Source organism: Magallana gigas, chromosome 8 (assembly GCF_963853765.1).
Source record: "Magallana gigas chromosome 8, xbMagGiga1.1, whole genome shotgun sequence".
Taxonomy (NCBI): Eukaryota; Metazoa; Mollusca; class Bivalvia; order Ostreida; family Ostreidae; genus Magallana; species Magallana gigas.
This window is the reverse complement of record NC_088860.1, coordinates 38,465,009-38,600,636: the sequence shown is the minus strand read 5'-3', so window position 1 is coordinate 38,600,636 and position 135,628 is coordinate 38,465,009. Positions and strand designations below refer to the sequence as shown.

At 34.5% G+C, this 135,628-nt stretch overlaps 12 protein-coding genes and 1 long non-coding RNA gene across 17 annotated transcripts in view; 5 read left to right on the top strand and 8 right to left on the bottom strand.

The window, feature by feature from the left end:
- Nucleotides 1–7,012, top strand: part of LOC117690181 (E3 ubiquitin-protein ligase TRIM71) — a 46,400-nt gene extending 39,388 nt beyond the window's left edge. Inside the window, exons 1-2 of one of the 2 annotated variants that reach the window (XM_034473600.2) lie at nt 4,012–4,168; nt 4,439–7,012. In XM_034473600.2, the coding sequence (XP_034329491.2) occupies nt 4,475–6,190 (1,716 nt within the window). In that variant the 5' untranslated portion in view covers nt 4,012–4,168; nt 4,439–4,474 and the 3' untranslated portion in view covers nt 6,191–7,012. Of the gene's footprint in view, nt 1–4,011; nt 4,169–4,438 lie in introns of those variants that run through there. The other variant, XM_066068352.1, reaches the window with a different exon arrangement.
- LOC117689963 (zinc finger protein 22-like) lies at nt 7–3,076 on the bottom strand. The gene is made up of 2 exons (XM_066068360.1): nt 2,935–3,076; nt 7–839 (listed from the first exon to the last, which is right to left on the bottom strand). The coding sequence occupies exon 2, from the start codon at nt 708–710 to the stop codon at nt 102–104; it is 609 nt and encodes a 202-aa protein (XP_065924432.1). The 5' UTR covers nt 711–839; nt 2,935–3,076; the 3' UTR covers nt 7–101.
- Nucleotides 7,013–14,947: 7,935 nt separating the features above from the next.
- LOC136270536 (uncharacterized) lies at nt 14,948–17,831 on the top strand. Its single transcript, XM_066068354.1, has 2 exons — nt 14,948–15,929; nt 16,629–17,831. Exons 1-2 carry the CDS (start codon nt 15,264–15,266, stop codon nt 17,514–17,516), a joined length of 1,554 nt encoding a protein of 517 aa, XP_065924426.1. The 5' UTR covers nt 14,948–15,263; the 3' UTR covers nt 17,517–17,831.
- A 1,196-nt stretch (nt 17,832–19,027) lies between these two features.
- Nucleotides 19,028–29,526, bottom strand: LOC117683538 (uncharacterized). Of its 2 annotated transcripts, none has more exons than XM_066068350.1 (6): nt 28,849–29,526; nt 25,451–26,613; nt 24,961–25,087; nt 24,381–24,517; nt 22,183–22,360; nt 19,028–20,487 (listed from the first exon to the last, which is right to left on the bottom strand). In XM_066068350.1, the coding sequence occupies exons 1-6, from the start codon at nt 28,922–28,924 to the stop codon at nt 20,237–20,239; spliced, it is 1,932 nt and encodes a 643-aa protein (XP_065924422.1). In that variant the 5' UTR covers nt 28,925–29,526; the 3' UTR covers nt 19,028–20,236. The 2 variants fall into 2 exon arrangements, with proteins under 2 accessions (XP_065924422.1, XP_065924423.1); XM_066068351.1 differs by lacking the exon at nt 28,849–29,526 and adding an exon at nt 27,134–27,396 and having other exon boundaries at nt 19,029–20,487.
- An 8,892-nt stretch (nt 29,527–38,418) lies between these two features.
- Nucleotides 38,419–44,656, bottom strand: LOC117689962 (zinc finger protein 485). The gene is made up of 3 exons (XM_066068356.1): nt 43,819–44,656; nt 42,594–42,689; nt 38,419–39,703 (listed from the first exon to the last, which is right to left on the bottom strand). The coding sequence occupies exons 2-3, from the start codon at nt 42,683–42,685 to the stop codon at nt 38,671–38,673; spliced, it is 1,125 nt and encodes a 374-aa protein (XP_065924428.1). The 5' UTR covers nt 42,686–42,689; nt 43,819–44,656; the 3' UTR covers nt 38,419–38,670.
- Nucleotides 44,657–46,236: 1,580 nt separating this feature from the next.
- LOC105329945 (phospholipid phosphatase 5) lies at nt 46,237–52,828 on the bottom strand. 2 transcript variants are annotated; one of them, XM_066068358.1, is made up of 8 exons: nt 52,682–52,828; nt 52,292–52,401; nt 50,853–50,958; nt 49,128–49,215; nt 48,149–48,212; nt 47,689–47,813; nt 46,764–46,934; nt 46,237–46,532 (listed from the first exon to the last, which is right to left on the bottom strand). In XM_066068358.1, the coding sequence occupies exons 2-8, from the start codon at nt 52,354–52,356 to the stop codon at nt 46,339–46,341; spliced, it is 813 nt and encodes a 270-aa protein (XP_065924430.1). In that variant the 5' UTR covers nt 52,357–52,401; nt 52,682–52,828; the 3' UTR covers nt 46,237–46,338. The 2 variants fall into 2 exon arrangements, with proteins under 2 accessions (XP_065924430.1, XP_065924431.1); XM_066068359.1 differs by having other exon boundaries at nt 52,292–52,408; nt 52,690–52,802.
- Nucleotides 52,829–53,018: 190 nt separating this feature from the next.
- On the top strand, nt 53,019–74,783 carry LOC105329960 (WD repeat-containing protein 11). Its single transcript, XM_066068349.1, has 29 exons — nt 53,019–53,180; nt 54,345–54,414; nt 54,916–54,957; nt 55,414–55,567; nt 55,707–55,880; nt 56,440–56,541; nt 56,865–56,976; nt 57,432–57,612; nt 58,047–58,170; nt 59,745–59,932; nt 60,417–60,690; nt 61,018–61,102; nt 61,646–61,752; nt 62,120–62,192; nt 62,562–62,819; nt 63,698–63,824; nt 65,192–65,298; nt 65,458–65,578; nt 65,721–65,889; nt 66,281–66,449; nt 66,811–66,876; nt 67,539–67,623; nt 68,975–69,169; nt 69,875–70,041; nt 71,248–71,342; nt 71,652–71,749; nt 72,203–72,283; nt 73,833–73,977; nt 74,305–74,783. The coding sequence occupies exons 1-29, from the start codon at nt 53,086–53,088 to the stop codon at nt 74,445–74,447; spliced, it is 3,807 nt and encodes a 1,268-aa protein (XP_065924421.1). The 5' UTR covers nt 53,019–53,085; the 3' UTR covers nt 74,448–74,783.
- Nucleotides 74,784–78,987: 4,204 nt separating this feature from the next.
- Nucleotides 78,988–80,571, top strand: LOC136270996 (uncharacterized). Its single transcript, XM_066070051.1, has one exon. It carries the CDS (start codon nt 78,988–78,990, stop codon nt 80,569–80,571), a length of 1,584 nt encoding a protein of 527 aa, XP_065926123.1.
- Nucleotides 80,572–87,537: 6,966 nt separating this feature from the next.
- LOC136270995 (uncharacterized) lies at nt 87,538–88,647 on the bottom strand. The gene has a single exon (XM_066070050.1). It carries the CDS (start codon nt 88,645–88,647, stop codon nt 87,538–87,540), a length of 1,110 nt encoding a protein of 369 aa, XP_065926122.1.
- Nucleotides 88,648–93,265: 4,618 nt separating this feature from the next.
- On the top strand, nt 93,266–94,484 carry LOC117690188 (uncharacterized). The gene is made up of 3 exons (XR_010708427.1): nt 93,266–93,451; nt 93,607–94,069; nt 94,376–94,484. It is a non-coding gene; the product is annotated as an uncharacterized lncRNA (long non-coding RNA).
- Nucleotides 94,433–97,349, bottom strand: LOC109619767 (tripartite motif-containing protein 2-like). Of its 2 annotated transcripts, none has more exons than XM_034473596.2 (2): nt 97,192–97,349; nt 94,433–96,918 (listed from the first exon to the last, which is right to left on the bottom strand). In XM_034473596.2, exon 2 carries the CDS (start codon nt 96,738–96,740, stop codon nt 95,214–95,216), a length of 1,527 nt encoding a protein of 508 aa, XP_034329487.2. In that variant the 5' UTR covers nt 96,741–96,918; nt 97,192–97,349; the 3' UTR covers nt 94,433–95,213. The 2 variants fall into 2 exon arrangements, with proteins under 2 accessions (XP_034329487.2, XP_065924771.1); XM_066068699.1 differs by having other exon boundaries at nt 94,433–96,912; nt 97,192–97,292.
- Nucleotides 97,350–114,084: 16,735 nt separating this feature from the next.
- On the bottom strand, nt 114,085–116,323 carry LOC117690182 (E3 ubiquitin-protein ligase TRIM71). Its single transcript, XM_034473602.2, has 2 exons — nt 116,205–116,323; nt 114,085–115,949 (listed from the first exon to the last, which is right to left on the bottom strand). The coding sequence occupies exon 2, from the start codon at nt 115,907–115,909 to the stop codon at nt 114,254–114,256; it is 1,656 nt and encodes a 551-aa protein (XP_034329493.2). The 5' UTR covers nt 115,910–115,949; nt 116,205–116,323; the 3' UTR covers nt 114,085–114,253.
- Nucleotides 116,324–120,871: 4,548 nt separating this feature from the next.
- Nucleotides 120,872–125,833, bottom strand: LOC136270994 (uncharacterized). The gene has a single exon (XM_066070049.1). The coding sequence runs from the start codon at nt 125,831–125,833 to the stop codon at nt 120,872–120,874; it is 4,962 nt and encodes a 1,653-aa protein (XP_065926121.1).
- Nucleotides 125,834–135,628: the final 9,795 nt, after the last annotated feature.

Below are 135,628 nucleotides of genomic sequence, written 5' to 3'. Positions count from 1 at the left end.
TAATAACAAACTTTATAAAAAACAACACAAGGGATTCAGAATGTAAATATTCGCACTTTCTTGAATGTATTCTATAATGTATAAGCACTTTTTGTGGAATTTCAGTTTTTCCTGTGTGTTTGCCGATGTCGGAGCATATTTCCGGATTGGGCGAAACACTTTCCACACTCTGGGCATGCGTATGGCTTCTCCCCGCTGTGGGTCCGCTCATGCTTCATGCAGGTGGAGTAGTCCGCAAATGCACGGGTGCAGGTCCGGCACTTTTTATGTTTCTCGCCTGTGTGAATCTGGAAGTGTGTGCGCAGAGTGGACTTCTGGGTAAAGGCCTTGCCGCAGATGGAACATTTGTGAGGCCGGATGCCGGTGTGGGTAGCCATGTGATAGTTCAAGTTGGTGTTTCCTCTGTAGGTCTTCCCGCACACAGGACACTGGTGTTTGGAGTGCTTAAACTTGACGGCAGATGACACAATGACAGCAGACGACACGTTCCTGGCCTCTAAAACATCACAGGGTTTTGAACAACTATCCATGATGGACTCGTACACACACAGATCATCAAAGTTAGAACACTCGTTTTTCAGGCTGGAATCCTCAAGAAACTTCTGTTGCAGTTGGTCCATGGCACTAGAGTAAGGAGAAATGGAGCCACTGGAATTGATGGAGGCATTGTCACTGAAGCTGTAGTATCCACTGTCAAACTCCTCATCCATGAAATCAGAAGCCAAGTTGTCGACGGTGATGCAGGGAACTTGGAAGTTATTGAAGCTTGGTACAGGCTGTCTGAATGGTTGCTAGGTGATGACAATTATAGGTAGTTTCATTCATGACGTTCCAGACTTCTGTTAATGAAGCAGATGATTTATATTATCATTATTATTATTATATCTTTTCAGTACTTGTAATTCAAAAACCATTTTGTGGATATGATATTCTCATGTATTCACATATAGGATTTGTCCTGATTTTGACTTCTTATATCATAAGCTCATAAGTTATAAAATGTTACATTTGGTCTTCCATTAATTTTTAAATAAATTCTGTCATGGTATTTTGAAGGTAAGATGTAATGAATTAAATTATTACAATTAAATAAAATCTAATATCATATAAAGGACTATATATGATAAGGACCTAAAATGGCCCCCTGAAATGAACATCATCATTTTATTGAAATTCTTTGTTTTCTTTGTACAGATATATATGTGATGTTTTTACATAATGTTCATTTTGATTCAACTGCCCACAATTTAGAAATATAAAATCATAAAGACAACCTTTCCCCACCATTGTTTGCATTTTCAGCATAAAACAGCTTGTTTTCAAGTAGTTTTTCTTTCCGGAAACATAGAGCGCATGCTTGAACAAACAAAATATTTAAATCAGAGATGAATCTAGCCAAGTGTCATGTACAAATTTTGATTATCCATAATCTAAATTTTTGTAAAGGACAGGTTATCGTGTCGAAGATTTTACTTCTGTTTATTTTGTTTTTCTTATAAATTTTAGCGCGATTTTAATCAAAATACTTTCTCAGGGTTTGAATATGGCTATATTGTTCGGAAAAAGCTTTTGTTAGGTTCAAATGATGGTTAATCTCATTTACTCGTTTATCTAAATTCATGATAGTAAAAACGTCAAATGTCTTAGAGTTTTAGATAATTGAATTTCCTCACCTGTCATCTTTATTTTGCTAAAAGCATTTACAGGCATTATATACTTCAAAGGGAATTAATTGGCTAGGTAATTTACTTATGGATTAACTCAGGTGTCATAGTCTGAGCTATTATTCATTTATCGTTTTACACATGTTACATAATTTTTGTTTTATATACTGTTGAAATTCTTTTGTACAATAGTCGGAATCGGACAGCCGTCCCGATATCACCGATCTGTATCAAAATTACTGTCAGGTCCTTAATAAATGTTGAAACGCTGATTGGACTTTCCTCGGTTACTTTTACCAAATTGAGGGCTACCACCCGAGTGTTGATCGGGTTATAGTACAGCCGAGTGTCGATCGAGTTGTACAGTGGTCCTTATTGGTGGTGCTAATTTTATTGTCGGTAATGTCATGTACAAATTTTGATTATCCATAATCTAAATATTTGTAAAGGACACAAGGCTAATAGGTGGCAAAAAAATGTCCTTGTTCAAGCATGCGCTTTATATTCCCCATTCATAAAAAGATAAGAAAAATGTCAATTTTTGACTGATCTTGATTTAATTATAGAAATAGCGTCATTTCTGACATCATATACTGCCAGTGAGTGCAAATAAATCAAATAAATAGGTGACAAATAGATTATACATTAGCTCTTCTAAAATATAACATAACATAACATTTTATTGTACCTGAAACACAAAAAAAAAATGGTGAATTATGGAGGCCAAATTTAACTCATAACATATGTAGTTTTTTGCAAATTATGCTATGATCAAGGAAATTTAAGATACTTTTCAATTAGTGAACGATCAATTTGTAATTTGTACGGCGAATTGTATAAATCATAATCATCTGCACAACTTTAGATACAGATTAAACATTCAAAACGAACTTCTGGAAAAAAAATCCTCTCGACATCTTTTTAAACAACACTTCATTTACAATTTTCTAGCAAAATACACACGTGCATCCAGCAAGGCGTGAGACTTTGTTTACTTCGAAGTTACACATGTACTTGAAAATCAAGCCCGGGCCTTTTCATCCCCACCTTCCCTCCCCCCCCCCCCCCCCCCCCCGGGAAACAACACGCAGCAAAAAACTGGGATAGACATCTTACACACTGTTTTTCATATGATAAAAAAAAAAAAATCAACTTCTTTCGCGTGCGGAAACGCCCCAAATTTAAAGGGGAATTCGAGAATTAGTTTGTCTCAGCCATGTTTTGACACCTATAAATTTCTGTTTTACAGTGCAACACTCCAGCAGCCTACCATTCGGTCTCTGTCATTGTCTAGCTGGAAAACGCTGACAGTTTTGTCAAAGGACCCCGAGGCCAGGCGCCGTCCGTCACAGCTCCACGCCACGGAGTGAACTTTGGAGTCGTGCGCCGTGTGCTCTCGTATTCTCTTGTTTTGCTGAAAATGTTTTCGCATGTTTTCAATGTAAGTCGCCATCTTTGGATTTTGTAGAATAAAATCCTACCGAGTGGATTCAAAAGTTCCGGAAACCAGAGGCCCACATGACATATCGCTGACATAACAATTTCTAATGAAAGTCTTGCTGAAGTCTTACCGTTGTTTTAATTTCTTTATAATTACTGTGTTTCAGAATCTAAATTTCTGCGCTCTACCATACCTAAAGTAAAATCATCAATTCTGGCATTATTGAAAATTAATTTTAGTATTACTGGAACAGATAATTAGACAAAATTGCAACTGTATTTAATTTAAAAAATAATCTGTTTTCTGTAATCAAATTATCATGATTTTATAAATGCTTTTTTTAATATGGGTAATGCAAATTTGCATAATGTTGATCAATTTTTTCCATTTGTGTTGCAAGTTAGACATAACTTCTGTTTTCTAGATTTCTGATAAGTCTAGCCCCCCCCCCCCCCCCCCCCCCAAATAATTGTACAGTGATAATTGGGACGCATGATCGTACTGCTACATGTAGATTAAAAAATTCATGACCATGCAACCTTTAATAACTGTATTTTTTTCTACATTAATTATTCAACCATTACACATTTAACATGCATTTGTATCAGTCTCTACATTTGTATGCTGATGATGGGATTTGAACCCACTCTTCATTCCCATAGGAATGTGTGCACCATTACACCACACCAGCTTTTATAGAGAAATAGGGGAATTCTAGTCATAAAAAACAAAATGCTATTTCTTTAAAACTAAAAATAGCCTACATTTTAAAGCTGATTTGAATATGTTCAGCACACAGGCACCAGACGTTATATATTTTTTTCATAATAAAAATAAAAACCCTGTACCTTATAATGATAAAAATGTCAGATCTATTTAAACCTCCCAACAATGGGTGACCTGGATTCTGAACCAACACATATACACAAGCACAAATTACTTCCTGGCATTAAATTCATTCACGTGATCTTGCACAGGTAGCAACCGACCAGAAAGAATAAACACCTGACGCCCGCCATGTTGGATCGTGAAGACCTGTAGTTTACCAATGGGGTAACGTTAAGTAAGTTTTATATTCCACTTTCTTATTGTGTTTTCTTAATACCGGGTAGTCGAAAATCGTTTAGACAAATATTTTCTTATGTTTAAATTTATACTTTTTTTGTAAACAGTCATGAAAAATAAAAAAAAAATACTTGTACATGCATAACTCTACACAGATATAAATTTTATCCATGAAATAGAATATATCTGAATCTTAAATATAAGTACACATTAATCAAACCAAGATAATACATGTATACATCATATACATACTGAATTTACTTTTCAGGTTTAGTTCCCCTATAGTTACAAGGGTTCCCTAACCATGGACCCCTGGAACAGCGCCCAGGATGTTGTACGCTGCACCCTGTGTCAGGGCTCTGTGGCCCCCATGTACTGTGAAGTTTGTCATATACATCTGTGTAAAGACTGTGTAGAGACACATTTCTCTGATTCCTCTAAAGTTCATAATGTGGTGCCACTTAAACAATATCTAACCACTTTGAACTATCCTAAATGTAGGAAACACCCCACCAAACAATGTGAACTCCATTGTGAACAATGTGACATTCCTATTTGTGCAAAGTGTAATTCCTCTGGAAAACATTCAGGACATAATATAGTTGAAATTTTCCAAAGCTTTGAAAGTAAAACAAAACTTTTAGAAAAAGATTTGCAAGAATTAGAAAAATCCATTTATCTTAAATACAAAGAGATTGCATCCAACATCCAGGCGCAGAAAGCTGATCTGAGTAAAAACTCCCAGAAATTGACAACAACAATCAACAAACAAGGAGAAGTCTGGCACGGAGAAATAGACAACATTATCACAAACCTGAAATCTAGCGTGGAGGAAATGGAATCCAAACACCTGCCCATCCTAAATAAACAGGAAGATGAAATCACACGTACCATTTCTGAAATAACACAGACCATTGCTGAACTGAAGAAGTTACTGAACTCCAAAGATGTCAGCCTTGTCTCTGAGTACAAATCCAGGAATGCTGAATTCAGAAGATTGCCTCCTAAACTAAAAGTGTCCTTACCAAACTTTAGGCCTCAGGAAATCCACACAGATCAGTTGATTGAACAGTTTGGTTCTCTGTCAGCATTATCTTTTACAACAGAGGAACAAGACTACAGCATGGCGCCCCAGGGAGCCGAGTCCTCTCCCCCAGACCGGTTACTGATGGATCTACCCCGGGTCATCACAGCTATAGACACAGAGTATAGGTATGGAATATATAGTGGGATGTGTGTGAATGATACAGAAATCTGGACATGTGGTAAGGACAGCATGATGAACCTCTACAACCTCTGTGGGGAACTAGTGGAGTCCATCCAAACCAAGTCAGGGAAGTATCCATACGACATAGCAGTGACAAGGAGTGGGGATCTAGTTTATACTGATTCCGATGAATTAACTGTGAACATAGTGAAGAATACACAGATACAGACAGTGATCAGACTACAGGGGTGGAAACCTTACGGTGTCTGTAGTACCTCCTCTGGTGACCTCCTGGTTGTCATGGTCAGTGATGATACAGATGATAGTGATGAGAGTGACAATGATGATGATGATAAACAAACAAAAATTGTGCGTTACTCTGGCTCCACAGAGAAACAAAGTATTCAGTACGATGACAAAGGACAACTTCTCTATTCAACTGGTGGATTATTTAACACTAAATACATCAGTGAGAACAGGAACCTAGATATCTGTATGTCAGACCGTGACGCCTGTGCAGTAGTGGTGGTCAATCAGGCCGGGAAATTTCGGTTTACCTACACTGGTCCTCCCTCTACTACCGAAAAATCATTCTATCCATACGGCATCACAACAGACAGCCAAGGTCGGATCCTGACAGCAGACCAATACAACCACCGTATCCACATCCTGGATCAGGACGGACAGTTCCTCCGCTACATTGACAACTGTCATTTACAGGCTCCATGGGGTTTATGTGTGGACATCAGAGACAACCTCTTTGTGGCTGAGTATGACACAGGTGAAGTGAAGAAAATCCAATATTACATGTAAATCAATTAACTGTATCAATTATATGAAAACAAAGCGTATAAGTATATACATTGTATTACATACTGTGTGTAGATAAAATGTAAACAAACTATACACATTACATGCCATTGTATGGTGCGTATCAGATGTAAACACGTTGTGTGTGGATAATTTAATGTATCACACATAAACTGACCGTGTCTACAAGATGTAAACAGACTGTCTAAGTAACTGTATCTATGTTAGGTTTTCATGTCGTGAGTTAATCATTCCATTTCTTCAATCGTTATTTGTTTATATATCATATGTTTGTATGTAAACAAATTGTTCCTTGATATTGATATTACATCTCAAGGAAGCAGACCATGTTTATATATTGTATGTAAACAAACAGTGTTTATGTATCACATGTATATCAAGTGATTCTATGTACATGTATATTACATATAGACAAACTCCTTTTTCTATTAGATGTACTATATAAAGTGACTGTTTTTACTGTGTCTATAATCTGTGTTTGTTACATTAGAATGAATGGACTGTATTTGTTACATGTGGTTATCAGCAAACTCTGTGTGACATGTTTTAATTACACATCATGGGTTAACAGACAGGTAGCACTCAATTCTTTACCAGCAATGGAGCGAGGCCACAATTAAAGGGACTGAGGCCCATTACTTATATAGAGGAGTGATACCAGTATATTAACCCAATCAGAATTCATATCCAATGAGACAACTGTTTTGACTTACCTTTAAACCTTTAGAATTAGAGTTGATGTTTGATTTCCTGCTAATCTTGTATCTTCTGTTCTAACTTAATAGAATCCTTGTGTGGAATATTTTGTATTTTGTCCCTTTGTGTTTTTATCTAGGAGTTTTTGCAGAACTGCTTACAAGATTTTTAAAAATGTATTTAGACAATGAGTATATTGACGTATTATACGATACTGCTAATGAATGCTTTATGATAATTTGTTTTTTAATAAAACTTTAAACAAAGAAATCAATGTATTGTTCATCAGCAACTAGACTTTTAAATTTGACATCAAACACACGATGGCGTCAGAACTGTGGCGCCTGCAGGGTCAGCAACTGTCCAATTGTCATGCTAACAATTAATTTAATCTAAAAGAGGGAGAGGAATTTAATTATATCAAATAAAAGTACAAAGTTTGTACATAAAAGTACCAATACAAATTTGTCTTTGTTGAAGCAGCAGTTATACTGCCTGCCTGTGGTCAGTGATGCAGTGAGATATGAGTCTCTCTCTCTCTCTCTCTCTCTCTCTCTCTCTCTCAGCGAGTGCAGTAATGAGTGCAGGCTGACAGCAATATCTGAGATGAATTGACTGCTATTTGATGACTGTAACAAGTAAAATACATGTGAAATATGAAAAAAGTACTTGTTTTAAGATACAGTACTTAAGCTTTCAAAAAAGGCTGGATTTTACCCAAATTTCAGGTAGAGATGCTGAATTGACTGATCATAAAATGTCAATTTAAGATGCAAAATTGTTAATTCTGGATTAAGTACATTTAGCAATTAATTCGAATATGAAAAGCTGATATTTTAACAAATAATTTACTAATATTTCCATTTCTCTAAACCCCGCAGTTGATATAATTGGGAGATAATTTTTACGCTCTATTTGAATCATGCAAAAATTTAAGAAAGGGCATTCCTATGGCTTTAAACCAAATACTTGGTAGGGGGCACCTTAAAGTGCAACAAAACACCAGGAAGACCAAAAGTCAATTTTTGTAAACTGACATTAATAAAAATCAAAGTACTGACGGGAGTTAATTTTAATGATTATCATTTATTCAAAATCAACGATATATGATTTTGCATGGCAAGTAGTATCAGTAATCGAAATATTTCTGAGAAATTGTATGGATCCAGGCAGTATTGAACTCTTGTCTTGTTCAACCAAACGCTCGTCTATCTCGATCCGTTTATCTCCGACAAACAAGAGAGACTGTTTTGTCGGATATTAACAGAGACAGCCAAGCGTTTGGATGAACGAGACTACATGGAACTACAGCGTAGGAATACATATGACTTTGAAAAATATCTAAACTGTTTGTACAATTTAAAATCTTACTATTTTCATGGTATAAATAAAAAAGTTTTCTTGAAAAACAATGCTTCAGAATACATAGCATCGAAATTATCGATTATTTTCAAGAACTATATAAGTGTTGTCGGCGGTACTGATTTGTGCTTAGGTCCAAACACCGTTTCACATTTGCTCTGCCCGAGTAAGTGCATAGGAGAGTTGATTAAAATCAACTCCCAAAAATAAATTTATGCTCAATTACTTTTGCAAAATTGAGATTATTCATTAATAACTACATCTAATTCACTACATGTAATCTGGGATTGTGAAACATATATTAAAATCCATGCACCTAACTTGTGTCAAAATAATTGGAATAAAGCAAGTATGTATGTATAATTTAAAAATTACATCATTATTAAAAAATCTACTAAATGTTCATCTAGTCAAAGGGAGGCAACTTCATCATTTAAACAACATGGATATTGTCATTCCTGTGTTCAGTGAACAGTTTTTACATACTGTACTGCAGTAGAGCAGACTGAGAGAAAGCTTCCCACAGACTACTTCAATCAAATGGGCAAAACAAACAGTCTTTCGGAGTCATCAGGAGCAGAGGCTGTGACCTGCATGGAAAGGCAGAGGCTTCCAACAAGAACGGGACCTAAGAGTGCTGTGTGTACCTTCACACTCGACCATTACAATCGGAAAAATCTGTCTATATAGTCGATAAATGTAAATAAACTTCGTTATTGCTGAGTAGCTTATTGCTGAGTAGCTTGACTTTGGTGAAACAAATGCATAATTACCCCCAGCATCATCCAGACGACTGGTCTCTGTATTACGAACCCGACTTGAAATGTACACCCACCCTTCTCCACTCGCAAGGTTGTTGGAACAGGGAAGGCGGTCCAACACCCTTAACCCCCTTAGGCTATAGAACGAATAATTCTACCGTGACTAGGCTACGCTCAGGAGAATATTACAATGTATGAGCATATTAATTATAGTAAAAACTGCTGAAACTATTTTAAGTATTTATCTACTACAATTATCACTATAGGCCTAACATAATATGTTAATTATATTATAATTTCATAATATGTTTTACGGTGCTACGGTAACCGTTCTGGCGAGCGCAGCAATAATTACACATACTGTACCTTGCATCATTGTCAGCTTATAGTTTTATTTAGGTATCAAACGAACGTCAAAGAATTTTTGAGAGAGTATTGCTCTACAATAAGTATGCCAAAGGTACTAATTTTAATGGTTATGATACATACAGCGCAACCCTCTACCCAGAGAGAGAGAGAGAGAGAGAGAGAGAGAGAGAGAGAGAGAGAGAGAGAGAGAGAGAGAGAGAGAGAGACCGGTACATGTTTGTAGGTGTATAATTTCCCACTTTTAAATTTAATGGTCTGACTATATGCAGTATCTACATATTTTTTTTTACCTGTTTAATTTTTTCATTTCATTCCTTTTTATTTAATTCAAAATGTCCTATTGTTTATTTCCCCCCTACTCATATACTTACCTGCCTACTGTACATGCATGCACAATTAGTTTAAAAATGGATCGATATGACAGTAAAGTATGGCTCTTGCTAGTGTGTGTGTGTGTGTGTATATATATATATATATATATATATATATATATATAATAAAAAATAACAGAAAGCCGATTCAAAACTCTACCGGTTTCATTATAATCTTCAGGAGTTTACTGAAGATTATAATGAAACCGGTAGAGTTTTGAATCGGCTTTCTGTTATTTTTTATTATTTAATACTTGTGTGGATTAACTTTACTCATTTTGGATTATATATATATATATATATATATATATATATATATATATATATATATATATATATATATATATATATATATATATATATATATATATATAATTTAAAAATGATAAATATCCAGAATAAAATCACAAATTGATCCTATTAACCGCAAACGTTTTCGCCATTCCTGGCTCTTCAGGCAGTTGTGTACAAATGACTAATATGTAACCTAGTAACGTCAATAAGCAAAAGTTCATTGTGACGTCATAATAACGTTAAAGTAGCGGAAAGTTAGAGTCACAGAGCAAAAAGGCGCTAAAAAAATAATAATCGCAAATATAACAAATGATTCAATTATATCACATGCATATAATAAATTGTTCACTGGGTGCGATTAAGTTTTGGTTTAAATAATTTAATAAAGTGGTCTTCCTTGGCTAAGCGCAGTATTTCATTTTCATTTGGAAGTTTATAAAATGGGAATAGGGTAAATTTTCCCTGGCCTATCACGTGTCTTAAATCATCTGCAATCTCAAACAATGGAGAAACAAAAATAAATAATAATTTACCCGTATCTCAACAACATGCTATCAACAACTTACAACGGGATTCAACAATAATTATAAAAGAAGCCGACAAAGGAGGCGCAGTAGTTATTATGGATAAACTCCATTATAGAGAAATGGTGTTGACATCTTCGCTAGCCAAGGGTTTTCGGTCCACTTTGCTCCCCATAAACCCTTGGCGGATTTCATTACGAAAACTCGGTGATGTGGTGGCGCTATCTAGCGAGCAACTTGAGTTGCGCCCCTTGCATTTTTACATTTTAATCGAATTAAACAACGGGTTATATACACATCATGGCATTAAAACAACTTGAAAACATGTTGACTACCGAATATCGGAACATAATTAACGATGTTATTAAATACGGATAAAGTTATAACCTAGGGAAAGCACGGGGTGTTTTATTCATAGCGTTTTGTAAGGACATGTACCGGGAGTGAAAAAGTCGCCGATTTATATGAAAGCCTTCATGCCATAAAACCAGGTATCGTTGTCTTAGATATTGCAGACTAAAGAAATTACATAAAACACAGCTCATTGAACCTTTAAAAAGCAATAACCATAAGCAGGAACGTATATACTAACGGGATATGCAACTTCTACATTCGCCATGTTTACTTCCCATGCTAACACGCGAGTCGTGACAAGTTTGTAGAACTATGTTCAATCCCAGTAAAATATACAGGTTTTTAAAGCGATCTGGTTAGACCATCGTTGGGAAGGCACTGTTCTCGAGAACTTGTGTCTCAACTTGTTAAAAGCACCGAATGTTTTACCAAAGATCACACATGTGTTTTCCTTTAAAGTTTATATTTACAAGCACTGGGATTGGATCAGCTACTCGCAGCTGCAGCCAATCATAAACCGGAGCTTGTCACCGAGTTTTCGTAATGAAATCCGCCAAGGGTTTATGGGGAGCAAAGTGGACCGAAAACCCTTGGCTAGCGAAGATGTGGTGTTGAACGAACTAACTAATTCAAGTTTTTATCGTAAATTATCAACAAACGAGGATCGACACATGTAAAATCCAGTAACTTCTATGGATTGCCCAAAATTCACAAATCTAAGGAAATCCAAGACGCGGTAAAAAATTGTGCTGATATATATATTAAAATACCTCAACCAACCGACTTGAAAATTCGTCCTATTGTCGCTGGACCAGCATCAAGCACTCAAAGACTAAGTAACTTACTGGACATTATACTGAAACCTCTTTGTGAATTATTACCTAGTTACGTCAGAGATGATATGGATTTTCTGAACTATATTCCTAAAAGTGTTGATCCTAAAACAATTCTCGTCAGCTTCGATGTTATAAGTCTTTATACTAACATCCCACATACATTAGGACCAGAGGCCATAAATTACTGGATAGACAGAGATCCAAACACTCTAAATACTCGGTTCTCAAAAGAATTCATACTTGAAGGACTAAAATTAGTTCTGGAAAATAACCACTTTCACTTTGACGAGGAATTCTTTTTACAAACAAAAGGTACCGCTATGGGGACTAAAGTTGCGCCCACATATGCTACGTTAGTAATGGGGTATTTAGAAAATACACTTTTTGAAAGAACATCAGAAGTGTTTGATGCCGAACTTAGTACCTATATAGGATCCAATTGGAAACGCTATCTTGACGACTGTTTCATTTTCTGGACTAAAGGGGAAGACGACTTAGAGAAATTTCATTCTTTACTAAATACTTTAAATGAATCAATACAATTTACGATGGAGAAGAGTGACAAGGAACTTCCATTTTTAGATCTACGTATTATAAAAAATGGGTCATGTATAACAACGGATTTATACTGTAAGCCCACGGACACACACCAATATCTGGATTTTAGATCATGCCACCCTTCCCACACAAAACGCAATATTCCGTTTAACTTAGCACCACTGTCGTGTATCCGCGCCGGTAGTGACGTGTTTGGATAAAGTGAAAATGGTGGTTCCCTTTGCTTCTTGATAAGTTTTCGTGTTATTTAAGGCTTATATTGTCTACTTTTACACGAAAAAGATCGTCAGATCTATTTAAAAGTGTATAAAATCTTTAAAGTTCTACGAATTTTATGTTAAAATTATGTAAATAAGCAGTTCATGTCGATTAATTGTGAACAACGGAACAGGTTTGGATGACCTTGTTTTTCAAAATAGGATCGGTTTGGATACGCATCTGATACGGTTTGGATGTAATTAATTTGTGAGTGTAAATAGTTCCTTTAATTATCCCCTCGCGAAGGGGATATACCATCGCTACTATGCGATATACATGCCCTCACTGAAAAGCATGCTGATATCGTCATGTGATAGACATATGAAGTCACATTGTTTAAAAAAATAAACATACACGTTAAAGACTTGTGCATTTAAGCCAACAAAACTTAATATACCGTAATTTGAATTTCAATTTTACATACGCTCCAAATAACGTGCAATTGGCTTATAAAAATTGCATACAGATTGCTTTACAGATATGTTAAGTCTATTGTATAATCGTTCCATCGGTACTAATTTCGAAAGATTCAGCCTTACCAAAATATGTACCGACACAAAAAACATGTGTTTAAGACAGTTTCAATTGTTATGCTTCTATATCGTTATCGGCTTTAAACGTGAAAACGTCAAACAATCAAAAGAGATCAGTCAAATACAGAATTATACCAACTTTAAAAAGTTTAAAGTCTGTAAAATCATCTATGATACAAATATTTTTTTTCTTTTAAAATTGAAACGATATAATATATCGATACACTGCACAGAACAAACCGTGATAACGTGGATATTTTTAATTATTGGTATCCTGATATGGGTTTCATGAAAATGAAAAAAAATTCTCTTTTGATACAGAATATTTAACTTATCCAACATTATACTTGTCTATTTTTCTAAATTAAAAATTGAAACGTTCCCAAACAACTTCTTAGTTTAGCAACAGCCTAACAACTTTGCTTTGGCAAATTTTTAACTATGACATTTTTATCATTATACTTTCATGTTAAATACTAACGCGGGTTTTGTACTTTTTCTGCAGTGACACCACCTTCATTTCCCGCATGAGTCATCAAAACCTCTTGATATACATAGATACATATTTATTGTTTTGATTTTCTGGTGAGAATTATGATTGAATAAAATTTAATGTACATATAAAATGGCGATGTTTACTTAGGTCTCGTCATCACTTGAATTTTTTGGACAAACTATTTCTAACAACAGAGTAAATATAACTATTTCTAACAACAGAGTAAATATATGACTTGGCAGACATCTATGGTACTTTGTATTATATCAGTATAATCACTGGGAGTGAAATAATTGTAGAACTTTCTTTGTCTAGCGATGTACAGGCTTGGTATTGAATGTAAACGAGGCTCACTTTCATAATATTATTACCAAGCACGTTCTCCGTTAAACGTACTTCACGATTATAAATATCATTTCAGAATAACTAAAAAACACATCATATAGTCGCTTGCCACAAAAGTAGTAGATAGTTGTCTGTTAAAGTGTGTATATGATATATTGCTTTTCAGGTTAAAGGTGGAAAACTTATATTTTCTTTATAATTTAAAATTAAAGAAAGTATTCTTTTGAAATGTCAGTAAAAAAAAAACTTGATATAACTATATTTACATTTTCAATGTCTTTTCATTTGATAACGCTAAGTATCAATTTGTTCATATTCAGTCCAATAAATTCAAATGACGTTTGCTTATTAAAATATTTAAAAGTACAATTGCTGTGAATTAAATTAATATAAATAATAAGGAATCATTCTTTCGATATTGTGAGGTGTAATTTCGTTTCGAGCTTTATTGGGTTTGACCACGCCCGGACCAAAATAATCAACTCATGATATTCGAACAAAGAATGATTCGGATCCTTATTAAATAATCAATTTCTGATCAATTATACACTAAATATACCATTTTATCAGAGGAAAAAAACAGGCTTGTCTAAAGAAATAAACTTATAGTCATCCAGTTTTAGTTCCCTTCGAACATGTGGAAGTATTTTGGTTTTATAATATGTCATTATAATATTATATAAAAATATTAAAAATCCTAAAACTTTAAAGCTGCTTGGTCCGATTTTATATCAAATTTTATGCACGCTTTTAAACGATGGCTATGCTTAGTATATGTATAACAATAGACATTGCAGTAGTTTTACCCGTCAATTATGCCAAATTTCAATGAAGAAAAATACGTACAAAATTTGCTAACAAAACAAACGAGATTAAAAGGTACCCCGTTATTTCGCCACATGTTAAATTTCACCCCCGACAACGAGACGGGTATGGTTGTATTACGACTTTGACATCGCTTTAAATAAAGGTCGAAATGATCAGATATGGAACGCCTGGACTGTCTTATTATGGCAAAAATAAATTCGTTATCTGCTTACATCGTTATGTGGTGTGCTTTTATCATTACGTGATGTGCTTAAATCATTATACGGTGTGCTTATATTATTATGTGGTGTGTTTTTATCGTTATGTAGTGTGCTTCTATCATTATGTAGTGTGCTTATATCATTATGCGTTGTGCTTTAATCATTATGCAGTGTGCTTTTATTATTATGCAGTGTGCATATATTATTACGTGTTGTGCTTTTATCGTAATGTAGTGTATTTATATCATTATGTAGTGTGCTTATTCCTTTATGTGGTGTGCTATTGTCATATTTTGGTGTGACTATATCATCATGTGGTGTGCTTACATGTATGTCATTTTGTGGTGCACTTTCGTCATTGTGGGGTGTACATTTGGCATTATTTGCTGTGCTTTGATTATTACATATAGTGCATCTATTTTTGCGTATATGATGTACGTTTTGCATTATTTGAAAATAAAGATTAGTAGTCTTTGGAAATTAGACATGGAAACTATTCTAGAAAAACTCGGATTGGGCTCTTTAACAAGAAAGTTTCAAGAAGAAAAGGTAACACCTGATATTGTATCAAAACTCTCAAAAGTTGAAATGCAAATTTTAGGAGTTGCTGATAGATCAGCCATGATGAAATTGAGAGTGGCTTGTATTCACCATGGAAGCAATCTTTTGATACAAAGAAATTCTGGGTACTTGATACCAGAAGATGTGTTGGACTTTTTGCTGGAATCTAAGTTCAAAATCATTGAAATTTCTCAAATGTTAAATGTGTCAGAGAGCACAATATACAGAAGGATGAGACGATGCAATCTTTCTGTATCAAAATATAACGATATATTAGATCATGAGCTGGATCAAATAGTTTCTGAAATTGCTACAGAGTTCCCGAAATGTGGAGAAACAATGGTCAGAGAAATTCTTCGGCAAAAAGGTGTCCAGGTGAGAGAAATTCCTCTTTTTTCAATATTTAAATTTGCAAATATGCTTTTTGATATGAATCTAACACTGAAAAAAAAAGTTCACTATTTTATATTTACATTTTGCAAATGTTTCCTTACACGAACCAATGACATTTTAACATGATTTCGCTACCTTCAAAGCCCGAATGAATCAACAAAGAAAGCTTTTGTATTAAACAAAATCCACTTATATATATATTAATGTTTACATTTTCAACTGTCTTTGTCTGTGATAACATTACGAATCAATTTTGAACCCCAAAACCCAATAACTTCACAAAACATGAGTGACACATTAATGGGCGTGTCTTATAGCATAATCGAAAAACGGTATTGTAATACATAGCATGTGCTACATAAAAAATAGTGGTTTTAAAATAATGTTGTTTTAAAGTGTACAAATTGGAAATAATATAAATATAAGTAATACGGAATCATTCTTTGAATATTATGAGGTGATAATTTCGGTCGGAGCGTAGTCAAATCCATCATAAAGCCCTGGGCTTTATTGGATTTGACCACGCCCCGACCGAAATTATCACCTCATAATACTCAAAGAATGATTCCTTATTCCTTGAATAATTGTACGACATGATCTGGAACAGCTGTACATACCAATTCTTTTAATCTTCGAATTCTGTTTCATATCATGTTAAACAATTGGATGTTTTTAAAACAGGTAACAAGAGCAAGACTGCGAGAGAGCTTACATAGAACAAATGGGGATAACATAAAAAGCAGGATAAAAGGAAGATTACAAAGAAGAGTTTACAATGTCGAAGGTGTCAATCATCTTTGGCATATAGATACAAACCACAAATTGATCAGATGGAATTTCATAATCGTTGGTGGTATCGATGGCTTCAGTAGGTTTGTCACATTCCTTAACTGTACAGACAACAATAAGTCTGAAACAATTTTCAGTTGTTTCCAAAGTGCTATTCGAAGCTATGGCTTGCCTTTAAGAGTTCGCTCTGATAAAGGACTTGAGAACAAAGCTGTCGCTGAATATATGGTCAGAACTCGAGGACCAAACAGAGGAAGCATGATAACTGGAAAAAGTGTCCACAACCAAAGAATTGAGAGGGTGTGGAGGGATGTGTATGAAGGAGTTCTCTGCTACTACTATGAACTTTTTTACTATATGGAAGACGTACAACTGCTTGATATTTTGAATGACATACATATGTTTTGTTTACATTATGTGTATCTGAAAAAGATAGACGAAAAGCTTCAAATATGGAAAGAAGCATGGGCTAATCATAGATTACGCACTGTTAAGACCTCGCCATTGCATTTGTTTGCAGCCGGCATTATCAATAATCCAATTGATGTTTTAGATTTAGATTGGGAACAGTATGGTATTGAAGATAATACTGATGTTCAATATCTTCACAATGTTAATCCCAGGCCTGTGTTTGATCCGCCTTCATATGCAGTAACAAATGACACTCTACAAGAATTGCAACAACATTGTCCATTTAATTGGCATTCGGCTAACTATGGAATTGATATTTTCCAAAAGGCTGTGGAAATTGTCGACAGAAACAACAGCTTAACAATATGATATACAATGTAAATTCACTTGCCACTGTCTGCAAGACTAGTGTATCTTTTTTCCTAATCTGCTTGGCCCATTGACTAAGAATGACCAGATTTTTATCATGACAAAAAAGGGCTATTTAGTTACCATTCATGACTCTACTACAATGACTCTTCATGATGGTCAATAAAATTAGTAAGATGAACAAAGATTTGAGATTTGTTTTTATTATACTGCTTTTTGATAGAAAAAAATGTCATTCCTTCTTGGTTTGAAAAAATAAACATAGGTAATCAAACTTTACATAGCTCACCGAGATGAAGGGTCACCTTTATGAGATCGCCTTTATTATATCATACGAAAATGTATAATGTCATCATACAATATGATATTTTATTATGTGATACTCTTCTGTATCACGTATATTGTATCAGATGATTTTTATTGTTTGGTATCAAACGATAGAATTTAAAATACATTGCATTATATTATATACTTGTAAAATATCAAACAATCTGATACAATCATATAATAACAGATCATATTATACAATTTCATAATGATAAAATACAAAACTGAATCATATTATACCAAAAAGTTATGTTATATGATAAAATATTCATAATATGATTAAATACCATTGTGTGTGCACATATATATATATATATATATATATATATGTAGATAAATAAAGCCTTGGTACAGCAAAAAATACTTAAATAAATAAAACAGAATGCGACAGTCCAAATTAAATAAATTGTTTACTGTTAGCGCTAACAGTAAACAATTTATTTAATTTGGACTGTCGCATTCTGTTTTATTTATTTAAGTATATATATATATATATATATATATATATATATATATATATATATATATATATATATAAGAGAGAAATAAACAGCAATTTAAAATGTTCACCGGATACGAAGTTGGTTGGTCACGTGATCAAATCCTGTGAAGCCTGACATATTCTAATATGATATTTTAAGTCTATAAAGTATTTAAGTAGGTTAAGATGTACCATCCATGCAAGTTTGGTGAAGGTAGGACAAGTAATGACTTAGATATAGGAGCTGCACCAAAAACATTAAACAATGTAGTCAGGTGTGTAGCATAAGCTCCCCCCAACACCCCCCCCCCCCACACTTCGTTTTGGTGAGCTAAAAATCAGAAATGTACAGGAAACAATTTGACAAACATGTCATCAGTACAAAACTTTAAGATATTTAACTTTTTGCTGATATTCCTTTAACAAAATATACATTTACCACACAAACTTTCATTTAAGTCAATGTTTAGAAATCCTGATAAAGTTTCTATTCAAAACAAGAAGTTCATGAGCAAACTTATGAGACAGTTCATACAAATCTTAAAGTATATCTATTCAAAACAAGAATTCCAAGACTCAACTTTAACATGACACAGTCCAAGGACCAACTTAACATGACACAGTCCAATGACATACTTAACATGACACAGTCCAAGGACCAACTTAACATGACAAGAGTTCATACAAATATTAAAGTTTCTATTTGAAACAAAAAGTCAGCGGACCAACTTTATCATGACAGAGTTCAAAACAGATATTAAAGTATCTATTCAAAACAAGAAGTCCAAGGACAAACTTAACATTACACAGTCCAAGGACCAACTTAACATGACAAGAGTTCATACAAATAGTAAAGTTTCTATTTGAAACAAAAAGTCCGAGGACCAACTTTATCATGACAGAGTTCATACAAATATTTAAGTTTCTATTCAAAACAAGAAGTCTAAGAACCAATTTTAACATGACACAGTCCAAGGACAAACTTTAACATGACACAGTTCATACAAATATTAATGTTTTTATTAAAATTAAAACTGTAAAAATGGGCTTGGGGTGGGGTTCAAGAATCTGAGGAATCTCAACTTATCTATACCTTAGCGGCAGGGATCAAAATTGCAAAATTTTGGTAATTTTAAAGAGACCTGCATGCCTTTAATAATCAAGCTTTTATAATATTCAGTTTCATTTTTTATGTGGAAGGCTATAAAACAAGTAATCTTTGAAAATGAACAAGATATCCGTGAACCAATGCTCACTAGTAATACCCCCGATCTGATGTGTATATGCAAAAAAAGAAAAGTCAACATTTAACAGAAAGTTGACTTATGATAAAAAACTAATTCACTCCATATGGCATGCCTAAACAAACTTGAATGTCTTAATATTTCACGCATCTGCGATGAATACCGGAAGTTGCTGAGAAATCTTTGACAAAAATAAAATTTACCGGTGGGCTAAACGTATACACAAAGTCATCATTTAACAGGAAATTGATGTCCAATTGGTACAAAAATGAATTCCATCATATAACATGCCTTATCAAAGCCTGTGTTAAGGTTAAGCATCTGCAATGAAAAGTTGCTGTGTAATCTTTGAGGAAAATTTGTTTGAAAATTTTGGCTTAAAATAAAAAATGTTGTCATTTAACAGGAAGTTGATGTAAGATTGGTACAAAACTAGATCCCAACATATGGCATGCCTAAACAAATAGTGCGTTAAAATTTCAAGCCCCTGCAATGAATAGTTGCTGAGAAAAATGCAACCGAAATTTCTGTTATAGACAGACTGAAGGACAAACAGACAGACAGACACACAAGGGTAAAACAGTATACCCCCTCTCCTACAGAGAGTGTGTATAAAAAGTTGCCATGGACAGGCGGACAACATTGCGTGGTCTGAAAAGCTCACTTAATCATTGTAAACCAAAGTACGAATTGCAAAACGCAAAGTCAAAAAAGTTGAACAGTGCATCTTCTGTTGGCTCCTCATTTACAGGTATGGTTAATTGCATTTTGTTGATGCATGTATTTCCTGTTGGCAGGAATGATTGTCTTTCGACAAATTCCATTGTTGGCTGAATCTGGTAACCAAGTGGTGGTTCCTCTTCTGATCCAGTGCAAAACCGAAGAATTTTTGCAAGAGTAACATCCCCACGTCTACCACCTAAAAAACAAGAACATGGGTTTTGTTATTTACAAAATTCTAATAAAATGAAATTTATTTCCTACTGGAAAGCAGTTAAATAACTGTAAATAACTGCACCATACAACAATAACTAGTATGATAAAGATAACACCATACAGTGCTAATGACTACAGACGCAAGACAACTTTAGATGAGAAAAGCTGCTTTAAGGCTACAGCTCAGTAGAGCAAAACAAAGTAGATATTATTGAAATAGTGAACATCTCAAATGGTCCCACTCAAATACATAATGTAATAGAGAAAAGGATGATAAGACTTGAAGAGAATTTTGATTTTTTTCTATAAATCCCTATGTAAAATACAAACCCCCATTGTGGCCCCACCCTACCCCTGGGGGTCACAATTTGAACAAACTTGAATCTACACTTGGGTACATGATGATGCTTCCATACAAGTTTCAGCTTTTTTGCATATAATTCTGCCATGACCTTAACCTTAGACCTAGAAACATGGTTTAAGGTAATTGCACATCCTCTACCCAAAGGCTTTCTGTGGATGAAGTATAAGTAAGATTTGGCCAAGGGGAGAGATGATATGCTCCCAACAAGAGATCTCTGATGGATGGAAGGGCGAAGTGATCACTGTAGGGTGCCTACAGACCTGGGACCTAATAACTTACCTTAAAGGCAGTTGAAGTTCAACATTAAAGAGATCACAAGCTTGTCTTTTAAAAAGATTGGTAAGCTAGTGCTGTAGCCATAATAAAACACAAAAGAAGACTTCTAAACCATTGGTTTAATTTTTTGAATCGATTAAATATTAGTAGGAATGCACTGTAGTTGTGTTTTGGGTGGGGTGGTGAATTTAGAGTGGGTTTGACATCGGCAATGGGATAACTCATTAACTGTGCTTTAATCATTCTGTATTTACTGAAAATACTTCCAATTTTCTGATAAAAAAAAATACGGGATCAGTAGAACCACTGGTACTGTTTTGGAGCAATCGTATATTCTCAGGCCTTTCAGACAAGCTCGGAAAAAATATCCGATGTTGTTTTCCAAGATTGAAGGTTGTTAAAAAAAGCTGTTTTTTTTTTTAAATTGTTTAATGTATTATAAGACCTAAGATACTGTTACTTTTTGGCATTTACATCAAAATACAAAATTTCAGAACATATGTAGATGATAAAAACGAAATTGACATGGTACAGTTTATCTACAGTAGTATTCCCACAATGCCCTACCTTGAAGTCGAGCATGCGTATTCCAGTAAAAGTTGCTAGCGCTCGAGAGCGACATGTATATATATGTTATATTCATGGTTTTACTAATACATGTATATTAACTGCAAACAGTTGCTTGTTTTTAACATTCTGACTGTATAGCGAACTACGTAGAAACGCTTAATAGGCGGTAACTCCAAAAAAGTTTCAACATAATGTTTTGACTGACCCTTGTCCAATCGGATCGTAGAAGGCGGAGTTGAGAGAGAGAGAAGGAGAGAGAGAGAGAGAGAATGTGTTTAATGGGTAAATAAGAAAAGTTAGAAGTTCTGGAGTTAACACCTATTAAACGCTTCCATGTAGTTCACTGTAAATGAGTGCAAACACCGGTAGTAAATCAAACAAGGGCAAATATTTCCCCCTATACAATATACATGTACCAGTAATACATGTACTCCTACGGTACATCAAATATCTTGTATTTGTACTTACTTGCAGCCTCTCTCAAATATTTCACATATTTTGCATAAATTTTGCTTTCTTTTTGTCTTCTATTACTTCCTTCTGGAGAAAACTGTGGTTTAATTGTGCTTGTAAGCAGCTTTAATGTAATTTTCTGTCGATCCCGAGGTGTAAAAAGATGGATAAATGTTGGAAGATGACAAGCCAGCTGTTAAAAACAAGTGGAAGTGTAATGACAAACTGACCATTCAAAATAGCAAATACTTCTTAATGCTGAACACTGCTCATGAACAGGCACTTTCACACAGGTATATAAACTCTTCAATTTTGTTATAGCCGATTGCAAACCTGAAACTTGTGGCCGACGTGTAGTATTCATTTCATGGTCTTTGGGTTTTATGCAATTTCTTCTCATTTTATATGCGTATTCTGTTTGCAATAATGCATTGACCTGTTTATTTGATGCTGGTATTCTCTTGGCTTTAAAAAAGTGTGTAAAATTTCACCACGACCGATTAACACAGCACAGGTGAGACTTCTACAGTGAAATTTCTAAAAACTGTTAAGAGGTGTGCAGCTCATATAGGGGTTGTAGGGAAGCGGTGATGATGGAAAAATATGGCAAACAGTGCCTTTTTACGAGCGGTGTTCAGCTTTAAGTTTTACAAGCGGTGTTCAGCTTTAAGAATCCTCGCTACCCGTGGCTTCTACTTTTTATGACAGGACACCACAAAATGCGAATTTGACCCTTTGTGAAACTGTGTTATATAATTGCCAATTTTGTTATCCATCTCTATAGCACAATGGTTGCAGCTGCAAACTACTGCATGTTTTGTGTTTGAATACTGTAGGAAAATTTTTCCATGAATTTATTGAAATTTAGTGATAAATTTTTAAAGTTGGTTTTTCTCCCAAAATTAAAATGGCTTTCTGTCATTTTTGAGTCAAACACATGCTAGAAATCTATATTTTTAAGTAATTTAGGAGTTCAGTCAATCTGTGCAGAACTTTTCCCAAGGGTGTGGAGGACCCTTAAAAAACACTAGTTACTAATACATGTATATATAATTTTAACTTTTATGAGATCTTGAGCTGTGGCCATTTTCGAGTGAAAAATATTGTCCTTTAGAAGAAGAGCTCTTTAAAAAGATGTAAAAAAGTACCAGGTATTAAACAGTATTCACATTTTAATTTAAACAAGATATCTGTGAGCCAATGCTCACTAGTGATACCCCGCTCTGATGTGAATATGCAAAATAAGCAAAGTCAACATTTTACAGAAAGTTGGCATAGATCTGCGATAAATAGTTGCTGAGATAAATGCGACAGAAAGTTTTGTTATGGACGGACAGACAGAAGGACAGACAGACACACAAGGGTAAAACAGTATACCCCCTTCTCCTATGGAGCGGGGGTATAAATATATGGAATTTTATTTTCTTTCTAAGTTTATAGGCAAAAAGATAATGTGTGTGTGTGTGTGTGTGTGTGGACCAGGAGACATTTGGCTATATTTTGGAATAAAGGTCCATAAAATCATATGTTGATGAAATCCTAACAAACAATAAATTATTATCATCTTTCACTAAAATTAATACATCTAGTATCGTTTCCTCATTAAGCACAGCTCTTTCGTTATTCATTTATAACTGCCAAAATTACAGTTAGGCCTAACAAAAAAAAATAGTTTGTTTCCTCTTTCATGCTGAAAAAAAGTAGGGTCGGTCAGTCGGAATTTTTTTTTATTTTTTCAATTTTTTTTTTCCTTTAATATTAGAGTATCCATAAATGCCGGTTAGATACACTGACACTGCTGAATGGTATAAAATGAGAAATACTTTTAATATCATTTTTGACTATTAAGCTGGTCTTAAGAAAACACAAAAATGATATTTGCCGACGATGAGAGCATTATTAAAATCTACAACACATATGGAAACATACAGCCATTTTGAAACAAAATGTTTGAGTTACACTGATTTGAGAAGAGTAACTGCTTCAAGCGTTTTTGTGACCAAAATTTTGAGTAATTTTTTTCCAAATCGGATAAAAACGAAAATAAACGATTTTCCATCAAAAATCCTTCAAAAAAGTTTTGAGTCCAGGGGTAAAAGCTAGGGTCGGTCGGGAAAGCGGAAACAAACAATTTTTTTTCTTAGGCCTTACTGGTAAACACAATGAGATTATATCATTAGGGACGAGTGGTTTTGATTGTCAATCAATGTTACCTCATATAAACATAATGCATCCAGTCCTCTTCGTAAATCATGCACAAATGCCCTTGGTGAAGAATTGTTAAACACCTCCTCAACTAAACTGGCTGATAGCACTCTTGGCAAAGGTCCACTTTGGAGCATACTTAAAGCTTGAAAAAATGCAAACATACATCTTTTCACATTTCCAATCGACTGTCAAGCTGATTACAAGTTCAAAACAATTCACTATTGTTAAATATATATAAAAAAATATATATATACATGTATACTTCATATGATATAGGGAAAAAATTTGCCCCTGTTTAGTACTTTTGCCTCTTTCGCCCATGTAAAAAGTAAAATTAAGACTGCATGGGCAATTCAAATGTCTCAACTTTATTTTATATACATGTATCTCCTTCAAATAACAATGTTAACTGTTCTTAGGTGAATTCAAAACGGGCGAAACTGAATGCAAGTATATGTAAAGAAGGACAAAAATAAACATGGGGCAAAAATAATTCAGTATATGCTTTTTCTATGCACAAATTCAGAAATTTTTGTCTGCTATCATACATACCCCTCACTTTAGTCAACACATGTAATCTCTTACCCAATATCTTTCCAACTATTTCATAATTGTCTGAGTATTCCCGAACAGGATCAAAGTAATGTTCTTGTATCTGCCTCAATACCAATGTAAAAAATTCTCTGCGAGGCCCACCAAGGTCAACAGCATTCTGTAAACAAGATATATATGCATGTGTTTTTTTTTATACATCTATGCTTAATTGTACACTACTGTAAAACTGGTAAAACGGTACGAATGTACCTAAATTCTAGAATAATGTTAATTTTACATATCATATGAAGGATTTCTATTTTCTATGAAGTATATTAATATTTTACAGTTGGGACCATAAGTTTTGTAAGCTATAAGTACATCTATTTGTAAAATTGCATCTAGACATTTATTAAAATCATGCACAGTGTAAAGGGGATTTGAAAACATTCAAATAAGCATAGGTAACATTATTGTGAAATATTAAATAGAGATAGAAGAGTCATTAAAATCCCCAGTAACAAAATAATAATTATCTTACTTCTTCATAAAATTGGACTTCCAATGTATTTCTGAGATCAACAATCTCTTTTATTTCAACAAATGCTGTCTCTAACAGGTTCTCTCTGTCCACCAAAATAAAATTGGTCGCTCCTTCTATTGTTCCACTTTCAGATTCTAGTTCCAGTTTTCTGCCTTTAATAATTTTATCTTGCGCAATTTTCAAAATTTCAATAGGATCCTCAATCTTTTTTTCTGAGCAAAATTTAATTATATTTGAAATAGTTTCATATTTCCATGAATCCGAATTTCCTGTTGATCCCACCAAGTCTGCATTAGGTTCCTGTATGTATGATTCTGTCCTAGCTTCCGTTCTCGACGTTTCCGCTGAGTTTTCTGCTGTTGATGCAATTGAACTGGATGGAATAACTGGTGGCTCTAAAACTGGTACTGTCTCATTGGATCTAGGTACTGGGATTGCAGAATTAGTTAATTGATCAGTATTATTTGTAGCTGTAAGGGCAGCATTATAAATGTCAAATTCAGGATCAGGGAGATCATCTGAATAATATTGAGATTCATGGGGCGAGGAGCACTCTATCACAATATTCATAATCTGATCTGAACAGAGTTCCTTTTCTCGCACACAAGTGTAAACATGGTCTCTGAGTTCATCTATTGGTATTATTTGTTCACAGTGACAACATTTTTCTGTAATGGTAGCAGAAGCTTCTGTTAACAAAGAATTGTCGGCCTCAAGAGACAATGCACGTTGTATGGGTCTGATGTAAAGTTTACTTTGACATCCCACAAAGGACTTCATAACTTCTGGGGTTCTTCTACAAGAAATAACTTCTAGGTTTCTACAATTACTTATACATCTCATTATTTCAAACCCACCACAGTCACTCAGCTTACTGAACCCATCCTCACCAATCAATTTCTGCTGAAATAGCTCCTCTGTATCATCTGCATTAAATTGGATCTTTTTGGAGCCAAGTCCCGCTTTAACTAGTGCAAGTTTTTCCTCTCTTGTTGGGACTTTCATCGCATCTGTTTCACTCAGACAAATAAATTCACAGGTCCATGTTCTTCTTTTCTTCTGCTTTTTAATTCTTCCTGATGTAGATGTACCCCTCACTGGTCTGAATAAAGCTCGTATTTCATGCTGGTTATGCTGATTGTTCTGAGATGGAAGTGATACTGTAAAAAGTGAAACATTGTTGTACAAAACAATTGAGATACTTTTTATTACATGTGTATATTAACCACATGTAGGGATTGGAACCCCAACCCCCCGCCGTCCTATTGATGATGAAGTGACCTTAACCCCATGCAGATCAGATGCATGAGTGGTAACATGTTGAATTTTTCACATAAATGACATACATGTATCTCAATGATCAATTTAAAATCGCTTTGTATACAGAACAATCAATATGTACCGGTAATGCTTATATTTATTGTTTAAAACTTTAAATCACACGTACTATAATAGTTTTATTAAGATTAAACACAGTTGAAACAATATATTTAAACCTATGTTTGTAAAAACTACAAGAGCAAAACCCTTTATTTTTAACCAAAAGTAAAATATACCCACTCTTCTAAATTTGTGAAATTTTAAGAAAATCTATCATCTGGTTCTTTTTATGGGCCATCTCAAAATACAGGTAAATTGAATAGGTCTGTATTAAAATAAAATTATCTAAATTGTACATACTACTGTGACATGCAGTCTGCCATAGTTGTGTAAATGAAATTAAACTTCTTTGTTGTTGTTTAGTGTCAATTATCGCGAATTTAAATGATTTTTAATCCAATGCCATTTATACTTTCAATTTGATAGAAAGGTTGATTTCCGGTGTGATCGTTTTTTGCCAAGTCATTCTTCAGTTTGGTTAAAAGAATATATTAATTTCAAGTCTGTGAGTATTGTAAAAACCAGGTACGTAGCATCGGGAGGGGGGGTGCCACTTTGGTTTTTCTGAAATTTACATACAAAAAAATGAATTAATATAGAGTTGCCCCGGGCCCCCCCCCCCCTTTTTATGGGACCATGTAAAAAATTGAATTGAAAATAAGGAAATAAACAGTGAAATTAAAGTTAAGGTATACTTTGCTTGTCAAGATTTTTTGGATGAGTCTGCCCCCCCCCCCCTTTCCAAAACAATGCTATATGCCTGTAAAACAGCTTAATTTTAATTAAATAGTTATTGAAATAAACCAGGGCACAGTCATGTATGAATTTTTTCTTCCTCATCGTGTGCAAGTCAACCTCCCATCCGAAAAACCCAAGCTGTAGCAGGGCAAGACCCATATTACAAAAGTTATGTCCATCTTTGGGGGTGGGGTGGGGCATGGGTTTCTAAATGTAGACTTGTAATTTAGAGGAATAAAATAGATTTAAAGAAATTTCAAAGGACGCCAAAATATTTGGTAGCACAAAGAAGGGAAATAATCGGAAAGATTGCCCCCCCCCCCTTTGACCTTTTCGTTTGTCCAGCAAAGGGAAACAACTCAATCCACTTTCTATGGAATCAAGTTAAGTCGTACCCAACCCGACTCGCACCCAAACCAACTCGTACCCAAATATTTGAGTACGACTTCACTAGTCAACTCGTACCCACGGGAAAAATATATTTATACTAGGAAAATAAAATACAATAGTTTTCATTCATATGTTATGTTTTTTATTTATGTTTTATTTAACTTTAAATTAACTTTGCCTGTTGCCTAATCCATTTGATTACTCAAAAAATATGTTTTAATTATAAAACAATATCTAATATAGCGATTTACTTACCGTTTTCTTGCAGGAAACACGCCTCTTTCGAACCATGTTGATCTACCAAAAGTGATGAAAATGTGAATTATGAGCAGCATGTTTATTTTGAGCTGACAAACTCATTGGTTGATCGGTTGAACGGAATCACATAAAGCAATTAATTTTAATTTTAATTGATGATAGTTAACCTGCTCATAACCATTCATGATCCGTCCGCATTCAAGTACAGAACTCTAGTATACCAGATTTTTATAACAAATTCTTTTAAATTTGTTGTACAATTCGCATATTAATGTTATCGATAATATACAAAACATAACAACATACGAATAAAAGCCATTCATTTTATTTTCCTAGTATAAATATATTTTTCCCCGTGGGTACGAGTTGACTAGTGAAGTCGTACTCAAATATTTGGGTACTAGTTGGTTTGGGTGCGAGTCGGGTTGGGTACGACTTGACTGTAATTCCTTTCTATTTCTCAAAACATTTTCTACAATAAAATGTGTGAAAACCCGCAAGGTTTTTGGTCAAGCAATTGGTAAACATTAATCTATAGGTTAATATGTATGCTTCAAACTTCATTAATTAATTATAACTTTAAATCAAATTAATTCGTCTTCTAGACACGAGCACGAGAGCATACTTACTGCGTCTAAGCTCTTCCCTAAAACGAATCCTATCGCCGATCGTGGCGATTCCAAGCCTCGATGATAAGATCCACATCGCTTAAACTTTTGCAAATATCAACGTTGTTTACATTTGCCTCCGCAAAGTTATTTGCTAAATTTGGGAGATCAATGTTTTTTAAAATTAGTTTAATGTCGTCCATTTTTCCAAATGACCCGGATAGTGTGACGTCATCACATCATCATAACGAAGTTTGCACACCACATAATGATGTTTGTACATAACAAAAGGATGTTTGTACATGACGTAATGAATAAAAAAGTACATCGCGTAAAGAAAAAAGCATATCGCATAATGATCTTTAAAAGTACATTCGGTAAAGACGGAACCACATCACATACTTAGAAAAGCACATGCCATAATGATATATGCACATGCCATAATGAAAACTGCACATCACATAAGGATGAATGCACATCACATACTGTCAAATTCACATCACATAATGCCAAATGCACATCACATAATACCAAATGCACACGCCATAATAATGAATGCACATCACATAATAGAAGGAGTACACCACATAATGATAAAAGCACACCACATAATGATACAAGGACATCACATAACGATTAAAGCACGCTACATAATAATATAAGCACATAACAAATTTATTTTTGCCATGATAAGACAGTCCAGGCGTTCCATAATCAGACAAATTACAAATAAACATGTGTACGTTTTTTTCGCTAATATTTCCAAAGTCTGCTTTCTTTTACAATTGATGCATAGCATGCGGGTTGAATAACCCCAATCATTCGGGGGACGAAACCAAGCGGTTTCCTTTTCTAAACATTCCCGTGATGCATTTCGGTTTGTTTTTTCGTTTGCCCAAAGAGAAATTATTTTTATTTACTTTGAATATTTCTAACTTTGAAAGGAGACTGATTCTGTTGGTGTTAATAGGAGAAAGTCCATAACTTTCTAAGATAAATGATTTGTATGGAAAAAAATTTGATACTGTAATTACAAAAAAATCGGACCAAGCAGCTTTAAATTATTCAAACCGTACCATTTGCACAATTGATATTTTAGCATCCAAACCGGAATAATTTATTTATCCAAACCGTACTACTTCTTTAGCAGGTGCATGAAGTTATTGCAATTTTTATACATATTAATGTATTAAAAAGACATCGGTTTGGTTTTATTTGGTTAATGCAATGTTTTAAATTAATTTTGGCTGCTTCAGATTTTTAGTATGTGTTATATTATCTACGTAATCTAGAAATAGTTCTTGGTTTTAGCGTTAAAATGACACGTTAACGATTGATTTTTCTACAAATAAGTCGTTTTTATAAACGATGAACGAAAATAACGCACACTCTTTTCAACTGCAAAACCTTCAGAAAAATATGAATGACTATTACGATATTTTAATTAATATTTACCCCGTTGTCGATAGAAAAAAGGACACAACACTCATTGTTTTTGCAATGGATACGCCATTTTCACGTTATCCAAACATGTCACTACCGGCGCGGATACACGACAGTGAGCACGGAGAATTTGTACAATTATCACAGACAAAACCTTACGATCTAAACGTCTGGAAGAATTAAAAATATTTCTGCAACGTCAGAGATACCCGAAAAATTTAATCAACGCTGGAGTAAAAAGAGCGACACAAATTCCATTACATGTTCTACGTAATCCTCGCCGGTCTTCTAATAATCGCAACAACGACGGGAAACTTGCTTTTGTTGTGACCCACAATCCAAGGAACAGAAATATTCTAACAGACGCAAAACGACTTTACCCTATATTAGAACAGTCAAAAAATATGAAGAAATTATTACAATCCGAGGACATAATCAGTAGCCAACGACAAGCACCAAATCTTAAACACATATTGACCAAGGCCCGATTTACAATGCAGGAGGAAATTCCATCTGTGAAAAAATGCGGCGACCCGAGATGTGGTACATGTGCCTACATAGAAGAAGGAAATACAATTCTACTAAAATCTGGGATGGAAATTCGGGCCAATTCGTCGATGAACTGTAAATCGGAAAATGTTATTTATTGTGCTATTTGCCCAACATGCAAAGAATTTTATATTGGACAGACGGGGAAACTAAACGCGCGTGTTCGTGTCCACAAGAAACAGATTAAAGACCCGAGTGTTCGTAATACTCCATGCTGTGAACATTTTGCTGAATGCGGCCAGGGAAAATTTACCCTATTCCCATTTTATAAACTTCCAAATGAAAATGAAATACTGCGCTTAGCCAAGGAAGACCACTTTATTAAATTATTTAAACCAAAACTTAATCGCACCCAGTGAACAATTTATTATATGCATGTGATATAATTGAATCATTTGTTATATTTGCGATTATTATTTTTTTAGCGCCTTTTTGCTCTGTGACTCTAACTTTCCGCTACTTTAACGTTATTATGACGTCACAATGAACTTTTGCTTATTGACGTTACTACGTTACATATTAGTCATTTGTACACAACTGCCTGAAGAGCCAGGAATGGCGAAAACGTTTGCGGTTAATAGGATCAATTTGTGATTTTATTCTGGATATTTATCATTTTTAAATTATTTAAAACTGTGCCGATTTATTTTTTGTTGTATTGGGAAATTATATATATATATATATATATATATATATATATATATATATATATATATATATATATATATATATATATATATATATATATAATAAAAAAAGATTAAAAAAACAAATTATATGTCAATGAGGCAGGCATCGCAGACTATACTGAAATAGCCAGGACACTCATTACAGATGTTTGATCCACCTCTAAATTTATCGCGGGAAATAGAGCGCGAGTGCACTGTGACGTCATCCTTGACTTGTTCGTCTTTGTTTACGTTTCTCAACTCAATACGAAGGTATGGAAGCATGTAACAAATCTTTTGAGTCTCGCCAAAGCATATGCAGTATTGAAAACGTGTCTTCAAACGTTAAGTCACCGTAAATTACGAGTTAAAAGTCGGCCATTTTTGGCATAGCACCACGGGTGAAAACATTAGAGAGCATTATGGGACGTAGACAAAAAATTTTGTTTGATGAACTGTAGGTTTAGCTCGTTCTTTTTCCCGCGCACACTGGTACAATGGAAATATTTTATTTGGGGAGATAATACAAAAGTTCCGAACATCAATGTTACACAGAGGAGGGTTGGGGTGTTCTGCCCAGATGATTAACTCGGTTGTAACTATACGCGTATATAGCGTAAGCGTTACAGAACGGTAAAAGACTTAGAAATAAGATTTGCCGTAGACAAGGTACAATTAAACAAGGTTTAATTCTGCTCTATTTCTTATGAAAATCGATTAAAGTTAATAGGACTCTTTAGGTTTGTTACTGATTTACTATGGAAATATAAAAAAATATAATGAAAAATCAATTCTTAAAATTTTGCTTTCATGACAATAAAATTAACTTTCTTGTTGCATAATTGTAAAAGAAGTTGTTTTAAAAATACGTATGAATTATATTTTCAAACTAAAAACATATAGAAATCAATGTAACTACTCTGTAAATTACATGTAATATGAAAAGTATAATTTATAGTCTTATAAACAAAAAGAATCCAATTATGAAAATTAGTTCTTTCATAACACTTGACAATTTTTACAAATATAAATTGCAAATTTTCTATCAATTCGATGGTTTTAATTTTTAGACCATATCTTCATACTTGTTTTAATTTTTGTTCTTAAAAACTATTTTATATGGTTTCACTTTGAAATAACTTTCTCGGCCATATCTTAAATATACATTAAATTCTGTATCTCAAGAATTTGGCATTGCTTAAAAAAATTTAAAAGCGTTTCACAGATAAGATAGCGCCTTTGATACGGCGGGCAATGCCGACACCGGCGCCATTTGTCTCGGTACTTCAAACCCTCAATTTGGCGACATTTGTATTATGGGTTACATAGTACAAAATCGATACGTAGTGTTATCACAGACAAAGACACTGGAAAATGTAAATATAGTCATATAAACAAAAAGAACCCACTAATGAAAATTGGTTCTTTCATAACACTTGACAATTTTTACAAATATAAATTGCAAATTTTCAATTAATTCGATGGTTTCAATTTTTTAGACCATATCTTCATCCTTGTTTTAAATTTTGTTCTTAAAATAATATTTTTAATGGTTTCACTTTGAAATAACTTTCTCGGCCATATCTTGAATATACGTTAATTTGGCATTGCTTAAAAAATTTTAAAAGCGTTTCACAGATAAGATAGCGCCTTTGATACGGTGCGCAATGCCGACACCGGCGCCATTTGTCGCGGTACTTCAAACACCTCGTTTGGGGAAGCCTTACCAAAGGAAATCCGACAAAATCCTTATAAAAACCGTATCGACACAAAAAAACATATTATTCCCCAAAGAGTTGACAACAATAGCAGAATGTCTTCCGCCAACGTGATGCAGTTAGCCAAGAGATTGGACCACTCCGAGAGTAACTTTAAGAAAGCCTGCCTCCAGATTGTGATGCTCAACGAGAAACTTTCCTCTGCCAGCAGACGATACCGAATGGCCCACGCTTCCGGTCGACGTTCTTTCCGGTACTCTCTACGTCTGCGCCTGGCGGCAATCGAGGGTCTACGCAACGTTTACTACGAATACGCCATGATCAAAGCTCAGGAGATGCAACAAGTCAGGCGTGACACAGAAGAAGAGGAGGAAGAAGGACATGTCATGGTCCAATGATTTCACAGCTACTGTCCTATCAACATTTGCCATAAATAAGAAACGGCTCTTTTCAGAGCCACTAAAATTATTCGAAAAGAATGTCTCTATTACACACGCTGAACAAGATAAAAATGTACACATTCACTAAAGATATGTGTAACACAGCCAACTGACGTTATAAAAGTTTTCTACTAATAAATACCCCATATCTATAATCTTTCCCAAGTTATTGCTTCCATCACTTTTTGATGATTTTTAATAAAAATACATATACTTGTGAAAGAAGTACAGCGGAAATCAATGAAATGGAAAATATCCAAGATATCTTCATTGACAAATTATCCCTTTTCACTCATAAAATTACACAGAAACGAAAACATTTTTTTTTACGGAGATTATAATTGGAAATGTTTACATGTTCTTTCCATTCGGAAATACTCGGGACGCCTCGTACAATTTTTCAACGTTATCATCCGGGCTTATTAATGGCTGATACAATGCAAAAGGAAATATTAAGAGTGATATTGAAAATCCCCCCCCCCCCCATGACGGATTAGGAATTTTATGATTTTGGTAATATTAAGTTTTTGGTAGGTGTATAAGATTTTTTTTTGGAGTAATAGGTATAGTACGCTTACACCCCCCCCCCCCCAACCACCAACACGGAATAGGAATTTTATTATTTAGGGAATCAGCCTCTTTTTTTTTTTTGGCTTGTCAAAATTTCTGATGATTAGTCAAGCCCCCCATCCCTTTCAATTTTCTTCTGACGCCACTGTGTTAAAACAAAACTATATTGCAATATATTTTTACATCCACCACGTACGAATCCCTATATTTCTTACGGAAATTGATTGTAATTCATAGCTCTGTAAAAACAGACAGGACTACACGTCCCGTTTATCGATCGATTGAAACCTTAAACGAAATAGTCATGATGATGATGTCAGACCCAAACTTCATTTCAAGAAGAATCGGTTCTTGAGCGTCTTTCGTTTCTCTCACGTACTGATGTACATGTACATTAACAATAATTTGGTTGACTTTTCTTAATTTATACGATCATACATATTCAAGCTTTTACCTTGTGCCATCAAATGATTCTCATATGTTGCTGAATTGCCCAAAATGTGAATGTTTTATAGATGTAGATGTCAATAACAGTAGGAATTTTAGCTCATCGTGCGGGGTTGGTAGAGGCAATCTTTATTTAATTATTATAATTTCATTTTTTTTAAAAATACTGAATGTGATTGCTTTAGACGAAGTTAATAACCCGTTCTGTTACCCTCAGCAACTTACTTCGCAAGGGGTAACTTAACGAATTGTTACATGCGCGTAAATTAAGCACGTAGGGTTCGCCGTAAAATTCAAGTCATTCCTATCAAAAAAAAAATTTTTTAATCAAGACATTCAGTAGAATAAAATGAATAGTGCCTGTTTGGGATAGTAACAGTTCAAATTGAAACGCCTAAAACCCATTGTCAACAATGGTTATTGAGGGGTGTCATTTTCAACTGTTACCCTCCCAAACAGGCACTATTTATATAGTGTTGTATGTTCTATCTGATAAAGTTGACTCATAAATGTAATGCAATAACAATTGTCTTACAACAACTATAAGCACTATGATTATTGTGCACATGTGATATACCGTAATTTATTAAGTGAACTTAATTAACCCACCCCCACTATTTTATGAACAATATCACTTTGGAAATTTATTTATTTATAAATGAAATTTTTGAATCCGTCTGTCCTCCTTGAACATTTGTACTTTTTTCTCATTTTTTTTCTCTAATTTGCGCCTCTGACTCTATACCTACACTTGTAAATATTTATATATATATATATGTACCTCATGTACCGTCATGTTGACGGTTTGAGTGAAATAAATTGAATTGAATTGGAAATAGATATTATGTTAATTTATAATTATAGTTTTTTTTATTCTGTTCAATACTTTTAGAAATACATGCACATGATTACACACACCGCTATTATTTTGTAAACAATATTCCAAAATCTTTAATCCTTAAATTCTTAAAACAACAGTTAGCTGGTTGTGGTGACAGTCATTGAAGCCATTGTCCAAGTCTAAGTATTTATAACGGCACATTGTCAAAACATCAAATGCGTATTATGGTTTCCATTTGAAAGTGCCGAAGAGAGAGAGAGAGAGAGAGAGAGAGAGAGAGAGAGAGAGAGAGAGAGAGAGAGAGAGAGAGATTTTACAATCAATTTAATGTTATTAATTTTGATAAATTCTAGATGCTAATCAAAGTAAAACGTACAGGTGTTTATTTGTTAGTTTGATAAAACCAAGATATTGTGATATACATGTAACTTTCAGCGTATGGGCCAACTATCACTTATCTACACAAGCAAATTATTTCTTTAGCCCAATTTTAAATGAACGGAAATATTATTCGATCATATGTGTGTTATAAAAGCAATGCTCATTTTAATAGTCGAATTTAAATCCATAGAACTCGATAAAAACATTATCGCCATAGCTCTAGAAACTGAGACTGGGCAAATGTACGTAAAACGAGGTCCTTTCAAATTAGATTTGCTATTCTTTTAAGGGCTAGTATTTTATTTCCGTTTTGTTACATTTCAATAAATAAATCTTTAGCTAGCAACAAAATCTGACAAAAAAGACACCGAATATTATCTGTTAGTGTCTATTTTCAACATTAAAAAAAATAAGAATTTAGACCCAAGAAGGAATGGAAATAAATGCTATGTCCATGTAGGTAATACCCCCCCCCCCCCTTTCAGAGTCAAATGGTCGTCATCTTAGTTGTAAACACCCTTTATGACAGGATAGTAAGTTCTAACTCTTTATCATAAATCATTTATATAATCAGACAAAATTGAAAAGGGAGGATTTCTGAAACTTATACTCGGGATCTTTTGTCAACAGCTTAAAAATTGTATTTACTTGAAACTATTTTAGAGAAACAACTTTTGAGATAATTTGTGAATTAGGAAGAAGACATTAGTCTGAAAAGACGGAACCCACAAAAAGACCGTTAACATTAATTTGAAAACATATTGGAGCTATTAGAACAATTTTAACAAGACCTTGGAATTTCAGTAGGGCGTAGCTATCTATTCCTTGCGTCATAACAAGTTAAATGCATCGATTGCGTAGTCTTAGCTCAAGGGCCAGAAAAATCTTGTTAATTTCAAAGAACCATGAATGAGTGGCCAGCAATGAAATAAAGAGGCCAACGTCACATTGCTGTTTGACAGAATTACCAAAAGTCCAAGCTCTCGTTAAAATGGTTCCAACATCAGAAAAAACGGCATGTACTTAAATTTTTCGAATTGAAATGAATAGGCTATGTGTATTCACAAGAAATATTAAACGTTGCAGATTTCCAATTCAATCCTAATGGGAAATATACACTCAATGTAAATATCACGTCATGTAAAGAGTCTTCAAATATTTGCAAACACAACAGAATAGTCATACCCGCTTACATGCAGGTATCTGCCGTAATGCACGACAGACATATAGTTTGTGTCCGCTGGCTGACAACGCACTAAAAACATTATAAACATATATATTTACATTTTCCAGTGTCTTTGCCTGTGATAACACTACGTATCGATTTTGTACTATATAACCCATAATGTTAAATTGGGGAGCCAGCGGGGTTTGCATATTAATATTTAAATATTTAATCTTACAATGGCTTAAAATCATATAAATATAAATAATGAGGAATCTTTTTTTGAATATTATGAGGTACTTATTTCGGTTGGGGCGTGATCAAATCTATCATAAAGCCCTTCGGATTTTATTGTATTTGATCAAGCCCCGACCGAAATTATCACCTCATAATACTCAAAGAATGATACCTTATTCCTTATATATAACAGAAGTGGTAGAAACATCAAGGGAGTACCACTACTTATTGCAAAATAATTTCAAGTTACTTTTCCATGTACATTTTGAAAAACGTACGCGCCGCCCCCCCCCCCCCTCTTCTGGAAACATAGAGCATTTACATATATTGAACCCCCCCCCCCCCCCAAAAAAAAATACGGATCCTACCACGGTAACATATACACAGTTGATATCATGTATTAAGTTTCTTTTTGTCAAAGAACTATATATGATAATGCTATTGTTCAAGCAATCGCTCAATGTCTTCAGTAAAGCAAAACTGTTTGAAAACAAGCCGTTTTACGCTAAAATGCAAATATAGTTGGAAAAGAAAATTTTATATGTTCTTTTTTTTCAAAATTGTTGGCATATGAATCAAAATGAAAATTATGAAAATATTTCAAATGTATATCTGACAGAGGAAGCAAAGATTAACACACTGTAAATTGATAATGTTCATTTTATAGGGCCATTAAAGGCCCATATCACATATAGTCCTATAATTTTTTTAAACATTAACCTAGAAGACCGCATAATAAATTACTATACATTAAAGGGCGGATAACTCGAAGATTGACTGCACAAAAGTACAATGGTATAAGAACCCGTCAGTGTGCAGTGAACCTGTAGAAGGTCTAGGTATAATTCTTGGCCGAGGGTAGATCTGTATGGAAAAATGTCACATTCAAATGAATTTTTGTTTTATTCTAATAATGGATTTTTTTTCTCAAAATTTCTCATAATTTTTACTTCTAAAATGTTCATTGATATTGAAAATGTATTAGGTCTTAATTTCTTTTGTAAAAACTATGATATCCGTTTTACTTGAATGTTGTTTCAAAAAAAGTGTTTCTGTTTTACAAAATCAACCAACAACTATTAATGTACTATGAATAGAACATTTATTTTTTTAATAAATGAAAATTTTGAAATGACGTTTTTTTACAAAATGCATAACAGTCAAACACAATTACAAGTACAATGTACCATATACATTTACATGAACATTCCACATTTTAAAATACATAAAACATAATGCAATACATATACATTGAAATAATGAACAATACTGATTTCATGCCTTAATAAAAAACTCTATAAAAAACAACACAAGGGATTCAGAATGTAAATATTGGCACTTTCTTGAATGTATTTTATAAAGTATAAGCACTTTTTGTGGAATTTCAGTTTTTCCTGTGAGTCTGCCGATGTCGGAGCATATTTCCGGATTGGGCGAAACACTTTCCACACTCTGGGCATGCGTATGGCTTCTCCCCACTGTGGGTCCGCTCATGCTTCATGCAGGTGGAGTAGTCCGCAAATGCACGAGTGCAGGTTCGGCACTTGTACGGTTTCTCGCCTGTGTGAATCCGGAAGTGTGTGCGCAAAGTGGACTTCTGGGTAAAGGCCTTGCCGCAGATGGAACATTTGTGAGGCCGGATACCGGTGTGGGTAGCCATGTGATAGTTCAAGTTGGTGTTTCCTCTGTAGGTCTTCCCGCACACAGGACACTGGTGTTTGGAGTGCTTAAACTTGACGGCAGATGACACAATGACAGCAGACGACACCTTCCTGGCCTCTAAAACGTCACAGGGTTTTGAACAACTATCCATGATGGACTCGTACACACACAGATCATCGAAGTTAGAACACTCGTTTTTCATGCTGGAATCCTCAAGAAACTTTTGTTGTAGTTGGTCCATGGCACTAGAGTTAGGAGAAATGGAGCCACTGGAATTGATGGAGGCATTGTCACTGAAGCTGTGGTATCCACTGTCAAACTCCTCATCCATGAAATCAGAAACCAGGTTGTCAACAGTGATGTCATCCGAGAGCTTTGAGGTCCTGGAGGCTTGGTACAGGCAGTCTGACCGGTTGCTGGGGGCCTCCTGGAACTTCTTAGCTACGTAATGGCTTCTCTGCATCTTCCTGCTGAGCTGTGGATAGCTGTTGAGAATCGTCTGGAAGATGGCTGACCTCAGGGGATTGGTGGTGTGATGGTTGTTGTCATCTTCCTCCAGACTGGAAGGCAGGTGGTTGAAGTCTGGAATTGGAAGATCTTCCTCCAACTGAAGCGGAGCCAGACCCGAATCTGAGTAGCCTTGATGATTGGTTAGGACACTGGTTGCCATGGATGCTATGTTTGGTACGGAGGAGAAGTTTTCATTGGAGCACACAGACGCAGCATCCTTCATTCTCTGAGGACCCATGACCAAGCTGAAAATGGACAAGAGAACAAGACTCAAAATTTGTATATATAATGGCAGTGCGTTTGGACATGTTATTGTTATAGAAAAAAATTGCAACTTTTTTAAAACAATAAAGGAGGCTCTAAGAATTGGTGATTATGAATACCAGTATATACTGTATTAATATGGTTAAAATATAATGGACAGAACATCTCACAATGCCTAGCAGTTGTTTTATCAGTTATTTTAGCCAGGCTTTACTGAAAGCAAAATCCTGGCTATTGGCATGCAAATTGCAAGTGCTTCTATGAATAGCACAACTGCTATAGATATTTAAATATTATATATTTTTTCATAAACTGAAACTGAACTTATTTATTTTACAACAATTGATAAACAACTTCTACAACATATACCGGGTATTACATGTATTAATATCTTTCGTTGGCATGGATGTTAGCGCGAGGGGGTCATTAATGTGGGAAGAGCTGGAGTACCCATAGAAAACCCAAGTGTCCAAGCGGGCAACCGCCATACCCTTTTGCTTTCAACCACTGTCGATCATGGGGATCAAACTCGTGTCGCACCTTTGATAAGTGAGTGCAATGATAAATGTGCTACTTGGACACCCTTATTTGTATATTTTTTGTATATTTTTTCATACAAATTTATAATCTAAAAATAGAAAAAAAAAGAAGATCTAAGCTAATTGTGCATTGCGTGAAACTGGCAAGAATGACTTTTTGCGTATAGAAGTTGTCTGAATGAATTTACCGGTACTCAATACAATGCCACTATAGGTTTGGCATTTGGTTGCCTTGTATTCCTACACAAATCAATTTGTTACTAACTTTTTAAAGCTGTTCCAAGAAATGCTGGAAAACTAAATATGTTTATTTTTGTAAGAGTTAAGGTTGAATGTCCCTCTGATAAGAAAGATAACTTCTCTAGAAAATAATCTTAGTACTTTGTTTCTGTTAACTCACAATTGTAAAGGCATGTAGCAATGAGGGAGCCATGCAGTGCTGGACCCTAATCTATGTTGGGAGGTGACATTTATTTAAATTCACATCACTGAATTAACCCCAACAATTAGCAGGGGAAGAAAGTATAGGAAACTTATACAAAAAATTACCAAAAATTAATAACAAGGATCATAATTTTAAGAGGAAAAGCTATACCCCCCCCCCCTCATTTCCCATATAAAAAATCAATATCCCAGTAAAAATTAAAAACAATACATGGAAAAAATAATAGAAGAGGGAAATAATACCTTGATGGCTCTTCTTTATAAAAATTCAGATCGTTTTTAGCTGAGATATTAGTTTACAAAATAAAATGATTTGTCGCATAATTATTTGTGTATCTAAATTTGCTTTCAGCAAGAGTTCCTGTTGTGACATGTATTCTACCATGATGCATTTATTGTTATATTCATATTTATATTCGTTCAATTTAGATGGGGGCCCACAAGGCCTCCCCTCTTTCCCTTGGATAATTTAATCACATGGTAAAATCCCCTCCCTAGCGATCACTTTTATCCCTTGGAAAATTCAACCTCATGGTAAAATCCCCTCCTCAGAAATCACAATTCTCCCTTGGATCCCCCCTCCCCACCCCACCCTCATTAAGGATAATATTCTCTCTGTCTCTCTCTCTCTCTCTCTCTTTTTCCCTCTCTCTCATTCCCTTTTTCTCATATTCATCAAGTTAATACAATGTATATGCAATTTATTATGATTTATGTTATATGAATACTTGAATTAAAAAAAAAAAGAAGAAAGATGATATTCTGGAGTTGTGCATGATGATAGTTAAAATGATTAAGATGATGTCACTTAGCCCTGAATGCATTGTACGTGTAATACTGAACTGAACGTCACTTAATTAGCCCTCAATGCATTGTACATGTAATACTGAACTGAACGTCACTTAGCCCTCATTGTATTGTACATGTAATACTAAACTGAACATCACTTAGCCCTCAATGCATTGTACATGTAATACTGAACTGAACGTCACTTAGCCCTCAATGCATTGTACATGTAATACTGAACTGAACATCACTTAGCCCTCAATGCATTGTACAGTAAAACTGAACATCGCTTCACTTAGCTCTTAATGCATTGTACATGTAATACTGAACTGAACATCACTTAGCCCTCAATGCATTATACATGTAATACTGAACTGAACGTCACTTAGCCCTTAATGTATTGTACATGTAATACTGAACTGAACATCGCTTCACTTAGCTCTTAATGCATTGTACATGTAATACTGAACTGAACGTCACTTAGCCCTCAATGCATTGTACCGTACATGTAATACTGAACTGAACGTCACTTAGCCCTTAATGTATTGTACATGTAATACTGAACTGAACATCGCTTCACTTAGCTCTTAATGCACTGTACATGTAATACTGAACTGAACGTCACTTAGCCCTCAATGCATTGTACGGTACATGTAATACTGAACTGAACATCACTTAGCCCTCAATGCATTGTACATGTAATACTGAACTGAACGTCACTTAGCCCTTAATGTATTGTACATGTAATACTGAACTGAACATCGCTTCACTTAGCTCTTAATGCATTGTACATGTAATACTGAACTGAACGTCACTTAGCCCTCAATGCATTGTACATGTAATACTGAACTGAACATCACTTAGCCCTCAATGCATTGTACATGTAATACTGAACTGAACGTCACTTAGCCCTAAATGCACTGTACATGTAATACTGAACTGAACGCGTCACTTAGATCTCAATGCATTGTAAATGTAATACTGAACTGAACGCATCACTTAGATCTCAATGTATTGTACATGTAATACTGAACTGAACGTGTCACTTAGATCTCAATGTATTACTGAACTAATATGGTTAAGATATATCCTGATGACTTACTTTTGTGGGTGAGTGGATGATGGTGACGGTGGAGGAACCCGGGCGGGGATTCTGATGGCAGTGTCCAAGAAATGACTGAGCAACAGATCCATTATGCTGTAACAAAACAAAATGTTATTATATTTCTTATATCTTTATTAATTTTCCATAATGCTGTAACAAAACAAAATGTGATTATAATTCTTATATCTTTATTAATTTTCCATAATGCTGTAACAAAACAAAATGTTATTATATTTCTTATATCTTTATTAATTTTCCATAATGCTGTAACAAAAGGATATATTACTATTTTTCTTGTAAAATCTACTGCTGTAACCAAAAAAAAATTAATTCTAATTAAACTTTTATTAATTTAAATATTCTATAGCTAAATAATTTTTTTTATCTGATCCAGACATTTTGTATATGCCTTTTAGACATGTTTTAAAAATACCTTCATTATTATTATATGCCATAGTAATTAAAATATCTGCACGAAAACAAATTTGTATTTTCTGACCTCATGAATATCATTTCTTTTACCTATTTTTTTTTTTTAAATATCAATTTCTTAACTCTATCATAAATAAGTTCATGTAAATTATCTGATTATAAAAATTCCATATGATTTCATTCTGAGATCAAATTCAAGTTAAAAAAAAAAACCCTAACAATTGCTTTCCATTTTTTCAGTTCACAGAATGTAATTTTAAACATTGCACAAAATATTGAATTTTGATTGCAGAAATCAATAAAAAAAAATGTTACCCGGTAATTCTACAAATATCAGAAATTAATGCACATTTTTTACTTTTAACTTAGATTACAAATAATATTAATTTTGAATTTATTATACAACTTATTTAAACATATTGAAATAATAATTCAAATTATTCAAACCAGTATTGAATCAAATCAAGAAGATTCACTGAAATATCATATGGCATAAACATTAAATAATAAACTTAAATTGCTTTTAAATTATATCTAGCACATAAATAACAGAATTGTCATCTTGTTCATTATATCAATAGAGGAAACAAAATAAGAATATTTTACGATATGTCAATTATTATTTGACAAAGTAAAAAGAAAAATGAAATATTTAAATTCATTGATTTAGATATCCATATAATAGTGATTCAACAAAAATAATTTTAAAAATATAAAAGCAAAAGTGAATTAAATTTAACATGTCTATTTCAACTCCAAACAGAATCTTGAAATTAAAATACTGACTTACCTAGAGACAGCTAAAAGGCTTCCTTTAATTCAAAATTGAATAAAATATTTAAAGTTTGGCACAAAATATTGCCTCTCTTGTACAAACAAAACAAAACTCAAAATATCATTGGCTGAATGCTACAAAATCCTCCAATCCTATTGGCTAATGCATGAGGAGATTCAGATCTTACAGGCAATTAAACAATGAGCATGTTAATTAGTTAATTTCCTTTGAAGAAGGGTTTGAGTGAAGTTTTTTGTGGCTTGGCTTGAGAAGAGTAATTATAATAGTCCATATTCTGATTACCCCTCCCCCCCCCCCCCATTGCTTTATTATCTCTCCCTAATCTTTGATCTCCAAATTGTTTGTTTAAGTCATAGATAAATGAATTATTGCTCCTTTTGCTTTGTATATACAACAATTACAGTTAGCTCTGAAATTGTTTGTATTAGCAATGACAAACACATACCAAAAATAAGCTAATATCTAGAGAAATATTTCTTATTGATAATAATTTCTGATAAAGAAAATGACATGTAGAAGTATACATGTACTTTGTGATGAAGGTCAAATCCTTCAAAAATAATTCTTAATCTGCACACATGTACTTTCTATCATGTAACAAAGGGAGTTAAGGGAAAGGGGGGGGGGGGGAGGGGGGGCATGTAAAGTCATCATATTAATTTTGATTTCATTCATTAAAGTTTTATTTCTTAATCGTAAAACAATGCCCAGGAACAAGTTCTTAAAATTTACTTTTAATATATGAATTTTAAAAATACAGTAATTATATACATGTAATGCACAGAATCATTACAATGATAGTCTGAGATAATAGAAAAAAAATATATTTATTTCAAATTAATTAAAAGAAATTCCTAATTGGACTTTGCATTGAAGAGAGAATTGCATCTGCTTGCAAAATAGCCCCAAAAAATTCATATCTTATAAATTCACTATAAATATTCAAATGTACAGGTAATGATACAATTGAAGAAAGAAAATATGTACGTGTTGTTTATTTCTCTATACATATGTATGGGGGTTGTGCACATTGTTGTAACGATATATTTACAGCGTACAAGTCAAGATAAACAGAGAGGAACCCCTTTCTGTGGACACAGCTATATAAGCAGTGAGAGTAGTTTGAACACAGAGGGCTTCACTACAAAATGGCAGACAAAGAAGCAGGAGACAGATAAAAATATATTACATATAATATCAACAAAATTATCAAATATACATACATTATTCAATGATTAAAACTGTTTTAAACTGACCCTCATAAGCTTTTTTCAAAGTTAATGTCATCCCAATATTTTGATTACCAGACATACTTTCATTATCTACATGTTATAGGTATCACTACATGTACTTATAATTATATACTGGCCTGTTAATTAAGTCTGTTTTTAATTTTAATCAGCAATCTAATAACTTAATTAATTTACAGAAGCTTGTTTACATACACCAATATATATGTATATATATATATATCTTACATATACAGGTTCAAATACATAAACAACGAAAAGTTAACATGTACCCGATGGCATGTCAGTGTTTTTTGGGCTGATAAAAAACTGATTCCTTTTTTTGTGTTTGGGTAATTTTCAAATACGATAGACCAACTTTCCTTTGCATACATTTTGACTTGCAAATAAAGATGTCTCTAATAAAAGTAGAGGTATGGTAAATTTATTCATACTTACTCCTTATTCAGGTAATGATCAAAATATACTACTATAAAGAATACATCTATTAAGTACCATTACTATGAATGAATCATTAAATTAATGTAAAATGTATACATAATTATATATGTATATTAACAAACATGTCCAACAAATACTGGAAAGACTAGCAAGCTTGGCAATTCAAAGATTCAGATTCTCTTATATATATGTATTTTACAATACAATGCCATACTACGTTACACTGAGTATTGATAACAGCTGAGGTTCTGTATAAATAAAATAATGAATCAAATAACGTACAGAAACCAATCATACTTTTCAGACAATGTGTAATACAAAATCAGGGACATATTTTGATTTAATTTACTTATATAATATATGTATATGTAAAACACCAGAGCATTTATTGTAATCATTATAAAACTTTGTATTATAATTGCATAAAGCTTCATGGACAGCAAGAGAAATTACAATGTAGTATGATGTCCACCTTGATCTTTATCATAAAACAAACATTCCAGCCTGTGTCTAACACAAACAAATAACAGCTACTTACAACAACAACAACAACAACAAAAATAAAAATAACAAAATATATAGTTTTCCTTAGTCTTTTATAAGACATTTATCTCTCTTCCTCTTTTCTCTGTCTGTCTGTCTGTCTCTCTCTCCATCATCATCTCTGCATGAGAATGTTTTGATGCTCTTTCACCTTATTCTCTCTCTCTTTTCTTACATGCTCTCTCTCTCTCTCTCTCTCTCTCTCTCTCTCTCTCTCTCTCTCTCTCTCTCTCTCTCTCTCAGGAGTTCACACTTTTAATGTGTATGTCACTACAGGCAATCAGACCATTTTCATCAAAGAATTGACAGCTTCTGAGTTATTCACAGCAGATGCAGGAAATGTTGGAATCAGGTCACGCTCTGAAGGAAGCGAAATATAGGGCAAGTGTGAAACGGCACGCGTCAGAGCAGGGTAGTACTGTCTGTAGCAAAAGTAGGTCAAGGTCATTCCAAGGATACTGCCAACAGTCACATCTATATGACCCCAAAAATAAAAACCCAACCACATATGAATTCAAAAGTAAATGAACTGTAGACTACTGGGTAAGTGACGATTTAAAAAGAAAGTCTTTATCATGTCCGCAGTTTAATTTTCATTAAATAAATATAAAATTTAAGAGTAAAGTAAATTTCGTTTAGCCTATTAAAATATGGAATGTCTAGTATATACATGTACATGTATATATAGAATATTGTAATTCGAACCTTGCCAATGATGATGAAAGTCAGCTGTCCTTGACACAGCAATGAGAGTGGCCCACACTAACAGAGACACAAACAAACAAATCTTCAGGGAGTTTCCGTGGCCATTCCGATTAAAGATGTGGAGCTTGCCGGCAATATAGAGAGCCACAAAACCAAGACTAGAAAAGGCAACTGTAAAATATAAAACAGACTATCTCTACATTCATAGAATTTACATATTACTTACAAATTCTATAGATTGATTATTATGAAAAAAGAGAAACATTGTCAAGTATCTGTACTGAATAACTTAAGACTGTTAAACATTAATAATGAGTTGAATAAATAAAAACTTGAATGATAACTTCAAATTACTTATAACACATTGTTACATCTCCATGGTTGGTGTGTAAAGAAAACATTTCTATGAGAAATGTAATGGGATGGGAGAAATAATGATGAACCAGACCGGGATTTGAACCCAGGCCCCCTGAATCTCTAGTCAGGTGCTCTACCAGCTGGGCTATCTGGCAAGGTATTCAAATTGGTCTGACTGTCACAGAAGTACATTGTAAGAAGCATTCACTGTAAATCAACTCTTATTTGCAATAACTTTTAAATCAATATTTTGCAAATTAAAGGGAATAATCTGGTTTAAATTGCGGTGAGCACCAGTAATTTTTGTAATTAAGATATTAATTGAAAGTCTAAAGGTGATGCAAGGACATTTTAGGAAGTGTTTTGTGGCTATATTTGCAATGATGAGGCTCTCAAGAACCTCGTGAAAATTTCTCGCACAGGAATAAAAATTGGTTTACAGTACACGTATAGTTTTAACATATAGTCATAGATAAACAAGTACATCTCCAACTTATTTCATTTACATATGCATGAACATATGAATTATATATAATTTCATTGATTAACAAGAATGTCCCTGGCTTACAGGACGAGTGTCCGCTGGGAAAGCTCTTGTATCCCTGAATGACGTCCTTGACATTTCCGGTACAGTTCATGTCGTCCTGAATTTTGCCATCAGGGAAACAGCGCTGGAGGAAATCTGGGCGAGGTCTGTGGAATGAATAGAAAGAGAGGCATCAAGCAACGTACCATACTTTATTTAGTGGCAACCACATTCCGTAAAAATGCTTAATATTACACAGAGCCAAATGAGAACATTTATACATGTATATTACTGAATCAATGCCACTGAAGTTTCAAAATTCTGATTATTCCTATTCACAGGAAATGCTAATTAAATCAGGACTACAGTTTACTAGTCTAAGATATTATTAAGGGCTATTGATAGGCTTCTTTTCTTGAAATTGCTCATCATATATGTTTATTTGTATGTAAAACACATCAGTTGAAAGAAATTATAAAAATGGACAAGAGCGAATACAAACCTGCCCACCCCCAGCTTTATGAAATTTGTGACCGATCCAGTCAAGAAAATTGCTAGCGAGGCACCTGAAGGGAGGAAAAAAATGTTCAGTTACCGATAATGAAGCACTTTGTTCATCATACTACACATTCACATGCACTCATATGCACAACAAAATGTGTCTTAAATTTGTCAACTATCACCCTATACAGATAAAAATTCTTCCAATCCTCCTTTCCTTTGCACTCTTTCATTCCTTTTTTCCAAGATCAAGTATTATTGTTATACATAATAGGAAATTAATTCATTACAAAAACTAGTTTAATGTTAAACTTTATAAACAGTGATTTAGAGGTAGTTTCATAAAAAAGGGTTAAAGGGGCATGGACGAAAACATGGCACCAGCCTTGTTACATAACAAATAACTGTATGCTCTGTATCTTGCTTATTTCTCTACAACCGACACTCAAATTAAGGTTGATCATTCGAAATGTCTTACACGCTAATTAAAGCATTGTAAACATTAAAAATGGGTTCTGAAAAATAAATTTTGACCCAAATCGTGACCATGCTCCTTTAACTGTTTACAAGTAAACTGGTCATTTGGGTATATGTATATATAGCTATTTATTTTATTCCTTACATTAATTTACTTTTTTACTATTTAGTGTTATGAGTATATGCTGTTTAATACATTTTTGATGTTGTGACATAGGCAATATTCTTTACAGTAGTATTCCTGGTAAACCAAATTTTTTTCTCAGCCTAACACATAACAATGCAATTAGAACCAAAAAAAAGCATAAAACAGGGTTAGTAAAACAGGGTTATAGCAAACAGAGTCTTATAATGAATGAACTAATGCTTACAGCAGAGTGATTTTGATTCCCGTGAGTTAATTGCATGTTGTAAACTTGATAGATATAACTAATTACACTTAATATATCAAAGCAAAATCGCACTTTGTAATAAGCATGTTTTACTGTATTAGTGCCACCTACACAGAAGGGCTTGCCTGGCGTCCAGTCTGTCTCGTCGTAAGAAGTAGAAAGTAAGCACCGCTGTCAGAGGTACTGTCAGAACTGTCACCTGAAAGAGACAAATGACAAATATACTGACAGAACATGTCATTGTCAGCTTCCTGTCTCTGTCACACACCCCTGACCTTTGTTTAGAAAAGAGAAAATCTGTCAAATATAACAATGCAAATGTTTTCTGTAAACATGCATGTTAATAAATGTATTATATATGCAAGAAGAATTAAATATGAGACAGCTTTTCAAAAACTATCACAACTTCTTGGGCTAGCTTGGAAAACGCCTCTATAATGTATTACATGTATACGGCCATCCATTAACCCCCCCCCCCCCTTTATAATAAAACTTGATATAAATACAACACATTTTACAATCTGTTCATATGTGAGCAAGCTGCAGGTCTGTAGCTGCCTGTCTGACAAATTTCGGCTGGACGATGGGTGGCACTGTAGCTCCCACCAGGTCATCCATTCAAATTTTTTCACACCAGGAGCTAGAGACCTGCAGCTATATATGAGCTAGACTTCATTAAATTTTATATCAAAAAAGACGTACCACAGAAGAGACAAGCAAGGCTGTCTAGCTGATATGTGTGTTGATCGGAAGTGACCCATTTCGTAAAAAATCTAACATATCTGGTATACTTGTATTTGCTTTAAAAATACTCTGATTGTTTTAGTGCAAGTTTTGTCCAAATACAAATATTATTTTGTAAGATGGAGTGCATATTATGTTGAAACTTAAAATATAAATTTAATTAAAAGGAAAAAGTAAAATTAACGATCTCTGATCCTCAGCAATGTTCAATAACTCTAAATCATCTGGAATTTTTTTATACCATAAATCTAGATCTGCCTTTTATATAGACAAATTTACTTAGTCTTGAAGTGTTATTTTAATATTACGCTAAGCTTTCAACAAACTGATTGGCTTTGTGAGTCCACAGAGACCTACTTTCTACAGAGGTAAAGGGGTTCGATCGAGCCACCGATGCTCCGGTATAACATTTTTTTTCTAATTTGATCTCAACTTGTATACGGTATTATTCCAATATATACATGTATTCATCGTGGCCAAAATTGCAATAACTTCGTAAAATGCATGGCTACCATCAAAAAATTTCTTTTTATTTTATTTCATTTATCATGTTCATAAAGTCTGAAGGATAAATAACATTTTTTAGGATGAAAAAAAAACTTTGAAGCTGAGGATTGGAGAACCTTAAGAAAAAAATTAATTGTTACCAATTTTAATACCAAAGATGTCTTAATGAAATAAACAACTCTTACAATTACCTTAAAGGGGCATGGTCTCGATTTTGGTTAAACAAGGCTCGTGCCCTGTCTTTGTTTACATATCATAGGTTCAATGTACATTGTACCAGTAAAATACCCTTTTCCAGGTTATTTGTCTATCTTTATATTATAAATAAACAGTTCCTAGCAATTCACATATATTCGTTTTAGGTTTAAAATTGGAATTTTTACTTCAACGTTCAAAATGTAAACAAACGCTTTGTTTACATAGCGAAGAATTTCAAGCGCTTATAACTTAACAAATGACACTCATATTCGGTTGCCTATTAAAAATGCCTTTCTGAAGCACTGTAAATATTAAAACCGAAAAAATAATTTTTACCAAAATCGTGACAATGCCCCTTTAAGTATGTTAGAGAGTACATTAACAGACCCAAAGAACATTCCCAGGGTAGATGCTGGGGGTCATGGGAAACCTGTATAACCATTGCTCCTCCTTCTGGATTTGTCTGTAATATGGAACAGCATCATCCGTCACACTGAAACAAAAAGATATCAACTATTTAGAGATAGCTAGATTATTAACTTACAAAATATAGGTCAAACATTCACAGTTTCCTAACTGCAGCCAAAAATATACAAGAGAAAAGCTGTCAATGTGACAGAAAACTGGGTTTCCTTTTATGTGTACTGTATTCATAATCCATGTCAATCCTGAATTGATAAACACTACCTACCGTATCCAGTGAAATGGAGTACCCTATATGCAATATTTTGCCGAAAAAATGACTAAGTTCAAAAGATGTTATTTTTTTCATAAATTATTAGAAATCAAAATCCTAGCAATATGCAGTGCATAATATGCACATCTCTGATATATGATCAATTGATCTGCAAAAGAACAAGTTCCTATCTTGAAAACTGTAGGAGGAGTTATCCGTAACTCCTCCCACCCTTTATACAATATTTTGCCAAAAAATGACTAAGTTCAAAAGCTGGTATTTTTTTCATAAATTATCAGAAATCAAAATCCTAGCAATATACACACCTCTAATATATGTAAAATTGATCTGCAAAAGAACAAGTTCCTATCTTAAAAACTGTAGGAGGAGTTATCTGTACAGTGAGGGTACCCTATATGCAATATTTTGACTAAAAATTACAAATTTCAAAAAGTGGTATTTTTTCCATAAATTATCAGAAATCAAAATCCTAGCAATATGCACACATCTGATATATGTATAATTGATCTACAAAAGAACAACTTGAAAACTGTAGGAGGAGTTATCCATAACAATGAGGGTACCCTTTTGGCAGCAACCCACCCACCTGCCCTTTTCACCATTTTTCCGTTTGAAAACCCGGTTAAAAATCAAAATTCAGAAATACATACAAGTTAAATGTACTGTATTTGTACCGTAATAAAGGGTTATTTTTGCCTCATGTTTTATTCAGTGCTAATTATACTTTTGTTAATTGTTTTTGGGCAATAATTTCTGTTGTTATGTTAGGATTTTGGCAGCGCATGAATAGACAGGGTTGTCTCTAAGACCCGGGAGGCGGGAAATTCCCCCGCCTATAATGCCTTAATTACCCAGCTATTATTGCATTTCAAACACAATGTAGCTATAAGGAAGACCCCAAAACCCCCTGCTTCTTTTTCATTTCCTCCTTCTACTTCAATTTTTAGAGACAACCCTGATAGAAATTTGTTATAGCCATAAATTCACTATATCTTTGTTTGTTATATCCAAGTTTTGCTGTAATCAACATCCAGGATCCTTTCTACATTAAATCTACATTTGTATACCTTTTTAAATATCAATTGTTACATCTGCTTGTATAATATATATTTAATTCATTTTTACTTACTAAAACACAGCAAACAGAATAACTCGGATCACTAGTTCTTGAGCTAATGGCTGATGTCCCTCCATAAGACTAGGTTTGGTCAAGCAGTCTTTAATCTCAGGACACTGTTCCTTAAAAAATATAATTATAATTCATATAAATACATGTACCTATCAAAACTAATGAAAATATATGTGGCTGTTTTCGAGCGCAAGAAAGCATTCCAAATGACGTGTCATATAAAAGTCATCAAAATAAAATATAACCGGTAAGCCCCAGATTTAGTACAATGTACCAGGATATTCAGCAAGATTGCAATCTGTGAATAAATTATCTGTGTGCTATTAATGACAAATACACCCTGTATTGGCGTTGAAAAATAATGACATGCATTGAGTTACATTTATATACCTTAAAATTAACTAATACATTTCACTTCTCAGTTGGGCTGCGATGCAAAACATCACAACACAATGAAAATATAAGTACACGTGTAACGTATCAAAATGTTCCTAGGAAACTCGGGTGATTGACTTTACGATAAACACAAAACACATCCGGTCAAATTTCCGGAAAATTAATATCCTGCAAAGTGAAACACTTTTATTTACAATATCAAATTGATTAAGATATTCTTAATAAATAAATAGAATATTTCTATTATTACAAAATACTAGAACAACAATTTTTCACAAAAAGTATATCATTCTAAATACCAAATAAGTTCCGTGAAAGGTTGTTTCCGGAAATGATTAGCTGGCAGACATCACAAGCTGGAGAAGAAAAGTATGAAATGAAACAGGCGAATATCACTCATGCTTCACGACATCAAGAGACATGTTAACATGAAGTTGTCACCAAAAGTAATCACAGGAGCTCTCCACGCTCAGAACAAAGGCGCTTCGGACTGGTAAGGGCAGAGGGAAAAGTTTTGTTGACATCTCGAATTTCCTCGGTCAATTCCCACTTTTTAGATCATTGTTGCTACAGAGCATGCAGTATGAGAAAAAACAAACTGGTTATTTGTAGAAAGCGTTGATGGTCTGATAACGTTTTGCTATTGATGACAATATAAACTGTCATTGTCGAGACGATATATAATATATGATGATATTTAAGAGAAGAATTTTGTTATTAAATAATACTGTAGTAATTAAGGTTGTATAGACTGTGGATATCGGCCTGAGTAGCTCAGTGGTAGAGCTCCTGACTAGAGTTACAGGGGTCCCCGGTTTGATTCCTGGTCCAGCCATATGTTTTCAATATTTCTCCTTTCCTATTACAATACTTTTCTTTAGAGTATGACTTATGATTAGACCTGGATACTCATTATTTCGATCAAACTGATGTCCATTAAGTTGCTAGGGTGACTATCTATTTTATCACAGGGTAGTTGTCATGATCAGAAAATCGTTGTAAACATTTTTTCGCACAATAAATAAATTGTCAGATTGTCTTTCTCAGTCTTTAATAACCTTTTCATTTACAATCTTCAAAATCTTCCTTTAATTGCACCTGTTAATACTTAATTGATCCTAGACATATAAATGTGTAATGAAATTAGAGAAATAATGACATGCCAGACTTGAATTTGGACCGAAGGGCTCTCTGAATCTCTAGACAGGTGCCCTACCAACCGAACTGTCTTTGAACTAGTCTGACTATCACTTTCCTCTCTATTAAATGATCTCCGCCCTTGAATATCACCATCCCCATCCTTTCCCTGGGAGGAGCGTGATTGACTAACCTGTCAGTTCCAGGGGTTATCTTGGCAATTGGATGGGAGAAATAATGATAGGCCAGACTGGGATTCAAGCGGGGCCCCCTGAAATTCTATTATTTTATTATTCAAACCGGTCTGACCATCACAAATGCCTGTCGAGTGAGTGTTATTATTCTGACAACATTTTATTGATAGTGTGAAATATAGATAAGTATTTTATTGAATGCATCTTTGAGATAATAAATCCTGTAATATATAGTATTAAATGGCATTATTCAAAACTTGGATCTTTCCTTCATTATTTTAATAAAGAACCTTGAAGCTATGCAAATTACTTGACATATTTTGTAGGGGCTGGCAAGGGTTGCTGTCCTATGGATGCCATGGCTTTGTTGTGGTTGTTGACCCCAAAACAATTCAGGTTAGAAAACAGATTTGTTGTCCTGTAAGTCACCTGCATAGATAAATTCCATATGACTTGAAATTCAGATTTATTTACTGTTACTTTGATCAAAAGAAACATAGAATATCTATTCATTTATATATATGTAGATATCTGTATTTTAATTAGATTGCATGTAGATGATTATTCTGAATATGAATTAATTACATGGGCCTAATTATTATCAATATTGGTTTTTTTTACAAAGAAAATGGATATGTAAACACGTATACACTATTTATTCGTCCATTGAAGGGAATATTTTGTCACAGCAGTTTGATATTTCAGCCTTATTTACATCTTACACTGACAGTATAGATGCTTCTCTTTATTTTCTCATGTTCTCTTTTGTTTACATAAAACAAAATTAAAGGGTTGGTAATGAAAGAGGGTCATTTTGGTAACAGTAAACAAACACATTTTTTTCTGAGGCCTGACAGGAAGTTATAAATACAATGATTTCTTCATTGATTATTTCAGGTGTTACAGGTGCTTGCTAAACATAAAGGAAATGTTGTCAAGGTAATTCACAATATATTCATATTTCCATATCTAAAAACTCTTCCTGATGAAGTCCAGGTGTGAGGAACATAACAAATATCGTCTTACATATCATTTTATCTGTACCAGTATATCTTATTTTCTACTTGTACATGTAGTAACTGTTGTCTCTGTAGCCATTTTACTTTTTTTATTGTTTTTTTTTCCCCAGCTGGCATATTGAACATACAGTACTTTGTTACCGATTAACCAGTTAGAGAGAAAGATTGACAGTGTGCTAAATTTTAAGTTTGTTTATTTACATATTTATGTAAATTAACTTTTACAGTATAAACATGTATCAAAAGTTCATAATAAAAAGTTCAATCTACATGTAATAGAGGTATAGAGATAAAGAGTATTGTACAGCAGTCACAAATTTATAAATTTTAGCTGCCTGTTGAATGCTTGAGTTTTATTTTGGATTTCATTTTATAGGTGAAGTGGGCAAAGGAAAACTATCACCACGATTTGGGCAATCCTTACTCCCTTCGACTGGCCTCCGGGGACTCCAACGGGGTAATTATAGTGTGGGACGTGTCGGCGGGAGTGGCTAAAGCTGAGTTCTCGGAAGGAACAAAGCCAATACAAGGTGAGACACAAAACTTCTTTATCGGCAGACTTCATTCGTTCCAAAAAATGTTTGTTGTACAATGTATTGATTTCTATAATTTAAAACTTACAATTCTATGAATGACCTTGACCTGACCTTAAGGTTTTGACTTTTTCAGACTTGGAGTGGTTGACCTATCAGGATGCCTCCCATGACCTTTTGGTGGCTCTTCATCCTCCGTATTCTCTGGTTCTCTGGAACGCGGACACGGGAACCAAACTCTGGAAGAAGTCCTACACCGAGCCTCTTCTCTCGTTCTCCTTTGATCCTTTCAACTCCAAAAATGTTGCATGTAAGGCCATGCACGGCAACAAAATTAATGTTTTGGTTATCTGGCATTACTGCTTGCTGACATATTAATTTATTTATTTTATTACCATAAAGAAGGGACACTTCTAAGTTTTTTCGAATATTGAAAACTGAGTTGTTCCCCTTTAAAAATATTAATGGTACATGTACTATAAATATAAGAATAAAATACCTGTCTGTGACATTATAATTTGCAATTTTTGCCTTGAAAAACAAGTTAGAGATAAATTTCTTTAACTTCAACCTTTTCCACAGACCGACTATAGGACGTACTGCTTTATTTTTTACAAGGAGCTGCTTAGGAAAAGGAATTTTCAAAATTCAAAAGTGTTTATTGTATTAAATAATTTCTATTTCGTTACATTGTATAAGAAAAGTATATTATTACCGGTATATCATAATATCCTCCATATAAGGTTGTTGTTTTTTTTCAAGTTTAACCACAGGCTCTTAAAAAGCCTTTTTGATAAAAAGATGTTTATGAAACATGCTATTAATTTACATTATATGTACAAATTAATATAGAGTTATTTTTCGTTCAGTCCTTGGTTCAGATTGCATTGTGTTCATCGATGACTTCTCGGTCACCAAGACCCCCTCCAGCAATGGCAAAAAGTTCTTCATTTCTAGTCCCTCCAGTTCAGGTAAATGATGAGGATAATTTACCTTCTTCAAATACTGTACACAGGGAAATATTCGTCCCTGTTTTATTTTTGCCCCTTTTGCCCTTGTCAACAAAATTTAAATTCATTGTATGCAAATGTAAAGGGCAAACAAAAAACTCTGGGAAAAAATAACCTTGCATGTATATACAGTACTGTGAATTTTTAATCAAACTTCAGAAATTAACTGTTGAATTCTTGAGTTTTATTTTGGATTTCATTTTATAGGTGAAATGGGCAATGTACCATTGTGTTTATTCTTCTTCAAGATTGATTAATATAAATGATTGATATTTTCATGGCAGCAACAAACTTAAAAACAGATGGATCTACTAGTAGCATTGAAAAAAAGGCTGCATCTAAAAACCTGGCAGAGAGAATGAGTAAAATTCTGGTAGGAGAGGGAACCAGTAAAAAGTGAGAACCAGAACTTTTATCATGCATTAATAACAATAAAGATTTTCACTAGTCTTTCCTTTTATCATGCATGTATATATTCACACAGTGCACATCATTTTATAGAATATACTTGCTATGATTTATGAAATCAATGTCTAAATGACTTTTCATTTTGTACCACGAAATTCAATATTTTCTTTTGCCTACGAGCTGTATTGATTACTACTTAGAGAATAAGGAATTATTCTTTGAGTATTATGAGGTGATAATATTGGTTGGGGCATGATCACCCTCTGACCAAAATTATTTACCCGGTACTTAACTTGGCTGTTTTTCTTTTCGTACCTGGAACTAGATAAGTTATATCAGAACGTTACTTAACTGTAATGTATTTCTTTTTTTTACAATGAGAGATCCATTGTAAGTTACACCAGACAATAACTTAGTATAAACACTATATCTTTTTGTACTAGGAGCACTAAGGAAGACTCCGACCAGGTGATGCTGAACGACTGTATCCAGCTGTTGTACCACCAGTCCTGTCGCCACCACCTAGTGCTAGTGTACACCAGGGAGATACTAATCCTGGACCTGGAGATTAACCAGACCGTGGGGATAATCCCCTTAGAGAGGGCCGGCTCACCTTTTGTGCAGGTCAGAGGGAAAATCATCTCACTGAAACACACTGACAGTGACTGAAAATGCTAAATAACCTTACTGTTGAGGGACAGTTAGGGAGGTCAAAGTGTCTGAACTTGTGCCCAATCCTGATTATTGGTCCACAAAAAATTAAAAATGTATTTTAATACAATAACAATATGTTCAAATTGACAGATATTTTATTACCAGTACCTATTTCAAAATAAGATTTTTTTTATTTATTCAGTTATGGATTGATATCCATGCAAATGTATTGATTTGTTTATTTTCAACTCATTTTCTGGTTGGAATTAATGTTTAATTCTGTTCATTTTATAATGATTTAGGTATAAGATTTAATGCTGTGGGAGGAAAGATAGCCAGCATTTATTTACTGTAATGAAAACAGAAAAATCTGAACCATTGTTCCATGATATTTCTGTCCACAGGTTGTATCCTTCAGACAGCGAGATGTCTTGTTGTGTCTGCATGAGAACGGGAGTGTGTCGGCCAGGATCCGTAGAAAGACCAACGCCATCACAACCCCAGCCTCGGAGGGACATGGGGCATTTGGTGGGTCAATTATTTTGAATATGTGATGACATTTCTGATTCTTGTTTTATTTCCAGTAATCAAGGCACAATAGCACAAGTTATGTTGGCAGGTCATTAAATATGATCGTAATTTCTTATGATCTACTTGATTTGGTCATTGTAAGGGTTTTTTTTTTCGCGCAATTTTTAAAAATCTGATCTGCTTCTTGTATCTCTAAGATGTATATACCAGAGTGTGATATTGTTTTCTAGTGATTTTACTTGGCTATGTTAAGGGATGAGAATTTTATTAAGTTTTCAGACACCAGTAGCTGTCACATTTATTAATTTAATTGTAATATTGAAAGGGGGATTTTAGTTAAAAACTTTTTTAAAAATTGCAATTCTTGCAATATAATTAAAGAATGAATATTGTTGATTCCTGTTTTAAGCAAGTACTATATTTATATAATAGTGTTGTGTTGTGCATGTACTATGCCTAAATAGTAGTCAGGGTTTTATACATGGTGCACGAGCCGGAGGCGAGTGCACTATGTATCAAACCCTGACTACTATTTAGGCATAGTACATGCTCAACACAACACTATTGTTATTATTATGCCGACTGTTAAATATACTGACGTGCTTTGCTATAAGTAGCTCTGACGTTCGAGTGTTGACAAGTCCCTTAAAATAATCACCGAAAAAGCAAGCGTTTGTTGTTGTTTTTCAAATTACGTGTAATCCATTGAGTTGATTGTTTATTGTATATAGGAAACTTTAACTTTAAAATTACCGTCAATAATGAAGTTTTTTTTGGAACGAATAATTTTAATTGCTTGATGTCAGTCGTATATATCTACGTTTTATATACCTTAATACCGGTGTTCTTAATAACGGCTAATTTAACGTAGCGGTAACACGTTGGGCTTCATGCTAGAATCAATGATTTTAGCGTCGTGAGTTCGAATCCCGCTGTCGGCGCTAGACAGATTTTCGTTGAAAATATTCGCCGTGCTCTATTTCGGCATAGTATGCTTACGCTATATAAATCCTTTGATACTATGCGAAAATAGATGAGTATTGAATATATAGTGACAAACTGACAGAAGGCATAATAATCTCCGATTCTGTTGATATGTATCAAATTGCAAGAATAGAAAATTGCAAATGATGAACTTTTATAATTGTAATTTATTTTGTAGAACTGTCAGTAAAATCAAAGGAAGAATTTAAATTTCACAGGGGATGCTTTTCAGTGTTTTATGGATATTAAATTAATTTATCCCATCTACCGGTACTGTGAATTCATCAATGTTCATTGAATTCAGCTCTAATTTTCATGGATTCCTTGTTAAGTTGATCAACAAAATTAAATGTTCATTGAAGTGCAATTTCCAGTAACCTATTGTATTGACAGAATCATTGTCCTGGAATTTACATATCCTTGAAACTGTACTTTTCATTAAATCAAGGAAAATTGATGTTCACGAATATTGATGGTACCACAGTTTATAGAATTCTGCTGTACCTTCCCATAATATTTATAATTTGTAACGTGATAAATTAAAATTTGGTTTTTTGGCCTGAACATTTTTTAAATTAATAAAACAGATGATTCCCCGCCCCCTATTTCCATGGATGTGACCTATGACCTCAGATGTCAGTCAGATGGAATGAGGGTGACGCGACACAGCCGAGTATCCAGCATGGCTTGTTGTCCCGTGTTAGAGAAATCCGTGGGACTGGTGGTGACGGACAGCCGCATTGTATTCTGGGATATGATGCTTCTGAGCGGCGGAGTGAGTGAAACCATTCTACATGTATTTCTTGTGTTCAAAGTCAGCTAGGGTTTCTTTTAAATAATCTTTTGATAAGACACTTCCCCCCACCCCCCCCCCCCCCAAAAAAAAAAAAAAACCAAAAAACCCCAAACCAAAAACAAAACAAAAGTGAAATCAGTAATTATGGATACTTAAATTAACCCTACATCTATGCCTCAAGTTTGATTGGCCATGAACAAGATGGAAAAACATTTGAATTTCGTCAGATTTAATATTTTCATCAGATTTTGAGATTTTTTTAACTGAGTGTTGACTTTGTGGAACTTTTGATTTAGATCTGTGAATTGATACTTTAGGAAAACATCTCCGAGTGTAAATTTCCTGCTATAAAGCATACAGAAACATCAAGACATAGATTAGAAGTTGAGCTAAAATATAAATAATGTAAATTAAACCTATAAATGAGAATGTTTATGATATACATGTACAACCGACATTACAGATTGACTCTGAGCCAGGACCAGCTTCTGATAAGAAATTAAAGTTCCCCGTGGTGTCTGATGTTCCTCCTCCCAAAATCTCACTCTCTGATATGATTGGTCAACTGCCTGTGGTGAATCCAGACCACCCCTCAGTGCTGAAAGGTCGTGCGGCGGCCCTGAAGTTTGTGATCACTGGTCTCCTGAACGGAGTGGTGTCCCCTGTTACTTGTCTACGCATGTGTCCCCCACTCACCACTAAGAACTGGAGTGTGTACGAACCACTCATTGCTGTCGGTATGTAGTACATACTTAGAGTTAGAGCACAGATCATATGCATGTCTCCTCTGTGAATCAATTTTCACTGTAGTCTCAGTATGTACTGGGATACATGTTGGTCAATATTTTTGCTTATACAGTGATTTTTTCGGGTACTTAATACTGTAAATTACCTTTTGTTCACGTGCGAGAAATATTTGCAAGATTCACGAGAACCTATTATAAATAAACCTCTAATTAATGTTCCTTCCTATACAATGTATGAGCTTATTCTAAATTTAGTTATCATGCATTTATGATAGTTTAATAGAACTGATACATGTGTATGACTTTGGTTGTTTGTAGGTAGTTCTACAGGAGTTGTACAGATCATCAACATTTCCAGTGGGCTGATTGTAAAGGAGTACAGTGTTCACACAGGGACTGTCAGGTCTGTCCATATATCCATCTTTCTGTGTGTATGTCTGTCCATCTGTCTCTGTCCATCCATCTTTCTATCTGTCTGTTTGTCCATTATAAGTCAGTCTGTCCATCTGTCTCTGTCCATCCATCTTTCTATCTGTCTGTTTGTCCATTATAAGTCAGTTTGTCCATATGTCTCTGTCCATCCATCTCTCTGTCGGCCTGTTTGTCCATTATAAGTCAGTCTGTCCATCTGTCCCTGACCATCTATCTCTGTCTGTCTGTCTCAGTCACTTGAGGCGTGTTCAACAGAGCAAGCGCTCACGGGCGCCCGCCAAAATTCAATAAACCCGCACCACAAAATTTGGCGAGCACTCTCGAGCGCTCTCACTGCTGAACAAGCCTCAGTATATATAATGTTCAGTATACAGCAGTATGCATATCGATATTCATCAGTATTATGCATAGTACTCTAAACAACAGTTCTATTATATTTAGATAGAAATACATATTACAAATGCTGTAGAGATTGTGAGAGACGTTGGTTAACAGATATTTGTGGTTTTTACAGAGGGATAGAGTGGTGCAGCCTGAAGTCCTTCCTGTCCTACTCCTACCCATCAGCAGGGACCAGTGGTCTGGTCAAGAACGATCTCATGTACGTCGACCTGTCTACCGGTGAGTGTCTATCTATTCCTGAATAATCTCAACTATTCTAGTAGACCTGTCTACTGGTTAGGGTGTACCTATTCCTCAATAACCCATCTATTCCAGTAGACCTGTCAACTGGTAAGCGCCTGTCTATTCCTCAATAACCCCATCTATTACACTAGACATGTCTACTCGAAAACTAACCTATTATTCATCAAAAACCCCATCCCCTTCCCTTTCTGCCACAACAACTATTTTAAATATTTTTTAGCTAAGAAGGTCTAGTATGTAGTTGAACAATTTTTTCATAGAATACACGGTATCATGACTATATAATCAATTTGTTTCTTAAAAAAAAAAACAGTTTTAATCCATTTTATAATTGTATTTACAGGAAAAGTGAAGCCAGTGAGGGCCAATAGAGACCAGGAGTCCCCCATAGAAATTCTGAGGGTGTCCTGTCTCAAGTAAGGCCAACATGATCTGCTGGGAATTGATAAGAGTAAAATTATGTAGAGTTGTGAGTTACATTGTACATGCTTATCTCTGAATTTTTGCATGTACAAGTAAATATATGTGACCTGATAATAGGACACATCATCAGTGAGGGTCATGTAATTTTCAAAGCTATGCCAACAAATTTTTAAGCTACATGTAAAATGCTTTCATCGATTATTTCTAAATAATATTCTAAAAAAAATTGTGAATAACAATGATTGTGGATTTTCTCACATGCAAATAAAAGTTTAATTACCTTAATTCAGATATTGTGAATCCATAGATTAACACTGTCATTCCTTCTATACACATTTTAAATAGCTGCTATTGTTTTACAGACAATATTTTATAGTGGGCTTCAAGGACAAGCCCTTGGAACTGTGGGATCTCCAGACACTGACCATGCTGAGGGAGACAGGGAAGTCCCTGCCCCACCCCACAGCTCTGGAGTGGTCCCCCTCACACAGCCTGAAGTCCCTGAAGAAAAAGATGATGAGTCACGCGAGTGAGAAAGAAGGAGGTCAGCAGGTTTCGACAGGGGTGGGCGGAGACTCAATGGGCGTGTCCACTACGTCACTCACAGAGCCCAGTGAGAGGTGAGGGGTCACACTGGAGGAGATTCCGCAAATCTATGAATTAATCCCGACACAATTTTATCTATTTTTACAAAAATTTCCTTGCATTCTGCTGTAAATACTATTTCAAAAAAAATTCATAGAAATAATTTTGAAGGTACATGCAGTTTACAGTTTAACCCTCTTTAGTAGAAATGTTGTTTATTAAAAACTTTAGACCTTATTAAACATAAGGAATGAATATCCTTGTAAACTCACAACAAGGAACCCTTGCTGATTTTAAAATCTCACGTGTATTTTTAGACAGTTTGAACTATAAAAAATAATGAAATAAAAGAAAGTAGCTCGCTATTTATATTCTGACAGAATGATAAAGTATTTTGATATACTCTCTGCAGTGAGATTAACTATTTTTCTCTATTTCTCCTTGCTATGTGGTCAAATTCTTTTCTCTTTCTCTCTGTAGTGTAATAATTTTTTTCAATTCTGTCTGCAGTGTGATAAAACTGTTCTCTCTGTCTGTCTGTCTGTCTGCAGTGTGATTAACTGTTCTCTCTCTCTCTCTTTGTCTGCAGTGTGATTAACTGTTCTTTCTCTCTGTCTCCAGTTTGATTAACTAACTGTTCTCTCTCTCTTTGTCTGCAGTTTGATTAACTGTTCTCTCTCTCTTTGTCTGCAGTTTGATTAACTGTTCTCTCTCTCTTTGTCTGCAGTTTGATTAACTGTTCTCTCTCTCTTTGCAGTGTGATTAACTGTTCTCTCTCTCTCTCTCTTTGTCTGCAGTTTGATTAACTGTTTTGTCTGTCTGTCTGTCTGCCGTTTGATTAACTGTTCTCTCTCTCTCTTTCTCTTTCTCTCTCTCTGCATTGTGATTAACTGTCCTCTTTCTCTGTCTGCAGTGAGTCCAAAGTGAATCAGAAGCTGATGGTCAAGGAACACTTTGTGTACACTGACCCCGAGGGCACACTCTATCACTTCGTGGTGGAGGGCTCAGGGTTCTCTGACGCCAGTCGGGTTCCTCCTGAGGTAAGCATTGACCCACATCAAGTCTAAAAATTTGTTTTGATTGTGCTCTACATGTATTGCTAACATGGATTTCACTGTGTGTTGATAGTTGCTAATCATTATATAACTTAGCACAGCGTCAAAAGTTAATTATTGATAATAAGTATTTTTATCGTAACACCCCCACCCCCCAATCCATTTTGTTTTGTCTGATTATTAATAAGTTTAATTTTGCAGAAAAGCAGCATTAATACTGATTTTTCAAAAATGGGAAATTCAGAGTTAATAATTATTTGTCCATTGAAAAATTCCTCTCTTTATGCTATATTTATGATACATCTTGATAAATGTCCACCTAAGGAAAAAGGGGGTTATTGACATCTATTGATTTCATCTACATGCATTTATAATTTTTTGAATTCCATATCCCATTGTACTGTATTAAAATGTGATGACTTTTTTGTTAACATGTGCACCATTTTCAGGCTAATTCTCCATCCTTATCAACTTATGTGGTAGGACCCTATAATAAAAATATAAAATCCACAATATCACTATTTCTTATTTCATCTACATACAGTATGTACATGTATTGTACACCTTTAATTACATTTAATTCATGTACATTTATAAACTGTTTATATAGTTCTCAATGTCAGACTCAAATTTTAAGATAAATGACAATTTGTTTTCATGTATTAATTGCTAATCACTTTTTATATGCGTGAACTTTAATTGCATGATATTTCTTGAGAGTTTCTTCTCGCCAAAATAAAAGATTTGAATTTCACAGTTTTTATACAGAGTTTATCTTAAGGTGGAATAACACATCATCGCAAAATGGCTGACTGCTGATCGAAACATTTCGTTTTATTAAAAGGATTTTATGGACGAAAAAAAGTAACTTACTCCATAGCCGAGTGGATAAAGTGTTAGACTTGTGATCCGTACATCCCAAGTTCGAATCCCGCAGGGGCTTTTGTTGTTACTTACTGGAATAATCGTTTTAGATAATTATTCATTTTTTATCCCCAAACTGCAAATTTTTTGCTTATTTGACATTTGTACAGTTTATTTATAAATATATCTTTCATTATCAAAAAATGTCCTGTTAATTTGAGGGACTTTTTCCAGGTGTGTTATTCCACCTTAAAGTTTGAGTTTGTTTGTGGGATATTATTTTTATATGGTTATCATGTTTTACCTGCTTTAATTGTTTTCTTAACACAGTCACTGCAATTTATGGATAATGAATACTAACCCTTTGAAAAGAGATTGATATAGTGTAATTAACATTATGACCGTCACGGTAATTAATGTGTTTTATTCAAACCTGTTATTATCTATTAATACATGTACCTAATTTGGGGGTATTTTCCTGTTATTAGTCTGGAATGGGGACCATTACATGGATTGCCTGGAAAGGAGACTTCATTTTATTCGGCGATGGTGAGGGACAGTTATCTGTCTGGGATCTTAAAAACAAAACGCAGAGGTAAAAATCACCCTGTCAACAAATCCACTTTCTTTGTTCATCTTTTATTCCGTCATTTCACTCACTTTCAAACAGTAAGTTTTTTTCTCACAAGTTGTGTTGTCAATTGAATTCTAATATATATCATTATCCAATTCATTTTTGTGGTTGCTTTAACAGGACTATGGCCACAAGGCGTGGTTGGATCAAGAAGATCCGCTTCGCCCCGGGGCGAGGCAATATGAAGTTCTTTATCTTGTACATAGATGGATTTGATATCTGGGACTTAAAAGATGGAAAGGTGAAACTGAAAATAGTGCTTAGTTTTGATAAGAACAAATGTTGATAAGTATTAGATAGGTTTGGCAAAGTTTACTTGATTCAGAAATCTTTGGATATACCTAGGTAAAATAAATGTAAATCAGATTCTTGACAATAAATAGGCTGAGCTACTGAGTTCCATGAAGAGTCCACGTGACGTTGCCAAGGTGGTGGATGCCGATTGGACTGGATCTGACCGGCCGGTACTGGCCACCGCGGAGGGCTGTATACAGGTGTTTGACCTGACCCTCAAGTCGTGCTCCTGTACTATAGAGGACCGCGAGTTTCCAGGTAACAGCCACACCTGTTGGAGTAATGTTGAAAATAAGTACACTTTAGCATGTACTGTGGAACCATTTTAAACTGTCAAAAATAAATGAAAGGAGCAATTTACGAATGAAAATCTTCTAGAATGTATAATAAGCATCCACATAATTGGAGAACTTCTTATGACTATCCTCTTCGCTAGCCAAGGGTTTACGATCCGCTTCTCTCCTTGTAGAGGAGAGAAGCGGATCGTAAACCCTTGGCTAGCGAAGATGTATGACTATGTATCCTTTTGATTTTTTACCTTAGGGCTAGTATTAAACTTAATATAAATATTAAAGACATCAAACGTATCACTTTATATAATTCCTCTTAGCCTTTGTTGGAGTTAAGTTTTTGGTGTATGTCTTGGCAGATGAAGTAGCCAATCCCTACATTCTGTCCCCCAAGGGGTCACTGATGATGAAGTATCACCTCCAGAACCAGCCCTGGAATCAAGAGTACTCCCCCAAACTGGAGGGGCTGAGAGAGGAGGAACAGAATCTCCAGACAACACTCAACAGACAGATAGATCTCCTGGACAGGTAAAAGTCACACCTGTGTAAAGGTCCTTGACAGGTAAATGTCACACCTGTGTAAGGTCTACAACAAACAGATTGATGTCCGCACAGGTAAATATCACACCTGTATGAGGTACACAACAGACAGATTTCCTGGACAGGTAAATGTCACACCTTTTTAAGGTACACAACAGGTTATGTCCTGAACAGGTGAATGTCACACATATGTAGGTATACAACAGACAGATTTATCTCATTTTCAGTTAATCAGTGCCTGTAAATCTTATTTTTTACAAGGATAATTTGGTATTACATTATTTACAGTGATATTTTCAATTGGTATTTCCTTATTTACAGTGATGATTTGGTATTTCCTTATTTACAGTGATATTTTGGATTACCTTCCATGCTGCAGATTTGGAGTAGCAGAAAGATGTGTAATGCTTGCCAAGTAAGACATGATGAATTCAAAACAAGTATTATGATAACATGTAATAAAAAATTACATGTAAAAAAAATAGTCGATACTGTAAATTGGAGTCATTTCATCATGGAAACTATAGATGTAATAATTTCAGTTTGTTATACTTTCATGTTAAATACTGAAATCTGATTGGTTTAGACGCAGTTAATAATTTTTTCTATTACCCTCAGCGTTAGCAACGCACTTAGCATGGGTAACATTAGAAATTGTTACATGCGCGAAAATGATGCGCGTACGGTTCGCCGTAGAGTTCACGTTATTCCTATGTAAAAGCAGTTAAGTTTTCTTTAAAATTAAGACATTCAGTATAACAAAATAAATAGTGCCTGTTTGGGAGGATAACAGTTGAAATTGACACCCCTCGAAAACCATTGTCAACCTCCGCTTCGCGTCGGTTGACAATGGTTTTCTCGGGGTGTCAATTTCAACTGTTACCCTCCCAAACAGGCACTATTTATATAATAAATCTGATTGGATGGTTTTCAAATTGGGTTTTACGGCCAATTAGGGGTTACAGCTCAAAATTTTGCTCTTGAAGGCTTGTGAATGTACTTAATTGTATTTTGATACGATTATTTAAAAAACTGAATATTTGTTAATTTGTATGATCATTATCCTTTCACTGACAGGTTATTTGGGGATGAATCAGATTTCTTGTTCTGGACTGTGGCCTTGTATTATCTCAGAGCAGTCAAATGGAGTCCAAAATCTCAGGTATGACTTGATTCTTCCTGGGTCCTTCCTAACAAATCGGCAAACAAACCACATTCAAAAGGGTTGAATTCATTCTATTCAAGTGGTGGTTTTGTTTTAAATCTAAATTACAATAAAGCTCTTTAAGGTGGCTCACTACACCATGAAATATTTTCTCAAATCAGCAGAAAATTGCTTGATTTTGATAGATATCATAATGGATATTAAGTAGTATTTAAGTACCGGTATAATAGGCAAAATAATGTGCAATTTTGGATGAAAAATTACATTTTTAAAAAATTTAATTCAGTTAACATGAACAAAAGTTCCTGGTGTATTCGATCTCATGATCTGCGGTTAATAAGCCCAATACTTTAACCACTGAGCTTGGACGATATACAACCCAAATGAACGATATACTGACAGTAAAACTCGTTTAGAACGAACACGGATATAGCGAATTTTCGGATGTGGCAAACTTTTTTGAAATCCCCGGTAAAAATCTTAACAACTCTTTGCAAAATATTACGGTTATAACGAAATCGGATATAACGAATTTACGGATATAGCGAACTGATTTTGAGTCCCGTAGAGATGAAATATAACGATATTTAACACCTTTGTAACGAATTTCTATATAGTTTAAAAAAGTAAGCTCTACCAAATTAAAAAGAATTTGAAAGAATTTATTTTCATAGAATTTTTTTCAAGTCATAATTCGATTATTAAAGGTATCAGAGTAATGAATTTTTATTTTAAGCCTCATTTAGCGAAATTTATAGTCTGGTGAAAGAAAACATGTATATATAGTGAATTCGCTATAGATAATACATGTATTACGAATTTGCTATACGGATATAACGAATTACGGATATAACGACATAATTTCATTGGACCCTAGGAATTCGCTATAACCGAGTTTTACTGTAAACAGTTTAACAAAACATTTAAATCTCCATCTTGTGACGTAGTGTCTTAAAAGTATAAATGTAGGTGTAGTGAGGTACCTTAATTAAGATGGATGAATGGTGGTGGCCACTTTTAGACCATATAAGTCTCCTTTAGCAAGAGAGCTTTTTTAATAAATAAGTTTGAGGTAAAGAAAAACCAGATGAATTGTGCTGAAAAACAATGAAAAAGTGTATAACATTTAAACCAAACAAATGCAGGTTGATAGAGTTTGGATGTAAGTTATTATACATGTAATAATGGCCAACATGTATGATTCAGAATTATCTCCTTAGCCTAATCAAATTATGTGTTACTCTCTGAATTTGAATCTCAAATCCAATCAAATTATGTATTACTCCCTGAGTTTAAAATGAAGCTAACTTTGATACAGTACTACTGAGTGGTTACTGATTTTGTTCAGGGAGACAAGGATTTACTGCTGGGACCAGAGAAGGACAAGTTTGTCCCTCCCACACCCTCCTACAAGGAGACCAATGACCTTGTGATGCTTGACAGTCCCGACGAGGGGGAGGGGTCAGAGCAGGGGGCGTGGTCCCTCCTAGACTTGCCATTGGAGAGATACTTTGACACAATTTGTGACAATGACAGCTTTAAGGTCTGTATTAAGATCAGATGTCAAAGTCAACTGAGTATCTATGTAACGTATTTATGGTAATCTCTGCGACGATCTAATTTCTGCTTTTTTTCGCAATCTTTTTTTAAAAAGTAAATTTATGAATAAGCAGAAATTATATCCTGTATTATTTTCTATCACAAAATTGTGAAATTGCAAAAAATGACTGACGCAAATTAAAAATGTTACATATTTCCCCTTTTGGCAAATTATGTGTCATGTAAAAAAATCCTGGATAAACGGTAACAACTACATGTCTGGGAAAGTGAAGTGACTGAGTGGTTGCAATTTAATTTGACTTGTGTTAATATTTTTGTATTAAGCACATCAGTAGTTGATCTTTTTTTAAAATTTCACAATTTTTAATCATGTTTACCAGTAAATTTCTTTTAAATGTATTTCTTACTTTAAGAGAAACTTTTCACATATTTTCAGCTTTATCAGTTCTTATAATGAATGTCGAACTTTTAGAGAAACGTATTACCTATTTTCAGCTGTATCAGTTCTTTTAAATGTAATATATTAAACTTTAAGAGAAACTTTTTACCTATTTTCAGCTGTATCGGTTCTTTTAAATGTACCGTATGTCAAACTTTATTTTAAGAGAAATGTTTCACCTATTTACAGCTGTATTGGTTCTTTTAAATGTATGACTTACTTTAAGTGAAATTTTTTACCTATTTTCAGCTGTATCAGTTGGACCGTGTAGCTCTTCACGACAGTAAAAGGGTAACATATGAACACACCAAGAAATGTGCTGAGAATTACATCATGTTACGCGAGACGGACCGAGCTGTACAGTTACTGCTGGAGACAGAGCCCGAGAATGATACCTACTACACCGACTGTCTCAGGTAAGAGACCGAGATATAATCCAACAAACTACACAAACTGTCTCAGGTAAATGACCGAGATATAATCCAATGATGATACTACACCGACTGTCTCAGGTAAATGACCGAGATATAATCCAACGATGATACTACACGGACTGTCTCAGGTAAATGACCGAGATATAATCCAACAATGATATTACACCAACTGTCTCAGGTAAGTGACCGAGATATAATCCAACAGTGATATCGCACTGACTGTCTCAGATAAATGACCGAGATATAATCCAACAAACTACACAAACTGTCTCAAGTAAAAGACCGAGATGTAATCCAACAATACTAAACCGACTGTCTCAGGTAAATGACCAAGTTATATAATTCAACAATGATCTTACACTGACTGTCTCATGTAAATGACCGTAATATAATCCAACAATGATACTACACCCACACTGTCTCAGGTAAATGACCGAGATATAATCTAACAATGATCTTACACTGACTGTCTCAGGTAAATGACCGAGATATAATCCCACAATGATCTTACAGTGACTGTCTCAGGTAAATGACCGAGATATAATCCAACAATGATCTTACACCGACTGTCTCAGGTAAATGACCGAGATATAATCTAACAATGATCTTACACTGACTGTCTCAGGTAAATGACTGAGATATAATCCCACAATGATCTTACACCGACTGTCTCGGGTAAATGACCGTAATATAATCCAACAATGATCTTTCAATGACTGTCTCAGATAAATGTCCAAATTACATGTATAACCAAATAATGATGATACAAGACAGTACATGGTCCTTGTCTCGAGTATATGACTGAGATATAACTTGATACATGTAATGATATTACGGTTTAAGGAATGTGTTCCATGTAATTGACCAAGATATAATCCTTTCATGATACTTCATGGACTAGCTGTCACAGATAATTGACTAGCTGTCACAGATAATTGACTAGCTGTCACAGATAATTGACTAAGATATTTGAAACAACAGAGATAGAAAGTTGGATACAAATATCACAAACTTGAGACTGTTTTGGATAGATGACATGAAGATGCTTCAACTGTCTTGGGTAAATGATTGAGATATAAGTTAAATTTGAACTTATATATGTATGCAACACATATGTCATAAATAAATAAAGTATAATATTTGAATATCTCTGATGGTTTTGTACAAGAATATAAACATTTATTGTAGAGCTTGCCTGGTGGCCAGCATTAGATCTTCTGGTGTCTCACAAAGCACTATTAAACTGGTGGCCACCAACTTGATTGCTAACGGAAAAATCAAGGGTAGGTTTTTAAATACATGTACATTTATTGTTTATCACAAACAATTCAGATACATGTAATGCTTATTCAATGAAAGGCAACAGATGTACGTGTTGATAAGATCAAAGGCCTGTTCAGCAGAGCTGATGCTTAAATTGTGCACTTGCCTAAGTTTGTGTTGTAAAGATGTGGCATTGTGGCCAGCACTTAGTTGCAAGCACCTGCTTCAGATCTGTTAAAGAGGCCTTTGATTTTGTGACACTGCTAGCCTCCAATCATGATTTCTATGAGATGGTGATACATAATGATTGCCTCTGTCTGTATCCACAGAGGGGGTACAGCTGCTTTGCCTGATTGACAAAGGAATGGACGCCTGTCGATATCTCCAGACCTACGGAGCGTGGGACCAGGCTGTCTGGCTGGCTAAGGTACATAACCTATTACATGTTTATACCTATATCTGCCATGTGGAGGACATTATTCAGTGTACACTGTAATTCTAGATGGGACTTATGATGTTTTGTTGTTCTTGTTTGTAATGAACACATTAATGCATGTAATTACAAAACAGTCATGAAATTTGCATTTTGTTAGAAGAAATTTTGAAAAAAATAATCTCAACGTCTTCATTCTCAGACAAATTTAATAGATGGAACTGTATGTCATGTATTAAATTTTTATTTGAAATCAAGACAGAAGAATATATTTTTGAGGATAAAAAGTCTTTTGAAAACTCTAATAGAAGTTACCGGTATTTGCATGTGTCAATAGGATGCAATACATATGCATGCATTTTTCATATAGATATAAATTTATGTACAATAATTGTTTTGAATAAAGTGTCTCCAAACGTGTCTAGCTTTGATAACTATAAATTGTAGGCTACTCTAACTGAAACTGACTGCTGTGAGGTGATGAAAAGATGGGTGGATCACTTATGTGGAACACAGGTCAACCAAAAAGTAAGTCAGGCTCAAGTGTCTTCAAGTGTCAGCTAGAAATATGTTTAAGGTTCATTTGACCAAAAAATTAGTCTGACTCAAGTGTCAACGAGAAAGCAGGTAAATAAAAAAGAGCCCATTCAAACAAAAGACCAAATTAGACTCGATCCTAAACTAGAAAGCAGGGAATTGAGCATTAGAAAACTAATTCAACCTGAAATTAAGTGATGCTCAAGTGTCAACAAGAAAGCAGGTGCCATGGTCTTAGAATAAGTGATTTAACCAAAATGTAGGTAATACTATAAATGTGTCCACTATAAAAAAGGACTTTACTAGAACCTTAAGAATTTTTTAAAGCAGTCTGTGATGCTTCAGTGACATTAGAAAACAAGTACCGGTACATATGCTAAAGATTTGAAATACCGGTAATATTATTTCAAACTAGTGAAGTTAGATATTAAAGACATTAGTTTTCATGTTCAAGATTCAGAGATGTGCATGATTGCATGCATAACCATGTAATATTCATTTAAACAATAAAATGCTTTCTTTGGTAATTTTTTTCTGCAATGATCGCTACCTTCATTACCCGAATGAATCATCAAAGAAAGCATTTTATTGTTTATATTAACATTTTTCTTTTAGCCAATTAATAAATTAATTATGAAAAGTAAGTAAAATTCACTAATTACTGTTAATGTACGTACCAGGTAAGTACGTTAACTAAAAGAAACAGCCAAATCGTCTCCTGTGAGACCTTGGGTCTGACGTCGTCATGATTATTTCGTGCAGTTCGTGATTTTTCGTAGGTAGTTGTAGGTCTCGACCAATCGATAAACTGGGCGTGTCAAGTTTGGTCCTGTCACTTTCTTGTCAGCTTCAGCCGCTGTAGATTTCCACCAATCAATAAACAGGGCGTGTAGATTTCAATCTGGCTGTTTCTATAGTGCTATGAATTAACTATATGTTTCTGTAAGAAATAGAGGGTATGATACTTGGTAGATGTAAATATATATCTGTGAATTTCAAGAAGCACATGCAGTTCATTTATTTTACTAAAGTTTTATCTATTTTTGTGAATTTTTATTGACAAATTTTAAGTCAATCCATCAATTGCAATATCACTAATTTTATGTGCATTTGTGATCAAAATAAAAGCTGATCACAGAGAGTAAAAAAATTAAAATTTAACTGATATTTCATCTTTCATCAATGTTTTAATAGAAATGTTAGTTTAGAGATTTTGTGAATATGTAATTAATAGATTGTAATGTGTGTCTATTAGGCTAGACTTGTAATTTGAATCAAGTTTCATTCTAAATCAATGAAATTACACGCACTTTGATAATAAAAGCCAATTTTTCTTTTATTCAACTCAAAAAAATTTAAATATATTTTCAAAAAATAGTTAGGACAACAAAAAGAAGAGAAAGAAAATAGTGTAGACTCAATTACCATATATTTAACACTGAAATACCCCGGTATTCTTGAGGTTACGTAGTATTTACATGATTAATCACTCACTGACAGTGAACAATCAAGAAAATGATTGCTTGTTTGTGATTTTCAGAGCAAGGCCCTGCTAGTGATGCTGTCTCTGGGCCAGTTTTCTAAGGTTCTGGAGATGTTGTACGGAATGCGTCAGTTTAACAGGGCTGCCTGCTTCACTGCAGCCCTGGAGGAATTTGGACTCTTGGACCAAAGCCCAGATAATGGTAGGTATCAAAGCCAGAAAATGGCCTGACGTATCAAAGTCCGGATAATATTATGTATTTGAAAATCCTGATGATATTTTGTATCATAGCCCTGATGATATAATGTATCAAAGCCCTTTTGATATTGTATATGTATCAAATAACTGATAATGGCTTGTGTGTTTTATGTATGATGGACTGTTCTGCATTTATTAAAAAGTGAGATAACTAAGAGGAAAGGGCGGTGGGCTTAATTATCAATCAAATTTAAGTTCTATTCAATGTAGTTTTATATTTATTAATTAAGCTTGCCTACATTGTGGTCTATTTCTATTTGTGTGTTTACAGTGTCACTGGTGGAGGCCGTTTACCTGGAATACGCCCGTCTACTGGCCAACCTAGGACTGAGGGCACCTGCCGAGTTCTACTGCCAGAAAGCCGGCGATAAGGGGAGGCAATTCAAAGAGGAAGTCTGCATTCTCTTTACCTGAATAATTATTATGTCTGTGAATGATTGGAAAGACATGATGTGTATGAGTTTTCACAGAAGGAGAGTGAATGAAATGAGTGTACATGTGTTGACTGACAGAGATGGAGAGAATACTCTGTAAAGTGCAAACTGTAAGTGATGAAAAAGTGAAATGATGGGATTTATTTATAGTACATGTAAATGACTTTCTTGCTATGAACTTTAATTGCAGATAACACATTGTTATGGTATATTTGATTTACCTGTAATTTAAATTTATGAATTTATAGTTATACGTTTATTTACTTGATCATTTACGTTATGTTATTTATTCATTTTCATTGCCATTTCTGTTTAAATCTGAATAAATCATTATTTGAAATAAATGAGTGGCTAATAAATAGTGGCTATCTTACATTACTGATATCATTGTATTGCTAATGATTTTGTAAGTTAATATACCTGGTTATAATATATTATAGAAACTGTAAGAATACTATATTTCTTTTGTTTTGTTTAGTTACATCTAACTTACTAAAGACCAGGGGAGGGCTTATCAATGTATTTAGTCAACATGATAAAAACTCTGATAGATGAATATATATTAGGAAATTATTATAGGAAAAGGTTTATAAAATACAAGTTTATAAAATGTTGCTTATTTTCTGGTTGAAACAAATTTCTTGGTGACTTGTAAGATACATGTACAAGTACTTGTAATAGTGGGACCATGTGTGTACATCAATTGTGAACTAGTCTGTCTGATTCCAAATAAACATGCCGGTGTCCCTTAATACAAGTTATCATTTGCTTGAAATGCATTTATACTTTGAAGCATTCCTGATGAGTGATATGCAAACATCAAGATTTTTAAAAAAAATTTGTTCATATTACATGTACCTGTTATAAACATGTATGTGAAATACCTAAAATCTGAAAACAATACAATGTGAAGCATAGGTTCCATCATAAAATTCAGTTAATTACTTGTAATTCTACATGTAGTAAAGTATTATCTATTTCAGTGAATTACTTGTAATACTATATGTAGTAAAGTATTATCTACAGTGGAGCCTCAGTTATCCGGACGCTTTCGTTCCCAAGTCCAATCGTCCGGATAGGTGAAGCGTCCGGATATCTGAAATGTGTCTATTGTTGTCATGAATGATTATGTATTTGTATACGATGACTCCCAGTGTTGATACTAGGGTTTTTTTTGCCTTTCATGCCATATAGCAACACATGCTAGAGATGATATGAACGTTTTTAGATATAAAGAACTCTGCTTTATTTTATTATTTTGTCATGAAATATTAACCGGACAATAATGATAACTTAATCTAGCTAAATTCTTTGTGTCCAAATGTGATATGTGTGTGATACACTGTTGTTCGCAATTTTCCAATTTTTGAAAGTGTTTTGGGAGGTCAGTGTGTTTATACAAGCTATTCATGAGGGTCTAGCACGTAAAAAAGGTGTGGAACTTAATTGACAGGGGTAATTTTTTGTACTGAGTATGTTATCATCAAATTTTACCGTCCGGTTAAATGAAGCAAGATTAGTAGTAAATCAGTGTTTTGTGGTAAAAACAGACCGTCCGGATCTGGAACGCGGAATTCCGGATAAATGAGACAAAATAACATATAAAAAATCTGTTCCCAAATAAAATCGTCCGTAAACTGAAGCGTCCGGTTATCTGGCGTCCGGATATCTGAGGCCCCACTGTATTTCAATTAATTACTTGTAATACTACATGTAGTAAAGTATTATCTATTTCAGTTAATTACTTGTAATTCTACATGTAGTAAAGTATTATTTATTTCAATTAATTGTTACAGGTAAGATAATCTACTCGGTTAGATTGCAATGTTCTTGGTTATGTTAAGTGCAACATGCTTAAGAGATTGAAAAAATCTGATGCTATGATAATTCATAAAACTGATCTGAAATGTATTCCATGTACATGTTATAATGAGTTCATGTAATATACCATCAATATTCATTCAGTAGATTTATCATGTATGTTTCTGTTATTTCATTCAAATAAACAGTAGGTGAATGTTTGGATAAAAACTACATGTATCATAATGATGAAAATTCTAAACTAAAATGTAATGACGTAAAAATGAACACTACATGCATAGTTTTGTTAGATTTAATTTATGCTTTTATTTGCCTATCTGATGAAGAATAAATGTTGAGCTTAAGTATACAATATCAAGGTTGTTATTCCTTTGTCTAAGGCACATGATGCGGTTAGTCTGGTGGGAGTCTTTACTTTCTCCCGCTGATGATAAATTCTAAAACATTGAGAATTTAAAAAAAGGTTTTATAAATCTTCGTTTCATCATACATGTACACATTTAGTAACATTAATAAGACTGTGTATTGTTGGCAGCTGCACTCGTTGACCTCCGTTGTAAAATCCACACGCACCTGACGATATATGTTTTTCTGATTAAAATAAAATTTTAAATTTATATATGAGATGTTGGCAAAAAAAATTCTTGATGAATCTGTAGGTTTAGCTCGTTCTTTTTCCCGCGGGCATCGGTTCTCAAAGTTCGCTTCGCACACCATTTATCATTAACGACGCAGTGTGTTAGGATTTAGGAACGTTCGGCTACTTCATGATAATGCTCCATCACATCTGACCTTGTGAAGCAATTTTTGAAGACGGAGATGGTTACCGTATTGCCATACACTCCATACTCTTATATCTAGCCCCATACAACTTTTTCTCTTTTCCCAAAACTTAACAAGTTTTTAACTGGTCCCGACAAGCCTTTAGCTCGGAGGCCTACCTAAATCAGTGTCATTTTATGCTTTTCATAAATGATTTCAGAGATTGAAAATATGTATTTTTAACCGCGGAGAATACTCTGAAAGGATGTGAATAAATGTTCGTTTCACTATTTGTACTTGTGTGGAATTTTTTTGAAATATCGTACAGTACACATTACATATTAAACAATCCTCGTATCATTCACTGCCAGTTATACAACACGTAGATACACAGGGTTTATGTACCTTATAGTACTTACGTTCACTTCAGATGTCAGATACATTTACATATGAGGGAATATTTAAATTTTCAACTGTCCTTGCCTGTGATAACTTTGAAGCCTATGTCCCAGAATTTCATAAAAGATGAGCGACACGAAATGGGCGTGTCCTTTAATATAACCGAAAAACGGTACATGTAATACCCCGGTATATAGCATGTGTTACATGAAAAAAAAATAGTTGTTTTAAAATGTTGTTTAAAAGTGTAGAAATTGGAAATAATATATTAAGGTATCCGATGTACAATTGAGCCAGAGAGCTCGGGATTTTCCGGGATGAGCTCGGTAGATTACGGAGCTTGAAATGAATTTTCAAAAAGTCGCACTATTTTTTATCTGACATAATAAACGATAAAGAATAAACAATTGATGCATAAAGGCAAGCAATATTTTTTTTTCTTAATTTTAAAACGAGTTATTTTAACTTTTCCCCCTTACGCTGATTGTGACGTTGTAGCAGCTTTACGTCATTTGCCGTTGTATGACGCTATTTTTTTTCCCGCGGCGCTCTTGCAATAACGTGAAGAAAAAAAATCCTAATTTATAGAGTAAAAGTTGCAGTGCACAAGTCACGTATTTCGTCAAAAAATACTGAGTAGGTCATTTTAATCATTGATTTCGTATAGATATTGTGACTATGCATAACTTGAATTGGGGTAGTCTGTTAATCGTATGGCCCTATTCAATTTGTTCAATTTTTTGTATACCTAATTCCATTATACATACAGTTTCGGACCTAACATTTGTATAACGGCGTATTTGCTACCAACTATTTTTAATAAGTACCATGCATACGGATTTCGTGGTTAAAATGCTTGTACACGTTTATTGTAATTATTGTGATAAAACATCTCCTTGTTATTTTCCGTAAATCAAGTTAACAACAGTCAAATAATAAAATTTCTAATCATTGACTTATTTTTTCATCGGGACTCCAAACAATTTTCTTCTCTCGCATTTCATATTACATGTACATGTATGTGCATGAACGGTACATTTTTTACTCTTTTCCAAAATCGCAGGATTTTATATCATTCAAATAATACTATTAGATACTGATTCCGACTGCTTTAAAGTCAATTCGTTTCATTTTGCTGTATACATAAAAGAGGTGCGTCACCATCCAATGAAATCAAATACTCGAGATTTGATTGACAGGTTCAGCCTGATAGCCGATGTCCGATGCATGTTATGTCTGGTATTGTACACAATCTTATCGTGTAAAAAATGCATGCTTATTACAACACCACAGCGTCATTACTGTGTAAAGCATGTTGTTGGTAAATATCTTATACGACGTCAAGGTGCATGTGACGTTGTGAGACATTGCTATTATGACGTCATCATAATATGACGTCATGGTAACGTTACAATAATATGTGTATGTTCAAATCAGTCTAGATAAACCAGTCAAAGCGTTCAGATGTGTTTTCGTTCTATCTGACTCAAAGACCACTATACAATCGCGACATTTTGGTGCCGTGACCATATGAGAAAATGCATGTATCCAAACTAAAGGCGATGCGTGCAGGACATCGAGGAACTATAACTAATTTTTTGGGGAGAATTTCTGAGACCAACAATGAGGATGAGCATTCTGCAATGATCAAGATACTGGAGGAGAAACAAGACACGTTAGAGAAAATCAACAGCCAGATCCTACAAGAATTATCGAGTGAAGAAGAAATCCAAATGGAGATCAGAGATTCAGTTGAGTACATGTCACATTTAAGACTAAGATTAGCAGAACTGACAAAGAGCGCGTCATCTACCAAGACTTTAGAGAATGTTCATCAATCTACATCCATCAACTTAAATGTAAATGCGCAAGAGTTTGCTCAATGCAATGACACGTCACAAGGTAACTCAGGAATCCCTAAGACTCATTATACTGTGGACAAAAAAGATGATGATGATATCTGGGATTTACAGTCACTAAGGAGAGCCGTAAAGGTGGAGCCTACTGGACAAGCTAGCAATCTAAGATCAAGCCAGGAATTCATTCCAGCAGCTAACTTGGTTGCGGGGTCAAGTCATAAAAGGATTAACAACCCACAAAATTTTGTAAAGCTATGTTTATTCTGCAATGAGAACCATTCGCCAACAACTTGCCATATTATTCAAGATTGTGAAGTGAGAATATTCATCATAAAAGAAAAAAGAGTATGCTTCAACTGTTTAGGGAAACACAAAGTTAATAATTGTCAGTCACGTTTCAAATGCAGGATTTGTAAGAAGACTCACCACACCAGCATATGTTACAAGTCGCAATTCCTGAAACCATCATCTAAGAGCTCAGTCAAAAATTTAGAGAGGACAAAAGAGACAGAATCACTTCTACTAGAGCAGTCAATCCAACTACATTTCTCAAAACAGCTGAATGGAGATCGATGTAAAGAGGAAGAGAAAGTGCCCACATCCAAGGAGACAAACAAACTGAATACCAAACTACAGAAGAGAGAAACTGCTCAGTCAAGAACAGAAAAACAGAAAAAATCAGCTTCCAACACAGTCGTTGATAAAAAGAAGGAAGACCAAGCACAAGAAGATCTGGTGGAAAAACTTAAATCAGAGATTTTGCAGTTAAGGAGAGAGAATTTCAAACTAAGAAGAAATTCATCGTTCAAGAATCACAAAATCCAGAAAATCCAGAGAGAAAATTCAGTTTTAGAACAGAGGATGAAGATCCTAGAAGATTTGAACAACCAGCTTCAAGCACAAATGCTGAAAATTCAATCCAACGTGGAAACATGCAGTGAGACCTTCACCACATCGGCAAACAAAGATACAGCAGACTTGAGACACTACCTGGATGAGCTAGAACTTCGAGTGATCAATCTGGAGATGGGAAAGAATGTTACTTCTTTAGAGGAGATCATGAAACAAAACTCAGCCTTGATGACACAGCTATGGGAATTGGATCCATATACCCATAACAACTTGGAGAAATTCAAATTCTATAGAGCATTAGAAGAAAACAATATTCACCACAGGCATTACCACAAGAGAGCAGGAACTACATTCAACGAATTCAAAATTGGAAAATTGGTTCAAGAGCACAATGACTTTCCCAAAATATGAAAATCAGAGCCAGAGTTGAGGAGAAGTCAAAGACTTTCTAATTAAATTTTTCAAACACAACGCGACCTATTATGAACTTTTAATATTTTTTAAATTGTGATTTTGTACATTTTGCGACCGTTGGTTTCCTTCCAGATGGATGTTTCAGATATTCCATTTCTTTTGTAAACTCGGTTCTCTGTGCATCTTGTATGAGCAGTCTAATAACTTCACCTAACTCTTGTTTACTGAGAAATCCTGCTCTCTTTTCACTAGAATGTCTGCAGTTGTGAATGAATCTTCTTATGTATGCAAGAACTCTGACTAACTTCATGAGTGAACTCTTATCTTCAAGTTTCAGTATTGACTGTATACTTTCAGTCTTGATGTCTACAGTATCTTGAACCTTCGTTTGATGACTCATATCACTCTCTTCTTCTGTGCTTGTGGAACATAATATTGCCTTTGTTGGCCCATCCCATACAGGCCATTTTTGGGGTTCCATTAACCATTCTGGTCCATTCCACCAGAGGGTATCTTCTTTGAATTTCTTGAGGGCAATTCCTCGTGTGAGATAGTCAGCAGGATTACAGTATGTTGGACAATACTGCCATGTTGAAGATTTGCTGATCTCCCTAATTTCATTTACTCGGTTTGCTACAAATCTGTTTGGCGTTTTCTGTGAAATGATCCAGTGAAGTACAATTTGACTGTCACACCAAATGTAAATTTTGTTAACTCTTGTTATTTCTTTTACATGTTTTCCCAATCTTGCTCCAATAAGTGCTCCCATGAGTTCTAGTCTTGGAAGTGTGATCTGCTTGATTGGTGTCACTCGATTTTTGGCCATAAGTAATGTTATCTTGTTCTTTGATAACAAATAGACACATGCACCATATGCTTGCTGACTTGCATCGGAGAAAACGTGCAATGAATCACACCTTGAATCTATTGACGAACTGTTATTTCTGTTTATTTTTTTTTTTTTTTTTTTTTTTGGATAATTTATTTGCAAGAACAAACAAAGTATACAATAACTTCAAGCACAGAATTCTAATAAGCTATCTACAAGACAGCACATTGTCTTAAATAAGATACTATGATTATTATTTTTGTCATCTAATTAAATATTGCTTATGAAAAAAATACTTTAAAGAGTATTTAGAGTTGTATAGATTCCACAGATAATGTTTCAGTGTATTACACATATATATACAATTAGCATAGATTCATAAAGCAAGTAAAAAAAATGGTGTACAAATAAGGCTAAATTAGCAATGTATAGAGATTTAAATAAATGTACAAGTAGTATCTTGCCTAACCTGGTAGACAATATTATCAATCACATAGTCTCTGGGTGTAGAGATATATAGGCAGACTCTATGTATCCATGGTATATAACAGTTTACTATATTACACTGTAGTTGTTTATATAATTATGATATAAAAATCATGGACAAAAAGAGTTTGCTGTCCTAATAAGGAGGTTCTACCTTGTTTTACAGTCCATATCCTCCCTTTTATGACAGCTCTACTGGAAGACAGGTCTCTTCTCAGTAGTTTTAGGATAATAGAATATTTTACACTATGATAATAAGACATATCACATCATCTTTGACAGATTTTCAAAAAACTTGCACTCAGCATTTGCATTTAAAAAACGTAAAACTGAGGCATAAAAACAAGTGGATTTTTTAACATGATTATATATGATACATTCAGTTTCATTCATAGAATCCAATCTACAAAGCATTTTTTGTTTATAAATTCTATAAGCTACATAAGTGATAAGTAAATTTAGAGATTTAGTTTTATCGCTTTTTTCATAGAAGAAACCAACGATATGTTTCCATTGTATTTTGAATGACAATAAACTACTAACAGTATTCCATATGTTTTTAACATTGTTACATTCAAAAAGCAAATGTTTTATATTTTCTATTTGTTTACAGTGTACACATTGATTTGATATATCTTTTTTCCATTTACTCACATATACATTATTACATAATATATTATTTAAGAGCTTGTAACTGAATTCAGCTACATGTTTATCTTTTATATCTTTAATCTTGCATTCATAAATATTTTTCCAACTCTTCTCATCGTATATTTCAAATTCTTTACGCAGTATTAATTGAGAAGATGGCTTACAAAACTTTTTTTCAATGAGATTTTTATAGAAAAAATTACTAGATTTACCAGTCAAGTTGTAATATCCCAGAGGGAAGTTGAAACTCATTACGCTTTGTATGTTGATAAAGTTTACATTGCTGAATGAGTAAAGTCTTCGAATTGATTTAGTTATTTGAAAAAGAATTTTGTATTCACATAACCAGTTAGATTTATTAATAATATTTGCATAATGTTCTAATCGTCTGAAGTTACCCTCGTCGTCAAACAAGTCTTTAATGTATAGTATTCCTGATTTAATCCAGTTTTCGAAGAAAACAGAGTTTCCCTTATATACTAAGTTACAATTATTCCATATTGGTTGTTGTAAAATATCATCAGGTGATCTTTTTTCAAAGTGCAGTTCACGTTTACATTCATTAAAACAACAAAATATTTCTTTGTAGAATAGGGGTAATTTTATGCTATCCAAGGTCTCTGTTTTAGTAGTGGAGCACTTTAAAAGAAAGTGTATATCGATATTAAGTTTTTTACACTGGTTACTAAGAATATCAAATAGAATGCCTTTTGAGTTAAGTAATCTTGGAATCCACGCTGCTTTTAATGATTTTAACTTGCAATCTATGTCTACTATAGATAATCCACCTTTTGCTATGTCTCCAATTAAAGTATTTCGTTTAATTCTTTCCGTTTTTTCCCAAATGAAGTTAAAAATCAATCTCTGTATTCTTTTAATAAAATTGCTGTCAGGAAGACAAAGTATTGACGAAGTATATACAAGTTTTGAAATAGCTAGAGTCCGAATAATACATGCTTTTCCAAAGAGTGTTAATTTTCTTCGTTTCCAGGATTCAAATAGTTTTTCCATGTCATGATAAATTCTCATCCAATTTTTATTATAGCATTCTTCCTTATCATGGCCTACATAAATACCTAAACATTTAATTGCTTTATTTGTTACTTTGATTCCATGAAGCTCTTCAAATTCGTTTTTCATATCTCCTAATAATATGCATTCAGTTTTATTAGTATTAATTTTTGACCCAGCACATTCACAGAATGCTTTAATAATATCTAAAGTATTCTTCATTGAGATTTCGTCGTTCAAAGCCACTGTTAAATCATCTGCATGTTGTATACTTTTAATTTCATAGTTATTTATTTTAATGCCATTTATGTTTTGATGATTTTTAATTTTAGTCGCCAATATTTCTGCAACAAAAAGAAATAAGAGAGCTGATAAAGGACATCCTTGTCTTATTCCTCTTGTCATTGAACATGATTTTGAAAGCCAGCCGTTGTTTTTCATTTTAAAAATAGGATTTGTATACAAAATGTTTGCCCATGTAATAAAACTTTTTCCGATATTAAACTTTTTTAATGTTTTAAAAAGAAAATTCCATTCAACCGAATCAAATGCTTTTTCAAAATCTAAAAATAACAGAATTCCCCCCACGTTTTCTGATTCGCAAAATTCAAATATATCTAATATAAGCCGGGCATTTTCTCCAATGTATCTTCCTTTTATATATGCAGTTTGGTTATCATTGATTATGTCTTTTAGGATCTTCTGTAGTCTTTTTGCAAAAACAAAAGCTATGATTTTGTAATCAGTATTTGTTAGACTAATTGGACGATAATTTTTTAAAGAATTCTTTTCTCCTTTCTTAAACACTAACGATATTACTGATTGCCGCTGTGTGTATGTCATCATTTTATTTTCATATATATCTTTAAGAGCATCGTAGAAATAAGGGCCAATTACATTCCAAAAACATTGATAGAATTCACTTGGTAATCCATCAAGTCCAGGCGATTTATCGTGTTTCATACTATTGACAGCTTCCGTACATTCCTCGAACGTCGGAAATTTATCTAGCATACGTTTATTATCCTCACTTATTACTGGTACATTGATTTCAGATAAGTAATCATCAATTATTTTATTATCAATGTTTTTACTTGCGTATAAGCTCTGGTAAAATTTAAACATTTCCCCCATAATTGAATTGGTATTATGAATTTTTTCATTGTTTGAAGTCAAAAGTTCCGTTATTACGTTTGATGATTGATGTTGCTTTTCTAAATTTAGAAAATATGATGTGTTTTTTTCGCCATTTTCTACCCATTTTGCTTTAGATCTAATATGTGCACCTTTTGATTGTTTATCATAAATAGAATCTAATTCTGCTTCTAACTGTTTAAGCTTTTTATAATCGAATTCCTCAGTTTTACTAGTTTCTATATTTTCAATGTCTTTCTCAATTTCCTTTTTCCGTTTCTTAATTGATCTCTGTTGATATTTCGAAAAATTAATAGAAAATTCTTTTATCTTACGTTTAATACATTCCCATTTGTCGACTGGGTTCAAGGAGTTATCTAAATTATCAATGATTTTATGAATCTCCTTTTTATATTTATCGTTTTCTATATTTGACACATTTAACTTCCAGTAGCCTGGGCCTCTTTTTTCACATGATAAGTTCAGGTGAAATTTTAAAAACCTATGGTCAGACATGCGATTTCCTTTAGAATGAGTGCCAGGAATTTTCCTGATTATTAATCCACCAAATTTACGATATATATTTTCATTTAATAGTACATAATCTATCCTACTTTTAGGGTTGTTTTCTGCATCACACCATGTTAGACCATTCAACTCGGGGAATTCACTTTTCCAAAAGTCAATTAAGTTGAATTTGTTCATGATATTTTTCAAAACGTGTAAACTTTTATCACTTGTATCATTAATTTGACAATTAAAGTCTCCACAAAGAATTATGTTGTCATTTAAGCAATTTTTTTCTATAAAAGATTTTAATTTTGTAAAGAAAATGTGTCTGTTGTTTAATATATTAGGAGCGTAAACATTAATGATGGAGAAAATTTCACCATTTATATCAACGTTTAACAACATTTTCCTTCCATCTAATGACTTTTTAAAGTTCATAACTTTAATATCAAGATTTTCTCTAAAAAGAATAGTTACACCTCTACTAAAAACTGAATCACTATATGCATGAAAAGTTTTCCCTTTCCAACCAGTGTTGTATTTACATTCATATTTTTGAACAAAATGTGTTTCTTGCAGAAGTGCGATATCTATTTTTTTCTCATAAAGCCATGAATATATTTTTTTCCTTTTTTCGTCTGTATTTAGACCTCTAACATTTACTGATATAAAGCTTACTTTTTCCATTACTTAGAATTGTATATTAAAATAACTATCAAGTGCATAAAGTATAGAACATAGCAAGTGCATTTGCTAGTGATCGTACATATAATTGCCATACCGCTGTTCCTAAGGCGAGTCCAAATAACGAACATTGTGGTCATTGATTTATAACTCGTATGACAGTATTTGGTCTATCCTTTACCGGATTCCTCGGGTTCGGAGTCAGTTTCTGAAGATGCATCACAACCTGACGCGGATTCGGCGTCAGTGTTGGCGCGCAGGGAGCGAAGCATTTCTGCTATATTTTTCTGCGTTGTACTGTGCTTTTTTTGCTGTCTCGAGCTCTGTTTAGGCTGACTCCATTGGTCGCTTTTTTTTCTTTTTCTGATTTTCTGTGCCACTTTTCCAATAATATGGCCTAGTAGATTCTGACCGGGCCAGTCTGAAGCTTTTGTGTTTTCTGTACCAGCTTTATCCAGCCCTGTCCCCCATTTGTCGTTGAATGTTGACTCGGCAAACAATGTGTTTTTCTTAACAGACCTGAGCTTTTCCCTGAACCTCTCAACTTGGACACATTTATTTTCTATAATTTCGGTCATAACACTTTCACACGATTCGGTCCACTGCTCATTTATCCGCACTTTGTCTCCGATGCGTTTGGCGGAGAGAGCGTCTTTAGCCTCTTGGATGGACTTGGCAGCCTCCAGGTCCCCGCATCGTAATGATTTTGCATATTGGAATGCATGCTCTGCGGACTTGTGTTGTACTCCGAAGATGTTGAGCTCACATGGGTAAAAATTTGACAAAATGTTATTTTCACCATTGAAGGCTATAACACTTTCCTGAATTTGATAGGAGGAGCACCTTGAGTCACCTGGTTTGTGGCCGGGTGTTTTGCAGACTTTACAACGGGGTTCGGTTTTGCAAAAATTTCTTGTGTGTCCGGTGTCCCAGCACTGAGTACAGGTGAGATTCCGCTGAGGTTTGGGCTGACCGTAGTAAAATAACATGCAGCGTATGCCAGCGTAATAGTTAACACGAGGCAGAACTTTGCCGTTTTCAAGGGGTTCTAAGTACATGAATCTATTTCCATTAAGTACGCTAGTCATTTTGTTTGTTACCGGGTGTCTTATTTTTTCATACAATATCTTGCTTTTCAACTTTGCTCCTAACTTATCAAGTAGCTCGACGACGGCCGATTCATCGACAGACAAAGGTAGTCCGCATAGACGAACTTTCAGAGTATTTACAGTGGGGTCATGATTTCCTGAACTGTAGGGATTTGTATCAAAAAAAGTTAAAGATATGTTTTTCAAAGCTATACCCTCGGTCAGCAGTTTTTCTCTGCTGCCTTGGTCTTTTACATACACACGCCACAGATTTCTGTCTAATTGCAAGCAGTGCAAGGAATTGCCTATGACATCAATTACACGCTCCATTAGCATGAATTCCGTTACCCGATTAGCGTCAATACACTGTAGATCAGAGTCCTTCAGGTATAACGGTTTAATTGTTTTGTCAACAGGTTGGTCAGCCATGACGAGTGTCGAACGCAGGTATTTACACAGGTATGAATAGGTGAAAATCGCTCACCGCGTAATCACCGCAGAATTGATATGAATATACAGTATTTACAAGTCAAAGTCATCAAAATAACTAGAATGTTAACATATATACAATCACTGGGAACAAACTTTACACATACCCATGTTAAAGAATGTCCCGGAGTTCCGAAAAACGGCAAAAAGTGTCAAAAACACAGGAGCAAGGGAATGAGCGTCCACTATAATCCGTGTCACGTGACCAAAAAAACTGTTTATTTTGATGTCCAGTGCATCACAAATTTCTGATGAGATTTCTCTCCATGTAGTCTGCATAGACTTAGGCAGTTTTTCGTCCCATTTCAAATTAGCTTTCCATAACTCTTGCATGAAAATCTTTGCCTTCACAGAAATAGGACTTAATAATCCAAGTGGATCAAACACCTTTGATGTTTCTCTCAATACTTCTCGCTTTGTAGTCACAGGATACTTCTTTTGTCCAGTATCATTCTTTGCATATTGAAGAGTATCTTCTTGTGGATTCCATTTCATTCCAAGAACTTTAACGACAGAGTCTTCATCCGCTGTTTTTACTGCTTTAGATAAGTTTTGTAGCATCTCACTGTTGGAGCTCCAGGAACGAAGATTAAAACCTCCTGCTGCAAGTAAGGTTCTTGATTCTTTGTAGAATTTCATAGCTGTTTCCTCGCTCTGGAAGCTGGCTAAAACATTGTCAACATAGAGATTTTGTTCAAGAAGAGATGAAGTTTCATTTGCATTCTCTTGAAAATGTTTCATCAGAGTAGCGCTGAGGATAAAGGGTGAACAAGTTGCTCCAAACAGGACAGATCGAAAGCGGTAAGTTGTCAATGGACTCGATGCATTACCTGGATCGCTAAGCCAAAGGAATCGTGTTGCATCACGGTCTTTCTGGTGAAGCTCAATTTGAAGGAAGGCCTTTTCAATATCTGCTGTTACTGCAAACTTGTTCAGTCTGAATCTGGTCAATATTGACGTGATGTCATTCATCATAGGGGAGTATGGCTCAATGCAGTCGTTTAGACTAACATGTCCAGTTTTGTCCTTGCAGCTACAATCGTACACAATTCTAATCGGGGTTGTAGTGCTGTCCTTTTTCACAGGGTGATGAGGGATATAATGGACTCTATTTTCTGAATTTTCTGGATCTTCAACCTTCTCAATAAATGATGTATTGTGCATTCCACAGTTGTACCGATACGGAAACATCGTAGTCAGACTTTATCGTTTATCGACAACTGACTTAATTTTTTTGTTAAACAAGTATACAATTTTGAGTAAAAGATAATACAATATATATTGTTTTCTACGAGTGAAAGGTTTGGAATGAATTCTAATAAAACATTTCACACGGTTCTTGCACGCTTTGTACGTAACGCTTTACACACCTGATGTGACCCGCAATTTACGACTTCGTTGTATTAGTAACAATATTTTTTGTGCAAACATTTTGCTGAATGAAAAAAAAACTGAACAATTTTGATTTTTAATTCTAAAATTACTCGTTCTCAATCGTAAAGGAATAGAAAACAGGAAAATTACCAGGTAACGGGAATATGCGTTGGATTATGAATGCGCCGGCTGACGTGGGAGGGGGGGGGGGGTAAAAATCGTGTGAGTCGTCATGGTCATTGTTAAAAAAAATTTCGCAAAGATAAAAAAAAGATATTGATATTAAAGGCAATCAATTTATTCAAAAACTTTATTTTTATTAAAAAATGTTGGCAATATTTATTTGATAAATATTATTAATGATTACACATGTTTTCGTCAAAGAAAAGTAGTATTTTACCATGCGTGATTTGCAGAGCTAGAGTTACTTCCCCATAGTGATTTGGCGGGAAAAACATCTATTTTTAGAAACTACATATCCTTACCTATCAAACGAGTACATTGAATATATACCTTACCAGGCATCAATATTTGGTCAATTGTACATCGGATACCTTAATAAAAAAAAAAAGGAATCATTCTTTGAATATTATGAGGTGATAATTTTGGTCGGAGCGTGGTAAATTCTATATCATAACCTCTCTCTCTCTCTCTCTCTCTCTCTCTCTCTCTCTCTCTCTCTCTCTCTCTCTCTCTCTCTCTCTCTCTCTCTCTCTCTCTCTCTCTCTCTCTCTCTCTCTCTCTCTCTCTCTCTCTCTCTCTCTCTCTCTCTCTCTCTCTCTCTCTCTCTCTCTCTCTCTCTCTCTCTCTCTCTCTCTCTGTTCGGCACTTTAAATTGGAAACCATAATACGCATTTGATGTTTTGACAATGTGCCGTTATAAATACTTTAACTTGGACAATGGTTTCAATGACTGTCACCACAACCAGCTAACTGTTGTTTTAGGAATTGAAGGATCGATGAAAGATTTTTTTGGGGGGAGGGGGGGGGGGGGGAGTTGTGTTGGCAAAATCGTATAAAGTAATTGTTACTGTAACAGACAATTTTAAGTAGTAAAATAGAAGTATAAAAGTATTACACACGATTATTTTACTCCGCACATAATTAAATGTAAACGAGACGATTGTTTCAGTGTCTGCATGTAATAATTGATAAAATAGATTCCCCCGACCCATGTACATGCTTATACTCAGTTAAAACGAAAATTTAAAAAGCTCGTTTCAATTAAGGTCACTCGACCATTAATGAATCAAAATATGTTGCGATACAGGCACGTAGCATCGATTTTGAAAGGGGGGGGGGTCAGACTCATCCAAAAAATCTTGACAAGCAAAAAAAAGAAAAAAAAACGGAAATTTAAAGTTTCCCTAAATCTTCAAAATCCTAAATTTTTATATGTAAATTTCTTGCTGCGAGAAAAAAGTGTGTGTGTGGGGGGGGGGGGGGGGGGGGGGGGGGCTGCCCCCCCCCCCCCCCCAATGCTACGTGCCTGCGATATATGTAAACGCTATAGATCTCCTACCTCACTTTCAAGGACATAATAAAAATTAAAACGTATAGAAATTCGACAAAATTTGCGCTTTAAGATAAAAGACTGTAAGATTTTTTCAGGTTTGGCGAATCCAGTATTATTAAATTGATGCCATGTGTCGGAACTGGGAACTTTGAACTTTATTGTGATTTTAAACAAGATGATTTAATTAAATGCGGTGATTTCTTGCTATAAAATTGTATTTGTGTGATATATCTTCAAATTAAATGAAAAGTGAATGTGTTTTGAATCCTTATGTTGTTAAGTAGTACGTGTAATACAGGCATTCTTCTCGAATAATTTGAGTGGCTCTGAAAAGAGCCGTTTCTTATATTCATTGTGGTCGGTGATAGTGCGACATGTTGTAAATCACTGGGCCATATCGTATCGATCGCCCTCCTCATCCTCGTCACGCCTGACTTGTAGCATCTCCTGAGCTTTGATCATGGCGTATTCAAAGTAACCGTTGCGTAGACCTTCGATTGCCGCCAAGCATAGACGTAGCGAGTACCGGAAGGAACGACGACCAGAAGCGTGTGCCATTATATAAAGAGTGCCTTTTTGGGAGGGTAACAGTTGAAATTGACACCCCGAGGAAACCATTGTCAACCGACGCGAAGCGGAGGTTGACAATAGTTGTCGAGGGTTGTCAATTTCAGCTGTTATCCTCCCAAACAGGCACTAATAATTTTATTATACTGAATGTCTTAATTTTAGAATTTTTTTACTGCTTTTATATAGAAATGACGTGAACTCCACGGCAAACCGTACGCGCATAATTTACGCGCATGTAACAATTCGTTGTGTTACCCGTTGCTAAGTGTGTTGCTAATGCTGAGGGTAATAGAATGGATTATCAACTGCGTCTAAACCAATCCGATTTCAGTATTTAACATGAAAGTATAATAATCGGTATCGTCTGCTGGCAGAGGAAAGTTTCTCGTTGAGCATCACAATCTGGAGGCAGGCTTTCTTGAAGTAAATCTCGGAGTGGTCCAATCTCTTGGCTAACTGCATCACGTTGCATGGCGGAGGACATTCTGCTTTTAAAATTGCCCTTGCTGTCGACTTTATTGAAATGATGAGGGTTTTTGTGTTGATATGGTTTTTGTAAGGGAGATGTCAGGGCCCTTTAATAAAAGGTTTCTCCACCGAGCGGTTTGAAGTACCGCGACAAATGGCGCCGATACCGGCATAGCGCGCGGTATCAAAGGCGCTATGTTATCTGTGAAACGCTTTTTAAGCAATGTCACTATCTTGAGATAAAGTTTGTTTTTACAAAAAAAAAATAATAATAATGATTATTTTGCAATATCTTAAGATATGAGCAAAAAAAAAAATGAAATGAACCCATCTCAATAAATGTTTATATAATATGTAGAAAATTAAAACATTAGTCTGAAAATTCCGACAAAAATTGAAACCATCTGACACTGGTTTGCAAATTTAAATAGTTAGAGATTCTCGACTGTTATGTACATGTAGGTGTTCTCTCCAATCTGATAATCATATCCTTGGTGCTCCCGTTTATAACTGATAGGTCGCCTTGTAGCGAAATACATGAACCATATTTAAACGGAAGCATCGATCCGACGATCAGATTTTAATCAGATTATTGCTGTTTTCTCAAAGTTCTTTGATCGACATTTTTCGCTTAAAATTTTCATTTCTATGGATCTGCGTGTGAATATAATACCATGCAGTGTTTTACCACATCTAATCATGAATTTATTTTTTTTTAAAGCAAAATACTGGAATTCAATGTATTTATATAATTATTTTCTCGCTCAACATAATTCAACATTTTTCATAAAAATTCCTTTAAACATATACTAGTTATAATATTGGTAGTAAGTTTATTGGTCAAAATAAATAATGAATATTAATATGATGCATGTCTTATGCTGCCTATATTCAGATTTCAGAGATATTGACGACAATCTGCTCTTCGTATAATTTTTTTTTTATGATTTCTGAACCAAAATGGTTACGAAGATTTCCAAAGTAATTTTTTAACTACTTTTTGGTTTTGTAAATAAAAGCGAAATGTATCGGTAAGACACCGTATGCTTATAAGACACTTCTTCTTAGCAGTTTCACACCCAACTTATTACTTGGATAGGGGCAAAAGAAGGGATCGACGACCCTACCCCCGGACAATGATATGATGGAAATTGACCGTTTGCAAAACGAGTTTCTGCTCTTTGTTATTCTTTTAAAAATTTAATGATTTCTGAACTTTGAGTATATGTTTAAAAAAGACAGGTCTGAAGTTTGTGTCTGGCGATAGGGCTGGACCCCCCCCCCCCCCCCAAAAAAAAGAAGGAAAAAAAAAGGATAGAAGCCCTTGGGCCATTTATAAGGTTTACAGAAAAATGACAACAAATATTTTAAAAGGAAAGATAACCGAAAAAATCATTTAAAATAGATAAATCACACTTAAATTGATGATTGAAAATAAAGTTTTTTTTCGACAAAAAGTTTTTTGTTCAACAAATGTTGGCAAGAGTTGAAAGCAAAATAATGTAAATGCATTATGCGAAAAATACAGTATTACTATAGTACTATTACTCTCCAACTGTATTATATAAATTTTTGTTTTAGGTAGTCACTGCAGTCAATCATTCATATGGAAAAGAGGGGGGGGGGGGGGGGGGGGGGGGTTTGCTGTACATTTCAAGCCGGGTTCGGAATACAGGCTCAAAGACCAGTCGTCTGGAGGATGCAGGATGGTATAAATGCCAAGTCTTTCTTATGGAAAAACACTGGCTACGTTGTATCAAAGAATTATATTTACATGGTTTATTTTATGTTTCAACATCACCTCTTTTCATTGTAATTTTGAAGGATGAAGATTTATGGAAAAATATGTAGAAGTTGGGTTTTCTCAGCTGTTGTTTTCCATATTACATTACATTGAAATTTTTTAAATCTCTTTCTATATATTTCCTAGCTGATCAATACTTTTGGACAAATACCGTCTAAGTATCGAGGTAATGAGTCGCCTTGACTTTGTAACGGCCATCCTTGAAGAGAAATTAAAATCTGCATCGGATGCCATCCGTACCAGTTGAGCTGTCTGGGTCATAGGTTATACAACTTTAAGGTCTTGTAGTATAATAACACAAAACAAAATTGTCGTTCAATACCAACTTGATTCATTTTTTCAGTTTTCCTCAGAATTACAAAATATTAAATCTATTACCAAAACATTCATAATATTATATTTCCATGAGTTTATACAGTCATGTCATATAAACAATCTGAAAAGAGGAGTTTTAGGAGGCAGTTGGCTACCCGTCGTCCAAGATTTCGCCAATGTTTTATTGCTGGTAATAAAACTAATGCAAGTAATAGACTGCGGAGACTCTTATTTGCTAATTACCTTGATGTCAACCAGTTGGCAGCATGTATTTAAATATGTTTCAATATTAATATAAACGAAAACTTTGTTACTTGTCTATATTATTCAATTCGTTCATGATACTTTTACGTACGGGTATATTATAATTAACAAACATGCTCATTCATATTTTACATGTATTTTACTTGTTACAGTCATCAAATAGCAGTCAAATCATCTCAGATATCGCTGTCAGCCCACACTCATTACTGCACTCGCTAAGAGGGAGAAAGAGGGCCACATACCTCACTGCTCCACTGACCACAGATAGGCAGTATAACTGCTGCTTCAATGAAGACAAATTGGTACCGGTACTTATATGTACAAATTTTGTTCTTTTATTTTATTTAATATATTGTAATTCCTCCCCCTCTTTTAAATGAAATTATGTCAGCATGACAATTATGCAATTTCTGCCCCTAACGCCACAGTTCTGACGTGCCAATGTATGATTGACTCCAAATTTAAAAGGCTACGCGCTGATATTAAAGAATCCATTGATATTGTTTTGTTTTAAGTTTTATTGATAAAATAATTGTCAAACATTCATAAGCAGTATTATATATATATGTATCTATGTCAATATACTCATTGTCTAAATACATTTTCAGAATCCTTTGATCGTGCAGTTCTGCAAAACTCCAAGATAGAAACACGAAGGGACAGTCTATTCCACACAAGGATTTTATTAAGTTAGAACAGAAGATACAAGATTAGCAGTTGATCAAACATCTACTCTAATTCTAAAGGTTTAAAGGTAAGTCACAACAATTGTCTCATTGGATGTGAATTCTGACTGGGTTAATATACTGGTATCACTCCTCTATATAAGTAATGGGCCTCAGTCCCTTTGTGGCCTCGCTCCATTGCTGGTAAAGAATTGAGTGCTACCTCTCTGTTAACCCATTATGTGTATTTAAAACATGTCACACAGAGTTTGTTGATAACCACATGTAACAAATACAGTCCATTCATTCTAATGTAACAAACACAGATTATAGACACATCAAAACAGTCACTTTATATATACATCTATAAATAGAAAATGGAGTTTGTCTATATGTAATATACATGTACATTGAATCCCTTGATATATACATGTAATACATAAACACAGTTTGTTTACATACAATATATAAACACGGTCTGTTTTCCTGAGATCAATATAAAAGAACAATTTGTTTACATACAAACATATGATATATAAACAAATAAAGATTGAATAAATGGAATGATTAACACAGATACAGTTAGACAGTATGTTTACATCTTGTAGACACGGTCAGTGTATGTGTGATACATTAAATTATCCACATTCAGCGTGTTTACATCTGATACACACCGTATGATGACATGTAATGTATATAGTTTGTTTACATTATATCTACACACAGTATGTTATATGTACTTATATTCTTTGTTTACATATAATTGATACAGTTAATTGATTTACATGTAATATTGTATTTTCTTCACTTTACCTGTGTCATACTCAGCCACAAAGAGGTTGTCTCTGGTGTCCACACATAAACCCTCTGGATCCTGTAAATCACAGTTGTCAATGTAGCGGAGGAACTTTCCGTCCTGATCCAGGATGTGGATACAGTGGTTGTATTGGTCTGCTGTCAGGATCCGACCCTGGCTGTCTGTTGTGATGCCGAGTGGATAGAATGATCCCTTGGTAGTAGAGGGAGGACCAGTATAGGTAAACCGGAGTTTCCCGGCCTGATTGACCACCACTACTGCACAGGCGTCACAGTCTGATACACATATATCTAGGGTCCTGTTCTCACTGATGTATTTAATGTTAGATAATCCACCAGGTGAATAGAGAGGTTGTCCTTTGTCATCGTACTGAATACTTTGTTTCTCTGTGGAGCCAGAGTAACACACAACTTTTGTTTGTTTTCTATCATTACTGACCATGACAACCAGGAGGTCACCAGAGGAGGTACTACAGACACCGTAAGGTTTCCACCCCTGTAGTCTGATCACTGTCTGTATCTGTGTATTCTTCACTATGTTCACAGTTTTATCATGGTGATCAGTATAAACTAGATCCCCACTCCTTGTCACTGCTATGCCCCGTGGATCGTTCCCTGACTTGGTTTGGATGGACTCTACTAGTTCCCCCTGCAGGTTGTAGAGTTTCATCCTGTTGCCATCACCACACGTCCATACTTCTGTATCATTCAGACACGTCACACCATATAGATATTCATACCCTGTGTCTATAGCTGTGATGACCTGGGGTACATCCATCAGTGACCGGTCTGAGGGAGAGGACTCGGCTCCCCAGGACGGCATGCTGTAGTCTTGTTCCTCTGTTGTAAAAGATAATGCTGACAGAGCACCAAACTGTTCAATCAGCTGATCTGTGTGGATTTCCTGAGGCCTAAACTTTGGTAAGGACACTTTGAGTTTAGGAGGCAATCTTCTGAATTCAGCGTTCCTGGATTTGTACTCAGAGACAAGGCAGACATCTTTGGTGTTCAGTAACTTCTTCAGTTCAGCAATGGTCTGTGTGATTTCAGAAATGATGTGTGTGATTTCATCTTCCTGTTTATTCAGGACAACCAGGTGTTTGGATTCCATTTCCTCCACGTTAGATTTCAGGTTTGTGATAATGGTGTTTATTTCTCTGTGCCATACTTCTCCTTGTTTGTCAATTGCTGTTGTCAATTTCTGGGAGTTTTTACTCAGATCAGCTTTCTGCACTGGGATGTTGGATGCAATCTCTTTGTATTTAGGATAAATGGATTTTTCTAATTCTTGCAAATCTTTTTGTAAAATTTCTGTTTTGTTTTCAAAGCTTTGGAAAATGTCAACTTGTTTATGTCCTGAATGTTTTCCAGAAGAGATACATTCTACACAAATAGGAATGTCACATTGTTCACAATGGAGTTCACATTGTTTGGTGGTGTGTTTCCTACATTTAGGATTGTTCAAAGTGGTTAAATATTGTTTAAGTGGCATGAACTTTAGAGGAATCAGAGAAATGATTCAATACACAGTCTTTACACAGATGTATATGACAAACTTCACAGTACATGGGGGCCACAGAGTCCTGACACAGGGTGCAGCATACAACATCCTGGGCGCTGTTCCAGGGGTCCATAGTCAGGGAAACCTTGTAATTAGGGGGGAACTAAACCTGAAAAGTAAAATTCAGTCTGTATTTATGATGTATACATTTATTATCTTGGTTTGAGTAATTCTATCTCTATACATGTATGTGTAGGAATTAGAGATTCATTTCATGCATTAAACTTTCATTAATATGTGTTGTCATACAAAGTTAGTTGCTTTTTTCTTTACTATTCATGAAAAAATTATGAATTTAACAAATATAAGGCATAAAAATCATTAGTCCAAAGATTTTAGATTATCAAGAAAACACAATAAGAAAGTGGATTATAAAACTTACCTAACGTTACCCCATTGGTAAACTTCAGGTCTTCACGATCCAACATGGCGGGCGTCAGGTGTTTATTCTTTCTGGTCGGTTGCCTACCTGTGCAAGTTACATGATCAAATTAAATGCCAGTTACAAACGTATGCTTGTATATGTGTTGGTCTAGAATCGAGGTCACCCATTGTTGGGAGGTTTAAATATATCTGACATTCTTTATCACCGCTGAACGTATATTCAATTAAGCTTTAAAATGTAGGTTAACCAGTTTGGTTTGAAAAGATAGTATTTGTGTTTTGACTTAAGATTCTCCTGTTCAATAGATATTTCTCTATAAAAGCTGGTGTGGTGTAATGGTGCACACATTCCTTTGAGAATGAAGAGTTGGTTCAAATCCCACCATCAGCATACAAATGTAGTGAAGTATAAATGTATTTATTTAAATGTGTAATGTGTGGATGTTTATATGAAGAAAAAAAAGCAAATGTGACCTTATCACCAATTAATTATTAAAGGTCATTGTGGTGAACAACATTTGAACATTTTTACTGAAAATGCTTATCTGATCCCATAACTACATGACATGTAGTTATGTCAGAGCGGATCTAAAGAAGGAAATGGAAGACAAGCATCAGGACACCCCCACCCCTTGAAAAATAAAATTTACCAAATGAACATGCTAGACTTGTCAAAAATAGGTCTTGGACTCCCCATTGCCGCACCCTGCAAGCAAGATTAGTATTCAGACCCACCATCCCACTACTATGGGAGATGTGTCATTTAGATTCCAATGCAAACAATAAAAACCCCCTGAGAAATAAAACTTAATTTTGTGTGGGGCCTAAGTTTTTTTTATTAATATAACAAATAATTCTCCGCCCCTAATTTCCATGGATGCGACCTATCGACCTCAGATTTCAGTCTGATGGAATGAGGATGACGTGACACAGCCGAATATCCAGCATGGCTTGTTGTCCAGTGTCAGAGAAATCTGTGGGGCTGGTGGTGTCAGAAAGATGTATATTGTGTCCTCAGGCTTGGAGCGAATTACATTGTAAAGTAATGCATTACATTGCCATTACTTCATGAATTACCCGGTAGGGCATTACATTACCATTACCATTACTTAATTTTCTTGAAGTAATGCATTACATTACCATTTTTGTAAATGTTTCATAAATAAAACATATTTAAACATATTTACAGATTCATGTTCACTATCATGTTCAAATTTAATAGCGTATACAAGATTACTGTTGCACTATATGATCAAAGTTTCACAGGTTTCATCTTTCAACTGCATCATGTCGGGTGTGAATTTAAGATACATGAATATAAGTGTTTAGGTAATAATAGAAAAAAATACATGAATCTTGTATTTTCTATCAGTCCAAACTATTGTACTTAATACGTGTATACAACAGAGAGAGAGAGAGAGAGAGAGAGAGAGAGAGAGAGAGAGAGAGAGAGAGAGAGTAAAATTATTTTCACATGGGTTATAATACTGAAGTAATTTTTAAGCTTTAAGAGATCATGGTTGGACAGTGCATTCTTTTTAGTGCATTTATTTTTGCTTTTAAGGGTGTATGTCTGTTCTCCATTCTAATGGAACACATACAGCCAATAGAAGGGTGGTGATTGGGGTGTTTAGCACCTCTTTAAACAATAGAATGTGTTGATACTTAGAACAACACTGTGTACTATTGACACATTCTTCACAGTAAAGAATTCATTGAATGTACAACTTTTCAAATGATTTGATATTCTTGATAGGTCACTCTTGAAATGTTATGAAATTGTGTTGCTATAGCCAGTTATATTGACAATTAATTTAAGAATGGATTTTTTTTTAACATGCTTAATCATACAACTAAAATATTTTTATCTCAAGAATTATTTTTCTTCTTTAAAAACAATTTTTAATCAAATACGGTTATTCAATTCATCACGATTTTACAAATAAACATGCATAGAAAAGCATAGAAATGCAAAGTAATGCCATGTAATGCTAGCATTACACTAGATTTTTGGAAGTAATGCATTACATTACCATTATATTACTTGTAATGCTAAAATTACACATTACTAGCATTACTTTGAAAATATGTAAAGCATTGCAATGCATTACCATTACATCTAGCATTACCCCAAGCCTGGTGTCCTGGGATTTGGTTCTCCTGAGTTGTGGAGTCAGTAAATGCGATCTATTTTCTATGTTCAATGTCAGTGTTTTATTGCAATCTGATTAAAGTACAATACACTAAAGTGCAAGAGATATGACAATGACCCATTCCAGTTCATGTATTGACGTAAGAATGAACTGAGTTGAGTTTCATCATAACATACAACTTATTAGTAAGACACTTTTCAATATACGACGTGTATTACAGATTAACTCCGAGCCAGGACCGGTTTAACAACGAAACAACGAAAAGTGACCCCCGTAGAATATTGACCCGCGGGTCAAATTTCTACGGAGAAAACTGATCCAGGGTCAGTGTTCTATGACAAGTAGGGTCATTTTTCTACAGTAAAAGATCTACTCCCTCACACGTTGAGAGCTGACCCCCATAGAATTTGACCTAGAATTTGAAATTATAGAAATTAAAGGCGATACGTTTAGCATTCATGTTATGTAAGTGTCGGGGGGGGGGGGTATGCGCCTCCCGTTTTACCCTTTTACATATATATTATCACTTTGAAGAAAGTGATGTCTGTTTTTATCTTGAAGTACTTGTCTGCTTGCCTTGTGGAGCCCCTTCGCTAAGCCTTTTTAGGGCCCCCGGGGTATATGCATTATGATGTGCTCGCATGCGCTCTCTTTCTGCATTATGCTCGCTTTGCTAAATAGGCCCCATTATATTATAGCAGATGATTTAATAGACAAACCTAAACTTAATAAATACGAATTGCATATTTTAGAAGAAGAAAAACAGAAGACGGATGTGAAATTTCGACAAAACAAGCAAATTTTTAGTATCTGTTCTATTTAGCTACACTGAATATCTGACAACCAAAAAAAAAAAACCACCGTCACACCAACAGACTCATCTTACAGGTACACATACGACAGCAACTCGCGTGTAAATTCGGAATTTTGAATTTATCACGATTGCACTAAATGTCTGATAACTTTAACTGCAAACTCTACATCGCCGCCATTATATGCACTATAAAGTTGTGTACGTACAAGCACATACCATACTTTTTTACTTGTAAACTTAAAATGTTACTATGGGAGGAGAGGTTTGGAATTCAACTGCGTTGTTTAACCATAAACAAAGTGGCCACCTCTTGTAATTAAAAGCTGGAAAACAAATAAACAAACACTTTTTTGAATGACTTTTGGTCTCAAGTTTGGCTTGGCCCAAAATTTTGGCCTGACCTCAAATTTGGCCTGTACAAAAAATTTTGGCCTTTCTTTTATTTTCATATATTTTTTAAATATTTGGAGATTTTATTGAATTTTACTGATTCAAGTGCAATACACATGAATCATCCCACTAGATGGCTTTAAGTGTCTTATACTGATAATTCTATTGAAACATGTTTTTGACTATAGGTACATGTGTGAGTGATTGATTCTAATAGATTTTGATCCAGTCTTCTTTTAAATTCCAAAGTAATTTTAGAATGTAATACTGCCATTGTATTAGCATGGCATGTTTTTTTTCAATGTACATTGTAATTCAACTCGGAATGCTCTAAGTATCGGCAAATACCTATTAATATCAAATACACTGTATTTGTTTGAGAAAAAAAATAATTGCAGAGACCGATTTGTTTTTATTCCAACCAACAGTAAAGGTTACAAAAGGTTTTGCGTTATTCAATATCCTGATATTGAAGTTCCTCAAATATTTCCAAAGTATACACATGCATGAAACTCTACTCTAATCAAAAGGTAATGATCAATGGCGTCGCTGGATCAAGTTATTGGAGGATGCAATGTTGCAGTAATTCACAAATGACATTATATTAGACCGAATGCTTTTTATACCTGACAGATGGATTTTGCCTAAAATAAACTTTATAACTAATCAGATCTATAACAAACCGTCAAGTACATGTACACTGCAATGCTGTAACCCCCCTTTCCCAACTTTCTGTATGCAGTATGCAACACGTTGATAATGACTTCGTTTTTTTTACTCTTTTTCTAATTGAATTTTTCACTTTCACAACATATACATACGTAAAATATTTCGTGCATTAGTTGATAAAATCATTTTTGAAAACTTTTGACTGTTTGATACTGTACAGTCCTTGTGTAGTAAAAGTAAATTTTGTGAGATAGAGAGAGAGAGAGAGAGAGAGAGAGAGAGAGAGAGAAAGGGGTAGGGGTAGTTTACATATGCATATAATACATAAGCAATATCCACGTAATAGGACCCTGTTCTACATAGATACTTGAGAGAGGATGAAGAAAAAACCATTGCAGTTCTAAACAAAATAGAAAAAAAACCACAATAAAGGAACATATAATTTACTACAGTACTTCAGCTTATCACATATATTTGCGATAGCTTTCATACTCCTTATAAATGTATTTACAATTGTTCATAAGCATATATTTTAAGATCAAAAGCCTTTCTATTATGACAGTTTTTTCTTCATGTATTTTTGGATTTGCGTTACTTTTATACCAACAAGAAAAAATATATTGCTTCACAATAAGATCTACCAAGTTAAAACATTTATAAATTTCTCTATTTGTTAATTTTCTAAAAAATACCGATTGTTTGGTTGACAATGGTTTTCGAGGGGTGTCAATTTCAACTGTTATCCTCCCAAACAGGCACTATTTGTTTTGTTATACTGAATGTCTTAATTTTTAAGAAAATTTTACTGCTTTTATATAGGAATAACGTGAATTCTACAGCGAACCGTACGCGCATAATTTTCGCGCATGTAACAATTTTCAATGTTACCCGTTGCTAAGTGCGTTGCTAACGCTGAGGGTAATAGAAAGGATATGAACTGCGTCTTAACCAATTAGATTTCAGTATTTAACATAAAAGTATAACAATATAGTAACCCCCCCCCCCCCGGAAAAGCTACTATATAAATAGTGCCTGTTTGGGAGGGTAACAGTTGAAATTGACACCCCGAGAAAACCATTGTCAACCGACGCGAAGCGGAGGTTGACAATGGTTTTCGAGGGGTGTCAATTTCAACTGTTATCCTCCCAAACAGGCACTATTTATTTTGCTATACTGAATGTCTTTTTTAAAATTTTTAAGAAAATTTTACTGCTTTTATATAGGAATAACGTGAATTCTACAGCGAACCGTACGCGCATAATTTTCGTGCATGTAACATTTTTTAATGTTACCCGTTGCCAAGTGCGTTGCTAACGCTGAGGGTAATAGTAAATATTATTAACTGCGTCTTAACCAATCAGATTTCAGTATTTAACATGAAAGTATAACAATATATAATAGCTTTTCCCCCATAGTAGGGTTTCTCCCTTACGTTTTTGGTTCATATTTTATAAAAAATATTTATGGAAACTCAGTAAGGATTAAATGTTTCTTTACTTCTAGGTTGCATAATTATATCTGCATTCATCTGTGCAGGTTAAGTTTGAATATTCGTTTTGCCGATTTATTATTTTTTATAGACAATGCTAAAAATTGAACATGTGTTTAATGGAATTAATCATAGAACTTATAATTTAGGTAATTTAATTGATAAAAGTACTTGGTTTTTACAAGATATACACTTATATGCATAATTCTGTGATCAGAATTTGTAAGTGAAAACTGTTTTGAGAATTTTTTATTAAATTTGTCCGTCTGTTTGTGCAAATTTTATCTAGGCTAAACCTCTGTTTTAGAGAAATTTTGTTTTCAATGTTTCATAGCTCGATGTTTAAAATCCAATTATAATGAATATTGTTCATATATTCTTTAAGGTCCCATATATCATAAACTAGAAATGACTACATCGCCATATTTTCACAGTGTTAGTGGTTTACCACTGGTAGATGACTCTGAAAATTTCAGCCCTCGGGGTAGGAGCTCTCGATGTTTCAGAGCCCGATGTTTAAAACCCCGAATAGTGTTCTATAAGTGTGGGCCCGATTCTCAAATTCTAGAGATAACCACTAAACCATTTTTTTACAGTGGTAGTGGTATACCAATAGTAGATGATCCTGAAAATTTAATCCCCTAGGGTAGGGGCCCTTAATGTTTCCGAGCCCGATGTTTGAAATCCAATTATAATGAATAGGGTATTTTTATATGCTTCAAAAACTGTAAAGTTGTTTTCAGAAAACCTATCAAATGTAGACCTTATTGATGCATGTTCAACCTTCCTCAGACTGAAGATTATCGAATCAATATTAAGATTATTATTTTTGTCGGAGTTTTTGTGCTCCGTGTTTTTAGCTACCGATTTGGAAAAAAAACCCCATAAAAGTGACCCGCAATATATACTAAAGTGGTGACGTCATAAGAACTTATCGAATCAATATCAAAATTATTATTTTTGTCGGAAATTTTTGTCTTTCATGTATTTTGCTACTGATGTGAAAAATCAGAAAGTGATCCGCAATATATACTAAAGCGGTAATGTCAGAAGAACTACTCTCAAAGCCGCTACTTCAAAGATTGAAATATTTTGTGAGAAAGATATGTTTCCTTTCATAATATTTTGTTGTTGATACCAATCAACTAATTATAAACATGCGTTTTACATATTTTGCAACCAAGTTGTAAAAAGAGACACGGAGTACCCCATCATCTTCACAACGTCTTGACGTTGTAAAGATGATCAGTGAGTGGAAATTTAAGACTAAACAAATCATTATCTTTATTTTATCAAATGAAAAAATGGTGATAGTTATTTGTTACATGTATTATACCTAAAACACAACAAAATATCTATATTCTTCTTGTTTCATCGTAAAGGCGCTGAAAAAAACACAGGTAAAAATCCAGGTAAAATCTTTGACTGAAAGCAGACTATAATTGCTATCACAACACAAACCACAGACTATTGTTCTATACCCAATTATCAAATGTGTGCAAAACGGGAACATACCTTTTTAGGGTCCCATATCTCAAAATTAGATGACCATATCATCATATTTTTACGGTCATTTAAAAGTAAAAATATCATTTAAATATACCCACTCACTTATATATATCTTTATCAAATAAAAAATAATCAAGAAAAGCGCACATGATATGCGACTTTTTTTTACTAGAAGAACAAGCTTGTATCTAAAAAAAAAAAATAAGTCAGCTCATAAAAAAAAATGTGTAGTTTTTTTTTCTTCTAATTACCCTTGTTTCATTCTACAAAGAAATAATATGGTACACAAGTAAATCTTTATTGCAAAAATATATATGAAATAAATAATATGAAAACATTTTAGGTGAGTGAATCGTATATCTTGTTTTATATGGCATCGTTTCAAAATTGTATATTTGTAAATCACGTTGCAAAATAAAAAGCGGAAAAATTAGCACGCAGTGAATGCTATTTTATTCATGCTCTATATTTAACATTTTCCAAAGTAACCAGCAAAGTAACTGGCTTTGTTGTGGTTGTGAAGCAATTTCATTTTTAAAAAATGTTACGCTACGTCATAAAACCTCGCGTTTCGTAAAATATGTGCTTTAAAACATAAATTTGAATATGCGTGACTTAAAAAACAAAATTGTAATACTAACTGCAATACATAATAAATTATAATACCCCTTACCCATGATTTGAACCCCATCGAAGTAAAACATTTCAATTTCTCGACAGATCATTGCACTCTGTCTCTCGTTTGATATTTAGAAGTAGATATATATGATTATATTTAACGGTATTTATTTAAAATTAATAGCCTTTTGGACGAAGGGAGCAGTACATTAACTTCCACCTTTTATTCCCTTCCTCTACAAAATTAAGACAATATTGGTCGGTTAGTTTCCTGGGAGGAGCTTACACATAGATGATAATGCATGGGAAAATTAAAGTTCTAAACCGGCGTAATTTCACTCAAATGTATTTTGACGTGTTCTGAGAAAAATATCATAACGTCGAGTCAAACCTATAGATAAGCTGGTTTAGATGAGAAAGATTCGAGATATTCCGAAATCCGTGTAAAAGGTGTTCCAAAAAGGTGTAACAAAAGGTGAAATAAATGGTTATGACACAGGAATGTTATGAAGGCACGCCGTTTTGTTCATATCAGAGGTGAAAAAACCATATATTTTATTACATGTATTGATAAATGCCATAATTATCCTTTATTGCGAGAAATTAATATCATATCAGTTATTGCAAATTATTGCCACCTATGGTCCGCCATAAACATGACCGGAATGTAAAAAAGGGGGAAAATCCACTATATAGTAGTCTTTCCGTGGGGGTAATCTGGCTATTAAAAGGGGGGAAAACCACTATATAGTCAGCTTTCCGTGGGGGGAAAAACTGCTATATAGCCATATTTCCGGGGGAAGATGGCTTGGGGGAAAAGACACTATATAACACCGGGTAGATTTCGACCAATCGATAAACAAAGCGTGTAGATTTTAGCCTGGCTGTTTCTATTGAGCTATGTATTAACTATAAGTTTCCGTAAGAAATAGAGGGAATAATACTTGGTAGATGTAAATATAGTCAAATGGAGTCAATGCCAAAGCCTTTTTAGTGTCATTGTTTCTTTGCAATTTGCCCTAACTGTTATATACTGAAGTTTGCAAGTACAATGTACATTCTTAAAGTCAATATGGTTAAGACAGATATCGAATTTAAATTCATGCATAATCATTTGTAAGGTATTTTTTAAAAAAAATAATGTTATTGGCTCACCATATGGTACATGACAATAATATAAAACATTGTACAATAGAAGGGATTAGCTAGGTCACACGTCACCCATGTATATATGCAATTTATATAATAAAGATCATTGCATGTAACTTTTTTATATACAAACACAAAAAAATACAAACAAAAAAAGAACACAAGAAAAAAAGATTGCTCCTTGATTTAGAATGGAGAGAGAGAGAGAGAGAGAGAGAGAGAGAGAGAGAGAGAGAGAGAGAGAGAGAGACTGATTCATCAATATGGAAAGTAATGTGACCTGATAAACTTCAAATATTAAACTACAATTTTCGGTGCATTCAATATCTAAATTCACAATTACTCATTTTTATGAATGTTACAATCTGGCTAGTAATGACTGCCAGATTTCTAAAAAAAAATATGCATTTGGTTTGTTGAACATACATGTAGGTAACTTTCTTTGGCATGAATTTTATTTTTCAGATAGTTTTTAAAAACAGTAAACTGAACTTGTCTGCCAGGTGATTTTGTACGAGTTAAATCTATAAAACATTTGTAAAGTATTCTGTTTCTTGTCAATTCTAAATTCGAAGTTTTGGGATTGGTGATGTTTATATGGTTTTAAAATCAAGCATTGTATTTAAAAAAAAAATACATTCTTTTTAAGCCTGTTGTAACGATAAAGAATTCATTGTAAAAAATATCTAAATGGGATGGAGCATGCAATCGATCTCGAATCCAAAGGATGAGGAATTCAAACTTATTAAGGTCACTCATTAAATTAACCTATAAATATCCAATATCAAAAGCGAGCTGGAGCTGGTTATTCGTACAAGTTTATACAATAAAAAGTATTCAAGTTTATGATCACCGGTCTCCTGAACGGAATGGTGTCCCCTATTACTTGGCTACTCATGTGTCCCCCACTCACCACCAATACCTAAAGTGTGTACAAACCACTTATTGCTGTATGTATGTAGTACATTGGAGTGTGTATGAACCACTCACTGCTGTTGGTATGAAGTACATTGGAGTTTGTATAAACCGCTGATTGCTGTTGGTATGTAGAACATTGGAATGTGTATGCACCACTGATTGCTGTCTGTATGTAGTATATTGGAGTATGTATGAACCACTTATTGCTGTCTGTATGTAGCACATTAGAGTGTGTATGAACCACTCAATGCTGTCGGTATGTAGTACATTGGAGTTTGTATGAACCACTGATTGCTGTTGGTATGTAGTACATTGGAGTGTGTATGAAGCACTCACTGCTGTGGGTATGTAGTACATTGGAATGTGAACGAACCACTTGTTGCTGTGAGTATGTAGTACATTGGAGTGTGTATGAACCACTCACTGCTGTGGTAATGTAGTACATTGGATTGTGTACGAACCACTTGTTGCTGTGTGTATGTAGTACATTGGAGTGTGTACGAACCACTTGTTGCTGTGTGTATGTAGTACATTGGAGTGTGTATGAACCAATTAATGCTGTCTGTATGTAGTACACTTGAGTGTGTATGAACTACTCAATAAGTGTGTATGTAGTGCATTGGAGTGTGTATGAACCACTCAGTGATGTGTGTATGTAGTGCATTGGAGTGTGTATGAACCACTCACTGCTGTGGGAATGTAGTACATTGGAGTGTGTATGAAACAAACAATGCTGTCGGTATGTAGTACATTGGAGTGTGTATGAACCACCCATTGCTGTCTGTGTGTAGTACATTGGAGTGTGTATGAACCACTTATTGCTGTGGGTATGTAGTACATTGGAGTGTGTATGAACCACTTATTGCTGTGGGTATGTAGTACATTGGAGTGTGTATGAAACAAACAATGCTGTCGGTATGTAGTACATTGGAGTGTGTATGAACCACCCATTGCTGTCTGTGTGTAGTACATTGGAGTGTGTATGAACCACTGATTGCTGTCGGTATGTAGTACATTTGAGTGTGTATGAACCACTCAATGCTGTCGGTATGTAGTACATTGGATTGTGTATGCACCACTGAATGCTGTCGGTATGTAGTACATTTGAGAGTGTATGCACCACTGATTGCTGTCGGTATGTAGTACATTTGAGAGTGTATGAACCACTCAATGCTGTCGGTATGTAGTACATTGGAGTGTGTATGCACCACTTATCGTGTGGGTATGTAGTACATTTGAGTGTGTATGAACCACTCATTGCTGTTGGTATGTAGTACATTGGAGTGTGTATGAACCACTGATTGCTGTTGGTATGTAATACATGGGAGTGTGTTTGCACCACTGATTGCTGTTGGTATGTAGTACATTGGAGTGTGTATGAATCGTTCATTGCCGTCGGTTTTGATCACTCCTGAACGGAGTTGTGTCCCCTATTACTTGTCCACTCTTGTGTCCCCCACTCACCACCAATACCTGGAGTGTGTACGAACCACTTCTTGCTGTGTGTATGTAATGCAATGGAGTGTAATGAACCACTCAATGATGTGTGTATGTAGTACATTGGAGTGTGTATGAACCACTCAGTGCTGTTGGTATGTAGTACATTAGAGTGTGTATGAAGCACTCACTGCTGTGGGTATGTAGTACATTGGAATGTGAACGAACCACTTGTTGCTGTGAGTATGTAGTACATTGGAGTGTGTATGAACCACTCACTGCTGTGGTAATGTAGTACATTGGAGTGTGTACGAACCACTTGTTGCTGTGTGTATGTAGTACATTGGAGTGTGTACGAACCACTTGTTGCTGTGTGTATGTAGTACATTGGAGTGTGTATGAACCAATTAATGCTGTCTGTATGTAGTACATTTGAGAGTGTATGCACCACTGAATGCTGTCTGTATGTAGTACATTGGAGTGTGTATGAACCACCTGTTGCTGTCGGTATGTTGTACATTGGAGTGTGTATGCACCACTGATTGCTGTCGATATGTAGTATATTGGAGTGTGTATGCACCATTGAATGCTGTTTGTATGTAGTACATTGGAGTGTGTATGAACCACTTATTGCTGTTGGTATGTAGTACATTGGAGTGTGTATGGACCACTTATAGTTTGGGTATGTAGTACACTGGAGGGTGTATGCATAACTGATTGCTGTCTTTATATAGTACATTTGAGAGTGTATGCACCACTGAATGCTGTCTGTATGTAGTACATTGGAGTGTGTATGGACCACTTATCGTGTGGGTATGTAGTACATTGGAGTGTGTATGAACCATCTGTTGCTGTCTGTATGTAGTACATTGGAGTGTGTATGAATCACTTATGGCTGTCGGTATGTAGTACATTGGAGTGTGTACGAACCACCTGTTGCTGTCGGTATGTTGTACATTGGAGTGTGTATGAATCACTTATTGCTGTCGGTATGTAGTACATTGGAGTGTGAATGCACCACTGAATGCTGTCTGTATGTAGTATATTGGAGTGTGTATGAACCACTGAATGCTGTTGGTATGTAGTACATTAGAGTGTGTATGCACCACTGATTGCTGTCGATATGTAGTATATTGGAGTGTGTATTCACCATTGAATGCTGTCTGTATGTAGTACATTGGAGTGTGTATGAACCACCTGTTGCTGTCGGTATGTAGTATATTGGAGTGTGTATGCACCACTGATTGCTGTTGGTATGAAGTACATTTGAGAGTGTATGAACCACCCATTGCTGTTGGTATGTAGTACATTGGAGTGTGTATGAACCACTGAATGCTGTCTGTATGTAGTACATTTGAGTGTGTATGAACCACTTATTGCTGTATGTATGTATTACATAGGAGTGTGTATGAACCACTCAATGCAGTGGGTATCTAGTACATTGGAATGTGTATGAACCACTCCTCAAAACAATAGCATCATTCACTAAAATTTCTAAAATGGGTAATAAACAGGCGACACTCCTCTTAATAAGTAATGGGCCTCAGTCCCTTTGTGGCTTTGCCCCATTGCTAGTAAAGAATTGAGTGCTACCTGTCTGTGACCCCATTATGTGTAATTAAAACATGTCACAAAGAATTTGCTGAAAACCACATGTAAAAACTAGATGCTGTTATTAGACAGTAATACCCGCACTAAGTGTTTGCCCCTAAATAACACTGTTTTGTACCAGTTTAATTAAAAATGAAGGCCACATGCAAGTTCCGGTAATACATTTAAAAATTTTAATTTTCATAACTGAAGGATGAGATCCCTTCCCATATGATAATAACACATGAGCAGCACTTTATGTGCGATTTGGGGTTGAACTGTTTGCATGTGAATTTTAAGTTCATCAATAATTTTTACTTTTCATGTCATAGAAAGTATACTCTGGTCTATATAATTATTACAAACAAAATTAAATTATAACCGCTCTCCGCTGCGGTTGCCGGCTTTAGATTTGCTTCTGTGTGCCTACATGTACATCATCGTGTGCACGGATTTAGAAAAGGGGTGGGAGTGATGGGTCCAGACCCTCCCCCCAATGAAAATTCATTTAAATCAATAGTAAAATTACTAAAAATACACCTCGGACTCCAATGCCCTTACAGACTTGTAATTGCTCTTACCCATAATTGCTCTAACCCGTAAGGTAACATTATTTTGGGGGAAAATATAATATTTATACTTTATTGTTTATTCAATAGGAAGTATACATCACAAAATGCAGGTGTCATGCACCACCTTAAAGCTGTTATTTTTCTCATAAAATAGTGCAAGGGGTTTTGAAGAATAGGTCATAAAAATACATGCATGTTACAAATAACTGATCTTTGTCTGAAGTTATGTACACAATAATTTAACCCAGGTCTACAGGTCTCAATTGCGGATACTAGTTTTACCCAGCTCTTCGATTATATGGGTTTCAGGTGGTATACATACATGTATGTGTTTTTCATATGCAGAAAAGGTTTTGAAGAATAGATATATGCATGTTACAAATAACTGATCGTTGTCTGAAGTTATGTACACAACACAGGTCTACAGGTCTCAATTGCTGGTACTAGTTTTACCCAGCTCTTCGATTTGATGTACATACATGCATGTGTTTTTCAAATGCAGAAAAGGATTAGTAAACATGCATAAACATTTCTTTTGTGGTGATCAGCTAAAGGGATTCATATTGTGTTCTAATTGGATTATCATTTTGATGTTGACCAATATAGGTAAGCATAATACATGTATAGTGAGTATTATAGTAGCACAATATTATGAGACACCGGTATGTACATAAGTATTACTTTCACTTTCTAAATAAGTGATCTCCATTTGCTAGCATACTGTATCATCATCTTTTAATATTTAGATAAGTTTATCATCGTCACATATCCTATCGCATTTGTAAAGTTTCTGTCATTTTAATTGCAAAAGTTTTTTTTTCATTTGTCAGACTTACAGTATTGAGTTGACCCCATATTGACCCTGTAACAATTTCGTATTAAATTTGTGTATTACATGTATAAGTAAGTGTAGAGACTTATCATTTTTTATGAGTTATAATAGGAAGGAAGGGGTCTTTCTTTCTTAATGTATTATAATGCATCAAATACAATGTAGGCCATGACCCTATGGGGTTGTTCTGACCCCATGAAATAGGAAAATACAAAATATCTTCTTATGTCATTATGATGCATCAAATGCTGTAAAGTACATGAACCCCAGGTGTTGTCTTTACCCCCCCCCCCCCCCCCCTTATGAAATAGGAAATGATGATACACTGTATATTTTGATAACTTTTGAGACCCTCATCCCTAAACTCTTTGTATCATTGCACATCAAATTGTATATAGGTTATGCCCCCTTGGAGACACCCTAGAAATAATAATGCATTTTATCTTATTCATATGTAGTGTTTGATCCATGTGGGTAATTCCTTGCCGATGAAACTGCTTTGTTTAGGAGACTTAACAATTGCCCCAAATAGGTGAATACACATGCAAAAAACATTTTGTTTATAAATCTCAAAAATTAAATTAAGCAATTTCAAAAATGTTAATGTGCATAAGGAGAGAAAATGCAATCAAGAAATGATTTAAAATTTACTACTGTACACATGTAAGAATGTAAGATGACTGAATCTTTAGAACCAGGTTTGATTGGGGGTGTGTGGATGTGGAGTATAAATATTTATGATTCGAATCATTTATTGTTATTAATTTTAACCTGTTGATGAATATTAGTTATTGATCCCAAGGTAGAAATATTACATCTGATCATATCTCAATAGATAATTTGTCAATTATGCTAGGTGTAATGTGTTTTTTTTTAAGAATAACATTTTTTACCAGTTTATAAAACTTTTTAGACCCCAAATTATATTTTGATTTTAATAGATCATTGAAAAATGAAGAAAAGTGTAAATGTAAGGTTAATTTCATTTTAAGCATAATTAAATGCAAGTTTTTTAAAATTTCATTTTATCTATAGTTTGAGGAGGAATTCATGCTCGGATCCAGAAAATTTTCCAAGGGGAAGGGGGGGGGGGTGCGACAGTTTAAATTTGAGTTTGTTTGGGGGTAGGGGTTCCAAGTCATATGTTTGACAATTTTTTGATGTAATTTAAAATAAGTAAGCCATACTACAAATGGGTGTGGGGTCTAAGTGTGAATCTTATGGGAAGAATCGTAGACTCTATTGAAAACGGACAAAGATAATAATATAGGGTATTCATAATCATATATTGACTGTTACTGGCAATATATAAGGTTTATTAGATCTGACCCCTGGGGTCATCCCAACCCCCAGGAATTGGAAATTACCACACATCTCAGAAACTGTTATAATTATGACCCCTAAACCATATATATTCTTGTTCCTTATATCAAGGGGCATACAATGTTACATGTATGTACATGTAGGTCATGGGCCCTGTGGGTGGTCCTGATCCGCCTCGGACAGCAAGTCCCTTAATATCTTCAAAACATTTGAGATCCCCACCCTTAAACCATATATATTTTTGTTCCTTGTGTCAAGGAGCATCAAACAAGTGCACAAATATCTCGAAAATGGTTGAGATCCCCACCCCTTAACCATATATATTCTTGATCCTTTAAGGTAAAGGGCATCAAACGGTATGTAGGTAATGGGCCTCAGGGTTAAATTTAATTTTTCAAAACCGTAATGCACTATAGAACATGTACAGTCCCTATCATATCCCAATATATGATGTGTCTATCCATTTAATCATAAGAGGAGTTCTAGGATCTATGTTTTTTTTAGAGTGATAAACGTCAATTTTCTGCTACTATTTGACTCCCTGGACAAAATTTGAATTTTTAAAACCTTACTACACATCTATATAACAATCCCTATCATGTCCCAAGATATGATGTGTCTATCCATTAAATCATAAGAGGAGTTCTGGGATCTATGTTGTTTTTTTTTTGGAGTGATAAACGTCAATTTTTTGCTACTATTTGACTTTAAAATTTAAATTTTTAAAACCTTATTGCACATCTATAGGACAGCCCCAAATATATCCCAAGAGATAACGTGGCTACTCCAAAAGTTGTAAGAGGAGTTCTATCTGGGAACCATACTTTTTTTTGCCAAAAAACATCATTTTTTGTTGCCCACTGATCCTTGTATTAAAAAAAATTCTGGAACCTGATCACACTTCAATATGAAACCCCCAAGCATATTCTAGAAGATCATTTGTCTACTGCCAAAATAAAATGACGTTTTTAAAACCAGTTTTTTTGTTTAAAAAACGTCATTTTTCAGCCATTAAATGACCCCCAGGACAAAATTGAAAATTCCGAAACCTTATTGCGCATCTATAGGATACTCTAAAACATATTCCAAGAAGTGAATTGTCTACTGTTGAAAATGTAGGAGGAAGAAGAGGAAGAAGGTTTTTTGTGAAAAAACATCATTTTTTACCAATTATTTGACCCCCAGGACTACCAGAGAATTTTTGAAACCTTTTTACAAAACAACATGACACCCCAAATCAAACTCCAAGAGTTCAGTTTGCTGGTTTATAAGATGTAAGAGCAGTTTGAGAAAGTAAAACGTGACAGACGGACGGACGGACGGACGGACGGACGGAACAGGGTAACAACAATATACCCGAACTTTCTTTAGAAAGTGCGGGTATAAATACAGTCCATACATTTGTAATACTAATGTAATGAACACAGATTATAGACACAGTAAAAACAGTCACTTTATATACATCTAATAGAAAAGGAAGTTTGTCTATACACACCATATGATGTAATGTTAATAGTTTGCTTACATTATATTTACACACAGTATGTAATATATACTTATACGCTTTGTATTCATATAATTTATGCAGTTAATTGATTTACATGTAATATTGGATTTTCTTCACTCTACCCGTGATCTCCTCAGCCACAAAGAGGTTGTCTCTGGTGTCCACACATAAAGCCCATGGACGGTCTAAATGACAGTTGTCAATGTAGCGAAGGAACTGTCCGTCCTGATCCAGGATGTGGATACGGTTGTTATAGTCTGCTGTCAGGATTCGACCCTGGCTGTCTGTTGTGATGCCGAGTGGAATAAATGATCCCTTGGTGGTAGAGGGAGGACCAGTGTAAGTAAACCGGAGTTTCCCGGCCTGATTGACCACCACTACTGCACGGGCGTAACGGTCTGACACGCATATATCTAGGTTCCTGTTCTCACTGATGTATCCACCAGATGAATAGAGAACTTGTCCATTGTCGTTGTACTGAATACTTTGTTTCTCCGTGGAGCCAGAGTAACGCACAACTTTTGCTTGTTTATCATCACCACTGACCATGACAACCAGGAGATCATCAGAGGAGGTACCACAGACACCGAGAGGTCTCCACCCCTGTAATCTGATCACTGTCTGTATACGTGTATTATTCACTATGTTCACAGTTCTATCACTGTAATCAGTATAAACTAGATCCCCACTCCTTGTCACTGTTATGTCCTGTGGATCGTACTGTGACTTGGTTTTGATGGTCTCCATCAGTTTGTTGTGGAGGTTGTAGAGGTTAATCATGTCGTCATTACCACACGTCCAGATCGCTGTATCATTTAGACACGTCACACCATATAGTCCATACCATGTGTCTATAGCTGTGATGACCCGGGGTTCATCCATCAGTGACCGGTCTGGGGGAGAGGACTCTGCTCCCTGGGGTGGCATGTGGTAGACTTGTTCCTCTGTTGTAAAAGATAATGCTGAGAGAGAACCAAACTGTTTGATCAGCTGATCTGTGTGGATTTTCTTACGTTTAAAGTTTGGTAAGGACACTTTGAGTTTAGGAGGCAATCTTCTGAATTCAGCAATCCTGGATTTGTACTCAGGGACAAGGCAGACACCTTGGGAGTTCAGTAATTTCTTTAATTTAGCAATACTGTGTGTGATTTCAGAAATGGTGTGTGTGATTTCATCTTCCTGTTCATTAAGGATGACCAGGTGTTTGGATTCCATTTCCTCCACGTTAGATTTCAGGTTTGTGATAATGGTGTCTATTTCTCTGTGCCAGACATCTCCTTGTTTGTCAATTGCTGTTGTCAATTTCCGGGAATTTTTACTCAGATCAGCTTTCTGCACTGGGATGTTAGATGCAATCTCTTTGTATTTAGGATAAATGGATTTTTTTAATTCTTGCAAATCTTTATGTAAAATTTCTGTTTTGTCTTCAAAGCTTTGAAAATTGTCAACTTGTTTATGTCCTGAATGTTTTCCAGAGGAAATACACTTTGCACAAATAGGAATATTACATTGTTCACAATGGAGTTCACATTGTTTGGTGGGATGTTTGCTACATTTAGGATTGTTCAAAGTGGTTAGATATTGTTTAAATGACACCACTTTATGGACTTTTGAGGAATCAGAGAGATGTTTCTCTACACAGTCTTTACACAGATGTATGTGACAAACTTCACAGTACATGGGGGCCACAGAGTCCTCACACAGGGTACAGCGTACAACATCTTGGGCACTATACCAGGGGTCCATGGTTAGTGATAGAACCCTTGTAACTATAGTGGAACTAAATCTGAGAAGTAAAATTCAGTATGCATTCATGATGTATACATGTATTATCTTGTTTTGAGTTATAGTTCTATACATGTATATGTAGGAATTCCATTTCACGCATTATACTTTCGTTGTAGTCATACAATGTAATTTGTTTTCCTCTTTACTTTTTTGAAAAAAACTATGAATTGAACCAATAAGGCATAAAAATCATTAGTCCAAAGATTTTAGATTATTTAGAAAACACAGTAAGAAGGTGGATTATAAAACTTACCTAACGCCACTCCATTAGTAAGTTACAAATCTTCGGAATCCAACATGGCGGGCGTCAGGTGTTTATTCTTCTCTGGTGGTTGCTACCATTGCAAATGACGTGATCAAATTAAATGCCAGGTGTAGAATCGAGGTCACCCATTGTTGGGAGGTTTAAATATAGCTGACATTCTTTATCACTACTGAACGTATATTCAATTCAGCTTTAAAATGTAGGTTATTCAGTTTGGTTTGAAAAGATAGTATTTGGGTTTAGACTTAAGATTGCCTTTATATGTATAAATTTGCCTTTTTCAAGTGACCAGTATATGTATTGTAACATGTGTGTATTAATTGTATATGTCTATGAGCTGTACAGCTGTTGTCAAATTTTAATTAAACAATACAATACATCTTGTAGACACTGTCAGTTTATGTGTGAAACATTAAATTATCCACACACAATTTTAACGTGTTTACATCTGATATACACCGTACAATGACATGTAATGTGTATAGTTTGTTTACATTACATCTGGAAGTCGTAAAAATGCTTACCTTGTCACTGGAAATCTAAAAAAATATTTTGATAAAAAACATTCTGATTGCACACACAAGTACTCTGAATTTGACATTAAAAAGATGCTTGAGTTTCTGATAGACAACGTCTATGTTGTTTTTGTAAATCAAGTCTTCCAAAAATCTGTTGGAATTCCCATGGGTACCAATTGTGCCACATTGTTAGCAGATCTATTTTTGTATGCTTATGAATCAGAATTTATTCAAAAACTTGTTCGTGAAAATAATAAATCGCTCGATGGTCCTTCAACTGAACATTCAGGTATATCGACGACGTATTATCAATTAACAATTGTTATTTCCATACTAATACGTCCACTCGATATATCCCAGCGCAGTGAGTGAACTTGAAATAAAGGATACCACAGAGTCTGCGTTATCTGTTCCTTATTTGGATATTTTACTGAAAATGGACATCGATGCATGGTAACCTAACAACAACACTTTATGATAAACGCGATGACTTCAATTTTTCTATAGCAATATATTTTTCTATATTTTTCTTATGTAGCAATATACCTTCATCACCTGTAGCTGCAGGACTGTAGCTCCCGGTCTGAAAAAATTCGGATGGACGACCTGGGAGCTACAGTGCTTCCCATAGTAAAAAAACTGCAATTTACGGCGCACAAAAAAAATGCGCTAGTTTTGGACCGATTAATCTCATTTACGATCATATTCTGTACAAATATTTGATCCAAAAAAATTCCTCGGACATTTTACTACAGATATCGTCACTTCACTTGCCTCTGATATTCTTTTAAACACCATCAGCAGCCCTGTAAATTAAAGTTGTGTAAGTTTGTTAACATTTAAAAATGGCGACTCTCGATCTCGACGTAAATTAACATACTTCAATTTCCGAGGTCGGTTATCATTTTTAAGAGAAAGTCTGAGGCAAGTAAAGTGACTATATCAGTAGTAAATTGGCTGAAGAAATTAATGGTACTAATTCTTTTTACAGAATTTGTGTTAAAATAAGGTTAATAAGTCCAAAACTAGCGCAATTTTTTGTGCGCCGTAAATTGCAGATTTTTCCTATGGTAGGCACTGTAGCTCCCAGGTCGTCCATCCGAATTTTTTCAGACCGGGAGCTACAGTCCTGCAGCTACATCACCTGCATATGATGTTTTTGTCTCTCACTTAATTCGATACGCAAAGACATGCTCTTCGTATGAACAGTTTCTAAGGCGAGGCAAGCTACTGACAAACAAGTTGATAAAACAGGACTACCAACAGTCTCGTTTGAAGTCATCTTTTCGTAAGTTCTATGGTCGATAGAACGACCTTATCAGAAAAAACCATCTTCCACTGGGTCGCATGCTGACTGACGTTTTTCATACTAATTGTTAGACCATAATTAATCAACTAATTGTCTAAGGACTTTTTCGTTTTTTCCCGATTACGACAAAGAGCACACGGCGGGTGTGACCGTTGTCGTATAATTTAAGGTCCGCCAAGTAAAATGGTCCGGGGCAGTCCATTAATGTTAACATTTAAGGTCCGCCTTTGCACTAAAAGGGTCCGACCCGTATAAGAAATGATCCGCCTAACATAAAAGGTCTGGGGTATATTTTTCATTTGTATTTTATTTTCAATTTCGAGTATTTTGTTAGAAAATAAGTAATATTATTTGTAATTATTTAAAGGGATAACTTACCCGAAGTGAGTTCGTAAATATCCATCACAAAGTGTTGATGAAAGTACATAATTTTACATGTGGTAAGACACAAATAAACAGTTTAAAAATAAGCTTTTAAAAAAAAAAAAAATTCAACATTAATTTTGTCAGTCGATCTTATAAAAACAGGAAATGAAGCTGATTGGTGTCATTAATTAACCAATGGCTTCAATCAGGTGTTATATACACACACACCACCCTGCAGGTGTAAAGGGTTCACACCCACAGCTAGGTGTTTCACTTAGAAATGATCATGAAAACAATGGGCAATTTATACGTCCTCTTTTGCACATCTTTCCAATATGATACAAGTTCAAGTTCAAGTTCATTTATTTAAATTCACTCATAACATATAATGTTACATGAGGTGCAGAAGAATTATATACAAAAGTATAAGAAAAGCAGGATTTACAAAAAGAAACAGAATACTAGATACGATCTCGTTACGAGTAACGAGTAGGTCTTCCGTTCAATTTTTTAAACGATTCGATTAAAATATCAATGAAATTTCAGAATTCTCCCTCAACCACTTCCTTTTAGATAATGTATACGATTGTCAATATCCTTTAAAATGCTTAACAAAGAGTTTTGCTTTTTAACAAACAGCACATTAAAGATTTAAGATTTTAGTCCTCTAAAATCTCTAAATACGTCATCAATGGGTTTGGAAATGAGTTTTACAAACTGATATTGCTGCGATCAACAACTTTGTTTCTATAATGCATTACAAAATCTTGATCATTTTTAACGTATGAGTAATAGAGTTAATGAGTCTATTGGCCCTTTATTTAAGGGGACAGCCTTTTTTTCTTGATTTTATACGAAAGGTCTCATAAATACTAACATTTTTTGTTTTTACATCCATCTAAAATTGATGATCACTTTTGAGATACAAATGATTAAATATTTTAGGGGCCAGCCCTCTAGACCCTTAATGGGGACAGAAATTCGTGTTTTGCTAAGTAGAATCAATTTAAATCATTTAATCAAACATTTTCTTTTCTTTGATGTTAAACAAAATATGTATACTTCTCTAGTTATTTTTCGTCAAAGTTTAAGTACTTTGGCCCCTAAAAATCCCTAATTACGTAATAAATGGGCGTGGCAATGATTTTTTCAAATAAATATTGGTACGATCAACAACTTTGCTTCTATAATGCATTACAAAATCTTTATCGTTTTTAAGTTATTTGTAATATAGTTAACGAGTGCCTTGGCCCCTAAAAAAAGGGTCCAGCCCCTTTTTCTTGATTTCTTTGAAAAGGTCTTAAGAATACAATCAATTTTTGTTCTTACACCAATATAAAATTGTTGATCATATTTGAGATACAAATAATTGATAATTTTAGGGGCCAGCCCTCTAGATCCTTAATGGGGACAGAAATTCGTGTTTTGATAAGTGGAATTAATTTAAATCATTTATTCAAACATTTTCTCTTCTATGATGTCTGACAAAATATGCATACTTCTCTAGTTATTTTCTGTCAAAGTTTAAGTACTAACAGACATTGGTGTTTTGATTAATGGAATCGATTAGAATCATCACTACAAATATTTTCTCTTCTACAATGCCTAACAAAATATGCCTCCTTCTCTAGATATATTGCGCCAAAGTTTAAGTACTTTGACCCCTAAAAACCCCTAATTACGTTATAAATGGGCGTGACACTAGTATGATTTTTACTGATAGATAATGTAACAATCAACAACTTTTTTTCTTAGTGCATTACAAAACCTGTATCGTTTTTAAGTTTTTTTCTGTAACAGAGTTTACGAGAATGTTGGCTCCTAAATAAATTGGGTACAAGTTTCGAGTCAACATTTTCATACGTTTTAATATAAATCTTTTTATTAGTTGATATTTTGTTAAGACATATATAACAAAAGTGGTAGAAATTCAAAAGATCTTTCCTTACACTATTCTGGGTGAACACTTAAAAGTTTTGTTGAGAGTATGTCTCTTTGACGATTTTTTAACCAATGATTATCGGGTTTTTTAAAGATAATTGTTCGTTTAATATCACGCAGTTTCTTATAAGGGGGAGTGTTAATTGTACATTGTAAATGAGTGCAAGTTTTTCTCTGTTTTTTTTTAATTCTTTTCTTTTTTTAACACGTAATGGTTATGCAACACCTGCATTTATATATGATCGCACTCGTGTAGACGTGGAATATTTGTTACGTTGCAAATGTAAAGTCGGGAATAAATATTTCTCTTTGTGTCTTATTTTATGCCATCCTTGCTGATTAAATTCATATGTCTTGCAAGCATTGTTTGCTAGTGACGCTCATAAAATATTCGGTACAGATATTATTTGTTGTATATTGCATTAGCTAAGAGAGAAAGATTTTTTTAAACATCTTGCTAAAAAAATAATTCTGAAGAGATCTGATATGTGAAACTAAATTCAGTTCATTTGATTGGTCGATTACCGGTGTGATAACTGAAAGTACACCTTAATAGCATCATGATAACTGAAATAGACTGGAACTTTCACAACCTTAACGGACATTCCTTCAGTAACGTAAATGTGATCTAGGATAGTCCCTCCTTCAGTTGTGGAAAAATCAACTCTTTGTTCAAACCCTTTCGACTGAAGAGTACTTGTAATTGGTCCTGTTGATCGGGCGTCTTCGTTGAAATCTCCAACAACAACACACTGATATCCACGTTCTTGAAAAACATTTACAACATTCTGAAGGGTATCTAGGAAGAATCGAACATTAATGTTGCCAGGTCGATAGATCAATATTAACATAATGTTCTCGCTGCCAAGCTCTACGGCCATACCCTCAATATTCTTCAGGGGAAGTTGATGACATCTTATATTTTCCTCTTTCCTTTGGAACACACCTATTCCCCCGCCTCTGGCTTGGCTTAATTTACGAAACGTGTTTGATGAATCATCGTAACACTCTCCTCTTGAAATGCTGTAGAAATTAAAGCCTCGAATTTCAAATTCTGACAAATCTTCCTGGTCTCTCAGCCATGTTTCCGTTAAACATATCAAGTCTGCTTTCCTGAGTCTGTTGTCTGACTTGATGTCCTGTATATGAGCCCTGAGACTTTGTACATTAAGTAAAAGGATAGTTTTACAGTCTTCAGTCTTTATTTGTCCAATTCCACTTATTCCACTTGGAATGAATCTTTGCATGGTGCTCAATGATGCTTTAACATCTGGATCAGCGTAGATTTTTTTCTTAAGTTTATCTTCATCTGCTGTCTCTATGAATAACCCATTCTTTGAAGTCACTCTACTAAGGGCTACATATGCCTGACCAGCAGCAAAAGTACGATCCAAATTGACCACTACTTTGTCTGTTGTCATTCCTTGCACTTTGTGTGCTGTGCATGCCCAAGACAGTTTCAGGGGAAACTGGTGTCGAACTATATTTTTGGTATTCTTGTCCTTGACATCTTCCTGAATTCTTTGAATCACAATCTGATTTCCGTGCGAGGTAATGCTTCCATGCAATTTACCGATTTCTTTACTGTCAAATATTACTCCAACTCCTTGAATGTGTTTTCTGTGATGATCGCTTCCAAACTCAAAGTGCGATATATAACCCATTGCACCATTAACAAGTCCATCCTCCACATTTACATTTCTTGTGAGCATAACTCTTGCATTTACAGCTAAAAGCAATGAAGATGACAGTCCATCTGTTTTGATAGTGATCAATGGTTTATCACGTAATTTCAACCTTCCTGTTGTCTTGTCTTTCTGATAGTCCTCTGCATCTACCTCTATCAAATCTTCACAGCACGTTTGCAACTTTTCGAGATTGAAATCGTTTACTTCTGCGTTTGTAGAATAAACGTGCAACACGTCATCTGGACCTTGTCTGATGCAGTCTCTCAGAACAATCAAATCTTCATTCGATATTTGCTCTTCAATTGTTCTAACACGCAAAGAATTCAGAACGGCAGCAAATTCAATGTCGTCTCTCTGGCGCATTATTTCGTCTAGCTCAATGATTTTGAAGAAGTCTAACCAGTAGTCAATAGGGTATGTTTCATTTACCTGATACAATCTCTCGTCTTTTCGCTGCTTTACAGGGGGAAGCTGATAGAAATCTCCTACAGCAATGACAGAAATCCCACCAAATAGTTGCTTGCATTTTTTAATTTGGACAAGTCGTTCATGTATGTAATACATCAGACGTTTAAACACCATAGATACTTCGTCTATGATCAAGATTTGCACATTCTCTAATTTGGACCTTATTGAATTTAAAGTTTGTTCCTTCAAGGGTTCATATGGAATAGGTAGTGCTTTTGTCAACGAAAAAACATGGTGAATTGTGCTTCCTCCGATGTTAAAAGCAGCTGTTCCTGTGAAAGCAGTTAGAAGAACTGATAAGGCGTTTGGTATGGGCAATGTTTTTCCAAGAAGCCTTGAAGCTTCATAATGGATCGCTTTAATCAAGTGACTTTTCCCTGTTCCTGCTCCACCTGTTATAAAAATATGAAATGGTTCTGGTTTTCTCTGAGATATTTTCTCCAGACACCATTCGCGCACTGAATAAAAGACTTCTTTTTGTTTTTCATTTAAGCTTTGCAGTATAGGTAGCATTTCTTGTCTTGAATTTGAAGCTTCCCTGATGTGATATACAAAGTCTGAAAGATCTTCACTTTCAACTTCTTTAGTTACTTCCTTAGTCGTAATGTCTTCTGTTTCTAATTTTGATTTCTGAATTAAACACTCTTCTCTGTTCATTTCACTTTCGGGACAAAGACTTGCCCATGCATCTTCAGGTTCGCCAATCATTTCAAACATTTCTTCAGCATTTTCAATTGCTTTCTCGTCTTTCGAAAACTGATTCTGATTGTCATTAACCACATCCTTTACTGCTTGTAAACCGCTACCCATTCTGACAAATCCATTGCTATAAAATGACTCATACAGATCAAAACCTTGTGGTTTCAGTTGAATTTGGCTTATGTAAGGCAGAAACAGCTGAAGTATTGATTGAAAATACTTTTCTGGGGCACTTTCAGCATTGAACCTTGGGTATCTTATGACCGCTGGTTTACCTCTTGTTCTTTTCTGTATGTAACCTTTTCCATTTTGTAATTCATATACTCCTTCCTTTTCAACTTGTGGAATTTGAGATTTTGCAAGTACCCTGAACAAGGAGCAGAACTCTGCAAGACACATATGATTGAAATAGTCAGTCTGTGGGCGATTTTCATATCTTTCTACAATATTGGTCATCCAAATGTCTTCATCATCATCATAGCTTTCATTGTCGTCTGACTTTGATGTTCTTTTCAGCTGTGAAAGAGGTTTGCTTAAGCGTGTTGGATTATCCCCAACAGGAATAAACACTACTTTCCTTGAGCACTCTTTCATTTTTAAGTTGCATACTCTGTACACAGCCTCTTGTGCACTGACTTCTCTGTGGTTTAAATAAGCTGATCCTATTTTCTTAATTGTTTGCTTTGCACTGAGATTTCCTTCAGTAGCTTCAATTCTCGTTTGTTTTAATAGCATGCCCATTTCTCGTTCTGATTTTGAGATATACGAAATAATGTACACAATGCAACTAAATGGATCAAGAACATACTGAATGTCCATGTTGGCATCCCAGCACTTCAGGAGACATTCGTTGTACTGATTTGTCCACATTTCCTCTGGGTCTCTTTTCAGAATAGTTGTTGTTCTTGATGTTAGTGCTTGATGGGCGATTTCATACTCTTCTTGCGACAAAGATAAATCAGTAAATATCTCCTCAGTTGTTTGAGATGCACTACTATCTTCAAGAACTTTATTCCACACCATAAGTAAAATATCCTTGGCTTCAGCTGTATTCATTTGCACACTGGTGTGTAGACATTCTGCTTCTTCCTCACATCTTTCAGCTATAAAAGTTCTTTCTGATGGTGGTCTTGGGAAGTTAAACCTGCACTCTGTTCCCTTTTTTCTACATGATTTAGAGTGATTCTTGCTGTGTTGTTGAACACTTAACACAGTCTGTCTTAGTTCTTGCTCAGCATCTTCTGGTGGTAAGGAACATGTCACATACTTGTCGATGAACTCACATACCCGTTCTTCACTATCTTCCCCTAATTTTGGCGCGTCTTCAACCCAATATAAGCAATGCATATGTGGGGAACCTCTTTGTTGGAATTCAACTCGAACAAAATAATCCACGACATTTCCTATGGGATTAGCTGGTGACAAAATGACCTCCCTTTGAAATAAATGAAACCTGTGTTCAAACATTCTAGCAACAGTGACTGGATTTCTTCTAAGAATTTCACTTTTTTCTGACCAGTCTAAATCAGATGGACTTCTATTGTCATCCTCATGATGCAAAATACAACCCACAATATCATTCCATCTGAATTCAGCAGCAGAAAAAGAACAAAACCATGTAGGTATTCCTAATTGTCGCAGCATTGCAAATAGATCTTTCTGTGTTGTTGACCAATATGCAGGTGTTCCTCTTATTGGTTGCATGAATCGCAAAGCTTCGTCATTTCTGAGAAGTTTAGATAGCAGATTTGGGTCTTGTAGCATGTCTGATGTCACCAATTTTCCATCATTAGTTTTGGACAAAGACTTCCGTATTGAAATCTGTGTTTTTTCAATCACTTGTTTCAATTCTGACATAAATTGCGCAAAAAATATGTAATTCGAATCCTTTGCGAATCTATTGTCTGTATTCATAAGTCTGTTGTTGAAATATCTAGAAAGTGTTATCCTTTCATCTCTCTCTTCATTCCATGAGAATCTGCCAGACGGAAATAAATGTGGGAAAGACTTTGCTTCATTTCCTTCTTCCTGTAACATCCTAACTGGGTTTTGTCCTTCACCTGGCGCAATATTATAAACATCATCAAAGTAATGATCAAGCACTTCTTGCGCGATGTCCACAGGTTGTAAACATGTGTCAGTTGCGACATCCTGGTTGTGATTTCCCTCCATTTCTAGACTTTCCTCGTTGCTTTCACATGTTTCAATACTATCAGTCAGCAAACAATGATCGTCTCTGTCAATCCAGTTACTGTTAATAGAAACGTCTTTGTACCATTTATTGTTTTGTTTCAAAAATGCAAGAGCAGCCTTAATGTGTTGTGGACTTACAAACTGGTATTCAAAATAGCCTTTGTATGATAGCTTGCGTTTGAGTTTCACCCTTAGTAAAAGATTGTCATCAACGTTCAGTGGCAAACTCGTCGTTTTCTTAATATTTGACGGAACGCACACAACAGGTCCGTGCACATTTCTTTGACCACCTTGTGGAAGCGACATGACTTTCATGAAAGGAATGTGTAAAGCAATGAGGTGTTGCTCTAAGGAATTCAAATCACTAAGCTCTGATGGAATGTCCTCGAGTGACATTTTATTAATTGCAGCCTCTTGTGGGATTTTTCCACTCATGATTTTTCTGTGACATGTAAAACACACCCACAATGAAGATTTCGGGCAATAATCTGTACACGACATGCCACACTGGTGAACATATTTGTCATCTATACACTTATCTGCAACATTTTTTGCCTTCTGGTCTACTGTATACATTTCGGGTGTACATCCACGAACTTGATTTTCAAACATCAAACGATGACAACAACAACATGTATACTCTGGCCCTTGCTTGACGATATTTTTAAACGAATTCACTACTTCGCCTTCAACTTTCAGCTTTTCCATCCGTTCTTGTCTATTCTTTGAAATGGTGTCTTTTTTTAATCTTTTAGCTTCCGAACTCGAATGGTAACTCGCTTTGCTTGCAAGTTTAACTTTTTCTCTGTGGTCTTCATCTAATTTGTACTTTTCTGTACTTCTTTTCTTGACATTTTGTCTATGCGCATGATCTAATTTGTACTTTTCTGTACTTCTATTCTTGACATTTTCTCTATACGCATCATCTGATTTGTACTTTTCTGTACTTCTTTTTTTGACATTTTGTCTATGCGTATCATCTGATTTGTACTTTTCTGTACTTCTTTTCTTGACATTTTGTCTATGCGTATCATCTGATTTGTACTTTTCTGTACTTCTTCTTTTAACTTTCTCTTTGTGTATGATATTTGTTACGTACTTAATTTTGCTTCTGCTTTTCACGTCTTCTCTATGCGACTCGTTTGTCATGTACTTTTCAATGCTTTTCTGCTTCATGGTTATTCTATGTTCAACATCCAGTGCATAATTTTGCACGCTTTTATCTTTTAAATTGTCCCTATAATTTTTGTCACTCCGATACTTTTCTCTACTGGTTTCCTTAGTCTTTGACCTAAATGCCTCATCATTCATGTACCTTGTTTTCTTCTCAAGCAAACGTTTTGATTTCCTGAGTTTCACGACTTCTTTTATTGAATCTTCACTTTGCCCTTTAAAGACTATGTTGCGTTTTTCTCTCATTCTTTCTCGATTGTTTAATCTTTTATCATATTTAATAATGCCCTCAACATTATGTGCCAAAGATTGCTGCTGTAAATTAGTAGACCTACTCGACACCATTGTAACAACTTCATAATGAGTCTGGTCTTTGTGATGCAAATAAATTGACCCTGATTGATCAATATCTAAATCTGGATCTACCATTCGCCCAGAGAAAAGAATCCACCGATTGTCTGAATATGTATATATATCGGTATTTAGCAAATGAGAAAGTCCAAGAATTTCTATTTCAGTTGCCCATGTTCCATTTTCATTCATTCTAGTGTTTGATATGTGGTTCTCAACACAGTCTTCTTCACATCTTAAAAAATGTTTAAAACGCAACTGGTTTTGAATTAAATGATCGCAAACCGCTGAACGAATTACTTCATGATAATCTTGTGCCTGGGTCAAACTAAATGAAATTGCCTTAAAAAAACAATTTCCATCGTGATCTATGTCTCTCATAAGAACTGGCTTGTCCATGTTTACTACCTTATTCGCCATGTCTTTTGAATTTTCAAGAAATGAACAAAAAATTCCTAAAGAATTGCACAACTGCTGTTTCTTCACATTTGACAAAGGGTAAAAATTAAAACCGTTGTTTTCACTGCACACATACTCTATGTCATCATGTCTTTTTGATGTGGCATTTTCATTTTCTCCAACCTGCACTTCTGTAGCATTTTCATTTTCTTTAAAACTTACAGACTCTCTGCTTTGTTGCATTTGAACAGGCATTTCTCTAATCTGAAATTGTTTTACTGAGCAGTGCACTCCAGTAATTTCACATTGTACAGTTTCAGAATAACCCATAGACTTGGCTAAAGTCACAATATGATTCAATAAATCAAAGATCGTCTTGTACAGCATTCGTGTACTCTTTCCACTTTCACTCAAAAACCCCTTTTTAGATCTAGAATGGGAATCAAACGTAAAATATGCCGTCATACTCTTCCCTATCAAGAAAGTATTTCCACCAAAGCAAACAAAGCATCCATCTGTGTCTGCAAGAGCAATCTGAAGCGCCTCTAAAAGGGAATAAGCATTGAAATCATCGTATTCAGGTTCAACACTAGATAGATTAATCAGACTAGGTAATGATTCATTTGCTTTGAACTCAAATGTCTGACTGTAACATTCAAAAAACTCTGGCAATTCATTTACCAGAAGGTATCTACTTACAATTGTTGAGCTTTGCTGTAAGTAAGTATATAACTCATTTCCTGTGCACAAAACAGTGTTCATGTCTCCTCTTTCCCATAAACTAGCATCCTTAATCCTTTGAAATGCTACTGCAGCAAGACAGTTTGCAACACATTGTGTTCCTGCATTCTCACCAAAAATAATGTCAGCTTGATGATAAGACCCTTGAACTGAAAAACATACCATATTTGTTCTTGAGGTTCTATTGTCATTCGTTCCATGATCATCATCATCATCATCATCATCATTTCTCATATATACAGTATTATCATATTTCCTTTCAGAATACTTTTTAGTTCTCGTCAAGTTTCTGGGTGCATCAATTGATATCCTGCTGGACTCATCCCCACTTAAGGAGGATGACATATCCAGCTGCGCCTGACCTGCTGAGCCAGACACGTGCACGGTGTCCGGCTCAGGTACCCTCGGTGAGGTACAAACCCACGGTGGGGAGTCAGGGGACGGTGCCATGCCACCGCTTTGGGCACACAGACGACTTCCCTGAGAAGATGCAGAACTCAGGGCATTTGGATGCATTTTCTCACAAAGAGAGGCCTGCATCCTGGCCAGGGGTTTTTCTTCCTTCAGAGGAAACCCCATGGAAACCTTCCTCGGAAGATTACCGAGGGGAGCTATGGCAGTTCCTTCTACTGCTTCGAGAGACGTTGCAGAATTTTGGAGAGGCTGTTCTCCCAAATCGCCAGAAGGGATTGGCTGCTGTTGCCTAGCATCTCTCATTCTCTGCCTGTTATTGAGGCGTCTGACTCTCTCAGTCATGGCCTTTCTCTTTCTCTTTGGCATCTAAAAAACAGAGACAAAAAAAGTTGGGAATTAGTTAACTCTAGTAAATTCTCTTTGCATTCTTTTGGGCATTGAAATCATTACAGAATATATTCCAAATATCAACCAAAGTATTTAAGGTCAAATCTAGTAAATGAAAGGTGCCTACAAGTTTATGAAAATCAAGATATAAATTCTTCCAATGATGTTTCTACCAATTGGTTTGTTTGATAGGGTGTGTCCGACGCAACAAATTTCAGCTTTAAACTGTTGTTTCCTATGAAATATGAAGCAATTGATAACTGACACATTTCAGAGTTTTGTCCATTTTTGACTTTTGAAATATATCTAGAATGATTAAAATCTCTCCAAAAATAGCATAAAACCAGATTTTGACATCCTCTTTAAAATGATGTCAAATTGATTAAAGGTATCCGGGCTACTATCCTAATGATTTAAGATAGAATGTAAGGAATTTGTGTCATTTTCTACCTAATTCCTTTAATGCTGTAAAATACAGAAGAAATAATCATCTTATCAATTATGACATCAAACACTTCTAGCAGCATAGGTATCAGGGCTACTATCCTCATGATTTAAGATAGAATGTAAAGAATTTGTGTCATTTTCTACCTAATTCCTTTAAAGCTGTAAAATACAGGAAAAAGATTCATCTAATTAATTATGACATCAAACAATTTTAGCAGCAAAAAGACACTCTGGAATCATTTACTAGATCTTGACATATAGTACTGAAAGTTGAGCCTTTTGATGCTTTATTATGCATATTGAGTCGTAAAGACTGGCAGTTTCTCTCTCTAATGCTTTTAATGTTAACAAACTGAAAGAGGGCAACTAAATTTTTTAAAGGACTACCGGCATTTACAAAAAAAATCTCCATCTACTAGCATAAAAAAAAAAGTAATCACAGATTACAAAGAGTCATATCTATCATATTTCATATCTAATAGATCGCAAGTTTGATCTTAGTGTGATTTTAAGGAGTTTATTAAACAATAAAGTTTCACCTTTGAAATCTTTTTAAAAAAATAATTTTAATAAATTTATCATATGCTGAAGTTAACATTAAATTTATGGGGAAAATGCATTTTTAAATATATTTCTTTAGTACAAGTAATTTTCTCCCATTTCTCTTGGTAAAAATTTGCAAAGGCTTTCTCCATATTCGAATATGCTAAAATGATTCATAGTTTATCATACATATTTACATATTTTCAGAAAATGATTTTTTCAATTTTCCTTAAGGGCAGACAACTCTTTAAAAAACTTTTAAGTGCACAAAGTTCATTTAATTGACTACATATTTACATATTTTCAGAAAATGATTTTTTCAATTTTCCTTAAGGGCAGACAACTCTTTAAAAAACTTTTAAGTGCACAAAGTTCATTTAATTGACTACATACATAAACCCAAGCTTGGTCTATATCAGCCTCATAATAGCTTTAAAATATGATTTTGATGTAGTATAGATCAATAAAAATTGTTAAATTCACCTAAGTTATGGATGGACTACCTTAAATGAAAATCATTGTTAATGATATTTGATGAAAAATTGGATACAGTAGTGAGGTTTGACAAAACAAGAGGCCGATGGGCCACATCGCTCACCTGAGCAACAATAGGTATGATAAAATCAGCTTAACAGAATCATATGGAAACTATCTGGACAATGTAGTTTACATGTATAAATAAAAGTCCATTTTTTTTACCCTGGATATTCTTATGTTTATAATCAAGTCCCTTTTCTAATTGGATGATTTTATATTTATATCACCTGTTGAGCATTGCAGATTTCAAAAGATCTTAAACAATTGCTTATATATGGGATATAAACCTAAATCAAGCATCAAACAATTGTAAAATTAGAATCCCAATGTAGCCCCACCCTACTCAAGATTTTGATTTGAAAGAATTTAAATCTACATTATCTGAGGTTGCTTTCAGTAAACTTACAGCTTTTCTAAGCAAGTGGTTTTTGGAAAAGATATTTTTAAAAATTTTCTATCTATATTCCTATGTATTTTTTTAGCCCCCCCCCCCCCCCCCCCCCCCCCGATGTTGTGACTCCATTCTACCCAGGGGTTCATGATTTGAACAACTTGAATCTATCCTACCTGAGGATACTTCCAAACAAGTTTTGACTTTCCTGCCTGATTAGTTTTTGATGTGATGATTTTTAAAGATTTACACTTTATAATTGTACGTCAAAGTTCACTTCCCCCCACCCCATTGTGGCCTCATCCTACCCCCAGGGTTGATTTTCACAAATTTTTATATATATATATATATATATATATATATATATATATATATATATATATATATATATATATATATATATATATATATATTATACATGTATAAGGATGCTTCCACACAAGTTTCAGCTTTCCTGGCCTATTAGTTTCTAAGAAGAAGATTTCAAACATTAATTCTATGTAAAACTTCGACCCCAACCCCATTGTGACCCCCCCTCACCCTCGGGGACCATGATTTGAACAAACTTGAATCTACACAATCTGAGGATGCTTCTACATAAGTTTCGGCTTTCCTGGCCGAATGGTATTCGAGAAGAGGATTTTTAAAGATTTACCCTGTATATTCTATGTAAAACTTCAACCCCCCAGAGTGGCCACACTTTACCCCCAGGGACCATGATTTGAACAAACATGAATCTACACTATCTGATGATGCTTCCACATAAGTTTCAGCTTTCCTGGCCAAATGTTTTTGAGAAGAAGATTATTGACAAATGTCAGCAAATTTTCAATAAATCCTAATTATCTCTTCTTCAAAAAGAGTGTGGCCCTTCATTTCAACAAACTTGAATCCCCTTTAGCCAATGATGCTTTATGCCAAGTTTGGTTGAAATTGGCCAAGTGGTTTGGGAGAAGAAGTCGAAAATGTAAAAAGTTTAGACAGACAGACGGACGTACAGACGTACTCCCGACAAAAAGTTATCAGAAAAGCTAACTTGAGCTTTCAGCTCAGGTGAGCTAAAAATGGATAATGAATTTGAAAGGTTCATCAATATCACTTTCTGTGTCTTTGGTCAATATCACTTGACATGGGTCCTTATAACCATATATCAACCTACAATAACGTCCATAATTGTATAATATCACATATCAATACATTATTACATTTTATGATTCAATATAGTATCATACTATACATTACCGGTACATATCAAATTTCATATTGAATGATATGGTATTATATAGTGTGATATTATTTTATATTGTATCATTTATATATTATATTGTTTCATAAGGTGTAATATAATTTGATCCAAAGCAGCATATCAAATGATACAATATCATACATCTTCCTATGTCAAATGATATAATATCATATCATATAATATCATACACTATTATATCTATTCATAAGATACAATTTTGAATAATATAGAATAATGTATAATACAAATGTATATCATACTTTCAGAGAATATATTTATTGTTATTCGAACCCATTTCCTTTAAACATCGGCCATTATGTAGAATTCAGTATTCATTTTTCAATTATAATGTCCGAGTATAAAGTCAAATAATTACATCCACGTTAATTTGGTATATAAACAGCAAAATCAAATTGACAGGAAAGTTTATAGAAGACAAGTATATACTCTAGGGTTTGACACAGACGGTAGCCAACTAGCCCGGGACAACTGAAGCTTGTGGTCGGGCTACCAAACAAGTCATAAAGGTTGTCCTGCTGGGCTACTGAAATTCTAAATACCATAATATCACTCAAAGCAATGTGTTTATATTTTTAAAATGTAATATTTAAATTCCAAATATTCACTACTGTGATTTTGAATCATCGGTGCATTATTACACGGTCTCTCTACTAAATTTGACATTGTTTTGCTCCCACTTATCAAAAATCTTGATTATCAAAGTGTTTGAAATAATAATGAATAAACAGACAATGCAAGCACTGCACTAATGTACATATGACTGATCTGGGAAAAATATGGAATTACTTGGCAGATCAAGAATATCACTGATGGTTAACCGATGTCAATATTTCAATAAAGATTTGATATTATCATGGGTTTTATCTCTAGAATCTCCTTATTCGGGAACAATAGATGGATTCACATGATAGAAATCTTGGTACCAGTATTTTTTTAAATGTAAAAAAATATAAGCTTACTTAATTGCCTATAAAAAACTGGTTTCTTCCATTAACGAACAAAAAATCATCTTATTTTTATTGATAAAGTTATACAATTTTGATAAAAAAAAAAATAAAAAAAAAAAAATAAAGCCAGAATGAAGGATTTGGCATGTTTATTTTCAAAATTTTCCAGGGGTGCCCCCCCCCCCCCCCCTGTACGTACACCCCGTCGCTCTGGGACCCGACCATTAGCCTTTGACTGCTGGGTTACTCATTCATGGACAGGGCTAGTAAAAAATAAAATTTGGTAGCCCTGCAGGCAACCTTGAAATTTAAGGTACTGTCTACCCTTGTAATTAATGTGTTGACAATAATCATTCATCAAATGATGTTAGGTCACATAAAACGAATATTAAGATACTCATCCTGATTTGCAAAAAATATTGGTCAGGTGGGCAGATTTTATCTTTTATTTTTTATTTTTTTTAAAAACACTTTTTTCACAGTTCATGATCTAGAAATAACAACAGCTCTATTCTTTTCGATTGTTAATGCTAATATGAGTACAAAAATCAACTTTTAAATCTTTTATTTCCATTTTAATTCAACTTAGCTGTTAATGCATGAAGACATTTGTATCCTTATGATAACAAACATGACTGCAATCAGTGGTCCACATGCTTAGGCAGCCTTTAAAATGTTTTGATTTTTTTGTATACCGACCCCTATTTTTTCCTACACAATTTTTCTATCAAACTAAAATAAAATGCTTCAGGGCGGGCCATTTTGAGAGAGGCGATCAGCGATGAGAATCTAAAAATTAATTTTATGTGGCCTTATATACTGTTTTCTTTAATATTTTCTACAAGTATATGATATAAAATTCATGACATGCCATTTTTGGGAGTTGATTTTTAATGAACTCTCCTATGCAGTCACTCGGACAAACCGAAAGTGAAACAGTGTTTGGACCTCAGCACAAATCATTGCTCCTGACAAGAATTAGTTCTTGAAAATAATTGATGAATTCGATGTAATGTATGCTAAAGCATTGTTTTTCAAGGAAACTTATTTACAAATACCTTAAAAATAGTCAGATTTTAAATGGTAGAAACAATTTAAATATTTTTATAGTCGTATGTATTCCTACGCCAGAGTTCAATATAGTCTCATTCAACTCGACGCTCGGCTGTCTCCGTAAATCCTTGTCGGAGATTTACGGTGTCAGCCGAGCGTTTGGTTGAACGAGACTAGAGTTCAAAATTGCTTAGATCCATACAATTTTCAAGAAATATTTCTAGCACTGATACATAGTTTGATTGAATTAATTTCATCTTTAAATATTATGTAACATGATTCATATGGAGGTTTCTCGACATCCTGATTGAAAAAGTTCAACAAGAGAAAAGCTGTCAATGTGACAGGAAACCGTGTTTTCTTTTATGTGAACTGTATCCATAATCCACGTCAACACGTATCCAGTGAAATGGAGTACCCTATATGCAACATTTTGCAAAAAAATTACCAAGTTCAAAAGCTAGTATTTTTTTCATAAATTATCAGAAATCAAAATCCTAGCCATATGTACACCTCTGATATATGTACAATTGATCTGCAAAAGAACAACTTCTTATCTTGAGAACTGTAGGAGGGGTTATCCGTACAATGAGGGTACCCTATATGCAAAATTTTGCCAAAAAATGACAAAGTTCAAAAGGTGGTATTTTTTCGATAAATTATCAGAAATCAAAATCCTTGCAATATGCACACCTCTGATATATGTACAATTGATCTGCAAAAGAACAACTTCCTATCTTGAAAACTGTAGGAGGAGTTATCCGTACAATGAGGGTGCCCTTTTGGCAGCCGCCCGCCTTCCCGCCATTTTCACCATATTAATAACCGGATTTTTCCGTTGGGGAACCCGGTTAAAAATTCATATTATAAAAATATGCGTAATTCAAATTAGAAACTACGTATACATGTACTTGTCATGCAAAATATCATATCATTGATTTTAAAACAAATAAACATCGAAAAAATCAACTCCCGCCAGTTCTTCAGTACTTTGATTTATATTGCATCCCTATATATTGGCCATCTGTCCTTGTATGTCCGCCCTTGGGCCTGACAGCTCTCGGGCTGATCTAAAGTAACCTTAGGCTGATACATGATGTTACACACAATCCCAAAAACGTTTCACATTTGGACCGTAAGCAAACGCTGAACGAAATTTGGTGAGTACCTTTGAACGCTGAATGGTGAGCAAATGCAGAGTGCAAACAGAACCCTGAACGATATGTGAATGCAATGTGAACGCAAGGTGAACAATTTATTTGAATGCCTCAGAAGTCTTCCTTTCATTGTGTTTTGTTGGTATTCCCCTCGTAAACAGGAAAAAAAATAACAAATAAACTACATGTATGTATGTATTGTTACCAGCATATGTATGTAATATAATCTCACTGAATGATAAGTGAATGCCAAGCCCAAGGTGAACACTTTATAACCGCATGGTGAGCAACCCACCTCTTGCAGTTGGAACCTTCTGCTCTCAATAGTGCCCATTCCTGCGATAATAATAAATACATTTGTGCTCAAACTACGTTCATTTACTAATATGAAAAATGTCTAGATTATCTGTTTTGAAATGCCCC

What these genes read in the sequence shown, in the direction of transcription:
- LOC117689963 (XM_066068360.1), bottom strand. Translation starts at nt 710, where the DNA reads ATGGATGAGGAGTTTGACAGTGGATACTACAGCTTCAGTGACAATGCC.
- LOC136270536 (XM_066068354.1), top strand. Translation starts at nt 15,264, where the DNA reads ATGTGGTGTGCTATTGTCATATTTTGGTGTGACTATATCATCATGTGG. An exon ending in TTCGGCAAAAAGGTGTCCAG is followed by an intron (nt 15,930 to 16,628) that starts GTGAGAGAAATT and finishes TTTTTAAAACAG; the next exon opens with GTAACAAGAGCAAGACTGCG.
- LOC117683538 (XM_066068350.1), bottom strand. Translation starts at nt 28,924, where the DNA reads ATGTGGATCTTATCATCGAGGCTTGGAATCGCCACGATCGGCGATAGG. An exon ending in AAGTCCAATTTTATGAAGAA is followed by an intron (nt 25,088 to 25,450) that starts GTAAGATAATTA and finishes TCTTGTTTACAG; the next exon opens with AATGCTGTTGACCTTGGTGG. An exon ending in ATATTTGAGAGAGGCTGCAA is followed by an intron (nt 20,488 to 22,182) that starts GTAAGTACAAAT and finishes CTTGTTTTTTAG; the next exon opens with GTGGTAGACGTGGGGATGTT.
- LOC117689962 (XM_066068356.1), bottom strand. Translation starts at nt 42,685, where the DNA reads ATGGATCTGTTGCTCAGTCATTTCTTGGACACTGCCATCAGAATCCCC. An exon ending in TCATCCACTCACCCACAAAA is followed by an intron (nt 39,704 to 42,593) that starts GTAAGTCATCAG and finishes GTCCATTTTCAG; the next exon opens with CTTGGTCATGGGTCCTCAGA.
- LOC105329945 (XM_066068358.1), bottom strand. Translation starts at nt 52,356, where the DNA reads ATGGAGGGACATCAGCCATTAGCTCAAGAACTAGTGATCCGAGTTATT. An exon ending in CGCCAGGCAAGCCCTTCTGT is followed by an intron (nt 48,213 to 49,127) that starts GTAGGTGGCACT and finishes TCCTCCCTTCAG; the next exon opens with GTGCCTCGCTAGCAATTTTC. An exon ending in ATAAAGCTGGGGGTGGGCAG is followed by an intron (nt 47,814 to 48,148) that starts GTTTGTATTCGC and finishes TTCATTCCACAG; the next exon opens with ACCTCGCCCAGATTTCCTCC.
- LOC105329960 (XM_066068349.1), top strand. Translation starts at nt 53,086, where the DNA reads ATGCTTCACGACATCAAGAGACATGTTAACATGAAGTTGTCACCAAAA. An exon ending in TTCTAGTCCCTCCAGTTCAG is followed by an intron (nt 56,542 to 56,864) that starts GTAAATGATGAG and finishes TTTTCATGGCAG; the next exon opens with CAACAAACTTAAAAACAGAT. An exon ending in AATGGAGTCCAAAATCTCAG is followed by an intron (nt 67,624 to 68,974) that starts GTATGACTTGAT and finishes GATTTTGTTCAG; the next exon opens with GGAGACAAGGATTTACTGCT.
- LOC136270996 (XM_066070051.1), top strand. Translation starts at nt 78,988, where the DNA reads ATGCATGTATCCAAACTAAAGGCGATGCGTGCAGGACATCGAGGAACT.
- LOC136270995 (XM_066070050.1), bottom strand. Translation starts at nt 88,647, where the DNA reads ATGTTTCCGTATCGGTACAACTGTGGAATGCACAATACATCATTTATT.
- LOC109619767 (XM_034473596.2), bottom strand. Translation starts at nt 96,740, where the DNA reads ATGCCACTTAAACAATATTTAACCACTTTGAACAATCCTAAATGTAGG.
- LOC117690182 (XM_034473602.2), bottom strand. Translation starts at nt 115,909, where the DNA reads ATGGACCCCTGGTATAGTGCCCAAGATGTTGTACGCTGTACCCTGTGT.
- LOC136270994 (XM_066070049.1), bottom strand. Translation starts at nt 125,833, where the DNA reads ATGAGTGGAAAAATCCCACAAGAGGCTGCAATTAATAAAATGTCACTC.